Source organism: Mytilus californianus, unplaced genomic scaffold (assembly GCF_021869535.1).
Source record: "Mytilus californianus isolate M0D057914Y unplaced genomic scaffold, xbMytCali1.0.p SCAF_7, whole genome shotgun sequence".
In the NCBI taxonomy this organism is placed as follows: Eukaryota; Metazoa; Mollusca; class Bivalvia; order Mytilida; family Mytilidae; genus Mytilus; species Mytilus californianus.
The window spans coordinates 89,292,853-89,399,521 of NW_026262723.1; the positions used below are offsets into that span (position 1 = coordinate 89,292,853).

General features: G+C 32.4%; 3 protein-coding genes across 9 annotated transcripts; all 3 read left to right on the plus strand.

The window, feature by feature from the left end:
- The first annotated feature begins 1,497 nt into the window (after positions 1–1,497).
- On the plus strand, positions 1,498–23,568 carry LOC127709953 (serine/arginine repetitive matrix protein 1-like). Of its 2 annotated transcripts, none has more exons than XM_052215654.1 (5): positions 1,498–1,697; positions 9,538–9,649; positions 14,670–15,248; positions 18,050–18,074; positions 19,873–23,568. In XM_052215654.1, the coding sequence occupies exons 1-5, from the start codon at positions 1,652–1,654 to the stop codon at positions 21,310–21,312; spliced, it is 2,202 nt and encodes a 733-aa protein (XP_052071614.1). In that variant the 5' UTR covers positions 1,498–1,651; the 3' UTR covers positions 21,313–23,568. The 2 variants fall into 2 exon arrangements, with proteins under 2 accessions (XP_052071614.1, XP_052071613.1); XM_052215653.1 differs by having other exon boundaries at positions 1,499–1,697; positions 14,670–15,296.
- A 10,701-nt stretch (positions 23,569–34,269) lies between these two features.
- LOC127710283 (uncharacterized) lies at positions 34,270–62,674 on the plus strand. Of its 6 annotated transcripts, none has more exons than XM_052216069.1 (8): positions 34,270–34,298; positions 48,719–48,829; positions 54,891–55,192; positions 55,758–55,814; positions 58,191–58,340; positions 59,351–60,019; positions 61,316–61,448; positions 61,945–62,674. In XM_052216069.1, the coding sequence occupies exons 2-7, from the start codon at positions 48,729–48,731 to the stop codon at positions 61,423–61,425; spliced, it is 1,389 nt and encodes a 462-aa protein (XP_052072029.1). In that variant the 5' UTR covers positions 34,270–34,298; positions 48,719–48,728; the 3' UTR covers positions 61,426–61,448; positions 61,945–62,674. The 6 variants fall into 6 exon arrangements, with proteins under 6 accessions (XP_052072029.1, XP_052072025.1, XP_052072031.1 ...); XM_052216065.1 differs by lacking the exon at positions 34,270–34,298 and adding an exon at positions 42,351–42,557; XM_052216070.1 differs by lacking the exon at positions 34,270–34,298 and adding an exon at positions 43,708–43,730.
- A 15,714-nt stretch (positions 62,675–78,388) lies between these two features.
- Positions 78,389–94,897, plus strand: LOC127710072 (erlin-2-B-like). The gene is made up of 12 exons (XM_052215803.1): positions 78,389–78,484; positions 79,245–79,342; positions 80,115–80,137; positions 80,863–80,943; positions 82,043–82,089; positions 82,886–83,073; positions 84,019–84,151; positions 85,068–85,159; positions 85,630–85,719; positions 86,625–86,704; positions 87,438–87,600; positions 89,382–94,897. Exons 2-12 carry the CDS (start codon positions 79,258–79,260, stop codon positions 89,384–89,386), a joined length of 987 nt encoding a protein of 328 aa, XP_052071763.1. The 5' UTR covers positions 78,389–78,484; positions 79,245–79,257; the 3' UTR covers positions 89,387–94,897.
- Positions 94,898–106,669: the final 11,772 nt, after the last annotated feature.

Consider the following 106,669-nt stretch of genomic DNA (forward strand, 5'->3'; position numbering starts at 1 on the left):
TTTTGAGCATTCAGTGCAATTAATATATTTTCTTTTGTAATATTGTCAAATTTAATCATTTAAAAACGCGAAAAGAAAACAATAGAAAATTATAATATCAGTTAGCGAAAGCCAATTGAATAGTTACAAATTCTCAACGAACTGAAAATTTGTGGAAGTTATTAGACTTTGCATTCTTTTTTAAAACATTAATTTTATTCAGTGCTCTTTTCGTGTTTTAATACAAATTTCAAAGTCAAGTTCTGCTCGTATAATGATTATATCGTAAATTTTCAAAAAGACTGTTCAGAAGTTTTGAAATAATCTGAAGTCGTCTTTCAATTTCATTCAGAGATAACAAACATTAATATCAACTTTTGAATTAATAGTTCTTCCTTTCGAAATTATGAACCATTTTGTTAGATACTCAATACTATGTGCAAAACAATATGAATACCAGATAATTCTAAAATTCTACAAAATTTATAGCATCTTTTTAAAATTACTCTCATTGGACGCGTAGTCTACTCAATCAACGGACCTTTCTTCTATGTTACTTCAAACAAACGCTGATCGACGGACAAACTCCTCGTTAAGCGAATGACACTGTAGTTGTCGCATACCAACTAATTTGGGAAGGCGCAAATAATTTTTGATCTTGCAGATGCAGCCTTACAAACTCCAGTTTAAACTGAGAATTTACGGAAGGATAAACGATCAGTTGGTCTGTTAAATGCACCAACTTGCATCTTTCTCTCCGTTTAAAACAGTATTTTGGATAAAAATCCCTAAGATGGATTTCATACTGCTATAATGTGTGATAAGATTTTGTGAGGAAATTCTACGTTTGCTATACCATGGGTCATTTAAACGCACTGTATAACTATAATATATCACTGAATTAATCAGAATGACATTTTTTGCAGTATTTAAAAAAAAAAGATTTTGCTATGTATCCGTGTTTAATGTCTTAATAAATCAAGGCTTGATATAGGATAATTTTCTGTATAATAGTATAAAATTGTCGACTTTTGAAGCACAAACTTCTTGTTGTTTTATATAACAGTATTGAGAAATCGAAAAACAAAAATAAGAATAGAGAGACATCATATATAAACTACTGTTATTGTAAAGTTTTATGGACAAGAGCAAGAACACATTAAATAAATGAAAATGAGTTAAGATATTAAGGAACATATTAACCTCCCAAATAACCACAAAAGAAATATATAGAAAAAGGGGGATCCTTACACAAACGCCTGTGATCAATGCCCCGTTGTCTAGAAAACTGGTGAAATTGTGAACCGAAATACCTATAGCATTTCCTAACTAAAATTAATATGTAGCTTTGTTCACGCACACCAAATGTGTAATACTTTATTTCAATACTACAAGATAGCAATTTAGGTGACATACCGCATATAACTAATTGATCACAAAACAATCGGGACATTTCGGTGATCTTCGGTCTCCCGAGAGAAACACCTGAATTGCAGTACTAAAGTTATTCATTCTATTTAGAGTAACCATCGGTGCATGAAAGCTTAACATTATACTGTTTAAAGTGTACTATACAGAATGAAGGACAGACGGTGTCGAATTGTGCTATTTTAATCATGGGAAATAATGATCAAACTTCCTAGTTCCATAAAACCGGATTTTCGGGGAAAACATGATACTGTACCTTCCAATAATCAGCATCTTTTGCTTGATACCTGGTAAGTCGACGATTTTAACAACATCAGGAATAAACTTGTCTTGTTTAATTCTTGAATATTTTAAGGAAAATAATCCGTTCATTCTCACCTGTCAGGTAAGGTTAATAATCAGACATCTTGGGACGTGATGAAATATCATAATTGATTTACCATATAAATAACAAAGCTTTAACATGTTAGTTATAATAAATAAATAATTAGCAATCAATATGTAAGAATCGATACTTTAATGGGTTGACCATGTGTGTTTTGAGGTACCCGGTCTAACAGATGGGTGTGGCAAAGTTTCCAAGCAGTATATATATATATATAAACAATTCGCTTTACAGAAACTGAATCAATAACTAACAAATCATTTAAAAAAGCACATGTGTAACTTTCAGACATATTTGACATTGATGGTTTCTTGTCTGATCGCAAAATATGCATTAAGTTGTTAATGGACCATTTATCTATTTGTCTATATGAAACATGCAAGCATTTAATATCAAAAGTCAAACATTGATTTTCAAAAAGTCTGGACTGCAAAATGACCAGGACTTATTTACGAATACATGGCATATTTCATTGAATAGGGAAAGAGGATGGCATTGTGTCTATTACTGCTAGTATATGGTCCACATTAATTTTCACCAAAGTAACAAATTAAAGGTGAATATATGCTCATTTCATCCAAATGTATTAAATCGGGCTAAATAGTTTTTTTTATAGAGGAGATATGTACACTTATAGATATAATATGTTTTGGTTTTGGTTTTGATGAGTTTGGTGGAATGATAACATTTCATTCATATCAAAAGGAGAAAACATTGAGTATCATTATATGTATATCGTAGTTTGTTTTCTCCGTAAGTGCTTTGTCAATCTCATCTACATCCATAGAAAGGATAGTTTTGTTGTTGTCTTATTTCTGTAAAAGGGCGCTTATGTTCACTGTGGTTTGTCTTATTTCTGCATAGGAAAGCTTATGTTCACATTGCTTTGTCTTATTTCTGGTAAGAAAATCTAATGTTCACGTTGCCTTATCTTAATTCATTTAAAAAAAGGTTATGTTCCCTGTGCCTCGTCTCTTATGTTCACTGCGCTTTGTCTTATTTATGTAAAGGAAATCTTGTGTTCACTGTGCTTTGTATTGTTTCTGTAAAGGCAAGCTTATGTTTCCTGGGCTTTATATTATTTCTGTGAAGGAAGAATTATGACCACTGTGCTTTGTCTTATTTCTGTAAAGGAAAGTCTATGTTCACTGTGCCTTGTCTTATTTCTGCAAAGGAAAGTCTATGTTCACTGTGCCTTGTCTTATTTCTGTAAAGGAAAGTTTATGTTCACTGTGCCTTGTACTATTTCTGTAAAGGAATGTCTATGTTCACTGTGCCATGTCTTATTTCTGCAAAGGAAAGTTTATGTTCACTGTGCCTTGTCTTATTTCTGTAAAGGAAAGTTTTTGTTCACTGTTTGGTCATATTTCTGTAAAGGAAGTTTATGTTCGCTTTGCTTTATCTTATTTCTGTAAAGGAAAGTTTATGTTCACTGCGCTTGGTCATATTTCTGTATAGGAAAGATAATGTGCTTATAAAAAGGAGATGTGGTATGATTGCCAATGAGACAACTCTCCACAATAGACCAAATGACACAGAAGTTAACAACTATAGGTCACCGTACGGTCTTCAACAATGAGCAAAGCCCATACCGCATAGTCAGCTATAAAAGGCCCCGAAATGACAAATGTAAAACAATTCAAACGAGAAAACTAACGGACTAATTTATGTACAAAATAATGAACGAAAAACAAATATGAAACACAGCAACAAACGAAATATATTTCCTATGGTCATATTTCTGTAAAGAAAGTTTATGTTGACTTTGCTTTGTCTTATTTCTGTAAAGGAAAGATAAAGTTCACTACGCTTGGTCTTATTTTTATATATTTAAGAGATTCTTAGCAAACGGTCAACTTACATCTACGTCCAGGGTCTGGAAAAGGGGGGGGGTCTCCATTCTGTATTGTTTAATATATTTCGCCATTTTGCTCTATTCTTTATTTTCTATGCCCTTTTCTCTATTCTTTGTTTTCTATGCCTATATTTTAATCTATTCTTTATTTTCTATTCCTATTTTCTCTATTGTTTATAATTCAGCACATCTTTATTCTCTATGAGTAGTTTTTTACTCATTATTCACTATTCTCTAAACCGCACACAGATCATCAGTTAGACTGTTAGGGATGTGCTTTTTCTTGTTTTCTTCGTGGATACTAAGGCTGTGGTATCGGTGGTCATCTTATTTGATAGTAGGGCCGAAGTTGCTGTTGACTTATTTACATAAATAATTGATAGGCCTTGATAAATGTGCTTTGTTTAACTACATCAATAATTGATAGGCCTTGATACATGTGCTATGTTTAACTACACAAAGAATTGATAGGCCTTGATAAATGTGCTATGTTTAACTACACAAAGGAACATCATGTTATTTCTTTGGAACTGTGCTATGTCTTATCTACTGGGCATTTGCTTTTCAATATAAATGGGAGAAAGGCTGTGTTATGTTAATTCTATCATCGCACTTTGTCAACCATAAACGTGTTAAAGAATGTTCGGCGATGATGACTGTCCTTAATTTTAACGTTAGAGTTAGTAAGGTCATGGTAATAATTCTTCTTGGTTAGGTCATGATAACTTAAGCGTTTCTTTACTTTCGTACATATAAGGGAAAGTTTATATGACATGGTTACTGTACTTATTTCATTGTGGTTACTTTGTTTTACTGGCATTATGTGCTGGTATTACGGATATCTTGAAATCTACCACTATATTAAATTTTGGGTTATGTAAACATAAGGGCACAATTAATACACGGGAAATTTTATTTCTATACGATTAAAATCCCGAATTAAATTGTTTAAAATATTTAACATATACGTGTACATATATTTCTATAGTACAAATATTTTGAAGTAATAAGTTAATCCAACCATAAAGTTTTAACTTTAATAAGGAGCAGTGTAAGAAGATGAATACTCATTTAAATATAAAATCATGATAAATACTCATTTAAATATAAAATCATGACCAATTGTAATTGAAGAACCAGGAACACGCCTCGCTTTATGTATTTTGTGTTTATTAAACATTGTAGGCAGAAAACGGTTTAGATTGGTAAATAAGCATACAATCGAATCTGACAAAGAACACCGTGTCCACTGTAACAATCACTGAATCATCATGTGAAAAAGATTAAATCTAAAATGACCCGTAGACACTTCTTCTAATTGACATAAATGACAAGGGGAATTAAGACATGAAGTACTAGGCTTAGCTATCCAGACATTAAAAAACAAAAAAAAATATCACGAAAAACAAGGGAAAACAACAAAATAATAAATGGGGAAAATGATCACAAGTTTCATTCTCGTGTATTGATAAAACTATAAAATGAGGATTCTTTTTAAATTGTAAGCAGTAGAAATGTATGCTAATATATACATAGACATGTATCTGAAAATCATCCCAACGGGTGAGGTCACAGACACAAAATCTACTTAGGGATCAAAACATTTAGTATCTGTATTTTCATTCATGTTGTTCACCATAATGTATTTGAGAATTGTGATTAGCTTTAAAATATGCCCGGGAATTGACATGCACTAGTTATCCGTAAGGTAGACCCAGACAATTTGAACCCGTATATTATACTGTAGTGATGATATCTGCGGCATAAACATTAAGACAAATCGTGCCCGTATAATTATACTGTACCGGTGATTATAACGTAGTGGTTATTTCTGAGGTATAGACAGAGACAACTCAAATCCGTATACTATTCTGATAATCTCTGGCATATAGATCAAGACAACTCAAATCCGTATACTGTTCTGATAATCTCTGGCATATAGATCAAGACAACTCGAACCCGTATACCGTTCTGTTGATGTCTGCATGGCGTATATAAGACACAAATAAATGAAACCCGCATACCGAGCGGTAGTCTCTGAGGTATATTTCCAAACAACTCGAACCCGTATACCGTAGTGATGGTATTTGAGGTATTGACCCACACATCTCTAACCCGTCTACCTTAGTGGTGATCTTTGATATATAACCCGTACAACGCGAACTCGGATACCGTAGTGGTCATTTCTTATAAATAGATCCAGAAAAATCGAACTCTTATACCGCGTTGGTAATCTCTGAGGTATAAACCCACACAACTCGAAATGAGTATGATGTATTGGTACACTGAGGTTTACACGGTCGACGACTTAAACCCGTATACCTTAGTAGTGATCTAAAGAACTGACCCAGACAATTCGAATCTGTATACAATAGTGATGATCACTGAGGTATATTTTAAGACAACTCAATCACGCTTACCGTAGCAATGATGTCTGAGGTGTAGATCCAGACAATTCAAAGTCGTATACCGGAGTGATGATCTCTCTGGTAAAGACCCAGACATGATATTTAAGGTATTAACCCAGACACTTCGAACCTGTGTAACGTAGTGAGGATATTTGAGATATTGATCTAGACACTCGAACCCGTATACTATAGTGATGTACTAGTGTAGATATTGACCAGACATTTCGAAGAAATATAACGTATAGTGGTTATCCCTGAGATATATAGACACAGACAATCTTAGTCCGTATATCGTAGTCGGTATTCTCTTAAATATAGACCCAAACAAGCCAACCATAAAAACCCTTATAACAAACGTTGTGCTCTATTTTACTTCTTTGTACTTTACTATAAAACAGACTGAAGTAAGATGATATAATGGAGATTTTCCTATTTAAAAAACCTGAAATGAAATAATATTATATACATAACCGGGTATTTAAATCTTGTGTTATTCAAATATGTTATATAAATAATAACCGAAGGTTAATGATTATTTGATACAATGGGTGTTGTTAGCATTCTGCCTCCTTTTCGGTATACAGATCTGTTTAGCAGTTCAAATAATATAGTTGATTTTCTAGACTGATGGCGATATAGAGCTTGTCAGAGTGTGCAGATAGTTGTCTATCAATGGATACTTATGGTAACGTCTACATGTCTAGTATGAATAGTTTTAAATTGCATGTTAATGTTGATATGGTAATAGGACTTACAGCTTATTAGTCCTTTGTCTAAAACTGGTTTGCTCTAAATATGACTGAATTACGAGAAGAGATTCATACACAGCAGGAAAATACACAACCTTTTGAAAACACCCTTTTATAAGAACGATCAAGCAGGTTTTTCCCGCTTTTTTTATGTTTCGCAATAATCAAGGTTACACAAATGTTATACCAAAACAGCTTTTTTGTAAGTAATTGTCAGTGAATATTATGTCAGTAAATAATATATCAGTTGTTTAGTATGATAGGGGTAAAATGGTGCTTTTTCATTTAGCTCTATCAGAAATACTTTACGTATGACAGACAAAACGAAACTTTTCCCACAGATGAATATGACAATGGTTTATTAAATAAGAACTATACAAGTTTACAATGCTTATACAAGTTTACAATCTATTATGACACTATTACATAAACTGTCAAATGTAATGTCATTCGTCTGATGTGAAATCTCAGATGTTACCTGTAATTACTACAAATCTTATAAGATACATCTATAAGTAAGAAGACCATTTGTAATATTGCACACTGCAGTAAGCTTGAACTATTTATTAGTTAGAAGGATCATGTGACTTTGAATCATACTTTTACTAGACGAACCTGATTTTTAATATTCTAGTTCTGCATTGAAATATCTTGTGATACAACAATGTAACGTTATTTGGACCCCTAGCATTGCTCCTTCTAAAAAATGCTGGAAAACCAGTTTTGAAGTGATTATTGATGACCTTAGATCGAACCCATGAGAGAGACCATGTTTATTCATAGCACAAAATGTACAAAACCCTTTTAAAATTATATTCAAAGAATATATTGGCGTGTATATGACGCCCTGGTGCGTTGAGTCTTAGAAATACACCACCTAACTACGGTGCTTTGTCTTTACGCTAATCAGCATTTCATTTGCACCAAAAAATCTTTCATTTGCGCCAATAGTATAAATAATAGACACTAAGATAGTATAGATAATAGACACTAAGATAGTATAAATAATAGACACCCAGACTAAATAATAACTTTAAAACACAGTTTTGTTTGCATCGTCTAACTACAGTCGTTGTCGTTGTGTCCATTTATCTCATTTTTTATATACGTTTTTAAATACGTTGTTGCCTGAATATTCTTCCAACGCCCATATAATTGAAAATGTTTGAATGTTTTGAATAAAACTGCTTGTTAAATTGGGCATGTAGCGATTCTATTATCTGACGGATATTCATTTATAATGTCATCTACAAAGCAGTCTTCAATCTGATAAGGCGGTAAAAACGATATCCCCCAAAAAATGTCAACTATTTACCAGTATCGCATGTCAGGAGGAATACTTGAATATGGAAATAAATGAAACATAACCTTTTTCCGCAAATGAAAGATTGGATTTTGTAAAAATTGGCGCAAATGCAATGCGCCCCCTCAGCTACGCTGCACACGTGGGCATTCAAGATACGAAAAGATAAGATATTTATTAGTGTAAAATCTAAACAATCGGATTACTACTAAATAACACAAATAAACAATAAACAATAAACAATACAAACATTTACAAAAAATATTTAATAAAAAATCTTAGTTAGTTTGATTTTTCCATTTTTTTCTTAAATGCTAGACAACATGCTTCCCCTTAAATTAGCATAAAACTTATTATATTTATAATAGTAATATAAAAAGAAGAAATGCTGTTTCCCTCTACTATATTCATTCGTTTATAAGGTTATTTTAAAAAGAAAAAAAAGGTAAAATCAACAGTTCATGCACAATTGTTAATATTGTTTCTGTAATTATACATCTCACTTATGCCATTAACAATAATTTTCAAAATGTCCTATTCTTCAGAAGAGAAAATAAATTCATTTTTTGGTCCATTACTCATTGGAATAGGACTAGGAACAATATCAGAAATTTCATTATACATTTTCATTCTAGAGTAATTGAATTGTGCACACATTATTGCGAAATGGAATTCATCTTCCACCCCTATATTACATAAGAAGCAGAATCTATTTTCTAAAGCTGTTTTATTATATCTACCACATTCAATAGCTAGCGTGCCTTTATTTATTTTTAATTTGGCATAGTTTTTTTTATAACATTTTTATCTAAATTTGATAAAAGATATTTTTCAAGTTCATACTTTACTTCAATTTTTTATATAAGTTCTTAACTTAATATGGTGGTAATCATTAATAAACTGACTCGGTGATCTCGTGGTACCGTACTCATGGGTTCAATCCCCTGCATGGTCGAACCAAAGACTTGACATTTGGCATTGTCTGCATCTCCGCCAGGCACATGCCATTTAAGAATAAGAGCGATGACTGATTGGCTCGGCGTCCTAATAACATGTCCTGGCAGGGTTACTTGTCTTCCTGTTTACTGTTTTTTTTCTGAACTAGCTTTAAAAAAATCCGGCTCATCTTGCAGGAATAGTAAATACGTTCTCCTGATACGCATTTTATATTAACTACTGGAAGTTGAACACCAATTCATTCATACATCCTAGATATTTTATTTGTATTCAAAACTTTTAAGAAAAAAGGGCAAATGTTTTTTTTTCTCCCGAAAATTAACTTAATAAACAGATTAATTATCAAATATTTATAAAGTTTTCAAAAGATTTATAATGCAAAAGTATTACTAAATTTCATGTCAATCTGCAGACTTATATGTGATGGAATGTATTATATTCTGTATTTTTATTAACTGACTACCCTCTTACAGGCACTGGTGCTCTGTCTGACACAGATGTTGGTGTGGTAGCTGCAGGTGTCATTTCCGGTTTGATACTCATTATACTTGTCGTTGGAGTTCCTATTTTAATATTTTATTTGCGGTAAGTTTTATTGATTTTTTTTCACTTTACAATTGATATCCTTTATAGAACTATAGTATAGGATTTCTAAAGTCGCTTAAAAAAATGCATTGTTTAAAGATCATTTGTACTTTTCAACTAAAAATAAGGTGATGTATTGATCACAGATACCCCCACTTGCAGATAAAACTCCTTTACGGTAAATGCCAAAACCAAAATGTTTCATAACTAATTGTTTGTTTTAAAATCTAAAAATATTCCACCAAGTGATACATTAAATCATTATCACCTACAGAAAAAAATCAGAATCTTTAGGTAAATAAGGGTAATAACTCTTTAACGGTAAATGTCAAAATCGTCATAATCGAGATTGACCTGCATTTTATGATCCATAACATTGTGTTCAAAGTTCAATAAATTTGGTCGAGTGATACTTTTTTAATTATCATCTGAATTTTTTTTTAAAGGTAAGTAAGGTGTAAAACTCTTGATCATCAAATATCAAAATTATCAAAATCAGACATTGTATTCAAATTTCAACAATTTGGTTATGTTTTATATTTTGAAAACTGTGAAAAAATAGACAAAATGTGGCAGGGGCAAACATGTTCTAGATGGCAAGATCAAACTACTGTCCATTTTGACTTTCTGCGTTTTTTGCCAAATCTTCAAAACTGTAATAATTGAAAAGACGAAAAGAAAATTTAAACAGCAAAAAATGGTCAGCAAGGCAATATTAGTAGTCTCAGTTAAAAATAAGAAGTCACCATGGCGGAAATTGTCACTGACTTTAAAAAAATGAGTTGTTGCATTTAAATCACTATTGTTTTCTCCATTTTGGTGTTATAGGCGGAAACTGTAATTGTGGATAGAGTAAAGCTGTAAACAGTTATTATGATCAGCAAACTAAGTTACATGCTTTTTTATCAGTTGTTATTGGCTTTAAACTAGCTGTCAGTAACTGCGAGTACTCTCAGATCTGTACTTAGTATCTTTTTTATGTTTAGGGATGTATAAATACCCTGCCACGCCCGGTCTGTTTTTTGTTAGATGTTTTTCTGCTTTGTATCGATCTGATGAGTTGAGCCCTTTTCAACATGTACTGTTACACCACTGTCCTAGGTTAGGAGGGGGTTGGCGCCTTAAAACATGTTTAATCCCGCCACATTCTATATGTGCCTGTCCCAAGTCAGGAGCCTGTAATTGAGTGGTTTTCGTTTATTATTGCTGTTTCGGTTGCCTTTAACTGCTTACATCCACTTCATTTTAACTATGATGGTTAGTTGTCTCATTGGCAATCATACCACATCTCCTTATTTTTATAATATCTATAATAAGGCAACATGACTCTATAATAAGTTAACATGACCGAAATCATTATCCAACTCCTAATTGAAATTATTTCCTTATGTTGACAATTTTTACCAATTTTTTGCATTTGTTTTGCGGAAACTATAGTATAAGGAACAAAACTGTAATCAGCAAAAAATATCAGAAAAATAAGATAAACATATATATATATATATATATATATATATGCTAGCATGGCCAAAATCTGTATTCGTCTCCCTAGAGAAGAAGCACGGTAGGAGTTATTTTCCTGCAATTACGTTTTAACTCAATTATGCATTTTCAGTGAAAAATTAGTAGATAGAGGGAAACTGTAAATAGCAAAAATCATCAAAAAAAAACTCTGCTAATTGACAAAATGGCCGAAATCGTCAGACTACTTCTCACAGGAGTTACTGAAATGACAATTTTTACCAATGTTTTGCGTTTTTGATATTATTTTAATAACTATAAACTTTAAATCGCAATAATGACCAGCAAGAAAAAAATCAACACTTTGCAACGTTAATTCCCGTAGATAAAGATATTTCACCCATTGTTTGCATTTTTGGCTAAATATAGATAGAAACTTTGAATGGCAAAAATTATCAACAAGACAAGATCTACTAATAATTCAACATGGCCGACATCATCATTCGACTCTGTATATGAGTTATTGCCATTCAATAACGATTCTGATCCATTTTTGGCGTTTTTTTAGACTAAAGTAGATTAGGAAAAAACTGTAAACAGTACCAATAAACAACAGTAAGATCTACAAACCAGACAGCATTGCTAAAATTGTCAGTCAACTTCTTATGAATCAGTTAAAAAATCCAACCGACACGAGTTCTATTGAGGAACCTATAAAGGGTACATGTTCTAACGCTTAATAATGGTCACACCTAAACTTCAAATCTTTTAAATACGATTGAAATTGTCATCAACTTTTTACGGTTGTTGCCCTCTAAATCAGTTTAACACTTTTATTATTTAATTTTTGGGTAAAGATTGCATGAAATGCAATCAAAACCCTGTGGATTTGACTTGATATCTATATCTTCCAAGGTTTATCACTACCTTTGATAGTTTAAACAAAATAGTGCAGTGAAGTGATAATTATTTAGATCATATCCAGTTAATGTCCTGCAATTTATTGATGATATGTTATACTTTGATATTTAAGTTACAGTATAATGTGTATTTAAATAACCATACTTTTCAAGAAATTTTTTTTTATTAAAGATAACATAAATAATGTATGGTGTACGAATCTGTTGTCAAAATAGGTTCAACTACAAATGTACAATTATGAACAAAGGAAGACAACTCAAACTCACATTTTTAATTTGCCTAGAAAAAATACAATTCAAAGTTTATTATTCAAAAATTCACAAAATTGCAAAACAAAAGCAATCTTTACCCTTCAGTGCTCACAAGCACATTGATTGATAACTATCATTGCTAGACAAAACCTCTGCCCATGCAGCAGACTATAATTTGGCCCGAACTAGTTCCCAATCCACACAAATACTCGTGTTGCATTGTATCAGCTTTATGGAAAAATGCTAGGTGGCGATGCAGGCTTTCAAGTTTTTTTGGAATTAGATAGAGGATATAGTCTATAAAGTCAAAGTTTTTGTCTCGCCTTGACGGAGTCAAAGAGCGAGACATAGGTATGCTGTTTCCGGCGTCGGCGGCGGCGGTGTCAACAATGTATGAGTTTGTGATTAGGTCTAGTTTATGGTGAACCACAAGTGGTAGGTCAATGATATTTGGTATGCAGTTGTATTAGCATTAGCACATCTCATTTCCATGGAGATTATTTGGCCCTGCCCCCTCAGTCATGGTCTATTGACTTTGAAACTTTTGCTTAGTTTACATGTATTAGTTTGTGATTAGGTCAGTTTATGGGGAACCACTAGTGGTAGGTCAATGCTATTTGGTATGCAGTTGTATAAGCATTGGCATATCTCATTTCCATGGAGATTATTTGGCTCCGCCCATTTTGTCATGGTTTATTGACTTTGAAAATGTTGCTTAGGTTACATGTATAAGTTTGTGATTAGGTCAGTTCAAGGGGAACAATTAGTGATAGGCCAATGTTAATTGGTATTCTTCTTATATCTATTCAGTTGTATAAGCATTAGCACATCTCATTTCCATGAAGAATATTTGGCACCGCCCCCTCAGTCATGGTCTATTGACTATGAAACTTTTAATTAGTTTACATGGATTAGTTTGCGATTAGATCAGTTTAAGATGAACAGCTAATGTTAAGTCAATGATATTTGGTATGCAAATTTATTGGCATTTGCAAGTATCGTTTCCATGGAGATTATATAGCCCCGTCCCCTCATCAATTTTTCATGGTTCATTGACTTTGAAACTTTTACATAGTTTACAAGTTGTGTGTGTGTGTTTAGGTTTGTTTAAAGGGAACGACTTATAATAAGTCAATGGTATTTGGTATGCAGTTGTATTAGCATTGGCACATCATGGAGATTGTTTAGCCATGTACCTTCAGTCATGGTTCGTCGACTTTGAATATTTGCATAACTTACATCTTAAAGTATTGCTATTTTAATTTCAATATTTGCATTATCAAATTACAAAAAGGCGAGACATATCTCTGTGATAACAGTTTATTAAACACCAATAACCTTTCTTAGACCTTTATGGAGTTTCGGGAAACTTTTACATATGCACCTTCATAATGAAAAGATACCATTTAGTTAATTTTGATTTTTTTGTTGTTGCAATATTTGAGTATTTTACCATTTATTTTTAGATTGACTAATTTTTTTTGCAGTGAGCATTACATTCAAAAAGTTTTAAACTTGTATTACTATGATAAACCTTCATGGAATTTACAAAATTTTAGGCAGCAGGAAAGAAATCTTATTACAGAATTCGAAATAAAATATCATAAAATGCTTTCAGCAAGGATTTGTATAGCTTGCTTTCGGAAACAAAAAAATAAAAAAAAAAAAATGGTCTCACTAAACTTATTTTCTTGCTACATAAAAAAAAAAGGAAAAACATAAATAAAAAAAAAAAAAAAAAAACCCTGAACATTCTTTGAAAAACTAAATATATGCTGACCCACTCTTATACTAACAGCAAAGTATGGTTTTAACGTATTATTTTTACAACCGGCACGAGTTATATTGAGGAACCTACACAGGGTACATGTTCTAACGCTTAATAATGATCACTCTTAAACTTTCAAATCTTTTGAATATGATTTAGTTTAATATTTGCATCAAGTTATGATATTTTTTTAAAAGCTTCAATAAACACGAAAAGTTACAAATAAAACTACGTAAAAGTGTACTAGTTGACAGAATTTATTAATTTTTGATGAAGGTTAACTTTCGTCTTTTGAATTGTTAAAGTTGAACATTCTTATCTAACGTTTAAAGGAAAGTTTATTTTGACTTTCTACAGTTCACTTAAACGATGACTAGGAATATGTTAACTTTTTTTAACAAATTAATCTGTATACGCGTAAGACCATTGTTGTCGATTTTTAATGACAATTGCGATTACCTCAGCCAATATAACTTCAGTCATTCAGTGTCTTCCTCCAACATGAACATAATTCTACATATCCGACATAATTACCATAATTTTTAACACAACCCTGAAAATGATATAAATGCACTTTGTATCATTCGAAAGATTTATAGTCAAAATATTTGATTCACAGAAAAAAGAGAAAGAAGGCAGAACCAAAAAGAGGTCCACCAAAGGAACATTTCGCCAATGGACATGCACCGAAACCAGCTGTTAATGGCTATCCAAAGCCTTCCCCATATGTGCCTCCACCGCAACCACGTCCACAACCAAGACACGGACCAAGACATCCACCTGCAACTCATTTAGGTTCACACAGAGGTGTTCCGACAGTATTTATCACACCACATGGTTCACATGCTGGGACACCGCACGGATCACATAGGGGAACGCCACATGGGTCAGTAAGGGGACACATGAGAGGAGGATCTGCACGAATTGTATTTACACGTGGTGGTCGTCGTCCCCCAATGATGTTCCCGATGGGATCTGGAGGCCCGAGAGGTCCATATCCTTACCAAATGGGACCTAGAGGAAGAGGTGCTCCTCCTCATGGTTATCCTGGACCATATGGTTATCCAGATCCAATGATGTATCCGTACTTCTTCCCTCCTCCTCCATTCACAGTGTACGTCGATGAATCGGACGACGATGATGAGTCGGATGATGACAGAAGATCAAACAGATCAACAGTGAGGGAAAGGAAAATGAGGTACCACCGTTCATTTCTGCCTGATAGACAATCAAACATAGTCATCAAGTAAGTCGATGAAATATCTAGAAGCATATACATACTGTACATACTGGATTATATTGTAAAATATCTGCAAAATACATTACATGCTTTAAATTTCTCTTATGGTTGTGACCTGTTATTTCCCGCATAAAAAGAGTCATTTCTAGTATCGCACTGAAAGGAGTGCGATATCAACAAGTGATAACAAATGTGATCAAATGTGTTAATTTGGTTGGCTTATACGTCAAGCGATATCAATTTGCGACATTTCAATTGGCTGTTTTCACGGGTAGTGATGCCCATTGAACCGTGAAAGGTTTCATTCTGGTTTTCGCGATCATAATTATACCCAATCGTTCTAGTACAAAGTAATTGCTTGATACCAACCCTCGCTGTTTAGTCAGTCTAACAACCCTAAAGCTTCATTCATGAATTGATTTCCTTTTTGCCAAATATTTCTCAACTGTAGTCTCGAATTATTCCGCGTCTAATCTGGTGACTCGTAACAATAAAATAGGCAATGTAAAGGGAAAAAAAAATACCATAAGAGAAATAGTTTTAGGAACTCGTGAGATTTGGATATCGCTTGGTATCAACTTTTGTTGATTATTTTCAATAATAATAAGAAAAACTCGCCAAATGACTCGTTTATTATTATATTGAATTAATCATCTCAGTTGATATTAAGAGATATCCAATTCTGACTATTTATGAAACTTATGTGTAGCATGCATGTAATTAACGATACAAAAATAGAAATTTTACAGATAAGTATGTACACAGTATTTTTGTATAGACTTGTATATTTAATGTTTCTAGGTGTTTACAGACAACTGCCTCCGCACTATTTAATTCTTTTAAAAAAGTATGCACAAATTCAGATTAAATATTGAACTAACATTTTCGTTAATAAAATTCTACCTTATCTGAAGGATGGTACTATTTTTTTATAATATAACATTTTACACATTATACAACAATATATATATAGTTTTTATACTTGCTTATATTTTATGAAATCCTTTATAACGTCTCTAAATTTGACATTGCTGTTAAACATTTCGCTCAGCTTGATAAAGATGTACATTTACTGTGTTTCTATGTTAAAAACACAGTAGTATGTCAATGCAAAAAAAGGGAAAAAAAACATTGCTTAAAATTGTATTTGAGTTAACAATTTTTGTGTCACCTAATCCTGTAATTTGGAAAAATAAAATATTCTATACTACAGTACATGATTCTCTAAGGAGGAGATTGAGTTCATTTGCAGTAAAATTAAACTATTTGCGATAAAGGTCATGTTTTTTTTCTTCAAAATACCAAAAAACCATGACAAAAAAAAAAAAAAAATGCGAAAGTTATGAATAAAAACCGCCAAAAACTTTCAAATAATAGATTGTGGGGAGACCGCCACCCGAAAACTCCGCGAAGATTAATTATCGCAATAATTTGAAAAGGTACAACATTTTACAATTACTATTTCTATACGTGTAATTTTCCTACTCAGTCTCGTGCCATGGTTTTGAGACGTCACAATGTGGTTACAAAAAAGTACGATAGATAATCGGCTTTTCTGCGTAAAGTTGTTTTATATTATCAACCACTCTGCTTTTGTTTTCTTCCTTGTTTGTCTAGGGTTATTTTTTTGCGATATACCTTGAAGTTTAGCTGCAAATTCTAAAACCAGACATTATCTTCTTTTAATATTGTTTGCTGTATACTGTTAGCTTGCTTTAAACACTTTTTGCTACAACCATATATCGTTCCCTCAGTGGGATTCGAACCCAAGTTGTTGAGTTATATGATCTAATATGTGCATATCTATTGTAGTAGTAATAACAATAATAATAGTTGTAGTAGAAGTAGTAAATAGTTACTATTACTATCGAGGTGGAATCTGATTAAAAAGGCTCATTCAGTACTTCACACATTCTAAGAAATGGTTAAACGATTTTCAGGAAGATCTTTAACCCGTATGTTCATGTAAGAAAATAACTGACTTCTGTCGTTAACCATGTTGACTGGACGGACACCAAATTGAGAAACTCCACTTGTCAAGTACCTCTTACGTAACCTTTGCTCTTAATCGTAACGCAATTTTAATTGTAATGATTCAGATGATATCTAATATGAAACGCGGGTGTTTGGAGGATGGAATTTGGAGTGATTTAATTTGCTCTACAGTCCTGGAGAAGATCTTTTGACACATCATTGCTTTAGCAGTCATCTTGGATGTCTGATCGTCACTAAAGTATTCGCACTTGTTTAGACGTTGTAACAAAAGCTGCTCCAATCTTCCTTTATGAAGATAAGGAGATATGGTATGATTGCTAATGAGAAAACTATCCACCAGAGTCCAAATAATTAACGTAGATGTAAGCAATTATAGGTCACCATACGTCCTTCAACAATGAAGAAACCCCATACCGTATAGTCAGTTTTAAAACGGCCCGACTTGACAAAATATAAAACAAATTAAATTTTTTTATATAGCAAGTCCTTTTGAAAAAAATACACACTGAAGTTTAGATGAAAAAAACCCACTGAGATTAAAAACTTAACAACGCACACTGAGAATTACAAATTATGCATTGAAGTTGATTTTTTTTAATCTCAACGTGTTTTTTTTTTAATCTTAGTGTGTAAATGATTAAACATAGAATTATAGTTTTGACGAAAGTAGCTTTCATTTTTTCAGTATTACTGAAAGATAGATTCAACATTATGTTCATATCATCAGCATTTTTTAATTTGTCTTCCCTTACTTTTTTTTTTAGAGAAATAGACAGTGACGAGGAAAAGGTAAGCAAAAAATGATTTACGAATCCAAATGAAAATCAAGACATTTTGAAACTGTATGATGTCGGGGAATACAATATCTAAATTATATATTTTAAATACATACTTCCAGAAATGTTGTAATTTTACTAGTTAGCTGCACGATAGTTATATCTAGTCAAAGGAATTTCGACAAACCGCTGCGACAAGTTTATTTGGTAATCTTCCATTATTCAGTTTGTTCAGTGCTATCTATTTAATTTACATCTCATAAAACACTCAGTTAAGAACCACAATTAATTTAAGTTATGTTTTGTTTAAGTGTGGAATAACTGCACAGTGTACGTGTGCACCTTTTATCATTATTATCTTATTTTTCGTTGGGTTTTTGTGTTTCCCTTTGCATAATATGGACATTTCTTCATATAGGGAAGTTAAGTACAAATCTCTTACTATTCATATATTGGTAAAGTACGGAACTTCATATGGTACTTTATACTACGAGTATTTGATCATTTTCTATTTCAGTGTTGAACCTTATGTTTATGCCCCCCCCGCAACTAAAAGATGGAGGGGGGCATATTGTTTACCCCTGTCCGTCCGTCCGTCCGTCCGTCCGTCTGTCATTCCGTCCGTCCGTCCCATTATGGGTATATAGTTATTCCATATAACTCCTCCTACAGTTTGAATGCTAGAAAGTCTTCACTTTGCTGGCTGTTTGTACATATATTGAAGGTGTTTTCTTATCTATTCTACCATATAGTGACATATAGTGTGCATGTGGTCAGGGTTTTGATTTTTATTGATATTTGCTCTTTTGGGAGATAGTTGAACTTTGTCATTTTTTGGAGTATTTACTTGCATAAGAGGTGCATAGCGTTTCCGGATAAATCCTCCTACATGTTTAATGCTAGGAAGTTTCACTTTGCTGGCTGTTTTTACATATATTGAAGGTGTGCATGTGGTCAGGGTTTTGATTTTTATTAATATTTGCTCTTTTGGGAGATAGTTGAACTTTGTCATTTTTTGGAGTATTAACTTGCATAAGAGGTGCATAGCGTTTCCGAATAACTGCTATAGTTTGAATGCTAGGAAGTTTTCACTCTGCTGCAGTAAACCATAGACCTATGTGCTCCCATGCTCAACTTTGTGTATTTTAAAATAACACTTTGCATCTGCGGGGGCATCATTTGTGTCTCCCAAACACAATAATATCTCAAAGAAAGTCCTACATTGACTTTGTTATAATACAGTTACTTCAGAGTGGAGTGCAGGGGCTTATGATTTACATTGATATGGAGCAAAACTTCAGTTATTTAATACCAAGTCTGGTTGTGTATCTTATTTCAATATCAGAATAATCATATCGTATAAAGTTTTAAGAAAGCAAGCTCCAAGTTGTGTCAAATTATTTTTTTTGCAATGGGAAACAATTTCTAAGAAAGACAAACTGGGCCATTGCCTATTCAAAGCAAATGACAAAAGCATAATGTATTGTGGGATATCTGGCAAAATATTTTGACTTTGTAAGTACATCATAAGGGTATGTATATTGTCAAAGGGCATTGGAAATTAAGAGATTACTGTAGTATGCAATAAAAATTCTGAACAGCTTACGTGCATGCTCTTGTCATAATGTTTACATTGACTCAGGAGAGGTGTCTCCTTTACCAAAAACGTCCAAGGAAACAAAGTCGGTAATTTGAAAAAAAATGTATTTAGGCTGTCCTTTATTTCATATGTTCTTCGTAGGAAAAATTAAAATGGAAATTTTTTTTTGTATAAATTCAAGTAAAGCTTAAATAAAAAATATTCATTTTAGAAAATACAAGAAGAAGAGAATAGAAAGAAAAGAGGCAAACGACGATCTAAATCAAGAAGCCGATCGAGATCTCCCGAACAACGAACACGTGGACACACATCTCGATCAAAATCGCCCGCTCGTAGACGGTCTCGAACTCCTTCACCTGAACGATATAGAACATCGGATCACCAAGATTTATATACAGAAGTATCAAAATCAAGTTATCGCAGGAATTCTTCAGCAAGTGGAGGCGATACAGCAGCTAAAATCGATGAAATGTTTTCTTTTTCATCCGACGCAAGTGCAAAACCCGGAGACGTTATATTCCTACCACCCGGGAAACATATGGATAGGTCTCCGCGAAGACGCGAATCATTTCCACTAAGGCGAGACCCTAGTCCACCACCAAGGAGAGACCCAAGTCCGCCAACAAGACGAGATCCAAGTCCGCCACCAAGACGAGATCCAAGTCCGCCACCAAGACGAGATCCAAGTCCGCCTCCAAGGCGAGAACAAACACCACCATTACGCCGAGAACCAACGCCACCAAGACCAGAACGAAAGCCTATAAGTTCAGCTACATCTGAGTATGCGTATGCGTCGGTGATAAGACCATCTGAAGAGCCGATCGAAAAACCATCTACATCACATTCTGAGCTTGGTGTATCAATGTCAGAAAGACTTCAGAATATTGTTGACTCTGGACATACAACTGTTATTCACGACCTTGAAAAATATAAATCCGACGATACTCAGTATCCTCCTAAAGGACAAAGTCTCTCAAGAACAAGTAAACCCTACTTGTCAAACAGAGACGATTATCCGTCATCATCGAGTCGCTTATCTGCAACTGCGAAACCTGATTTATATAGAACGGATAGATATCATTCTGATGACTATAGGCGACCACCTTCTCCTCCAAATGACATTCCAAACGAGACGCCAGTTCCAACTCCACGCCATTCACTTATCAGAAGACCACAAACTCCCCCAAACGACATACCCATATCATCTCGTTCTGACAGACCATCAACTCCTCCATTTGATGGAGATGACGTAAGCAGAAGCACCTCAACACCAGCACCAGATCGGAGAGTACCACCACCTCCACCTTTACCTCCAACACAACCCAAAAACAATGATTCTAGACCAATAAATGCTCGAAATCCGACAACTTTGGGCAGTACACAGCACGTGCGAGCTGCTTTTTCTAGCCAAGTACTGGAAGAACTTAAAGAGAGACATCGAATGCCCGAAACGACTGTGGATGACGATGACGACACTGATTCCGCAAGGAATAGGGCTGTAAACTTTTCTGCTTCGCCACCCGAGATTATTCCTAGATCGCAACCTAATAGTCCCAGAGGATCTCAAAACTTAAACCCCGAGAACCCTCCAATGGAACGTGCTCCACCCCCTCCTCCGCCTCCTCCACCACCACCACCTCTACCAAAATAATCTTTTGATAGGATATCGATAGCAATTATATGTTTTTTGGCTATGACAGTTTTTTAAATAACTTAAATATATGAAATGAAAACGGAAATAGCTGCCGTTATAAAACTTTGTTCATATCTTTTCTTATAATACAAATGCAACCCGAATTGTTTTTAATGAGAAATAATATATATTTCCACATAATACATTTTAGATATTAAAGAGTCCTATTACGTAAACTAGGTACCCGATATGCCAAATAGCATTGCATGCATGTAGTGAGGAACGTTAGTTGTATATTCTCTGATGCTGCTTGTAAGTTAATGCTGTATTCATTCTTGTGGTCTAAAATATTGAACTCGACAAGACTGTTTTGATAATCCTAACATTATAGATGGCTAACCAACTAACAATGGGATTGTTCTTGGAATCTGACATTTCTGCATGAGTTAGATTGAGACACTTTATTTTGATGAGTACGAATTGCAGGGCAAAATAATATATGAATGAAACGAGAGAAGAGATGTGCGTCAGTAAGACAGCAACCCAAAGCAATAAAACATAAAAAAAACATGATCTCTGCATTACAATGTAATAGTACTTTACAAACATTCACCTTACCAAATGCAATGACGAGAATAGCTACTTGCTGAGAAGGGCAAACATATAAAGACATGCATGCACGTGTAGTGTTAGTGTTTAGTTTTACCTTTTCTATAGTTGACAATCACAACTCGCAAATACCCTTTTATAATCGAGAGCCAATTCCACGAAATTTGAAGGGAAAATCTGTGTATGATTATTTTGTTATGAATTTTATCATTGTTAGTCATATTTAATAATGACAGTATAGTAGATGGCTGTATTATTTGCTCAGACGTCAGCATAGGCTTTATTTTATTACTGTTAACCGTGTTATATACAACGTGGATGCTTTAATATCACATGATATATTATGATAAACCAAAATACCCCGGTTCTTGAGGAAAGAAAGCTTTAACGATGTATTTATTTTAATCTTATTTCTAATAAGTAACATTCAGTGTCAAACACATATTGTTCACCAGTTAAATTCAATACCAGATGAAGCATTTAAGTGAAGACAGAACTTGCTATGATAGCCTTATACACACAGGCACTTGTTTCTGTCAATGGGGGGTTTACTATCCACACTTGTAAAGAATTTCGTACAAATGTGGATAGTAAACCCCCCCCCCCCCCCCCCCCCCCATTGACAGAAACAAGTGCCTGTGCTTATACATAAGAGCGAGTGCAGTGACTGATAGCCAAATGTGGATCATATTTATATAAAGTATAGAATTTTAACGAATGAATTCTTGAAAAATTAAGAAATCAATGTCGCCATAATTTCTCACACTTATCAAACCTATTTGAATTTTTGAGGGAGGGGGCCAAACAATATAGCAGCTGTTTATCTCTTGTAGCACACATGGTGTGACTGAGTGAATAATACATTATTTGATTTGTTTTGTATCAGGTGCTTGAATATTAGCTTTCTAACATTGCTTCTTCCTGAATGAAAATATGATATGATCACAAATAGATTTAACCCCGCCACATTTTTTATGTGCCTGTCCCAAGTCAGGAGCCCGTAGTTCAGTGGTTGTCGTTGGTTCATGTCTGTCATATTTGTTTTTCGTAAATTGTTTTGTTATAAATTAGGCCGTTAGTTTTTTCATTTGAATTGCTTCATATTTTTCATGTCGGGGCCTTTTATAGCCGACTATACGGTATGGGTTTTTCTCATTGTTGAAGGCCGTACGGTTGCCTATAATTGCTTACATCCACTTCATTTGAACTTTGGTGGATAGTTGTCTCATTGGCAATCATACCACATCTCCTTATTTTTATATGAAAAGATGAATATTTGTGTTGACTTTCCTTCTGGCTGAATTTGAAAAAAAAAATCCTTTAAAAAATAACGCTTTTTGGTACTTTTTTTGCAAATTTAGTAATATATTTATAATATTTTTTTATAGATCTTTATGCAATGTTCATTTCTTTTAATAGCTTACTTGTATATATGTCATTTTAATTCACTAAGTACTTGCATTCACTTGATAAACATTTTAGTTTTGCACACCTTACTAAATAAGAGATCATCATTATCCTTGTTTGTCGGTTCCCTTTACTTTTATATATACTCATTTTATTACTGTAAACATTGAAGACGTTTTATATAAAGTATATGATATATATTTTACGGTTATATATTTGTTATATTCATTTAAAATGAATAAATATATTTTGATAATAGAGTTGTCTCTCTTATGTATGAAATAGATGTTATGTTATGTATGATTTGATTTTGATTTTTGATTTTTGGTGTTTTAACGCCACTTTTAAGCACCGCTTTTGGGCTATTTCGTGGCGGCCAGTTTTTGTTGGTGGAGGAAGCCGGAGTGCCCGGAGAAAACCACAGACCTCTGATAGGAAAACTGACACTCCTAGTCAATTAAGATTGGAGTCGAGTGCACCCGCACGAGCGGGGTTCGAACTCACAACCTCAGTGTTGAATGGCTAGTGATTACAGTAGTAACTAAGACCATTCGGCCACCGAGGCCCCTGTTATGTATGAAGAATGTTGCCGGTATTTTTCATTATTAAGAAGAGACGAGAAATCCATCAGATTAAAGATGAGAATTAGGTAAATTATGATAAGTATTAATACTAATAATATAAGATAAATACTCAAATCAAATAATGCCATGTCATTTTACAAATAACGCAACAGTCAAGGAAAATTTGACGTTCTTAATCTGAGAATGAAACATAATTGTGTTTATTATATAATGTTATTGTGATCCCTTTCGACGGAAGAATACCTAATGTTTTAGAAATGATTGTTCTCAGGGTTCTGGTTCTTTTAATACAACCTTGTCCGGGCCATAACTTTTTTTATCTTTTGACACTGCATGGCTTGTAATATTTTGCATGAAGGTGTGTTACCCGAATAATATACGACGTGTCGCATATCATCATGACCTTCAAACGACTTTGACCTCAACTGACTGAAAGATCCACACTTCAGCTCAGCATATAAAGTATGAAAAACAACAATTAAAGTACTGTAAGTGTTCAATTTTCACCATATCTGAGGAATATTGTCCATTGTTCTCTTTCCTAAATAATTTCGATAACAGATCGTATTTTTTCCTGCTTTAGAGTAGTTTGACAACAGGATGTCTTGTTCTTCTTAACTATTTACATCACGAAAATCATACTTCCTGTGTTCTTATATCCTTTCATAATTGATTTTTGTATAATCAAAAACGAAAATAGGGCAAATAACACATTTAAAGTACCACGCCTAATATGTAAATATTATCGATTATTTATCAGTCTGAACGAATATTTACGTTGCCACTTGTATTTTAAACTATTTCTAACAGTTTTGATGCTTTAATTGACGTCAGCTTATTGATTTTAAACGACTTCAATAGTTGTGTCATTAAGTTTCATATGTAAATTTAGAATATAGATTTTTTTCTTCTTTCTCTTGTTATTCCATTGAACTAGTTGCAGCAATATTGGATAATGATACTGCTTAATACTCAAAACAGACCGATACAGTCCACTGGATGTTCAATAACAATGAAAGATCCAAACGTAACAAAGCAGTGAAGACTTATAAAAAAACAGGCCGTTGGTTTTCACTTTTGATTTTTTTTCATATTTTGTCATCATTGGGCCTTTTATAGCATACTATAATATAAAGTTCTTAAGCAATGACATAGATGGAAGCAACAATATGTCACCGTAAGGGCTTCACCAACGAGGAAACCTATACCGTATAGTAGGATATAAAAGACACAAGAGATGACAAAATGTGAAAACAAATCAAACGAAAAAACTAACGAAATGATTTACGTACAAAACAAAGTAAACGAAAATCAAATTATGATAGACAGCAACCACTGAAAATTTAAATTAGTCACTATGACTATTCAGTTAGTCAAATATTAGCCGAAAGGTAGTCAACAGCATATATGACTACCCATCAAGTCATTGTGACTACCTGCACAGTCAATTGACTATGTTAGGTGGTCACAACACCACGTGGTGTAGAGTATCGGTTTTCACGCGCACTCTTTCGCGTTCCCTTTGTTCCCTAGATCGTATAGATGTAAACAAACCAGGAGGCACGAAACTGCTATTTTGTCAATTAAACCAATTGTTTAAAGTAAGTATCATGTACATTTGTTTTAATTCTAACTTACAAAAATTAAATTTGAGAAAAAGAAGTGTAACGAATGTAATATATCGGCACATTAATGACAATACAAAACAGAGGGAGATATGTATACGGGATATCAATTTTGATACACATACAACGTATTTTCGATTGAAAAGAATATTTAGCGATATCTCTTTTTCACCTGATCAAAAACTGTTAAAAATAAACACTGAAATCGATATTCACAACAATGAATTAAAAAAACCCTCAGGATAGCTGTCAAGATCCTGGTGCTTACATTACAATGCTGTGATATAACATGGGTGGCTGTCAAGATCCTGGTGCTTACATTGCAATGGTGTGGTATAAGATGGGTGGCTGTCAAGATCCTGGTGCTTACATTACAATGTTGTGTTATAAGATGAGTGGCTGACAATATCCTGGTGCTTACATTACAATGTTGTGTTATAAGATGGGTGGCTGTCAAGATCCTGGTGCTTGTATCACAATGTTGTGGTATAAGATGGGTGGCTGTCAAGATCCCGGTGCTTACATTACAATGTTGTGGTATAAGATGGGTGGATGTCAAGATCCTGGTGCTTACATTACAATGTTGTGGTATAAGATGGGTGGCTGTCAAGGTCCCCGAACTTACATTACAAAATAATGGTATAAAATGAGAGACAAAATCACTAGATCAAAGATTTTAAAATTTGTTTTTTCATTTAACTTTTAACATGACTTATATACTTGTTTATTGTTATATTTTAGCTTCTAAAATGATATAATTATATTTTTCAGCAAATGAAGACATTGCTATTTGTATGAACATAGCTGAGAGATTTTTGACCAGAGAGATTATTACACTGACACAGTTGATACCGAAAAAATATCTGAAATAAACACTTCAAATTAACAATGAGTTTATAATAAATATATTTTCTTTATTTGAATTTTTAGACTTTAATATATGTCACTGAGTAATGGTAACACATGAAAATCATGAAGATATAGGAAGGTTTTGAACATTGAGCACTTTGTGGTCCTATACGGTTTCGATGTTAGTTTTGCTGTTGTGGTATTTTTAATGATATTATATTCCAGATGTATTTGTCAATCCTATGGAAGAGAAACAACAAAAAGTAGAATAACAGAAGAATGAAACATAAAAGTACAAAACGGATAGAAACACACACAAAGTAAATTGGTGGAACAAAAAACAAAACACAAAATAAGATAACAGTCGTGACTATTCACAGTAATCATGTTGACTAAACAACATGGTCACTTTCGACTATTTCAATAAGTCATATGGACTGCATTCAATTGTCAAACTGACAAATGTGCATAGTCAATTGAACAATCCAATTCGTCATAACGAGTATAACATATGGTCATTTTGACTTCCAAACATAGTCATAATTACCACCCTACTCAGTCAAATGTGACTACCCATCTAGTCAAACGACAAAGAGCATAGTCAAAATGATTAAAGTGCATTGTCATCTAGAGGACAGTCAAAATGACCAATTAAATTGGTCAAATTGGCTAATTTATGTTTTCAGTGACCAACGACAACCACTATACTACAGGCTCCTGACTTTGGAAAAGCATATACAGAAAGTGGTGGAGTTAAACATGTTTGTGCGCGCTCAACCTTCAGCCCAACTCTGACTGTGATGTAACATCACAACATAGGAACAAACTGTAAAAATAGTTAAAAAAAGCTTGACTAATCCGATCGAAACAAAACACAAAAAAAATAAAACATTAAAAAGACTAAAAACACAAAGTACCGATCTAATACTTATAGTACTCGCAGTTTTTGGTAGCATGCTTTACCACGCCACATTCATTATGTACATTTCCAAATCCAGGATCTTGTAATCCAGTGGTTCCTGTTGGTTCCTATCTGGCATTACTGTTTTTCTTTATTGGTATTTGTATAAATGAGGACGTTGGTTTCTATTTTTAATTATTTCACAATTAGTCATCCTACGTCCTTTTATATCTTGCTATGCGTTATGGTTTTTTTTTCAATGTTGAAGGCCCTAGGGTAACCTATAATTGTTCACATCTTTGTCTTTTTATCTTTAATTGACAGTTGTCATGCCATATTCACTTATTATCACATATAATAGATATCGAAAACCAAACTCAAATACAAGACAGCTAGTTCACGAATTAAAAGTTTAAAGCAAGACAAAAACGCTATGGTTTTAACTTTCTCAGACAAAGTTGACTTTAGATGGATTTGGCTATTTTTTATGTCTATTTTGGTCATCTAGCTCTTCAATTGTTTTGGTTCTTGAACATCTTTGGCTTTCAAATATTCGGCGTTGAGCGTTCCTGATGAAGGTAAATCCAGAAAAGCTTCGGACGCATGAAATTTATAAAGTGTTGTTTTCATTTTTTCATTAGCGAATAAGGCTCGCTACATTCTAAAATGAGGAGATATGGTATGATTGCCAATAAGACAGCTATCCATTAAAGTTCAAATGAAATAGATGTAAGCAATTATAGGCAACCGCACGACCTTCAATAATGAGAAAAACCGATACCGTATAGTCGGCTATAGAAGGCCTCGACATGAAAAATGTGAAACAATTCCATTACAAAAACTAACGGCCTAATTTTTAACAAAACAATTTACGAAAAAAAATATGACGGACATGAACCAACGACAACCACTGAACTACAGGCTCTTGATTTGGGACAAGCACATAAAGAATGTGGCGGGGTTAGGCATGTTTCTGGCGCTAAACACCCCCCCCCCCCCCTCCCCTTTACCTGGGACAGAGGTGTAACAGTACAACATAAGAGCAACTATAAATCAGTTGAAAAGGGCTTAACTCATCAGATCGATACAAAGCAGAAAAAAAAACTAACAAAAACATAGACCAGATGTGGCAGGGAATTTAGAAATTCATAACAAAAAATGCACACAAAGTACAGATCTGAGAGCTTAAAACTGTTCAAAGCTAATAACAAATATTAAAAAAATCATGTACCAAAGACTAAATTCACCAATATTTTAAAGATTTAGTTAATCCACAAATCATAAATTTTCCCAGGACCTTCATTTTTTTTTAACTCAGCTTTCGAGCACATCGGTATTTTCCATCACTTCCGCTTTGCTCGGTTGGATGTATAAATGCCCAGTCGGAATGGGGATGATGAATCCGATGCATCGTGTCCGGAAAGTGGTATATAAAAATAAGATGTGGTATGATTGCAAATGAGACAAGTCTCCACCAGAGACCAAATGACGTAGAAGTTAAGAACTAAATGGTCACCGTATGGCCTTCAGCGATGAACAAAACCCATACCACAAGGTCGGCTATAAAAGGCCCCAAAATGACTAGTGTAAAACAATCATCAAACGAGAAAACCAACGGCCTGATTTATGAACAAAACAATAAACGAAAGGCAAATATGATATACAGTAACAAACGACAACCACTGAACTGCAGGCTCCTGATTTGGGACAAGCACATACAGAATGTGGCGGGGTTAAACATGTTTGGGACAGTGGTGTCACAGTACAACATCCGAACAAACAATAAAAGAAAAGAGCTTAACACATTAGATCGATACAAAGCACAAAAAACCCTAACAAAAACACAAAAGACACAAAAGTGCAGATCTGACAGTACTCGCAGTTCCTGAAAGCTAGTTCAAAGCCAATAACTTATAAAAAAATCATGAATCTAAGACTAAAATACCAATTAGTACACATCAAACATCCAATGGGATACAGTGTAAAGACGCTATTAACAGTCAGGGAGAAAAACATGACCTTGTGCAATGCCAAAATATAGACATCGACAGATTGTAAGACCGCGAATGAACATATGTGTATAACAATAATATTTAGTTTGGGTTTAATTTACTTATAACAAAATCAATATTTATATCGATGAAAACAACATTCAAAGATCTAACTACAGTGTTGAATTGGTAACCTTTTAGAAGAAGTTTATTTAAAGGATCGATTCAAGGTAACTCGGATCGTATCTAAATTTAAGGGTTCGGTAAGCAACATCAGCGTAAAAATTAGGATGTGCTATCCCGTTTGCAATAAGTTTTCTACAGGTAAAGCCAAACTTCCAAGCCAAATCTTTGTTTCTATAATGGAAGAATTTAGTAAAGGTTTTAAGTAATGTGTGGTAACAATATCCTTGACATAGTAATTTACCAGTAATACATAGATTACGTTCATTGAAATCCAAAACGTCACTACAGACACGGGCATAGCGAACGAGTTTGGATATTTAAACACTGTAAAATGGTTCAAAAAGAATATCACCGTCCAAAAAAGGAATATTAACAATAGAAAACGAAATATCGTTCGTTTTGTCGTACATTTTTATGTAAGAGTTCCCGAGTAAAACTGAAATATGTCAATCTAGGAAAGGACAGTTATTGCTGTTTAAGCCAGTGTGATTTATTCAAAGTAAGTTCTTTTGGGTAAATGTTCTCTATACACTTTCAATAACCCTTTCAACAACTCTAAGAGGGGTACGTAAGTGGCATGTTGCAAGGCATGTTATCTGCGCATATCCAACATACAATCATTTTACTGTGGCATTACAAACTTTCCGTCCTTTGTAACGGTCGACCTCTACAGATTTAAAAAAAACGATTAATTTTTAATTGGATACAGTCTCGAACATGCATGAAACATATGCCGAGGACGCTTAACTTACAACAATAAATGATTGCTCCCGATCTTTCTCGGTCGGTTATTTTCCTCAGGTTTTCTATTATTCCTCTTTAACGTAAGATATCTCCATATGCCTTCTTCCTGCGTGCAATATTTCCGTTTCAAATGTATATAATGCCTGTTGGTTTATCTGGTTGTTTAACATTACTAGCTCAATTGTTTTGAAAGGCGAGGCTTGTTATAATTTACAGAATATATAAACTTTGTACTTGTATCACTGATAATGGGTTTTTGAATAAATGTTTGTGTAATAGATTGATAATAATTCTGAGATAAATGTATAGGATAAACACCGTATTGCTTAAATAATAGTTCCTCTGTGTTTACATAAAGTGGAAAACAAATACAGAATAAACTCATCTTAGATACCAGGCTTAAAATTTTGTACACATTTTTGTTTAGGGGCCAGCTGAAGCCCGCCTCCGGGTGCGGGATTTTCTCATTGTATTGAAGACCTATTGGTGGCCTTCGGCTGTTTTCTCTTTGGTCGGGTTGTTGTCTCTTTGACACATTCCCCATTTCCATTCTCAATTTTATCAGTGACGCTCCAATCAAAACAGTTAAAAAGACGGCCATTTTTTTCTTTGTTGAAGTATGGCATCGGTAAACACAATAGTACGACTTTTCCAAAATTTTTGTACATTGAAACTATGCAATCATACATTTTAAAGGTAAGATTCCTTATCGAAACATTGGTCACTGTGACCGACTGAATCGAATTAACCATAGCAAGATGTTTTATCTGAAGATTTGGTCCATTTTTAAAGTAGATATGGACCCCCCCGCCCCTTCTCTGCCATATACACGAGTAAAGTTTCACATACTTTAGATGTGACAAACAGTGATATTGAAGTACAACTTCAAAATGTTGCGATATCTGTAAGGCACAAATGATGTCCTCGCCTGACCATAAGAAATTATAAATTTAACTCTATGTATGATGATCTATCTTTTATTTTTATTCTGAGTAAGAAAAATACCTGGCATTTTGAGAATATTTGAAAAAAAAACAATATCCTGTGGACATGCACACCTCTATTCTGTGAAGAAACATCCTACAAATATTAAAGCTGTAGCTCAAATACTGTAGGAGGAGATAGCCGGACATATCATGTATCTATATCCGCACGGACGGACGGACGGACGGACAGGGGTAAATTAATATGCCCCTCGACATTTTGTCGTGGGGGCATAAAAAAATTATTTGGAATAATAACATAAAATATAATAGATAAACAGAACAAGCAACAGATTATGTTTGCAGAATTTCATACTAGCCATGTAAATTCACGAAATCAATATGAGAAATTATTACATTTATTTCACAGAAAAACATCAGAATTATACTCTTTTTTATGAATTACTTTAGTTTGGTATTCTGTATTATCGATATCGTAAAAGTGCTCTTGATTAATATAAGAGTATATTTTAACTACTTTGTTGTATAATTTGTGGAGAGCTGGTGGTTCGTGAAACATTGGACGTGGTCCGAAAATGGTTTTGGGTCACTAATCTCTATTCACTTTTTAGAAATAAAAATCTTTTCATTAAATCTTAATACAAACACCGCAATATTCAATCTAATTAAAATCTGAGAATTCTATAACACATATAATATATGTGTTATAGTAGTCTAAGTTAAAATATAGTTCTCTAATTTCGCTATACTTATATGTACGAGCACACGAGTTGATATAGGTCTGAATTTTAATCAGATTGCGCAATATTACTCCTTCTTGGCCTTCCACCCTTATGAACTGGACATTTCTATCAAAATGAAAAGATCACGGTAGCCAATTTTCAAAATGCACTGACTATATATACAGCGAGTATGCTACTCTTGACGAAGTGTTGATAGAGGTATAAGAAAATCATTTCGTTGCATACAAAAATGAGTGATTTTTTTCTCGATTCTCGCCGTGTTCGTAACTGTCATTATATCGTTTTTATTGCAATGCAGCAGAAGGAATATGGTGTATTCTACATTCTGTGTGTGCCTGTCCCAAGTCAAGAGCCTGTAATTAAGTGGTTGACGTTTGTTGCTGTGTAACATATTTGTTTTTCGTTCATTATTTTGTACATAAATTAGGCCGTTAGTTTTCTCGTTTGAATTGTTTCACATTTGTCATTTCGGGGCCTTTTATAGCTGACTATGCGGTATGGGCTTTGTTCATTGTTGAAGGCTGTACGATGACCTATAGTTGTTAATGTCTGTGTCATTTGGTCTCTTGTTGAGAGTTGTCTCATTTGCAATCATACCACATCTTCTTATTTTTATATTAATGCATTGCACACATCCCGACAATCATTTACAAAACCTCAAGCAAAGGAATTGCGCTTTTGATTGTTGTTTATCTTTATTGCAGTTTATCTAATGAAGATCGTTGATTAGTTTCCCATTGTGTCGTCCAGAATATTTGCATTAAACATTTGCCACTGGACGTTAAGGGGAGAATATACAACCAATCAATCAATCACATTGTGTTCGTCCTAATCCGTTACAAGTCACGTTTCACCTTACATATTTCTTAGATTCAGAACACTGAGTGTTTTCGTCGTTTAAATTTTATATTTAATGCAATAAAATTTTGACACGGTTGTATTATATTGTGATAATAATGTTTATTTTCAGTGGTTACATAACATTTATTGATTTTAAATAGTAGTCTTTAAAAGAGGCAAACTTTTCATTCATTTGTGTTTATACTTGTCAACCAAGTTCTCATTTGTTTCTTAATAAATAATTTCAAACGGCTTGACCCTTAACTTTTGATAGAACACTTCAGTCTGTAAAGGCAACGATTCTGAGAAAGTTTACGGAAATAGATTATAGATTTCTTGGCTTTTTTCTTTAAATTTTGAGAATGGCCTTTGCGATAGATATCAAACCAAATTATTTTCAAATTGAATAAACGTGTCATTAAAAATCAATTTCCCAATAGGTTGAAAATGAACAAGCAAAATAACTCCATTAGTGAAGACTAAATCAAGACTCTCTTTCAGGAAACAGTAAAATTGCGCTCTAAGGACCGGAGAAATAAATAAAAAAGACGTTAATTCCTAACTTCTTCAAAATTAATGTAATTCAACAACTCTTACTAAAAATGATTTACAACGTATATTATACATATCAAATTGTATTGGAGAACTTATATGTTTTGGGGCTCTTTATGTATGTAAATGTTTCCAAACATGTCATTTTGTTTTATAAATGATCGTAGACATACTTGTATAGGTGCTTCCAATCCATTGTCAGCTGTGACCTCTGGACACTATATATTACGGGTGTCGCTTGCAAAGGATGGTTTTGCTTACCCTTTCGGACTTGTGAATTCTTGTTTTAAATGACTTACTTATTTTAATAAGTAATACGTATTGTTTTCTGTTCGAATACTTTTTTCCGTAAATCTGTCCTTCCAATAGTCTATTGATTTATTTAATCTTTAACAAGCAGTAGCAAATGATTGCAGTTTTATACAAAAAAATGGGGTAAACCCGAATACAAACATTTGTATTCAAGTTTTTATTTACCATCACTCAAATAGAGATTACCAGCCGGCAACATCTCTAAAACCGGAATCTAGATGATACCAGTATTGAAATACAGACGCAAAAAGACAAACTATGACAATGTATGAATACGCTTTGCGCTTTCATTTTGAAACGTTTTTTGCTTCTTGCTTTTTCAATAACCACATGTTACAGTTTACACTAATTATACAATAACTAACAACGACAGTCACAACTCCATTAATCGCCTTTCGTTAAATGTGCTGAGATAAAGGGTGTTGCTGAATTTTTATCGAAAGGACTAGTGTTATATACGTCAATACACAGTGGTATACTTTGATGTGAAAGTTCATTTTAAATTGAATAAATAAGTAATAAATACTATGAGACAGTCGTGTTGACAAGAGAAAGGTCTATCTCTCCAGTTGTGGAATTTTAATATTTCAGTATGATAAACCCATTACGCACACCTTACAACCACCTGGTTGGTAAAGTAAATTTATACTAATCTTTCATACCGGAGGTTATTCTACATAAGATTGCAACGCAATTGATATACCAACAATAAATCATGTAAGTAAATTGTTTAACTATTATTTAAATCTTAAAATCAAAAGTAAACTAGAGGCATAATAAAATTAAGAGTCATATTTTTTAGCAGTCGCAGAAGTAATATACACCACGTGAGTTTTTGTTTATGTGTTATGCAGAAGATTGATATAAGTTTCAGTAAAATAAGAATTAATTGATTTACCTGTCTTGCTGAAAATAAGGGTTGAGTCTTTATTCTTATCAACACTTAATTATCTTTTTTTCTGCTGTAAACCCCAAGGTGTTGCATGTATAAAACGATGCAGTAGACTTTGATCTTTATGGTGTACTTTGTCAACGCAGAGCTGTAAATAATAAGACAACATGAAAATACATATCTAATTGTTTAAAAAATCGGGGTGAACTATGCAAGTCTTAAACGGGCATTAACTACGATTTAGAGAAACATATAAGATATGTATTGTTTTGTTTTAAACATTTATAACTGAGGAATTTTGAAATAATATTTGGCTAGTAGCAGTCAGTTTGGTTCAATACAGATACATTGGTGAAGTATTATTGGCTTGCAAGTCAATAATTAAACCTCATTTAAATCCGTATGCATGTGACCATCATTTTGAGCCTTAGCTGGAGATGGCTTTACGCATGTGCTAAGTATAAAAAAGAAACGAATGTCAACATTGAAAGTGAAATAAGGGAGCCATCGACAGGAACCATTTACAGTAGACGGATTTGACCATTCAAAAAGTATTCTTTTACAGGTAAAAACGATGATTTATATATTTTGGCATGAAATCAAACAGACATAGAAAAATCATCATATCTAAATTTAAGTTTATATCGGGTAAAAGACCATCGGCATTCTTCGGAGGTGATCTCGATGGTTGATAAGATGGCGTCTAGTCTAAAATACACACGAAATGCTGATACATTACAGTGAGTACATGCATTGTTAATTGTTTTTTTCCCTGACTATTTGCAATTTGGATATACGTTATAGTATGTTATAAATCAAATATGAGAATTTGAGTCAAATCAGAGAACATGAATTTGGCAGGTAATGCTCCTTTAAGGGGGAGAGTATAGCCGCTCAATGTGGCACTCGTTGGGATAACAAGTCACAAAGAAAGGAACATGACAGTGACAACAATATACGGATCACAACATGATCATCTGGTTGTACAACTAATTAAATCCTGCTTGCTTACAAAAATACTCAAGGCGATCTTTTACGATATGAAAATAAAGACATAGGGTATGTATTCTGCTGTAATAAACGTATTAGTATATTCGAGCTGGTGAAATGGAAAGTTGTTATCGTTAGAACAGTGAGATTTAATGAAGAGTATAAGAAGTTAGAATCCCGGTTGGGCATTGGTAGATAGTAGTGTAACTTAAAAGTTTCAGGATTTGCATGTTCCGTGAAGTTGATCAACTTCTTCGGGAAGGAACTAACATGAGATTAATTAGGGTATGGCAATGATTTGATAAAACCAGGAGGTTATGTTTAGGAAATGAATAAGTATCGTGTTATGATGAATTTGTAGCTTTGTATACTACTTGTTGATCTTCTGGAGTTCTCAAACAGTGAGAAGAAATAAAAATGGATAATAAAATCATAAGTTGAAGAATAACATACAAGACCATGGACAACAGGACACGAACCATCAAAACAACACTAAGCATCATAAGATTGAACAATACACATCCAAGGGGAATCTGGGATGAACTCAGCTATTCCTATGGATAAGAAGTTCTTACTTAACGAGAGTAGCCGCTTTGTTGCTTACTACAATTAAAAACCAGTAAGACAATGAAAGGTGGAAAGGGTTGTAGCCATGGCAAATGAAACATATTCATCATGTTCTGTGACAAATAAGATTATATGCCGTGAAGGTATCGAGGACGTCGTGAAAAAAAATAAGAGGATATTTCCATCTACCCTTAGTTCATGAAATATTCATACACCCTATAGCTCTTTAAAATTAGATTTTTGAGTTCCTAGTGAAGGTTAAACGCTTCGGATGCACCGAATCTATAAGGTGTTACTACCATTTTAATACATTAGATTCCTTATAAATAGAAACCATCTACCAAGAAATTAAAATATGCAAAATTTATAGAATTTTGTATCAACTGGGAGATATATACGGCAAATTTAGGTGCTACATGAATGTTGTAACGTCAAAATTGAAAGTTTACAATGGGAAAATATAAGCGTAACGTATTAGTTTTCATCTCAGCCTACCATTACCAATTCATAGATGCAATTCAAGTTATGAGAAAGGAAGAGACGTTTACTTTTTTTCCTTTCTATAGAAACAAAATATAAGCAAATGGTTCAGACTATTATAAGATACTACCACGAAACAGATATCCTTATTTCAAGTTCAATGTTAAGGAACCGATCACCATGGTCACCATGAACTTCGGCTTATAATTCTTATTCCGTCATCTGTATAGCGGAATTAAAGTTAAAGGCTTATTTGTGTTCTTTTTATTCATCTTAAAAAGTCCTTGCATGAAGTTTTCCAAAAGAATGAATGACAATTAGAATAAAAGAGACCCACTGCTGATTTCCATAAGAATGCTGATTTATGTTAAACACTTGTCCACATAACAAATACAGACCTAATTAGACACTAATGACTAAAACAATATATTTTGCAATAACAACATCTATTGTTCTTCCCATAATCTCCCATGTAGGAATAGCCAGAATAGTAAAATACAAAATGTTAGAATAACCAGAAGACACCCAAATATAGTTGTCAATGAAAAGGTTCATTATCAAATTAAGATGATTAAGTTTCATAGACATTATTTATTACACGAATAGTGTATTTTACCAAGTATAATGTGTCCCTTTCTACAACAAGATGATTGTGTATCGTCTTTGATCGTTCCGTTTTATGAAACATACATTGTAATTGGTTTTTTTTATTGGTCTACACTATACGCTAAGAGTACGTCATAATTGTGAAAAGTGTTGTGAAGATAAATGTTTTCCTACTATTCCATGAGCTTTAGAAAAGTAGATCCACACAGCCCTATATACAAGACAGCTTCATTGCAAGTCTTCAGCTCGGCTTTATAAAAGTAATAGATTTTAGTCATTTACAGCTTTTCCATAAAAGCATTTTAAAGCAAACCTTTGATCAATTGCTTGCTATGTTTGTTTGGATGTTTGTAAACAACAGGTAGGTAGTCTATTTCAGTCTGTTTACTATATACTGGAATTTGATTGGACAATAAACATTTACTTCATTTAAATGTTAAGTTTCACATTGTATGTCAATTTTTATTGTCCAATCAAATACCAGTATATATTAAACAGACTGAAACTCCGCCTACCCTTTTGTTTAAAAAATATCCAAGCAAGCAAGTTGATCAAAGGTTTGCTTTGCATGCTTTTATAGAAAAGCTGTAAAACATTTGGCTGACCGGGAATATGTATATACACATGATTTGTAAGAACAGGAAGATATTATATTGTACGTGTTTTCTCTTCACAAAATTTGGTTTTCCACAGAGTATCTAATATCTAATTCTTTTTACAAGCAGTTTATATAATGTCATTTACACATACAAAATAATACTGTTTGAAGTTTAGTATGCGATTACAACATATTTATCATGGAGTTAACACTCTTATCTAGTAACAGATAGATTTGCATGCATTTTTCATATAAATCCGTTAAGAATTGTAATATTCGGTTGCATGGAACACACAGCTTTAGCCTATTAAAACATATTAACAGTATCTACGTCATCTCGGCTAGATAAAATCAATTTGAATAGGATATTTTTCAATTCATAGATTAAGACTCACGGTATTACCTAGCAGATATGTTGTTGACAATGTTAGGTCACCAAATATAACGTGACTAGCCGGATTATAAATGAACAGGAAACTATGAGCTTTATACTTGATGCCGTCAATGTTTGAAATCCTTGAACATGAGATATTGTTCTGTACATATATCAGGCTGTTAGTTTTCTCATTCAATGTGAATGCAATATTGTCCCCACTTTTAGAGTTGAGGCCTTATATTATTTAGAATCATTTAAGTAGCTATAAATCAGGCAAATAAGATGGACTGTGTCTGTTCTATCCTGCATATCTCACAGCTGTTACATTTAAGTAAATAATAGACTATATTCGTATATAATACGAATATCACAAAAGTTATTTGTCAAATTTTCTTATAACTATATTTTATACCGAATAGATTTGTTCGAGTGTATGAATTTATCCATGGATCTTTATAATTTCTTTATATAACAACATTATATTATTTAACTTTTCCCCATTGAAAACTAACTGAAAGAGAGATTAAAGAATCAAATTGGTTTGTTTGAAACAAGGAACGGGCAATGTAGATGCTTGTGGAATTTTGCTGTAGGTTGACGTGACAAAACAACAGAATCTGTCCGATATGGTTTAATATCAAATATCAAAATACAGACTTAAATACCGACATAATATATATTGCAATGGTTATTGAACGTGTATGAACTTACAGAAAACATTTCAATGATCACTAGCTGTGGTCCTTGTATCGATTTGTCTCAAATTTGCATGAATTTTATACAGTTTGCAATGCAGTTTGTTAACATCTTAACCAAATGCATTACCAAATATGAAACCACCGGTGAAAGCTAAATAGCGTACCCTTACACATGAGGGAATCTTCCCGTTCGAAATAAAAAGGTATTTTTCAAAAGGCAAAGGATATACAAGGCCGTTACCGACACAAACAACACAAGCATTAAGAACAAATATTACTAAATTTAACTCGTGCAAAAGCAATCAAAACCTTTTTCAAACATTAGGATGAAAAATCATCATGGGGGATCATCTACAAGTGTAAAAAGGCGTATTTTCCAGATTTGAGCGAAATGGAACAAGGGCGAAACACAGAAGCCATGCGAGTTTGCTCCATATACTTTATGACTCCCTTTATAAACATGGCGCAAATGACCTAGAATTTCCTTCACGAGTGGATAATATCCCGCACTTAACATTTTTGGATTAGAATAAATATAAACGTAATCGTACCACGAACCATGCATTGCGATTTGATATGAACAATTATTCTAGTTACAATTATTTTAAGACTTTTTATTTGACAATTAATCCATGGAAGCGCGCTTATTTCCTAATGAAACAACATTATGACAAATGAGGCAGTTGTTGCTTTTTTTTCAAATTGAACCACTGTCATAATTGCACGAAAATAGTATAACAGATCCTATCATATGTTGATTATTAATGCTCAGTAAAGTATTTTGACTATCACCAAAAGAAAGAGGTATGCGGAGGGTCATTCATTATTTTGCCACTGAAATTCACGAATATTTATTTGTAAAAGTTAGACTCGTATGACTCATATATTTTTCTACATAACTATATCTATGTAAGAAAATAATTCTTTTGCAAGATTATTTATTTTAACGATCTCGCGTGAGTATTTTTCTCAAATGCTAACCCAGTGAACAATAAAAAATTACTAGATGTAAATAGTAAGTTTTTTAGAAGAATGGGAACAGACATTACAAATACATGCTGATAGTAAACTATGCTCTTATGTACTTTATAAAAATAATGTTGTCTGCGAAAAATATTTATCTGTAATCCACAGTGTTGATATGAGAAACAAGAGGCTCTCAAGAGCCTGAATCGCTCACCTGTAATTTTTTGCTTAAATCTTTCATCAATGATTATTTTTGCTTTTCAAAAAATAATGAGTGGCTTAAAAATGCCATTTAAATGTTCTTTGTATCTGTCATATTTTCTTTAAAAGCAAAAAAATGCATTTTACCCCTATGTTCCATTTTAGCCATAGCGGCTATGTTTCTTGACGTACAAGGAAATAAAATACAAAATTTATACTAGATACTCTGAAACTCATTCAGCCCAAGTTTGGCTGAAATTGATTCAGCAGTTTCAAAGGAGAAGATTTTTTAAAGTAAGCAAACTAGATGAACAAATTGTGAAAAATTGTCTTTAAAGGACAATAACTCCTTAAGGGGTCAATTGACAAATTTGGTCATATACAAACTTATTTGTAGATCTTACTTTGCTGAACATTTTCGCTGTTTCCAGTTTATCTTTATCTATAATAATATTCAAGATAATAACCGAAAACTGCAAAATTTCCTTAAATCATCAATTCAGGGGCAATTACCTAAAAATCAGATACCCGATTTGGCTGATAATTTCAGGGCAGGTAGACCTTGACCTAATGAATCCTTTAACTTCTGTCTGATTTGCTCTAAATGCTTTAGTTTTTGAGATATAAGTCAAAAACTGCATTTTACCCTATGTTCTATTTTTAGCCATGATGATGTTTTCTGAGGAAACAAAAATAAAACACAAACTTTATTCTAGATAACCTAAGAATCATTCAGCTTAAGTTTGGTTTAATTTGGCTCAGTAGTTCCAGAGGAGAAGATTTTTTAAAGTTAGAAAACATGATAAACAAATTGTGTAAAAATTGTCCTTAAAGGGGTCAATTAACAATTTTTGTCATATTAAACTTGTTTGTAGATCTTACTTTGCTGAACATTTTTGCTGTTTACAGTTTATCTTTATCTACAATAATATTCAAGATAACCAAAAAACTGCAAATTTCCTTAAAATTACCAAGTTAGTGGTAGCAACCAAACAATAGGTTGTTAGATTCATCTGAAAATTTTAGGGCTGATAGAACTTGACCTAATGAAGATTTTTACCCGTCAGATTTTTTTCTAAATGCTTTAGTTTTTGAGATACAAGTCAAAAACTGCATTTTACCCCTTGTTCTATTTTTAGCCATGGCAGCCATGTTTTTTAACGAAACTGTTAACAAAACACAAACTTTATTTTAGATACCCTAAGGATCATTCAGATTAAGTTTGGTTGGAATTGGTTCAGTAGTTTCAGAGGAGAAGATGTTTGAAATAGTTTACACCGGACGGACGACGACGACGGACGCCAAGTGATGGCAAAAGCTCACATTTCCTTTGGAAAGGTGAGCTAAAAATCAGACAAGGTTGCGTGTTTCAGCACACTCCCTAAAGATTGAAAAGGGAAGGTATCAGGGTATTCCTCGACACGATAGAACTTGTCCCAGAGTAATCAAGGATATCTTAATGAAAAATACTCATAATTTATACCATTGTTTGTGTTTTCTGTGTAATTTTGTGTATTTTTTCTCAGAGCATTGAGACAAGTTGTACTAGAGGCTGCATCCAAATCCAAATAATTTTTGCACAAAAATTGTGCATAACATGTTACTATGTCCTGTAAGCACCAGCCTTTAGTGACTTCTGCATTTGGATAACTGCATAATAATCTTGTCCGTGTGCATTAGCCACGAGGAGGACTATATAATAATCCTTTTTGAGTAATAGTTTATGATTGTGTTGTAAAGTGTTTATATATTCATATTTGTGTGTATTTGCTTGAGTGTCCTTTAAGCACATGTCCTTGGTGATCCCTGCATATGGACAACAATCCTATTTGTTCATATGCATCAGCCACGAGAAAGGACTTAACTCATAAAAGATATTTTGTAATGGATATGATGCTGCTTATGGTGCATGGTCAATAAACACTAAACATTATGGTTTATATGGCTATATATATTATTAACTCAATTTATATTTCATGTTTGAGTTGTTTTTCTTGTGTATTGTCTATATTACAATTGTTTAATATAAAAAAAAATCACTGTACTGATTGTGCCCATAATGGATCCTCTATTGGAAATAAAATTTATCTTATATCTATGTTACTTCATGATTTCATGATCAAGCAAAATATGCAGCCTCAAAATAGTCATTATCTTTTATTGTAAAGATTTTTATGTTTTATTTAAAAAAATCAACAATATCTCACTTACATGGACCGTCTTACATGGCACAAGAAACATAATCTAAAACTTTGAAATATGGGCTTTAAAATATTTGACCTTTTGATACATTTTCCTTGTAAACGTATATACTATTATTTAAGAATGAAAATATAGCTATTAAAATTTTAATATGTTGTGCGCATGACAAAAATGTAATTTAATATAATGCCGCGAGACGTACAGGGGAAGAAATGAATAGGTCTCGCGTGAATGATCGCAACAGAGTTGAAGGAGGATATATTAACGTATATAATGACTAGCAGGACACTGCTCATTTCTGTGTAAATTTTTGTAGTTTTAGGTGGAAGTTAATCTTTAAAATCTCTCTCCTCAATTGACTTCTGATCTTTTCTGGATATTCTTTTAGTACTTGACTCAGGTAATTATAATTCACAGTTTTTTCCATTCGTTCAATTTAATGCTATATGAAAGGTTCGTACTTTATAACTTTAAGCTCTAATCATATACAAAATCTTACATATTTAATTGTATGAAAATACCGCACATATTTATTGGTATTCATTCGGGGTGCTAAGAATAAAGGAGATGTAGGGAACAAGTCAACAAGGCGGTAATATAACGACACAAAATATCAAAGGAAATCTCCATTTCATCAAGGATTTGTATAGTAAATCCTTGATTTCATACATTGAATGTTATTTTATTTATTTCAATTTATGCTTTTATTCTGAGTACATTCTTACATACAATACATAAATATTATCATTAACAAAGCAGTTTCAAAGTATAAGTCATTTTATGGTTATTTCCAACCAAGAAATAAACAATTTGTACACCATAGCAAATTTAAGATACTTAAAAAATTTAAATCAAAGTGTTTCCCTGAAGCATTACAGAAATATTAAATCAAAGTTCAATAAAAGTTCATTTTTCTATTTGTTTTAATCAATATTTCATATTTACTCTTTTAGGGAAGGCTTGCATAGTAATATTCATACTAGGTACTTGATACAAATCGAGAATGTTGTAAATATTTAAAAATTAAATTTACATGTTTACACTCATTCACTTACAAATCTTTGTATACATAATTTAATCTGACATACTATATACGGTCACACAAGGATTTATGAATTAACGAGAATTAGGAACTTATTAATCATGCTTTTATTCACGATTTCATACTTTGACGATTACATCATAAATAAATTACGGTATGTTTTTATTCTCAAGAGAACTTTCTTGAATAACATGTAAGCTACTTTTGACCTTAATTGAGAAAAAAAGTGCTCCAAAAATGAGAAAATATCAGCATTCCTACTAAATTAATGGACTTATACATACAATTAAATCATATAATCTTTTCTAATACTAATTTTTGTAGTAGTAATATGTGAATTAAACGTGTTGGTTGTTGACTTTTGGTGGAAAATTATAAAACCAATAACTGGCTTTTATGACCTTATAAAATGTTTTACAATTTACACCTTGGTATATGTACTGTAATAACAGATGGTACATGTAAACATCTGTCACGTAGATACTCTACATCAGTTATTCTCGGAATTTTACGAACAGTATTCACAAATATGTAAGTCCCGGTTTATGATTTCTTTATAAGTAAAGATACAATGCTACAAGTTTACTTTCTTTACTGAATGTTTTTGCTTTCACCATTGTTTTTTTTTATTTTCTTCATGTTTTATTTCAATTTGGGACGGGCGTCATGTTTTGGGATTAGAGATTCTATAAAATTACAGAATTGAAATATATAAGAGGTTTAAATGTAACACATACCATAGCGTTCGAAGAGCTTTTCTTCATTATCAGCTATCAAATATGAAGCTCAAATTTCTTGTATCAGTAAATAAACCTCCTTTACAACCCCTTTTATACCTAAGAAGCTGAGAAAAAAACATTTGTCATGTTTTACTTTGCTTTATTTATCATTTTAAAAAATCTCAAGTCAACGATTGATTTTTTTCACGGATATTACAGGCCATTTTAAAAGCTAATGGTGAAATATTAACAAGAATACTATCCTAATGTGACAAGTTAGTCAACCCCACTATAGAACCTCGTGTTTTTAAATTCAGAATATTTATAACTAATATATTCACCAAGATACAAAACAATTGAGACGTTTGGCCTTTGGGGGATGATACGTTTGAAGAATGCAGATTAAAATGTATATATTAGTATTAGCCTCTAGATTAAGACTTACTCATGTTGTAGCCATGTCGTTCCACCCATCTCGTTAGTTTTATTATAGAAAATAAATCAGTTTTGTTTTTCAGTCGATAGATTAAATTAATTTTTTTACATTAAATCAGTAAATTTGCGATGGTCAAATTTTCTTGAATTTAAATAGGTGCGTTTCGTTTTTCTGTTCATTCCATTAAATTTGTTAATAGACACGAGACAGGTCAATATGAAGCAATATACAACAATGTAATTTGTAGTTGTATCTGAAAACAAGCAGTTAGATATATATGACACAAAAATAGATTGCGTGTCACTATTTACATACATAAACTTGTGTTATGTACCTTAAAATGTTGTAACGTAGTGTTTTGTCTTCCCTTGAACATATTTTTGTCTTATAATCAAGTCGTTATACATAATACTTTCTGAAAATGAGATATCCATCAAACGTCTGTAGGTATGTTTTAAATCAGTAAAATTGTAAAGTAAAAAAAAGAATGTTTAACATGTATTCCATCACATAAAACATGAATGTTTCGTATCCTTCAGAATCTGCGGTTTTTAGTTATTTTTTTGACAGTGCATCTTTTTATGAAAATTTGGTCTATATTGTATATAGATATATACAGCACCAACGCCTATTTATTTCAATGTATGATAGTGTATCCTTTGCACGTCCACCCCAAGGTCCTTTTCTACTTCCTACTTGCAAGGACAGATTAAAATGCATAACAGTTTTGTTATAGTTAGATATCATTATGATTACATGCTGTTACATTTATAATCGTTTTTGAAAGGTTTTGTCGAGAAATCCGGGTCACATTTTTGTTTATATTGCTTAAAATTATTCATTTCTAAAGTTGGTAAATTATCTTCAAATATGTTGATACACCTGTATCACTGGTGTGTCACAAATGCAATCAGTTTAAAAAGCTTAAGCTAAATAGTTCAAATTCTTATACAGACGGCCATCCTTAATCTCTTGTGGCATCTTTTTTTATTGCTTTTTAAAAAATAATTAAACTGTAGGTATAAATCGTTTAAAATGTATCTCTTCTGTAATTCTACATCTAAAAAGATATAAGTAATCTATACATATCTAATTTACAATGAAATCTTAATTTTTAGGAAAACCTTTTAAATTTGTTTAAATGCAATATGTTAATTGAAGAATGAATAAATGTCATAGATCTCTACAAACATGATACCACAACTAAAACTAGTTACTATGGGGTAAAATATTCAAATATCTTAATAACAGTTTAATTGTTTTTCTTTCAATTTGCTTTTAAGAATAAACACATATCACATAATGTTATTGCATAATTTAGAAAGTTTGAGAGGATTAGATCAGCATTATCTCATAGTTTCGTATGGAAACACCCCATCAACATCATATTTAATGGAAAAATTACACTCTTTATAAGTTCTAATGGTCGTTGTCCGATACTTTTATTCAGTTTTAATACACATTTTGATCAAATCTAGAGGATATTTTACCAGCAATAGTATATCACAACATTTAGCTTGAAGCACAAGATATAAATCATGGCGAATTAGCCATAGAAATTTGACCTTAGCACGACCTAAATTTTACTAAAGTTTTCTGCCCGGGGTTTAGTGATTCAGTCAATTTATCATTCGTTTATTTGTACTTCTAGTTCGGATAGGTATATATAGTCGATGTTTTAACTTGGTCTTCAGCGCCACACGTTTATAAACACTATGAAGTATTTTGAAGCGACCCTTTTTGTGCACGATGACAATTTATATATTCATGTACCCAAAAACTTTTTGGTTTGCTATAATCAAATATTCTTGCGTAATAAATGCCTACCACTTTTCTACGGCCAAACATTTTTTCAACATTTAATTTTTGGGTTTCATTAAATGTTCAGTAGAAATTTTGCATGAATAAGAGGTGTATTTTGTTCTTCAAATGAATAGAAACAAAGATAAAAAAAATTAGTCTGATTTGAACACTTTAATAGATATACTTGATCATCTTTTAGTAACCTACAAAAATGGGTTAACATTGTGAAACGACATTTACAGTGAAGCATTTGACCATATTTTTCATGTTTAGTCCCTCCTACTACTTGTGATTATGAACAATAAATGTCTAACAAGAGATTACATCAATCTGTTTATCAGATATTGATTGGATATTGACAAAAGAATGTCTTACTATTATAATATGTATTATGAATAGAAGATCGATCAAAACTTCGTCAGGAGAAAACGTGTTTAGTGCTATGGAATTTATATGGTAATATGTTTTACAAATTCACCTCAATTGGGTGTACCTGGGAAATTTTTCAAATACATGTATGTTTAAATTGTTGGTTAAGTTGTGTGTGAATTTTACCGTTACACTTCCTCTACGCAGTTTATAGACTATTTGTAATTTGTCAGTTTTATTAAATTGATTGGAACAAGATTTTATCCCCTGTTATTACTTAGGACATTGGTGATTTAACCTAAGGTGATAAGTATATGTGACGTCTAATGTGGACATGATTGTGTTAATATTAATGTTTACATTTGAGTTTTAATGGAAAAATGTGTGACACAGTCAAATCCATAACTTAAAAGATTTGTAGCATGTAAACATTTTGAAATAAGCTTTCTGTACAAGGATTACTAATTTGGATAGGACACTCTTTTTTCAAATAAGGTTGGTACGTTAAAATTTTATAACAGGTATAGATATGATATATTACCAAAAGTGGAAATCTATAGGACTTAATTAAAATATATAAACGAGACGGGCCTAGAACAAGGATTGTGTATGGACTATAAAGAAAAGGCTTATATTAACACTCGAAAACTAAAGCTTTGGATAATACGAACTCGTACCAAAACAGGAATTTGTATCGGAGGAGCACAAGGTTCTGAATAAACCACGACTTCGTGATCACCCTGAAATCAGGAACAAATCAAATAGTATAATCTTATTGTAATGGTGATTCGTGCAAATTGAAACTGCAATTTCTGTAAACGAAATATGTTTTTTTTTCAAAATTCAAAAAGTTTGGTGCATTTCTTGATAATTGGGTGTTTTGTATGTCAAAATGAATGTATCCTTTCTCTCATTTCTAAAATGTAAACAGTTGGTAGCTACACTCTGCATGTTTTTATTGTTTGTTTAAGTTTTCAATATACTCTAGGTAGGCAAAGAGGGAGGACAGACTGGTTTATTAACGCTACATGATCCTACATAAGTGTGTGCCTCTATCAAGTCAGGCTATCTGGACCGTGTATTGTTCGTTGATGTTTCGTTTTTGCACGTCTGTTTTTTTCCGGAGGAGTCTAGCGTTGGTGTTTGATGTGGTCTACTACACTGTCCAGTACTCCAGGTGATACCTGTTATCCTCTTTATGTAATAGTTACATTACTCCGGGTGCGGGAGTTTCTCTCTGCATTGAAGACCCATTGGTGGCCTTCGGCTGTTGTCTGCTCTATGGTCGGGTTGTTGTCTCTTTGACACATTCCCCATTTCCATTCTCAATTTTAAAGACTGTTTGGCATGCGTCACCGTGTGGCGATGTTTATTTTTTTTTTGCTATTTAGGGGCTTTTATAGTTTACCATTCTACTGTGGATAGTAATCTAATTGACAACCTTAGCACGTGTCCTTATTTTTATATAGATGACATTAATTACAGTTTCTATTTTCCTGATCTATTTTGGACTATCTTCCGTGATTAACCGGAAGTTATGGTTACATGCTCTGAATTCCAAACATAAAAAACTAATCACCTAGAATAATGATATATTTTTCAAAACAAACTATATTCTTGAAATATGTTAATTTAAGGCTTGCGAACAATTCTGAACAGTCTAAAGCATGATTTTTATATATGATCGATATGGGTAGAGATTGTCAAAAAGTCGTGAAGCACTTTAAGAGACACACTGACCTGATTACGGTTTATAGTGTAATAAGATACACATGCAATGCCTTAGGAGAAAGGTAAACGAGTTTTATGATTTATTGTCTTATTACAAACGTATAGACATTTGCCGCTATTTGTCGACAATGTCATATTTAGTGTCATATTTTTACATTTAAAGACATTGAGTTTTAAAATCTGTATATTTCTTCGAAAAGCGGAAACTACATGGTAGTGTGGTTTAAACAACCACAACATTCAAACACGCCCCTATAAGTTGTACAGCCTGACATACACTATTTTTATTCATTGAAAATGAAAAATGCGTAAACAACATTCCTCAATTTATTTTTTAATAGAAGTACATTAATTGAAATTATTTTTTACTTTTTACTATAGAAGTCTTTTGTCATTTTACTAAAGTTGTAACTGAGTCATTAAGCTTTTTTCACTGTGAGATATATTGTTTGTATTTTCAGTTGATCCAATATGGTAAACCGTGAAGAATTGATAGCTATAGTTGGAGGGTCACTTGCTGGACTTGTTGTCTTAATGGTTACCATTGCTATCTGTATATATTGCTGTTGTGGGTATGTAGATATGGATAAATGATTTCATGCACATTAAAGCGATTTTATTTCCAGTAAATCGTTAAATATCTGATTTTTTAAAGCACGGTTGTATGTGGTTGAGATATGTAAATGGATAAAAATTACAATTAGCTAACATGTAACAAAAATCTCCTTGGGACAAATCTTTAAAAAGTTAAACAAGAAATCATCCTTCGTGTGAGATGTAAGAGAGAAAAGGCGAGGTCTTTAGTTCATCGTTTAAGACTATCCAGTGACTGTTTTGATGAAGAACAACAATTAAAATGTTGTTCCAGATATATGATGATTTCTAAATGATCGATATCATGGGATTGTTGTCTTACCCGCATATCCCTTTTCCCTGAAGTATATAGTAACGCTTATAATGAAACCCTATAGTTCAATGATTACTCTTATATAACAAACTGTACAATTTTGTTGTTGTCTGGGTATTACAACGAGTAAACACTACATAATCATTTGTTACTGTACATTCATGTAATAACGAATAGGTAGATATTTAAAATATTTGTAGGTCAATCGATCTGTGTAAAATTTTTGCTTTTGTAAGACACACAAGTTATTACAATAGCAGTTTATTGAGTGTTTAAAGCAGACAATACCGTGTCGGCTCACATATCTCTTAGTCATAAAACATCTTGTATACACACCCGAAACAATTCATGACACTTCATGGGTATATGTATACCTCACCTTAAAAGATTTATTACTCATGTATATATTTTATCAAACCCTATATATAGTATAAATATATAAATGTATTTTTTATCGAAAGAATTTCACATAGAAGAACTATCCCCTCTAGTGTTGTAGGGTTATTATACTTCACGACTTAATGAATTTAAAAGATATGGGAAAATCATGAGAAACTTAATGTGAACGAGAACATAATCACTGACTTTTAGAACACAATTGCAGAATTTGATGATTTTGATACATTTCTTTAACATTTGAACCTTTTACGTACATTCTATACTAATGCTCATTTATCTCAAGAATATTCATTCAATACTTTTTTTCAGAAACTAATTCAAACTATATGGACATTTATTATTATGCCTTATATTTTGATTATTGGGGGGGGGGGGGGTATACCCTGTATTTATCATGCTTTTCAATAACATATGGTCAAATCGCTGAAAGACCCCCTCCTAAATTATTGAAAACTATCATTCCAAATATCTTGGTTTAAATAAGATACACCCATTCATGTTAACGTCCTCAAGGTGTTTCTTATACAAAAATCTGTGAAGTCACACATTCACTGTTACTTGACATTATCATAGGCCTATAAGAAATTTTTCCTGGTATGACGGTGTTCTGTGTCGTTTCTTCTTTCTTGTGAAATAAAATTTCTTTTCGTACGTATAATTGTGTGAATAGCAGTTACAAATCTTCGTACGTAATTGTGTGAATAGGAGTTACAAATCTTAAGTCTATAAGTTATATGCTACAATATGATTTAATAGGCAATTTTAACCTTATTAGGTTAGTTTAGATACGGTCTTCACTACTGTGAATTTTGTCTTGAATGGGATTTTAAGAATGGTTCCCTACACTGTTAGCCCCAATGGTCGCAAAAAAAAAACAAGTGTTTAAACCAGAACTGATTTCTGATCCTACCCTCATATTCTTCAAGAACTTTATTCTATATTGTTTACCGATTAAAAACGATATTATTTAAACTTAAAGGGAAGTCAGACATAAAAAAATGTAGAGATTAATACACAATAAGACAGCTCAAATACACCTGTTTATATGAAATATGTGTATTTCAGCGAATGTTTGAGATAAAATACCTTTTCCCACTCTTATACTAGGAAGTCCTAACTTTATATGAAATATGATTCCGAAAGGGGTTTACTTCAAGGTATTGTGTTGCAAGTGACATTGTAAATTCGTACATTTTTATAGTCAGTATTACATGAAAACTCGTATCATCCGGATGAAGCTGTCTTACACAAACAACTTTTTTCTTTCTGTCCTAGAAGGGTATAACCTAATAAGGAGTTATAATGACGTTCTGTGCTCTTTTAGACGGAAGATATTTCATATGCCTTTTGATAGGGGTTTTAAGTATATTAAAGTAAAAATAAGGAAATGTGGTGTGATTGCCAATGCGACATCTATCCACCAGAAAGTCCAAATGAAATGACGAGGTTCGGTTAGCAACAAAATCCATACCATAAGTTCCCTTTGAATTGCTAAGCACCACATCCTTTAAATTGGGACACAATCAGTATTATGCAGTAAGAATCCAGATGACCCTAAATTCTCATTACAGACTCTAGTTTTATCAGTCTGCAGCATTTTAAATTTACACTGACATAATCCTATATACACCACTACTTAAGTTTATCAATAAGCCTACCATCATTAACGTATTCATTTTATTTGGATGATATTATTTTGATAGCAGTGACCTATATATGCACAATTTGTAGTCACTAGGAAGTCAGTAACACAATATTTTTTTTAATTTCTATAACGATCGATCTAGAATGACATAGCGAAATATTTTGACGACCCAAACTACAATTCATATTAAGCTCTTATAATATTACAATATTGTTTTACAATAACTAATGTTGCAAGTCACGTAATGTTGAAATCAATCTCGACTTTATTGTCAAGACATCTATTTCATTTTACATCTGAATATTTTGACTATACTTCATAATCAATATTTTGCATGAATAATTCAATATACTTAAATTGTTTACGACTTCTATACTTAAACATGCTCTATCTGATGTTTTTGTGTGTACTTTCCTTCATGACACAAAAGCAATATAATTATATTAGTGGTAACCATAAGCTGTCATATAAAGATAATGTAAAACTTGAGTAACTAATGCAGATTTTACTGCAGATGCATAAAGGCTTGAAATCAACACCAAAATGGCGTCCAGCTTAACAACAGTGACATAATTAGACTCCTTTAATAAAGTATTTGAAGTCTTATTTTACACACACGTTTATATATGTCAATAATTTGATCGTCTTTTTCAACTTTTTCAATCCGTGTCTTGTTTTATTTTCGCGTAAAATGATGAACAATTGTGTTCAGAGAGCCTCTGGCTTCATCATGTTGTAAACATTTTTAACTATTTATGTAAACTTGCTGAAGACAAATTGGTATATGTTGGATAGATTATTCACGATTATGAATGACCATGAATTGTTTTGTCAGGATCTGTCATGTTAAATTACTAAACTCGGCATTAATATTTATATAAATGTAGATTGATAAAACTATATGAAAATTTAACCAATTTATTTAAATGGTTTACACGAATGAATGTCATTATTACAAAACAATAGAGACATCTCGGTGTATACTATATATGATTTCGGTTTACCAATATACTTCTTTGGAATGAAAGATAAAAAATACCCTTTATTCGTAGTCCGTATTGGAAGTAAGTGTCACGAAGAGTGTAGTTTGATTTGAGATATAAATAGAATAGAGACCAGAGAGTTCGGCGTTACAATAATAAAATGCTTTTTGCATTGGTTAACCCTATTTAAGGAGTAGATCTAATTTTCCTGTGTTTGTTTCACTCAAGCGTCAACAGTGGCGGATCCAGGGGGGGGGGGGGGGGGGGTTCCGGGGGTTGGATCCCCCTTTTTTGACGATCAATGCATTTGAATGGGGGCATATAGTTGGAACCCTCCCCCTTTATCCTGGGTTAGGAACCCCCCTTTTATAAATGGCTGGATCCTATTGGAAATTGAATACTATAGAGCATATATCATAAACTTATTCGGCGCTTTATGTAGCTGTTGAAGGCATTTTGATACAAAATTGCAAATTTTACATGTTTTGGTAAAAGGAGTAGGTCCGGTAAGGGCCGATTTTGGCCTCAAATTTCAGGTTCATCTGATGAAAGATTTTGGTCACTTTTTAAACAATTAAGTGTCTACTTCAGTCGATTCAATTAGTTTATGTGACAGATTTGAACTGATTTTATTATTAAAGACGCTCAGATTCAAGCTTAGATATGAAAAATCTATCAAATATGCCATAATATGTCACTTTTCAGATGGTTTTTGTCAAAAATGAAAGTGGCCGCATCCGTGTTCACTCTCAACCTTTATATATGTTATGTATTATCATCAAATACAACTTGCATTTAAATATTAAGAACGAACACAAATGCGGCCACTTCCATTTAAGACGGAAACCGTCTAAAATTTAACTCAAATGCTAAAATTGTGAAGATTTCCGTAATTTAGCATGACTTAATGATGCTAGTACCCGATATATATGCATTGTATGGTCAAAAACTGCCCATATTTATGTAGCAGAAGTATTCTACTTTCCAATAAATAGCTTAAAGTTTACAGTTTAGCAATTTTGTAAAACTGCTATATTTTGGGGCCAAAAAGGGGTCTTACTGGACCTACTCCTTTTGCATCGTAGGTCATAGCTAACCGAAATTAATTAATGTATCCGACAGTAAATTTCCAACATAATTTTTAGTTTTCGTTTACGATGTCTTTCTTAAACATTTTTGTGATAAACATAATCAAAATATGCCAAAATCTCTCAAATTGCGGTCGGGCATTCTTCCGGAGTTTACAATTTGATGATCTGTTTAGAAATAAGCCAATATATTGTTAGAACTGTAAAGTACACACATTTGGCTGTGATACTATGACTTTTAGTAAAGATTAAAAGACTTTTTAAAAATGAACCTGGTTTAAAATAAATTCAGGGGAAATTGCCCTCTCCTTAGAAATGTGTCCATGTGGTAAAAAGATGTAATTTTTTATCATTTGCTCTAAATGGTCGAAGCCGTCTATCGCCACAGCAGTAATTATTGGACACGCAAAAAAAAATGAAGTTGGACTTACTCTCCTGTATTCGCACTATGGGATTATCACTATCTTGAAGTCGATGATGGTTCCAATTTCTTTAAATGTTAGTACTTCGGCAGGGTTGAAACCAGCGAAGTATACGTTTTCAACATGGGCATAAATATCCGAGAAGAAAAGGACCGAAATGTAAAAATGAACACATTAATATTTCTTTAATAGCGAGAATTTCAAACAAACCGAAACCTTATTACCTTAGTACTTATAAGTCTTTTAAATCGTTTTAGAAACAAGCTTGATTCTTTTTTTGAATGCCGGAGGATATATCTAAAGTAAAAGTTACCAAACTTTCAATGTTAAACAAGGAATATTGTACATATATATATATATATATATATCGTCTCAAATTTAGCCCAACAATGTTAGATCTTCAAATTTTTTTTCTTCCCTCAGCGGGATTCGAATCCTTGCGTCTGTGAAATCGTGGCAACACCGCCTGCACCGTGTCCAGCGCCCTAGACCACTCGACAACCTAAGCTACATAAAAATAAAGCTATCGGTGGCCGATGTAATGCCTTTCCTCGTCGGCTTTATCTAGAGTTGTAACACAATATATATATATATATATATATATCATTAACTAGACATTCATAAAATGGTTTAACGTTTATATTCCCCAAATGCTCTTTCCCATTTTTGATTTTGTGCCACGTTGAATATATTTTAACCATTAATTTCTAACAATGTGATCCCCGACTGTGGCTGTGATTTAAAAAAGATAGGTAGTATCTTCTTTGGGTATGTAATCAAATATGTCAGGTGTAGCCGAGATTTACATTGGACAATGAGCTAGGTTTTCGTCGAAAAAAAGAATGCAAGTAACGACTATATATTCTTGTGTGAAAGAAGAAGAGTTGAAAAAAAGTTCAACAATTTAAGTAGACTTATCAAGTCATCTTTTTATGGAATTGATAAAATTATTACTTATAATCATACTAGATGGTTCACTGAATGCTGACACTTGTTGTATAAAGCTCTCTCCATGCATATACGATTTTTTGTAATGTGAGAGTGATTTGAGTTTGCAAACGGCAGTAGATAATAACATAATAAAAAGTTACGACTAAACAGTTGCAAAATAAAAAACACCAGAATACACGAAACAAAACACAGAAGCTTAGATTGAACAAAGTTCAGTGTCTTTTTGTTTTCTTTTTAGACGAAAAAAAGAGTCAAAGAAAAATAATAGACGTTTTCAACCTCTTCAATCGGGAAATGATTCTAGCAAACATAGCACCCTAAATGGCGTAGATCCACGGGTGGATCCCAGAAGCACTGAAAACAGACTTCCGAAAGTAGGAAGTAACGGACTATGGATGGGAGGTGCTCCAAGCATGTACGCTGTACCACCTCCAAATAACTATCACTATGGGGATAGAGATAGAGACAGAGAAAGAGACCGACACGGGAAAAGAAGTTCTTCTCTGCAGAGAACAACGTCGGAAGAACGACTTCATCAGAGTAAGTGTTCATGTAAAGTCGTTTTAGGGCATGAAATACTCAAGTGTTTCGTGCATTGACTTTTAAAATTAAAGATAAGTTTTAATTGAAGATTGTAAGAGTCTTATTTGGTCATCATAATCGCATTATGGATTTACTTTTATACTATCTAACATATAGTAGCGTTAATCTTATTATCTGATATACTTAATGTAGATTTTGTCTTATTATCTCACAAATAAGTTAAAAGTAGTACTGAAGATATTTATGGATGGATATAAAGATTATTTATAAGAATTTATTTTATTATTGGCAAAACTTATAAGAGTATATTCAATTGCGTAAATTAAACTTTTACTTGAAGTGCATCGTTATTTCTATATGCATATATATTTATAAAGTGCCTAGAAAATCAACCTAACGATGTTAGAGTAGATATGTTTCTACACATAGGCAGACATATACATATATATGTATACATATATGTTAAATCTGGTTTCCCTTTTATTTGAAAAACATCTAAACCAAAAATTCAATAAGTTTTTCATACTGAGAACAGTAATTTCATTAATCACTCTTTGTACAGACATAAGATATATTACATATCGATCCAAAAGCTATGGTACAGACTTGGAAATGCTCGGTAAAATTTGTAGTTTTGTTTTTTGTTTGTTTTGGTTTTTTTTGCTGTGTATAGCTAGGGTGATATTATTCCAAGACACAAAATTGAGATTTGATTTGTATAAAATTTAGTTCAACATTATATTTTTAAAAGGTTGCACAAATAGTAATTTTGTTGTTTAGTTTATAACTTTCTTTTGAATTGTATTAATAACAAAGTTAACCGCATGTCAAAGACATAAATATAATGATTGTTCAGACACATCGAACCAAGATGAGCTCTCTTTTACATTGATATATATGCCTACATCTTTATAGTAGAATATAATTGTTAGCTTTGGGGTTGTAAAGGCACTTAAGATACAATATGCAGGTGATATGGTCATTTGAGTGGAAGAAGTACATAAATTAATGCGCAATTATTTACATTTGTTTGTAATAAATATATAAACAAATTATTTCAAGGTAATTTAAGTACATTTATATCACGAAGTGGTATTAAAACCTATTGAGAATATTTACGCCTTTATTACTAGGAGATATTAAATGGTTCACTCATACAGAATTGTGTCAGAAGAGTCATATATTGACTAAACAAAGTGTATTCAGTAGTCTGATTGTCACTTAGTGTTGGTAATAAGTCACATTGAAGTTTAGATTTGGTGTGTACGGTGCATTCTCATTAACAAGTACCCCCTTATCTCCTTGTATGAACGCTACATTCAATACATTAAACATGTTTTATTTCGAATTCGGTGCCTGCTACACATACTTATATGCATATTATAAGGATACAAACCAATACAGAACTAGACAAATTTGGAATGGAACCGGTAAACAGTCTGGATTAACCACAAATGAAGCTCCATAAGGGAGGCCCTAATACCGCCTCTGTATGCAATAAGTTATCCCTGTTTTTTTATAAAGCTAAAAAGTTCTAGTAAATCATTGTACATCTATTTTCTATAATTGATTACTGTCATCTATTCTTGATGTGTTTCAAATCATATGTATTAATTTCTATTTATTTACCTGCACGAACAGACTGACAGACAGATAGTCTAATATAGTGAATATAATTTCACTTGTATCCAACTCTTCGTTCAGAATATACACAACATATTTGCCAATGGACATTAAGCCAACAACTATCAATCAATCATGTATCCGACTTAGTGGGGACTGCACTTAAATACTGTTGTTGACGTTCAGACTGTCTGGTGAAATGAATTTATCACTAAGATATTAATTTGTTTCGAAGACCACAATAGATTTACGCAGGTAGAGATCCGAGTCTTCATTAAAGGATCAACAGATATCCATGTTGTCTATGTAGAGAGATTAAATAGGAAATTAAAAAAAATTAGTTAACTCCCAAGTATAATGTTAAAAAGTTCAAGTTCTTCACTAACATGAAACTGGTACTTTGCTTTTGCGCTAATTAGCATTTCATTTGCGCCAAAAAAAATGAGCAAAAACCCATACCGCATAGTAAGCTATAAAAAACCCAGAAATGACAAATGTTAAACATGTTTCAGTGCTGAGATCGTACACAATTTGCTGGTTTAAATCGTGGTTGACTGTATCATGCAATGTTTTTATTATGATTTTGCTGTCCAAATCTGTTGTGATTCTGGCTTTGCAACTTTTGTTGGTACATCTATACGTTTGTCTCTGTTTTTCAATTATTTATTATAAACATAAGATATCCTAAAGGAAATATGTCCATTTTATCACATCGAACATGTTAACACTATGCAATTTTATTCTTTTAAGTGACTCTCAGTTTTGTATGAGAAATGAGTATGAATGCACTTACCAAATAGAAGGATACTCTTCAATCTTTCTTATACGAACCTCGTATTCAGAATACAACTTGTATTCAAACGTTTCCGTCATATTTTACCTGTAAATTGGCGCAAAAGCAGTATTTAATTTTGGCAAAATGAAATACAACCCTGTGGCGCAAATGAAATACAGTATTATTTTTTTTAAATTGGCGCAATTCATGGCGTACAATGCATCACAAGAAACACATCAAGAGAGGGAACAATGGGAGACTAACATGTCTTATCTTAAGTTATTGAAAATCACTAGTTTAGTTTTGGGCATTTATTGTTTAATGATCGTCCTATTAATTTTTAACAAAGCTTTTCCAAACTTTTAATTCGCTTATTTGAATACCTTTTCTAATCTTATTATCATGAAGTTCAAATAATATATTTACCAAAAATTTACCAATTCTTACTTGATATTTCATCAAAATAAAGGAACCAGAAGTGGAATATGTTGTCATTGTAAAACAGTCTTGCTTTTGAAATTTTAATACATTCATAACAATTAAGACAAGAAAGAAAAAAACCGGATAAACCAACAAATTGAAATTCGTATTTTACAGGTAGAGGTCATCCAGTTTATACAAGTGGAAATATGCATCTATACCATAGTAATCCTTATAATTATTATGAGCCATATGCCTTGCCACGAAGTAACAGCTACCTCAATATGTATGGTGGTTATCCTCCATATCCATCAAATAGCAGTAGAGGTTGGTTCATAACAAAAATTGTAAACTTAATCAATATATTGTTGTAGACAGGAATAAAAAGAGACTGAGTCGTCGATACAAAATCGAAAAAAAAAAAATCGAATTAAGATTGATTTGCAAAGTGGGAAACATTTTTTGCTTTGTTTTACCTCTTCATTTGTGTTTAATGTTATGATGATTTATTGTATTGGTTTAAGTGATTTTTCATTGACAAAAATTAAATAATACTAGTACTTTATAAATGTTATGCATCTGAAACGCTGTTCTAAATTTGCCTTCACCAGGAAAGCTCAAAGTCAAAAATTGAAAGTCAAGGATGTATAAGTTCCGAAACACGCGAAGAACTATATGACCAAAAGGGACCTTAAAATAATAGCCAAATCAATCTAAGGTCAAATTTGCCTGAGGGTGTTAGTTACTTAATAAATTCTAAATTTATGAATGGACAATTTCAGAAAGGTATGTTATAAATCATGTCAGTACCAAAACACTGACTTCTAAACAGGGTTGCGTTCAATATCGTAGCGGCTACGTAGTGCTACGTAGATTTATGACTATTGAACGAGTAGCTAGCCTAACTGCTATCAATATCTATGTAGCAGCTAGGCTAGCTACACGTTCAATAGTCATAAATCTACGTAGCCCTATGTAGCCGCTACGATATTGAACGCAACCCTGGTGATTGCATATTAAGTTTGCAGCGAGTACATTATAAACATTTTCAAAAATTGTTTTATGTTATATGTATAACAACAATTTATGTGACGAACTTTTAAAGATGTGATAACATAATATGCTTCATTAATACATGGTTAATCTTCATTTGTTTTAAAGGAGTAAGAACGCAGAGTTTCGAGAAAGTTCGATTATCATCAACTTTACACAAAACAAATGATTCCATTGTCATTATAAATCAACAATCTATCTAACAAATACAAAATAGTTATCACACTTTGTGTCACTTTACAGTTAAAACAAACAATAAACGTTTAAAAATATAATATTTTCAGATTCACGTGCAATGCTAGTGGAATATCCAGAGGGTCATGAGTACATTTACGATCCTTACAGAGACACCACTGATGACCGACGTCGTGGGAAGAAAGTAAAAAGAACACATAGTGATTTGACAGGAACAAAGCGAAAAAGGAAAGAAAAAAGACGAGGGTCACCGATGGAAAATAGAAGAAATAGAAGTATAGAAAGGTTAGATAGACCTTCAGGCTCCGACAGGGCGACATCTGCTGATGTTCATAGGCAGCAAAAACAACCATATATACTTCAGACAAAAGAACAGAGACCACCGAAAGAAATTTCAGAACAAACTGCAACAATAGACATTCATGACACAGAGCTGTCGGAATGTGCAACAGACAGTGCCAAAATTAGAGCTATACAAGGGAGGACTTCAGATCCAGAACCAATTTCAAAAAAGTGGCCAGTTAATGACGAATTGAAGTTGGACCTCCCGAGTGATATAAATGACGATGGTACAGACGATATCGAAGTAAAACGTTATCAATATGTCGGAAATTATCCAAATAAAATAGAGAGTCATCCTAACAAACCGACTGAAAATAAAACAGGCGGATATACAAATTCGGCCTACATAGAAAATGAAAGAAGAGATGGCGGACATGTTCATAAACGTTTGGAGAAGCGTGAAAGTAACACAGATGGTATGTTGTAACATCTTGTCGTCTAGATCAAAATATTCAAACAAAATACTTATCTATTTTATTAAGATATGTCATATGTGTAAAAAAAATGTCATCAAACAATAGCATATTTTAAGCAGATTTTGTTTGATGAAAGAATGATACATTTATATTTTAGTACAGCAATGTACCGCGGTCAATGACTCAATATCTTAAGATGACCTAGTCACTATATATTTTATCACATTTCAGTCAACAGCTTTATGGGATTATTAAATAAGATAACAGGGTTTAAAATCAAAGTTTGGACTAATACATAAATAAGTATTGGTCCGAGATCAAAGTAAAACATAAAGTTCACGCTGTTGAAAGTGCACTTTTCTCAACAAGCCACCATTAGGAACATCCAAAACTTAAAGACGATTTTTGCGAGTTCACTTCACAAACAACTCTCATAGGTCATATATATGCAAGAAAATAAAGAAATTGTAAAAAGAACTCGAACAAAAAAAGAAGGAATTTGTATTCATCGTATTAAACATTAGTAAACTGATTCTGAAATGTGTGTTTTGGAACTTTGGTCGTTCTTATGGTTGGAAGATGTAATTTTGTGTGTCCATAAAGTATATTATGTTATAATTTGATTACTTTGAAATAACTTCTCTTTTCATTTGACATTTTCTTCTTCAGTTTTGTACAAAATCTTATAGATTCATAGAATTTTAATGTATTTAGCTAAAGAAGCCATGCAAAAACGTGTAAATTTGCAGTTATCAAATATCCTGTTGGAAAGCAGTATTTTAAGAGATAAAGAGTGCCAATTGAAATTAATGAAAAGTTGAATATCATTTCAGATATCCTGAAGTTTGTGTGATATATGCAAAAGGCTAAAAAAAAACAAAGACAGTATTGATTTTTTCTTAGAAACTCTTTGTCCAGCTAACATCATACACATGAATTTTTAATCTTAAACCACAGGATGTGCTTTAATTATATTTTAGTACTTTGAAATGAGACGTTCACTATCAGACACATACATGATGCATTATATTGTATATAATTTGGTAGGCTTTACGCGCGTAAATGATATTCACACGGTGATATTTACTTGCCTAAAAAAATATAATTTTGGGCGAAGTTAAATCTTGCACAACATTGTTCCTTGAATTTGTCTAATTTAGAAATAAAATATCTGTCAAATCTACTTATGACGTTACTTATTGTTAACTGCGTCATCTAACCACAGCTAATATTTAAGTTTTAAAATTCTATTTATAGTATATTTGTAAAGGATTTTCCCGTCTTTTAACATTACAGGAAAGCAAGTGTCTGCAGCATTCGACTTCCTAAACAATTATGTGTCTGATGAGGAGGAACCAGTTTTTGCAGACAGCAGACGACAGTCACCGCTACCTTTCGATACATGAAAAAAATCTTGGTGATCATGGAGGTAAAAAAAAATAATTTGTTAACTTTGACTTTGGTGTTATGATCTTTTTATAGTATTAAAAAAAGTTGAAAACAGCAGCATTTACAAACGATATACCTAATCCGAACAAATAATTCAGACTTTCATTGTATACATGTTTTAAACTTGTTTTTAGTGATAAAAATTGATTTTAAAACGAGACAAAATTGTCATTTATGTGTTTCTATTGTTAGCGTATGTCGAATTTAATGAATGTATTAAATTAACAGTATTCAAAATATACAACTGAACGATAACTCGTTTTTGCAAGACTATGTCATTGATGGAAAAATGAGACAAAACAAAATGTATTCTAACATTTACATTTTTTAAATCTTCAGACTATATACATATATTTCCGACTGTGCGAGACTCGTAGTCGTAGTCTTCAGACATAATCCCAACACAAAAAATGCACAACTTATATCAGGTGATTCACAGTTAATGTTAAAATCTTTTTTATTTTGTTTTATTTCAGACTATGTTGATCATTATATGGCTGGAGTTAAAGTGTTAGCCAAACGGAAAGAGTGCATGTGCTATAAGCACCAAATGATCTGAAGGACAAACGGCGTACTATAATCGTTCAGTAATATTGTATACATAATACTATACGGGTACTGCAATTGGAAATACACAACGCAATATGTTCACCAAAGAATCGTTTTTACATGTTATACATATATTGATTCAAGATTCCAATCGAGGCCCGGTGAAATATAAGCCTATTTTTTAAATCAATTAATAATCAGTAACCTCAGGATTTCATCTACAGCTTTTAACATATCATATTGCCATCAATATCATTGATTAAGTGCCATATGTAACTATTATATATGTATAATCTTTTGTTGCCTTAGTTGTATTTTCTAGTGTTTCATTTCACCGTTGATATATAAATAATCGAACACTCCGTAGGAGTGAGCATTGTTTGAAATAGTCCATGGACATTTGAAGGTTAATTTTCAATTGGACGCATTTTTTTTTAAATTGAAATCCTTTATATTATGCAAACTGTCGTTCTTACTAAAACAACGAAAGCAGCCATGTGCACATTATAATAAACTGTCGTCAGCATTATTTTTGTACATGGGTACAATAAAAACATATCTATATTTGTTATAAGAATGAAAATCAAAATTTGTAATACTCCTATATATCATTATTTATTACCTTTGTCATAATATACAAATAAAATATTAAAACTCTCGTATTTATTTGCTCTGTTTCACATTCGATTTTTTTTTATCAAATGTTACAAATAACTCACGTATTTTTTTTATCTCTTTTTATTTTGTTGATATGCAAGTCATGATGTAGAAAATAGCATGGTAATTTGTTTTCCATTATGTTTTTTTAAATGTTTCATTTTTAATGAAGTTTTAATAGCCCTTTATCATAATACTCGTCCGTCGTTTATATTCTGTAGTATTTACATGTCATTTCCTATGCAGTGTTGGTACTTTAAAAGCGTTCTGATGCCCATATAACATACATTTTCATTTTGGTCAACATACAATCAACACCCATCTTTTAACTGCACATTTGTTAACCACCTCTCTTTAAATGTGTTACATATTAAATCTTTCTACCTCTAGTGTAATATGTCGACAAAGTACAGAAAAGTTTTATCAGATTTGTCTATAGGGAAAAAAGTAGTATTACATTTTCCCAGCTTTAGGTTGGCTTTTTGTGTACCCAAGGAAAGGTGAAGGAAGTCAACTTAGGAGCGCTGTGATTGGATGTAAGGGTACAATATATTTTTTTATTTATCCATGAATAACTGCTGTGTGTATATTTACAATATAAATTTTGAAACCCATTGAAATATTTTCTTGAGAATTATTCGAAAAGACTTCCAATATTTCATAAATTTGATGTAAAATGATGGTGGGCATGGACAACATAAACAAGCTCCGTTGGAAGATGGTCATGATACTATTTGACTTCAATTTCTAAAACAGAATAATAAAATACTAATACCACACATAACTGTTTTGTCCAGGTTTTTATTAGAAAATGTTAGCATTGTCGCCTATGGCATAATAAATGCTACAGTTTTCCCTAAATAAGACTCATTAGCGGCGCTTGAATCAAAACAAGTGGAATGTAAAATCAAATACGAAAAGGTAGTGTATTAAAACCGAAAATTCCGAAAAGTTGTGCGAAATACGGTTAAGGCAATGTATGCTATGTGATAGAAACACATTAGTGCTTCAATTGTTTAACATTTTATAAACAGTAAACTCAGAGAAAATAAACATATCAATAATATTTCATGTCAACACATGAGTGCTGACTACCGGGACGGGGATACCAACGAGTACGAAACGTCCACCAGCAGTGGCATCGACCCATTGGTTGAAAAACTCATCAAAGATACCAAGCTTATACCTAATTTTGTTTGCCAGACGCACATTTCGTCTACATACGAAGTTGAAGAGCATTATAATCAACTGGAAATACAAAAAGTTGCGCAGTATGCAATATATGCCTGGGGGTAAAACATACGTAATATTTCGAATAATTCAACAATTTATTAACAGTAAATTTACACAAAATAAACATATCAATAATATTTCGTGTAAAAACAAAAGTGCTAACAACTGGACTGGTGATACCACGGGCACAAACAACCCGGACCAGTAATGGCATCGACCCAGTGGTCAAAATTTACCAAAAATACTAGGATTATAATTTGGTACTTTATCTGGAAAGTGTGTCTATACGTTATTACTTTTTCTGTACTATTTACTACACAAACCTTTCTGTTGGCGTCTTCTTCGGTTTAAATTGTATGTTTGTTTGGATTGTTTTAAGTCAGTCGTGCTGTATATATCTATGTAGTGTGTTTGATCAATTTTGGCTGATGGATTCCAATTGTCACGTCAACCAATTATGTCTGTTTGGATTGCTCACATAATTTTGTCAATACTATAACTAACTGTCATACAAGTGGGGGGATTAGCTAGCTATAAAACCAGATTAAACCACCATTGTGTTGGTAAAATGGCAGTACCAAGTCAGGAATATAGCAGACATTTCCCAGTCGATCCGTTGTGCAATGCAGTTAATCGTTTGGGTTTTCAGGTTTTATGGACTTCACCCTTTTTGAATTTAACTTGGAGTATTTTTGTGAGACGCGCGTTTTGTCTGCACATCACTTATCGGGGTTCGAATAAATCAGATGTAGAAGAACGTGATATAACATATAAGAAAGCATTGTACTCTTATTTTGTAATAAGAGAAAACAAAGCAAAAATTATACGGATTTTGATAAATAATACAAAATGATACAGTATTAACGAAAAATGTCGCAGATATATAGGACACTACGAAAAAGATGGAATTATTCAGAGAGAAGAGCTTATCTGAATTTATGCAGATATTGATGAAAATGTCTGTCAAGTTGAGTTTCGATGATTCAAATGAAATTTCAGCGGCCCATAATGTGCAATTTATAAAAGTGAAAAAACAAACCTGCCATAAAAGAGACACATTTATTTGATGGCATACTGTATCTCCAACGAATGTACCTTTTATCACGCTAAAACAAATGGCTTTAATCACTTCTTTGTATTTTAAATCCATTGAGTGTATTCCTCAATCGTTATTAGAAACTGTATTTCCATCGTATGTCAAACAAGTTGCGGGTGATTATTGCTGTTTTATGTTTTCGCACTTCACGATAAAATAATCCTATATTCATTTCGGCTGCTGTTTTGCACATTGGAAATGTTTTCTGATTCTCATGAAAGATGTTGTGTTGGTTTCAGGCAATGGTTATATGGGATTATTATATTAAGGTAACGGGGGTTTATAACAAAAGTTAAATGTTGTGTGAAGTGAACATTGCTAAAACAGGCTTCAGAAGGAACGTTCAGAGCCAAAAAGTATTGCAGCCAAAAGAAAAAATCTATAAATTCTATCAAACGACAATACTTATGGGTGCTAATTTGAGGTCTCCTGTAAAAACATGGCCACATGGATCATATACAAACCTCGCATTTTCAGATTCACGAGATAGGAATGTTGTCTTCAATACCAACGTTAGTAATAATTGAAGTGTGAATTAAAAATTTCATTTCTGCTAGGCTTTTATGTAAGATAAAATAAGAAATACGAATGATCAAAGTATGGAGGCAAACGTAAATATGCACTTAAAACAAAACGTTTTACTAAAATTAATTGCTGTAATTAAATTTTCAAAAAATTCGAGTTAGCATTTTTTTGGATGGATTGAATCTTGCCTTGTTTAGTACTTCTCCTAGCCTGTATATGACATTTAAAACTCACAAAACTGAGAATTCGATTTCTGCTCATAGTCCAATTCGAATCGAAATCGCTTTTGCATAACACAAATCTTCATCCGCTAAGGTACAGAGAAAAACACAAAAATTGATCGGGTGTATGCATAGTAACTTGCACTTCAGAATTCCTTGCGAGTGCAGGATTAAGTTGTCACAAGATGTGATAGTGTGACTGTACGGCTCAGTGAATAAGGTAAAACATTGTCACATAGATGAATATCTGTGTTTCCGTTGTGCACCAAACAACGCAAAGAAACTACATAATATGCCTGTTGTCTGCTCTATGGTCGGGTTGTTGTCTCTTTGACACATTCCCCATTTCCATTCTCAATTTTACTGTTTTTAAAAATACGCTCGCCTAGCGTACAGAATTATAAACATGGTATCTTTGGTGATATTGTTTTTACTTATATAGTGATGCGTCTGTTCCAACGTAATAATGTATTTATTAAGACAGCTTGTTTTAACGCTGACATCCGTAAATGGCCTATATGTAGCATACTTGACAAATAATATATCCTTGCACTACATGACTGAGTACAGGGGAATGAATGCTGGAACGAATGACATACGCAATGGTAGCTCTTGATGTCATACACGCTTTTAATGTCCGATCTATTGTTCATCCAATGTTGATCGATGGATTGAGCATAAATCCAACATGCATTGCACTTATATCGATTATAATAGAACTATTATATAAGAATATATGTGATGGAGTCATTTTTTTTGCCGAAATTTTAAAGAAGTTCTCTTTTGGCGGGCGAAAGTGGGAAGTCCCACGACTCGCTGTAGGGTTAATTGACTGATATCATTTCCTGGACGGATGTGTGATTGTCATCATCGTGAACAGGAGAAATAAGATAGTGTCATAATCGAATGTCCCTTTTATGTTAGATTCACGTTCATTTATCAAATTGTTGATAAAAATGATGTATAACTTGGCAGACAAAGTACTGCCTTCACGAATAGCACGGTTAAGTTTTAACCATTTAGAACGTTTTCAAACAGATAGAATATCACTTGATACATCTGTGTACATATTATCCAGTAATCGCCATAGTTTCTGGTTGCACCATATTCAGAACCTTTAATGTGTGATTCCTCATAAAACTTTTTGTGTTGTCCAATAAAACACTTACAACTGTTCCGCTCATTGCTATGTGCTTGAAGATTGGATGATAAATCTAAATACATAGGAGCTCTTGGGAAGCTACTCGTTGAAAATTTGGAAAGTCAGTATGCAACAAACTAGGTTAGTATCAAGTCAATCATCTTATCGAATACTAGGAACTGACGAAATTCCTCTGCATGAGTTTGTATCCGTTTCCGGTGTGTTACTACCTTTATAAAGTAGAAGTGTTATACCCCCTACAGTCTTTTGGAATATACGTAAATTGTATACACAAATTAAAAATGTGATGTAAATGTATTTTGGAAGGAGAGAAAATATCAAGGGTACAATCGAAAATCATAAGACCAATGAAAACGGACAACGCCATGGCCAAAAATAAAACATAACACATAAAACAAAACAATGCACAAAACTAACACCACGAAAATAAACCGAGGATTAACTCAGATGAATCTGTTTCTGTTTTAAATAAGTCATTTTGCACCATATCTAATGTAATTATAAAATAAACAATCATGACCACAAGATTTGATGTTCTTGATATGGTTAATCACAGCTGATAAGTTAAGTATTTTGTCATTCTAATCACGGTTTAAATGTTCGTGGAGAGATAACAGCATTTCTGTAATTTCAATTTCATGACTCTGGTCGGTTTATGTCAACGAAAAAAATACATATCGGAAATGTAAAAGCCATACATCATAGATCTTGCTAGGGTCCGCTATAAACACCACCTTCAACAAAAGAACAAACAACAATATTTATCGATCCGGATAAAAAAACAAACGACTAATACGTCTACTTCTGCGTGTGAATCCTTTTAATTCAAGGGATTTAGGGTTACATATTACCCTCAGGAAACCGGTGGAACAAAGTAAAATAACAAAAATATCGATCTTCAAGGAAAATACAAAACGGAATGTCCCTTATCAAATGGCAAAATCAATAGCTCAAACACATCAAACAAATGAAAATATTGTTTGTATCTTTTGCTTGTACATTCGTTGATTTCGCGACTTTCTGTTGTATTGTTAACATAACCCAAGATACATGTAATCGATTTCGGTCGTATTCAGGTAACATCAGATCTGGTATTTTTGCTTGAAGTGTTTGTGTGGCCTATTCGAAGGCTCACATGTTGATCTACTGTCTGAATCGCGGCTGTTGTACAAGTAATTACTTCATGCTTACTCGCCTGTTATTTTCATTTTATTTGACAATCAAATACAGCGAGTTTATGTCGTTTTTCGTACTTTTTTTTTGCTTTTTAAACTTTTTTTTATTTAAGCGTCACTGATGAGTCTTTTGTAGACGACACGCGCGTCTGGTGTACACAATTTTAATCCTGGTATCTATGACGAGTTTATTCATATGAGTTTAACATAAGCACCTTGCTTTTCATACTACATATCCAAATGAGTATCTTTCTTTAATAAAGATATTACTAATGGTTGTGATGCGGGCTGTTACTGGATTCAAACGGGTGTATGTTTCATTTGCAAGAGCTTATACTTATTTTTTTTAGTTTCACATTTTGAAATTACCCGAAACAACCCCGATTTCTTTATTTTGTGACGGTGAGCTAACCGTTTCAATGGAATCTGAGTGCTATCTTGTTAAATTTTACTTGAATGATAAGTGACACACTCTTTTCCGCCTAAACACGGGCTAAACGATCATTTAGCTAAATTCGGTTGATTTTAAATGTTATTTGTTTATCAAAATCATTAAGTTTTTCATTTTGCTTTTGCAAGTCTAAAATTTTACACAGCAAGACAGATTTATCAAACTCGTGGGTAATCGTTACCTCAACAAAGATATGTATTAGAGTGTCAGGAACAGAACTATCGGCGAACTACTGTGGGTTCAAAGTGCCTGTCAATACAGGAATTGTTTCTTATAGGTGACTTGATATTCAGTGCTTCTTTATATCATAGCTATATTCGCCTTTATTAAAGCAATCGCGACTCAACCTATTCACTAACAGCTCGCCATTCATTGACTTAAGTAGCATTGTTTGTTTAATGTGAATGCAAACGGAAATTCTATCTTTGCTTTGCTTTGACGAAGTATTGCAATTGAAGTTGTTCTTGAGAATTTGTGTCATGGTCGCAAGTTGAAGTAATCGATTAACAAAATAGTCTTTGAGTAAGCCATAACATCATTCTTCAATGGTCTGTAAGACTTATTTCGTTGGATTGGATCCTCTCCGTGGTAAGAGTACTTTTTAACGGACTTGCCATACGGTCGATATGAGAATCGAAAAGTTGTCTCAAGTAAAGGCAACAGTAGTATACCGATGTCCGAAATTCATAAATCGATTGAGAAAAAACAAATCCGGGTTACAAACTAAAACTGAGGGAAACTCATCAAATATAAGAGAACAAAGACACAACAGAAACACTAAAATGCAACACACACAGAAACGAACTATAAGATAACAATAGCCATTTTCCTGACGGTACAGGACATTTTAAGAAAAAAATGGTGGATTGAACCTGGTTTTGTGGCTAGCCAAACCTCCCGCTTTAATGGCAATGTTAAATATCTGTTGTGAACTATTTGATATAACATCTATATCAAAGTTATTTCGGATATATATATATTGATTTTTATTGAAGTGAACAACACTTTATATCTATGTATATAAAATAGCTTCATAGTTAACACTTTGTCGATACCTTTGCTGGTGGACTGTTAGTACATGCGGGTATCACCAGCCCAGTATCCAGTAATTCGGTACTGGCATGAAAGTACGGATAATGTGTTGTTTCAAAATTTTGGGAATTGCTTTAAATTTTGTGAATATATCTCCGTCATGCAAAGCTCTTATTCGTTGTCCGGATTTGGCTTTACTTTAGGTCCTTTTTGGTTTAATCAACTCTTCAACGTTTGTATAAGGTTTTGGATTTTCAAATATTTAGGCCTCGAACATCACTGAAGGGACATTAATGTCGAAATGCGCATCTGGTGCAGTAAAGTTGGTACCGTTTATGTTTTTAATAGTGGTTTGTTGAGTCAAAGGAATTTAAGCCTCATGTTGCGATTCATAGCATCAATTAAACACACCTTTGACGTAAATCTTTTGTTCAATCGCTCCATTATTGTTAGAAATAGAGAGTGAGTTTCTAATGTTCATCTTCATTCATCCAGACGTTTTGCCCTGCCTTTTGGATATTTCAATGGGCACTTTCTTAAAAAGTGTCCACCCATAGAAATATTTCTAAACTGGACGTAACGCGATATTGAATGAAGATGAAAGATTACTAAAGCGGCTAATATTGGATTTCAAGGGAGTAGTCCGGATGGGATATGCATCAAACATGTTTTTTTTTGTTTAATTTTATTTCATCGGATAAAATGGTTTGAAATAAAGGGTAACATTTTTTCCCGACATCAGTAATAATCAATTACACCCTTATTAGCTATAAATAACATAGACTGCAGTGTCGTGTAACATAAAATAATTTCCCCCATGAAATATTGTCCGACGGACAAAATTTCATATGTGATATTGTCCCTGGACACTAATTCATAATGAAATACTGTCCAGGACAGTATTTTATTATGAAATAGTGTCCTTGTCCATGAAATTTTGTCAGCTCCTTCTGGACAATATTTCACTATGAAATACTGTCCTTGACATATTTCACTGTGAAAAACTGTCCATGAAAATATTTCGTAATCTTACTATGTCTTCACTGAGAAATACTCTGCCGTGAAATTGTAAGCATTTCTGAATTTTTAAAAAATATTTTTCATGAAAAGTATGTTTATATATAAACATAAATTGATTTTGCAAGTTTGTTTGTTATTATCAATCAAATAAAACACTTTAATGATATCATTATCCAAAGTACTAAATGTTTATCACCTCCCTTTCATGAGACAAAATTTCATGACATTCCATCTATGAAATATTGTCTCAATATACACAACATATAACCTTGGATAACCTCCCTTTAATAAGACAAAATTTCATACTATCCATCTATGAAATATTGTATGGATATGGACAAAATTTCATATGGGAATTTGTCCCTTTCTGGACATTATTTCACAGACGGGAATACAATTTCATGATTCTAAGTCATGGAATATTGTCTTGGGGGACAATGTGTCTTGAGGGACAATATTTCATAGGACAATATTTTGATTTACAGTTACATGCCTGGAAAATTATCCTAGTTGTACCATATCATGTTTCTTAGATTATTCTACGTCCAGTATTTATCAAACAGAAAAACACATAGTCCCTAAACATATATCAATTTCATTTTCTTTCTGATACACTGCTTAAAGACACATATACATATCTTTTCTTTCCCACTACGAGAAGGCACGTGCTTATCCGACAGGGTGATTTAAAAATAATTAGTATACGGACATTGATACTATAACGCAAATTCAAAATACAATGAAAAAAAAATACACATCCGCTAAACGAGTCCCAGTATCCATTCTGACTAATTTTTCCAGCAAAATAGGAGCAATGATTTTATCACGCGATAAAAGCACATATTAATCGCATGCATTTCTTCGTCATTTACATCTTGAATGATAGATTAATATAGGAATGACAAAAATCAAACTCACCCCATATATTATTTAAACGAACTTTTTAAGAAAATAACAAATCAAATTGATGAAGAATACTTTTTTTTAGTTTTTCCTAACATTTTCCTTATTTTAGTTTTTTTTCTGTACGATTGCAAGTTGTCGTACACATGGCTTTCTTAACGCTTTGTTCCAATGGTTCATTTAATCAGGAGATGTGAATTTGTTTCATTATAGTGGTTTTTCATACTAGAATTACTGGTATTGTGATTAATGAGGTTCGCTTATCCTTACTGTTTATTGGAATTCCAATTAACTAAGACTACCTAATTCCACTTTGCAACAAACTGAGATTACTGATAAATATAAATGCAAATTTTCTAATTCCGTTTAAGGTTCAAAATATGAAAACAACACTTCGGTAACCTATAGTTGTTAACTTCTACGTCATTTGGTCTCTGGTGGATAGTTGTCTCGTTGGTAATGCCACATATCTTTATTTTTATATTGTATATTAAACTACACATGTTTACAGCTTTTTTGGGTTTATACATGTAATGCATAAATGTTACTTTAGTATGAAAAGATAGCAAAGGTTATTTGGCAGATACCTCGTTAGCGACTAAGAGGTATCATTGGACTATAAACGTATAAATATAGGGTTCTGCTAATGTTTTCTGGTAGAAGAGTGCTATCTCGCTTGGTTTTCACAATCGTATAAATTGATTGAAACTGGATGGGCAAGTCTTAATTTGTTTATCCAATCCTAATTGGGTACACCAAACACGCGTTTCGTCTACATTAGACTCATCATTGGCACTTAACTAAGACTAAGCCAAAATCAAATATTACGAAGTTGAAGAGCATTACCAACCGAAAATTCCATAAAAGTTGTGCCAAATAAGGTTAAGGCAATCTACACCTGGGGCTAGAAAACCTTTTAGCGTTTTTTTAGTATTTGTACATTTTATGAACAGTCAGTTTACTGAAAATGAACATATCAATGATGTTTCATGTCAGTACAAAGGTGCTGGCTTCTTGACTAGTGATGCCCTCTGTGACGAAACGTCCATCAGCATTGACATCGACCCAATGGTTGTAAAACACATCAAATATACCAGGCTTATAATTTGATACGGTGGGTGCGCTTTTCGTCTTCATACTGTAAGACTCACCAGTGGAGTGTTTCGTGTACATTTGAATCATTATTGGCACTAAAATAAACCCAGTTGCAAAGCCATGTCAAATATTACGAATTTTAAGAGCATTAACAACCGAAAATTCCAAAAAAATGTGCCAAATACGGTTGAGGCAATCTATACCTGGGGGTAGAAAACCTTTCAGCGTTTTGTAGTATTTTAACATTTTTTAAACATTGAATTTATTGAAAATGAACACAACAATGAGGTTTCATGTGCTGACTACTTGGCTGGTGATGCCCTCTGTGACGGAACGTCCATCAGCATTGGCATCGACCCAATGGTTGTAAAAACACATCAAATATACCAGGCTCATAATTTGGTACGGCGGTGCGCTTTTCGTTTTCATACTTTAAGACTCACCAGTGGAGTGTTTCGTGTACATTTGACTCATTATTGGCACTCAAATAAACCAGTTGCAAAGTCAAATCAAATATTAAGAAGTTGAAGAGCATTAACAACCGAAAATGCCAAAAGATTGTACCAAATAGGTTGAGGTAATCTATACCTTGGGGTAGAAAACCTTTCAGCGTTTTGTAGTATTTTAACATTTTTATAAACAGTAAATTTACTGCAAATGAACACATCAATGATGTTTCATGTCAGCAAACAGCAAAAAAGTGCTTACTACTTGGCTGGTAATGCCCTTAGTGACGAAACGTCCAACAGCAGTGACATCGACCCAGTGGTTGTTAAGGTAGATGTGAGGTCTAAATTAAAATCCATAGAATATTTTAATAATTTGAGCTGCGTCGGATAAAAATCGACCTTATGGAAATGAATATCAATACATCTGTTAACCTATTTCGGGTTGAAAAAAATCTCTATGGAAAGTATGTAACTTTTTGAAAATTGATTTGTTATAAGAACCCTGCAAAACAGACCAAAATGCCTCTTTTATTTCGTGTTTGAATGTTCTAAAATCAATTAAATTCTTAAACATGTACATTTTGTACATGTTTACGTGCTCTTGCATAAGGTCGATTTCTATCCGACGCAGCTCATTTGTAAAAATGTAGTTTATATCATGCATTTTTTCAAAAATATAATAAAAAGAATGGGTCACCGGGCTTTTTTTCACGCTGCAGATTGTGCAAAATTGTCAGATTTTGTATAGATTATGCATGGAAAACCCAATTTTGTTTGATAAAAAGAAAACTGCACCATAGATTTTTAAAGATGGCTCTAACAATATGCTTTCAGTTAAGAAAAAGAAAAAATGGGGTCACCGGACTCGTTTTCTTGTTACATAATAAAAGAGGTAAATTCACAACACATTCTATTGTAAAAATTACTTTATCTGAGTTATCTCCCCTTATGTGGCAAAGTTTGAAAAAAAATGAATCAAACAATAACATTCTGTTTTTTGTGAAATACAGCCGTAAATATGATAAAACACATAATTTTCTATATTAACAAGAAAAGTCTTACACGTGAATTACATACTACTCTCGAAATTTGCACATTTCATGAAAGATCTAGAATAATTGTTGTCTGCTATTTCGAAATCCAAGATGGAGGAAGACACCTAAAAACATATCAAAGATACCAGGCTTATAATTTGGTACGGCGGATGCGCTTTTCGTCTACATACTGTAAGACTCATCAGTGGAGCGTTTCTTCTACATTAGACTCATCATTGGAACTCAAATAAATCCAGTTGCAAAGCCCAATCAAATATTACGAAGTTGAAGAGCATTACCAACCGAAAATTCCAAAATATTATGCCAAATACGGTTGAGGCAATCTATACCTGGAGTAGAAAAACTTTCAGCGTTTTGTAGTATTTTAACATTTTATACACAGTAAATTTACTGAAAATGAACATTACAATGATGTTTAATGTCAGCAAAAAATTGTTGATTACTTGGCTGGTAATGCCCTCTGTGACGAAACGTCCATCAGCAGTGACATCTACCCAGAGGTTGTAAAACACATCTAAGATACCAGGTTTATAATTTGGTACGGCTGATGCGCTTTTAGTCTATAAACTGTAAGACTCACCAGTGGAGTGTTTCGTCTACATTAGACTCAACACTGGCACTCAAATAAACCCAGTTGCAAAGTCAAATCAAATTTTACGAATTTGAAGAGCATTAACAACCGAAAATTCCAAAAAGTTGTGTCAAATACGGTTGAGGCCATCTATACCTGGGGGTAGAAAATCTTTTAGCGTTTTTTTTTAGTATTTTAACATTTTATAAACAGTAAATTTACTGAAAAGGAACATAACAATGAGGTTTCATGTGCTGACTACTTGGCTGATGATGCCCTCTGTGACGAAACGTCCATCAGCAGTGACATCTGCCGAATGGTTGGAAAATCACATCAAAGATACCAGGCTTATAATTTGGTACGGCGGATGCGCTTTTCGTCTACAAACTGTAAGACTCATCAATGGAGTGTTCTGTATGAATTATAGCAGATTCATTCAATGTGTTTCCCTTAGTGTAGGTTACTTGTTCACGCCAAGATATTTCATTGATGGTAGAAATAGTAGTTTGATGTCTTTTAGGATGTTATCAAACTTTACATTGTTCCTCTTCCTGCTAAGTGTCATTATATTATATAAGGCTGATGGGAATCTCATTACCTAAATTGTAGTCCAATTTCCTAGTCTGTCCATGTCTTCCTGTTAATTTTTTCAATCTTTGATGGTTGCTTTCTCTGTAGCAAACGCAGTCACCGCAAATGGTCTGATATCGAATGAAATATTTTCAGAGTTGTCGTTGATGTGTACCAGAAATAATGTTGGTCCCAATATGGTGCCTTGTGGGACTCCAGAGAGCACTGGTGATGTTCACGGCTTGAATTGCAACCATTAATTTCACCATTTACAACTACGCATTACATTTGATATGTCTTCTGCATTAGGAATGAGTCTATCCTATGTAATATGTTTGTCCGTACTCCATATCTACTGAGCTTATATTTTAGAAGTTCCTCACAAAAGACAAAGTATTACCATCGACATAATTATAAAGGGAGCTGTGTATCATGTGGAATTCCATATGACTGTCATACAAGTGAGAGGTTTAGCTAGCTATAAAACCAGGTTTAATCCACCATTTTCTACGTAAGTAATGACTGTACCAAGTCAGGAATGTGACAGTTGTTTTCCATTCGTTTTATGTGTTTGAGCTTTTGATTTTGCCATTTGATAAGGGACTTTCCGATTTGAATTTTCCTTTGAGTTCGGTATTTTTGTTATTTTACATTTTTTACAAAGAAAATCAGTATACATTGATTATGGTTCATAAGTGTTTCCCGTTTTTTATATAGATTAGACCGTTGGTTTTCCTGTTTGAATTGTTTTACACTAGTCATTTTGGGGCCCTATATAGCTTGCTGTTCGGTGTGAGCCAAGGCTCCGTGTTGAAGGCCGTATTTTGACCTATAATTGTTTACTTTTTACACATTGTGACTTGGATGGAGAGTTGTCTCATTGGCACTCATACCACATCTTCTTATTTATATGTATATAATCTATAGACGTTTCTCTATATATATATATATATGATCAGTGAACGTTATTGATAGTAAACTAGTAATTGATACTAAGTAATAAATAGTAACTGTATATGCATTAAAAAAAAAGTAAAATTACAAAAATACCGAACTCCGAGGAAAATTCTAAACGGAAAGTCCCTAAGTAAATGGAAAATTCAAAAGGTCAAATACATCAAACGAATGGATAACAACTGTCATATTCCTGACTTGGCACAGGATATTTCTGCATATTATTTCTGGTATATTTATGTTAATATATCACATAAAAACGTGAAAATAGTTTAAATTAAAAGAAAACAACAAAATAACGGATTTTGAGAAATAAGGAAAGTGTTAAAAAAAATTGTCCTGCCCTTAAGTACCTATGGATCATACCCTCAAGTGGTATGATATATTTAGTAATGCCCCTCCCCCCTTTTTCCCCTTAAATGCACTATTCTCGTGTGAATTTGTTAAATAATTGTTTCAAGTCTTACATAAGAAACCCGAGACTATTTATCTATGTCTAACTTAAAGGCATGCACTTTCCTGCAATATGAGTTTGAAGAGCTTCCGAAAACAAGAGGCTACCAAGAGCCTGAAACGCTCACCTGGTTAAAAAAAATGCCTATTTGATATTAATATTTGTTTTCATTATTACTATCAGTTATGTTTGCTTATTTGTAGGTCATATATTGTGGCATTCTTGTAGGTCTGGCACTAATGATCATAATTTACTGTTTACAGTTTATGCCTATCTTTTAATTTTTTTTAAATTAAAAAAATCATTTAATTAATGGCAATAAATCATATAACTAGTGTGATAATTTAGTCATGTTGACTTTCTTGCAGATCTTATTTTGCCGATCTTTTTTCACGTATTTAAAGTTTCAGACCTATAATTTTGACAAAAATTCAAAAATGGATAAAAATCATCAATCAGGGGAAATAAATTCTATAAGGAGTCAGTTGACAATTTCAGATACGATGACTGATTTGTAGATCTTTCCTAGTGTGTTGAACATTCTTGCTATATACTGTTGCTCTCTCTCTATCTTTGTTTTAGCATACAATGGGTAAAAATTGTCATTCAAGAGCAACAACTCATAAAAGGATTCAGTTGACAATTTTGGCTATGTTGACTTATTTGTAGATCTGATTGTGCCTAACATTGCTAGTTACAATTTCTCTCTGCCTTTAAAGTTTCTGCAATAAAATGAAAAAAGGATATAAACCATCTTTCAAGGGTAATAACTCCTATAAGCAATCAATTGACAATTTCGGCAAAGTTGACTTATTTGTAGATCTTATTTTGCTAAACACGTTTGCTTTTTACAATTTCTCTTTATTAATGATAGTTTCTGCAAAAAAAGCAAAACATGAGTATACTTAGTCTTTCAAGGGCAATAACTCCTATAAGGGTTCTATTGATGATTCATCCATGTTGGCTTATTTGTAGATCATTCTGTTGAACATTTTTACTATTAAACGATTCTCTCCATCAACTATAAAAATCCAAAGAGAGTACACATCACAATGTAAAGGCAATAACTCCTATTAGGGCTCATTTGACAAATACCAACAACTGCGAAATTTGCTAAGATTTTATATTTAAGGGGCAATAACTCATAATTGGGTCGTCGGAATTTTCTTCACATTCCACAGGAGATAAACCTTGGCCCCTGCTGATCACTGAGATTTACCCGTGTCAGATTTGCTCCGAGTTACTTCTTAAATTTTAAAAAAATTAACCAGAAACTCGTCCGATTTTCTGCAAATTCCGCATGAGATAGGATTAACCTGCTGATAAATTTTCCCTGTGTCACATTTGCTTTTACTGGTCAAATTAGTTTTTGAGATATAAGCAAATAACAGCATTTTTTCCCGTATGCTTTATTTTTAGCCATGGCTGTCATGTTCTTTATATTCAGTCCATGTTTGATTGAAATTAGTCCAGTGGTTACAGATGAAAAGATCTTTGAAAAAAACTCATTCCGTTGACGGACGGGTGGACGGAAAACTGACGACGGACACACTCACATGGCCTTTTACGAAAGATGAGCTAAAATTGTTTCATACATTTTTGCAAGGATTTTTATAGTACTTTTAAAATCGTTGATTTTACTCCAAAAAAAATAATAATTTATCAGTTAATACAGTTACTTTAGAACGTTGAAAATTACATGAGAATACGAAAATATAAGCATACGTTTTATTAGTAGCTTTGCATCAATGGCGACGCCCATGTAAACCGGAAGCGGTGAATTGTTTCATCACATTGCTTGGAGAACTGTGTGTTTGTTTGTTGTCTTAACAGAAATTGGATAAGTATGTATCTTTTACAAAAACGAATACAATATCTATTGCATAAAATCAGAGGAATGGAGACATTTACTACCGTTTTAGTCCGTTACATGTAGCCAACAATCAAGTTGCAATCCAAAACGAAACTACTGGTTTTTACATGATTTGAACACTTTTAATTGTATGTTAAGATAACACTTTTAACTTAGGTCACAGTATAAATTTAATTGCTTTAGGTGTAAGTGTTGACAATAATCAATCAGATCACAGTCACGTCTCGGTCCTTACAGCTGAATGTGCTGGATCAGCTCCTGTTTATCCGTAAACTACAACATGTTATACTGCTCAGATGGTTCAACGACAAACTAGTTTATGAGACACCATACAGTAGGCCCGCGTTAGCAATACTCTGAAACCCATTGTGGATGGGGGAGTGTCATATGCTGCCCAGACGTCCGAGGGCATGCTGTATCGTAGTTAAGTGCAGTAGCACACATTTTCACTCTACAATGTACATGCCCTTAAATGTTAATTGAATTGACATGAATTAGGCCGATAGTTTTCTTGTTTGAATTGTTTCACATTTTTCTTGTTGGGGCCTTTTATAGCTGACTATACATTATGTTTTTTTTTATTATTGAAGGCCATACAGTGACCTATATTTGCATATATTCACGTCATTTTTACTCGGGTGGATAGTTGTCTCATTGGCAATCCTATAACATCTTTTTATTTTGAAAATAACAGAAAACATCTAGTTTTTATGTTTCATTTTCTTTCACAGGTACAACTTAGGAATGGCAAATCCATTAGCAGGATTGGCAGTGGTTGGTGTAGGATTAGCCTTGCTGATGAATTTTTCCATTCATAAGATTGAAGAAGGTATAAAATTTATGATGAAACAGTAAAGCAAGGTTAACATTCATTCATCATCACAAGCAGCTCCAGTTGAAGCATACTATGTTCCTGATCTAATTATATTAAAATAATACAAATAAAATAATAAACAACCTTTCTATTATTCTTTGTATAGTTCATACTTTTCTGACCAATTGTTTATTTTCAATAAAAAATGTGTCCAGATATCCACAAGTCCTATTGGATGCAGATACATCTTATTATGTAGTGTATGTACCTTCACAAACCTCTGTTTTTTTAAATAATACATAAAAAGGAATTATCAAAAATACTGTAAAAAAAAATGGACCAACACCAATACCAAACATCCGACTTCTTTGAAAAAATGGAATTATTGACAGAAACAAAAACACATGGCAGCAAATGTCGTCGAATTAAACCAGTGTTTCTTTCTCGAGAGTCTCCCTCTTTATAAAAATGAGATGTGGTATGATTGCTAAATGAGACAGCTATCCACCAGAGTCAAAATAACGTAGATGTAAGTAACTAAAGTTCACTATACTGCCAATATAGACCATATATGTCGTAAAAGAAAAACACACAGAGCAGTCCAGCTACAGACATGGCGTCCACTACATTACATCCTGTGAAGCTGTATGGGTAAGTTGACATTAGAAATGCTTAACAGGGATCACTACCTATATTAAGATTTCAACAATCATTATTGAGGATTATTATGTATAGGAATGATTGAGGTTGTGGTTTAATGTGGTACATTGTATTATTCTATTTTCAGGACATGTTGGTGTGTATTATAGGGTGAGTCAGTAGATAAATTGACAGTAAGGTACAGTAAAGATTAAAGGCCTTGATGGTGCATGTGACATTAGTCAGTTTGAATAATAGGAAATAAAAATAATTTATACCAATATATTTGGCGATTAAGCGCTTAGTGTTTCATCTTGACATTTTGTGGTAGTCTTCATTAATACTAAAAGAACGTACAGCTTCAATCAGCATTGAGGAAAACTTATTGGATTTAATATAAATTCACAGAATAACTTTCATTGAAATCTATATTTGGTGATATTAACATAAAAATATATAAAGTAATAAATAGATTAAATGTAATAGTTTGATGATTATTGTCATTAGTTGTCCTACATGTATATTGAATTTTATGTGATTTATTATAAGGATCATAAATTGTAACACATAAACAGTTACGGGACAAACAAACCACTTTAAAATGAAACTAGCTGCCAATAAACCCACAGCCTATTAAAGGTTAGAGTAAATAAAAATGTTAAAGAAAAAATAGTAATAAGTGGGCTTAATTGACAGTTGTTATCATGAGTCCAGCTGGCAGATGTGCCTTAATCAAAGGGATAGTTGTGTATTTTCAGTATATCCCAATGTTCATGTTAGTTGACTTGTATTACTGTTTTCATACTGTCTAAGTGGGACCTTGTGGTACATTGAAATGATTCTAGTGGTCCAGGATTCAACATCCACTAATTATGATATGATATTGGTAATTGTAGGGAGGTGCTCTACTGACGACTACCAGTGCGCCAGGATTTCATTTTATGGTTCCATTCATTACATCTTTTAAAGCTGTACAGGTAAGTTGTTTTAAAGTGTACAGGTAAGTTGTTTTAAAGTGTACAGGTAAGTTGAGGTTAGAAATAATTAACAATAGATCAGTGTATATACTATAAATTAGGATTCTGTGTTAGACAAAAGTTTATCCTTCAGAGCAGGGGGATATAACAATGTATTCTTTTTACACCTGTCTGTCCATCATATTTTTCTCTGGAATTACAAACCAGAGATTCCTGAATTTCAGTACCAGGCTTTATGTGAGCATGCTATACTGTTTGATGCTTTTTCAAATTCATCGCTCAGCAACTTCCTGTGTACTGAATACTTATATTTTCCAAAAAATAACAGCCGTTGTGTGATATTTTAGTTGCATTTTTCTAGAGAACTACAAATAAGAGCTGCATGAAATTTGTAATGAAGCTTCATGTGAACATGCAATGCCATGCAGTGCAATTTCATATGCATTGCACTTTAACTTCATATTAACTGAAGACTTTAAAGAGGGGTATCATAAGTGAGGAACAACTCTTTAATTCGTTTTCTTTAAAAACTGTAGCTTAACATTGTTAATCTTGAACACACTAGTTTTAAAATGTTTATGTTGAAATCTGTGGTATTAAATTGTTTGTCTTTGAAGACTGTAGCATTACATTGTTTTTCTTAAAGACATTACAATGTTTATTTGTAGACATAACATTGCTCATCTTGAAGACATTAAATTGTTTGTCTTAAAGACATTACATTGTTTATTTGTAGACATAATATTGCTTATCTTGAAGAAATTAAATTGTTTGTCTTAAAGACATTACAATGTTTATTTGTAGACATAACATTGCTTATCTTGAAGACATTAAATTGTTTGTCCTAAAGACATTACAATGTTTATTTGTAGACATAACATTGCTTATCTTGAAGACATTAAATTGTTTGTCCTAAAGACATTACATTGTTTATTTGTAGACATAACATTGCTTATCTTGAAGACATTAAATTGTTTGTCTTAAAGACATTACAATGTTTATTTGCAGACATTACATTGTTTGTCTTAAAGACATTACATTGTTTTTCTTAACGACATTACATTGTTTATCTTAAAGACATTACAATGTTTATTTGTAGACAACACTACAGACAGATGAAGTAAAGAATGTTCCTTGTGGTACTAGGTAGGCCTTTGTTATATATAAATATAATTAAAATATTTCACAAATAAGATTGATAAAATTACACCATGAACTAAAGTATAACTGTAATAAATTACTAATGCAAATTGAGAAAGGAATTCCTTAACAATACACAGAAAGGTTAACAGGAATTGTTTCACTGTAATTTGGCATGAAATTTATCTGTATTTTACAATAAAGCGTCTAAAAAGGGGAACACATGCATATTGTGTAGTAATTAAAAACACAAGTTTATCTTGTGGAAAAAATTTTCTTTTGAAATTGAATTTCTATCTTTTGTTTAATTATTCTTCAAACAGAGATCCACGGATTTACGTTTCAGAAACATTTTTTTTGTATTTTTGAAACAGCAATCCAAGAATTTATGTATTCAAGGAAATATCTTTCTTGCTCTATTGATTGTGATTTAAAAATTCAGGCATACTCTTTCAACTTTAGACAATTAAGTTGTTTCTACAGATTAAATGTTCAGTTTGAAACAAAAATTCGAATATTTATGATAAATATAAGGTTTTCGATCAACTACCTTTGATTGTTAGTCCAAGTATTTCAAAAATCACATTCTGAAGATTTTTGTCTATATTGACCTTCTAAAGTCAAGACTGGTATACATTTTTAGCCAGAACTCGTATTTTCTTCTGGCTAAGCTGGGATGGTGTGTATGTCTAGTGAGGCCCAATCTCCATGTATGCATTAGTGTAATATTTGTTGTTGGAAATGACTTCTGTTATTTTATGGCATCAAACTTGTTAACTTTTTTCATGTTTAATATTTTCAGTGGTGGTGTTATTATTTTCTTTGATCGAGTTGAAGTGGTTAACAAACTGAATATAGATTCTGTTTATGACATTGTAAGGAATTACACTGCAGATTACGACAAAACTCTCATCTACAACAAAGTACATCACGAGTTGAACCAGTTCTGTAGTATACACACCTTGCAGGAAGTCTACATAGATTTATTCGGTAGGTATAATTGTATGGGCCATAAGGTAAGGACAGAGTAAATGAAAAAAAATTTCTTCATTGTTCATTAGCGCTGTTGTGTAAACAATAAATAAGAAGTAACCATAACTTAGTAGGTAAAAGTGTGTTGGTCAGGACAGGGAATAAGCTTAGATTTTAACTTGATTTTTATTAGGGCCCCGCCGAATTGCGTCCGTAACACAAATCGTGTCCGCTCTATATCTAGAGAACCGTTATGATTTCAAAGTTTATACTTGACATGTATATTAACCAACACCAGAGGGTGTGTCATAATGTATGTTCAACTTCCTAGGTCAAAGGTCGAGGTCAAAAACTTTGGTTTAAGTTGACTACCCCATGTCCTATGGTAAAATTGTGTCTGCTCTATATCTTGAGAAACTTTATGATTTCAAAGATTATACTTGATATGTATATTAACCAACACCAGAGGGTGTGTCATAATGTATGTACAACTTCCTAGGTCAAAGGTCAAGGTCAAAAACTTTGGTTTTAGTTGACAACCCCATGTCCTATGGTAAATATTGTGTCCGCTTTATATCTTGAGAACCATTATGATTTCAAAGTTTATACTTGATATGTATATAAACCAACACCAGAGGGTGTGTCATAATTTATGTACAACTTCCTAGGTCAAAGGTCAAGGTCAAAAACTTTTGTTTCATTTGACAACCCCATGTCCAATGATAAAGATACAAATTTTTTACCACACATTATTCACAGCGGGGCCCACAGAGATGGCTCCCATCTCAATGATATCTAGTTTCATTTATATTCATATTAACAATATTTTGTTTACCAGTATATTAAATGACTTCTCTCTGTACCATCATACTTTGGTATATACCAGAGATTGATCCAGTAAATGATAAAAATGAAAACATACATGTTGTAATGAAATTAATAATAAATTTTATTTCTGTACAGATCAGATAGATGAGAATCTACGTACAGCCCTGCAGGGGGATTTAGGAAACATGGCACCAGGTTTATCTGTACAAGCAGTTCGAGTCACAAAACCTAAAATTCCAGAACAGATCAGAAAAAATTATGAATCTATGTAAGTGTTTATCATAAGAGCAGTAAAAAAATTGCTACATTTGTGTTTACATTTGATCAAGGATATATTATTTATGATCTTGCAAGAATATTACATGGGAATATAGTTTGTTCATCTTTACAAAATACAAATTGTCCACATATTTTTTTGCAAGACCTAAGAGCCTTGAGTTGATTTTTATGCTCCAGCCATAGCTGAGGGGGCATTAAATTTTACCCTTGTCCATCTGTACGTCCGTACTTCCTGAAGCTGAATTTTTCGTTTCCGTTCTCTAACTTTAGTTTGCTTCAACCAAATGTTATGAATCGTATACACAATGCTTATTACCACAAAACACAGATCAAGTTTGAATTTTGGTGGCATCACTTTTACCTTTCTAGAGTTATGCCCCTTTACAAATGGAAAAATTGCTGAATTTTTCGTTTCCATTTTCTAACAAGTTTGCCTCAACCAAATTTTATGAAACTTATACACAATGCTTATTACCACAAAACTCAGATCAAGTACGTGATTGGGTAGCATCACTTTTACCCTTCTTGAGTTATGTCCCTTTATAACATTATATGCAAGCAGGGGCATCATCTGCCCCATTTATTTTGTATGAACTTGATGCATCTTGTAACAGATTTTCTTTTCCAAAATCTTCAACAATTCAAAGCAATTATTGTTTTCTGCACTTGTTTCTCATTTCCAAGTTGTTTTTGTTTGATTGCTGCTGTATAATTGGTAATCATAATTCATGTTTTTTGCACTGTGTGAAATATATTTAACAAAATCGTGTCCTTTTCTTAAAAATTTATTAAGAGTTTGTAAATACCCGGTAATCTTCAGAATTGCTGTAATTTTTATTCCGAGCTTTGACATTTCTGTCATTTGGAAACATATTTTGAAAATAATGGCTTATATTTGATTTCAGGGAAGGAGAGAAAACAAAGCTACTTATTTCTGTTCAAAAACAGAAAGTAGTTGAGAAAGAGGCAGAAACAGAGAGGAAAAGAGCTGTTATAGGTAGGTACAAAAAGTAATTCAGTAATTGAATTCCCAGTCTGATGGTTGAGGGTAAATTTTACTTAGGCAAACCAGAATATATCTAGTAACATGGTCATTGTAAGACAGAAGTCTGAAGTAATGGTGTATCATTTCAACAAAGTTTAAAAGAACAGTTTTCATGAGAAAAACATGAAATGGACATTCTTATTCCAAATTTTTATGGTCTAGTGATCACTTATTTGAAGTCATGCATGGATTAAATCGTTACTGGATTTATAGTTTTAATTCTACTGGTGTAACTCTGCTATATTCCCATGTTTTAGCTCACTTGTAAATTATAACTGATATAACTATAACAGGTGAGAATATTAATCTTCCTCTATATTGTCTCTATTTAATCATTTCTCTTACAGAAACTCTTTCAATTAGGAACTATTGGTTTAATATTGCTAATATTGTATTAAACAAGATTTTTTGACACTTTACAGAGGCAGAAAAAGTTGCTCAGGTATCCAAAATTCAGTGGCAGCAAAAAATAACTGAGAAAGAATCACAAAAGAAGATATCAGAAATAGAAGGTATGATTGAAAGGAAATATTAGAAAATGGTCATCGTTATAGCAACACAGTTACATAAGTGTACCAAGGAAATTGTGTTACTACATCAATTCCTTGTTAAATGGCATTGCAGTTAATTAGCAATTTAAATCTTAAAATTACAGTTATTAGGATAGCTTATAAATGGAAATGTTTTTAATTCTGTAATTTGAAAAAAAAATGATATGTTTTAATATATTACAAAAGAAATGCTTTCGAAATAAAATGACATCCAAAATAAATAAAAAATCAGTGAAATTTTTGCTGATAGTCATAGTATGATGACAAAATATTATAGCTAATTTCCTAATGCTTGTAGAGTAAGATTTTGGTTGGCTTGTTTGCTTTGTATAAAGGTTTGCTCGAGTATTGTAATAATTAAGATTGATAACTGCAAACAATAGAAATATCTTAATTATTACAATACTTGAGAAACGTATTTACAAACAAAGCAAGCAAGCCAACTTAAGTCTCACTCTACAAGCATTAGGAAATTAGCTCTAATAAATTCAGATCATATCTCATAGATACTGTGGTAGGAGATACCTGGTTGTTATATTTTCAATCATATTGCAATACATGTGTTGTACTGGCAATACTGTTAATTCAGACTTTCATTAGGTTATATATTTATATTGGAAATCTTTCACAACTGCTTATTATTCAACATTTATTAATGTGATTCCAGTGCATGTTTATTGAGATATTACTAGAGGGGAATATTAAGGAACCAGCACTAGCCAATGTTTCTCCCTTCCAAATTGAAATATATGAACATCACATCAGGCGGAAATTTTACATTCTCTAATGCTCTTATGGGTTGAAATAATGATACATTTACAACCCTGACCTGAACGATTGAACAACATTCATTGTACTATTTTTAGATGCTACCCATTTAGCTAAAGAAAGAGCCAGAGCAGATGCTGAATTCTATAGAGCAAAGAAAGAAGCAGAGGCTAATTCAGTATGTATCAAATAATTAACAAGGAATAATTGCTGTATAAGAGGGAAAAAAAGCAGCATGGTTGACCCAGTCGAATTTTATCATTTTGTCATTTAAATCACTAAAATTTTAAACTGCTTCATTCCACAAATCTTTATTAAATGTAATACTAAAATAGATTTAAAAAGTGCATGTAGTTCATGCAGTTAAACTGTTGATACAGGTTTGTTTATGCAGTGACTTTTAGTATGAATTTGACAGTTTGAAAATATTACCTGGACTTTCAAATTCTCCAAAAATTACCGAAATTGCATGAAAAAATTTCCAGATCCTTGGGACACATATGCCTTTTTGAAGCCATACTCAGTAGTTTATGGGTACATGTATGCCCTCTACTAAGCCATGCTCAGTAGTTGTCTTAATAGATACACATATGCTCTCTATAGTAATTTTAATTTCCAGCATTTTATGGGAGATATTGGACTTTGATATTTTTAGACAATTGTACCACAATGACTTCAAGTTTGGCTTATTGAATAACAGCAACAAATACAAAAGCTTGAAATACTCTTTATTATGTAACCTATGTTACTATTATACAACTCTATACTCAACACTCAATTCAATTCCTCATTTACACAGCGACTCGGGACATTGGCTATGGTGTAGCAATTTTGTTTGTAATATTTCTAAATATGGCAATATTGTTTTGAAACTAAATGTAGTTAGAAAACAAACTTGTTTGAATTTATAGGCTAAACTTACTGACCAGTACCTAGAGATGTTACGTTACCAAGCCATTACTACCAATACAAAGATATACTTTGGTAATAGCATTCCTCAGATGTTTATGGATCCAAGTGGAGTTGTCCAAACTTCTCAAGTAAAGGGTACTGCATCAAAAGTTTCTGAAAATAGTGAGTAAACTTTTACCTACATTCATGAAAGTTTTGAAAACTGTATATTATAACATGAAAGGGTATAGAGTGGGGTGCCCATATTCACCCTATAAACCATTCATTTTCACCTACTGGCAATCTTAAATTCAAACTTCGGCAACTTATTATGCAATTTTCTTAAAGTTAACTAGTAAACTTACACGCTTGATGAAGGATTATCCTCAAGACATTTGTTTTTAGGTCTACAGATTAAAGCAAACTTGAAATGAAATTAAGTATTTCGAATACCATAGGGTAATCTATGACTAGAAAATATTCTTCAACCATGTTATATTTAACAACATGTAAATGTGTGCAATTTGTCAGAAGCCATTTATGCACAATACGGATAGAAAACTGACATAAAATATTTGCACACTCAATGTGCATGCATATTTTACCAGAGATTTTTAATATTTCCATTTAACAGATTACATAAACACTCTGAGCTGCATTTTTTTTTCAAAAGAAGCGCCTGCATATATTTCAAATAAATAAATGAACTGTTCAGGAGGACTTCAACAGACATGAAAAGAAAGGAATTTACAGTTAAAAGTTGAATTATATTATTTGTGAATACAAAAAGATTTTTTTATTCATTGAGCAGAAGAAAGCTAAATATATTTGAATCATTATTAATGACATGATTGAAACTATACAGAATTTCTGATGTGTAATAATAGGGTCTGAAAATTTGCAAAATGAAATTAGTTGATGTTTGACATTTTCGCCTTTGATTTACCGAATATTTTGTTCATACTGTCAAAATTTATGAAGCATCTTATGTTGAGGGAGTTTCAAGTTAAGAAGGAGTGTGTTCATTCATGATGCTTTATTGCTTTGCTTTCCAGTGAAAACATCACTATTTTAACATTGATACATTTATTTTGGCAAGTTTACTCTCGTTTACCTTCGAAACGTTTGAATACATTCAGTGCATATGAATTGTTGATATGGACACTGTTCAAGCAAACAAATATTGAACTTCTATCTTGGCATGCATTGAGAAAAAGCACAATACTTTTCCAGAGAAAATTGGAAAACAGCCAAAATATGTCTACGGCGAATATGAGCCACCCATTCTATATTAAGTTATTGAGATTTAAGATACAGCATTGACTTCAAAGTGGAAACAGCCAGACAATTGATAATTCTTATTTTCATCCAACTTGAACAGAGTGTTTTAATTTGATGCTGTCTTTCAATCAGTTGCTAAAGTAATGGAACAGAAGTAGCATTTATCAAGTTGTTATTGTAGCTATAAATTACATTTTAGCTCACCTGGCCAGGAGGGCCACGTGAGCTATAACCATCACTTGGTGTTAGTCATTGTCAGTTGTCCTTGTTAACTTTTACAAAAATCTTCTCCTCTGAAACCACTTGACCAATTTCTATCAAACTTTAAATGAATGATCCTCAGGGTATCTAGACTAAAGTAATAGAAAGGTAGAAACTGAAATTAGAAAAAAAAAATGATCATCAATTCAAGATCTACAAAAATACCAATATGACCAAATCCATTGGATAACTGTATATGAGCTATTGCCCTTAAATGGTGATTTTTGACTACTTTTCAAGTTTTTGCCTTTTACATGTATTATTTCATTTTTTGACAGGGAAGCTATTCAGGCTCTTAGGAGCCCTTTGTCAATTTTATATATGCTCTAAGTGATTGGTAAAGAAAATCTTTACTTATATTTCGTCTTCATTCTGATATAAAAAAATTGATATTAAAAACTGAAATGTTCTTTTTCTTTCAGAATAAAATCTTTAGAAGAAGACAATCATCTGTGATACCAACTAATAGAACCAAAACTGAAATGTCATTTCAAAAAGTAGAACTGAAATGGAAATGTCATAACTTAGAATTTAACCAAAATATAAAACCTTACAAAAAAATGAGACTAAAGCAAAATGCAATTTGTGATTTCAAGATGTTGATACTTAAATCAATTTAACTTTTTTAGGATTGACATATTCCAGTGTTTCACTATTCTCATATCTTTTTGTGCCATTTGAATTTTGTTTATAAAGTTATAATGACTTATTGAAATACACCAGACATTATCCCTCATACTGTAAGTTTTAATAAAGTAAATAATTGGACAGCACTAAAAGTTTTTTTAATATTGAGTTTGCAATCATACCTCAATTCAAGCTAAAGTATGTTGCTAAATTTTTTATTTAAAAAGTATTACATATGAAATACAAAATTGCATACTTTAGGTTTTATTATTATAGTTTCTTTCAGTTTTTTAAATAATTGATTGTTGTTGAAAATGATAAATTAATTCCAACTTATTTTCAGTCTGACCTTCTTCTGTTTTCATGTCAGAAGTGGCTTATTGTTTTCAAAAATTGTAAAGTAAATATTTAGAACATAACATTCATGTGTATACAATAAATTTTGTTAATTAAATTTTCATGTAATGTTTCAAATTATGTTCAAACAACAAACAGTTGTGAAAAATATTCTGTAACTTTAATTTTTAGCAGGTTTTAAATATTTTGTGCAGAACAGATGAGGCATTCAAACAAGTTTGACACACTGTTTCAAAATTTTGAAGGTTTGTTGGTCTTTTGAATTGTGTACACAATATTGTAAACTTATATGTAATCACATTCTTCATGCATATATATATATAATGCTAAAGGTGTAATTGGAAATCTCTAAAATTTAATGTTATTGAATGTCTTTTATATTTTTTGTACAATAATTTCTTACATACCATAATGACAAAAGTGCCTTTGTACGATTACTGTTGTTGAGATTGTCAGATATTTATACAGTTGTGATTACCTGTATGTTAAATGTATGTCATCTGCAATCAAAATATATACTTTGCTCTAATGTTGGAATAAGCAAAAATTATCTGAGCAAGACCTTTCATCAAAGTGTTTAAAAGATAATATGTATATTGTTTATGTGAATTATCTTAGCTGTTAAAAGAATCCAAGAACACTACTTGGGGATGTTCATAAAGGAATATCATCTAAAAGGGAGATACTCAAATTTACTTGCATCAGTATTGTGGGACATTGGGTATCTTTTTGGGTGTTCATTCACACTTCTAGTTTTCATTGAGTTTGTGGTTTATCAGAACCTCAACTATAGCTACCCAACTAAATGCATATTCCTATTAATTGTTGAATATAAAGCCTAAAACTACATATAAAATAATCCTTTAACCAATGAATATTTTCAGGAACCATGAAAATTAGAATCAACGAATAGAATTAGTATAATGTTTATTAAGCATTCATAGTCAAATGAAAAAATATTTTTATTCTATGAATGTTAATAAATATGTTTAATCTGAAATTACATTAAGTTCAAGTTTTGTTTAGTTTTAGCTAGAAATTTTAACAAAAATAATTGTCAATAGTTTGGGATTTCCCAATGTATTTTGTATAAAGGATCCTTGTAGAATGATTCTAAAACATACTTGAAAAAAAAATAATATTATTTTATACATTGTTTATATGATTTTTGTGATCTCATTCATTAAACCAAGAGTTGTGATGGGGTTGTTATTGTATCTTAGAAGCTTATATATACTAGTTTAATCAACAGAAGTGACTGAAGTTTTCTGATGGGAATTTTTCTTACTTGCATTAGGAAGTATTGAAAAGAGAGTATACTAAAGTTAAATACCATGTTTCATGTGTCAAAACTATCAACAGTATCAACACACACCAGAAACTAAATAGCAAGGGTCATGTGTCACCACTGTATCAACAAAATTGGAACCAGCTACTTAATAGCAAGTGTCATGTCTTACCACTGTGTATTAACTTACATTTAGTAATAAAAAGTATGACATGTGTCACCCCTGCATATCAACTTGCATGGTATTAGATAGAATGTGTTATGAGCATGTGTCATGTGTAATCATTGTTTCAAATTACACAAGCTACAATGATTGTGTTAGGCAAGTAACACATTATGGTGGCAGCAGTTCTCACATTTTGGTGGCAGCGGTGGCATGAATAAATACATTTTTATATATGGTACTAATATTATAGCCAATGGCATATGACATTCATAAAGGTTAGGTGATGATCAGTTTATCTGCACTACTAGTATTTACTGTCACAAACATCATTTGTCAAACTCGTTCTGTTGGATATAACTCAGCAGCTCATCAATCATTATATATCATACTCTTATGTAAGCAGTATTTATAATTTTTATGTACATTCTGATCACACTTAAAGAGAGGTGGGATGTTTAAAAATCTTAAGAACTATTCCATTTAATAGTCAATTCTTACTTCATTTTCTATGAATTTACTTGATATTTTTTAAATCAAATAGTCATTTATAAAAGGGATGTAAATTATTTGTGTGAGATTTGTATCAGCCTTTCAAACAAGAATTTTAGATTTAGACAGAACAAAACAAAATTTGATATACAAGGCAGTGCTGTGTTAACAACTAATTTCTAGGCATTGATAGATAATACACTAGACATTGTACTAGAAGCTTTTCAGAGACCATTTTTTGGGGCAGTTTTATGATGATGTGCTAGGCTTTTGTTAAGGGGATTTTTTTTTTAGAAAATACTTCATCTGATTATTGGTTGAATATAATATTTAGAAAATACTTCATCTGATTATTGGTAGAATATAATTTTTAGAAAATACTTCATCTGATTATTGGTAGAATATAATAAAGTAGAGGGTATTTAAAATAATATGTTTTACATTGTTACTTTTGTTCTGTCAATACAAAATACATTGTAAAATTTTATTGATTTATAAAGAGAGGCAATAAAATCATAATGTCTGATGTGATGATGTCAAATTATGTCTTTATTATCTAAAAAAATTTACAAATTCATGTAAATATTTATTTTATGCCTTTTTACATGATATTTGTATTCAGAAAGCACTTACGGATTAGCCAAGTATTATGAGCAGGTATAAATATACTAATTATCAGTATCTATATATGAGAATACTTTTTTTTTATATTATATTATTTGTAAGTTTGTCCATGCATGCACGGTACTTTGTCAATTATAGGTGGGCATGACAGTGATTATAGAATTACACAAAAAGATATAACTTGTACAGTTTAATATGACCATTTTAAGGTGAACAAATATAATATTTTCTATAAAAATGGGGGGAGGGGCTAATTAGACATACTCCCTATCCTTCATAATAATTTGACATCTACCCATAACCTATGAAATAGGTACACATATAGTAATGTTAAGTATGGATATATCTGCACAAGCTATATTTTTTTTATATTTTTCTTATTGCTAAAACCATTCCATAACTTGAGTGTTAATTTATCTTAAAACTTGTATAGGAATGAATGATAAAATTGTATACCTGTGTAAATTACTGTTCAGTGTTTTAGTATGGTGAGCTAAAATGGTCTATAAAAAAACAGGTGAATCGCTTGAATATCCACAAGTAGTTTTGAATTTTTCGCTAAAATGTCTGCGTCTATTTATAAATAGAAACATCAGCAATGATATTTTTTTTTAAATTGAATGAAAATATTTAATTTATATGAAATCCCATATCTTGTTTGTGCTCACAAGCATTTGTTACATACATGTGTTATGTAGTAAATTGCAAAATATGTGTAAAACAGATTATTACTGTTCAGACAGTTTATTGCCTTTCATTTGTTTTTACGTGCTTTGATTGATTGATTAATTGATTGGTGTTTAATGCCACTTTCAGCACTATTGGGCTATTTGGTGGCTTCAGTTTTTATTGGTGGAGGAAGCCAGAGTGCCCAGAGAGAACCACCAACCTTCAAACTTGCTTTGAAGTTGAAATTATCCAAAACAAGACACTATATTGATCCCTATGTTTGTTTAGGTTGTTTATCATTTTTATGTAATGCTCAAGTAGACTAGATTTTTTTTATAATCATAATCAGACTATTATCCTGCACAGTGTGGTGCTTTGTGTTGTTTATTGCAATATGTATATGAGTGTATGTTAAATGTTTATTAAATGTATGTTAAAAAGAGAGCATTGTTATTTAAACATTCATTATGTTTGATACAGATAAGAAGTTGTTATTCATCAAGTCATATTGTTTAATACCAGTAATAACTTTTAAAACAAATATTTTAACCAGTATGAAGCTACATTTCATTCCAGTTAGTTAGACATATTTTGTTTTTCATCCCAAACAATGCATTTTTTGTGATACATTTTTTGCCCTGGTTGTCTTTTAAGAAAGAAAAAAAGATAAACTATAACAAATCTATCACAGCAAATGGAATATTTGGAAGGAAAGAGTATTTCGACTGGATAAAATAGCTTCATTTCTGCTTTAACAGAGCACTGCAAAGAGTTATAAATTAATGTGTCTTCATATAAATATACAATGGAGAGCAAACTGAGATCTGTAAAATTATAGATATAGATTAATTTTACATCAGTTTAATATGAAAACATGACAAAAATGGTAAAACATTTCTTTGAAATCCTAAACAAAATTTATAGTATAAATCATGCTAAATACTGTTGCAATTTACAAAATAATGCAATGGCAGAGATAATTGATTCAACTACTTTTTAAACTTTTTAATTGCCAGTCTTTGTAAGAATCAGGCAATTTAGAAGAATGTCAAAACAGTGCAGAAAAAAACCACCAACCTAACCATCTTATTTTGAAGTTACCCTCATCCTGAGTTAGAAATGGTAGGTCTTTTGTTTCTGCGTGTTTGGTCATTTGAGAAATCTCTAGATAACTTTTGGTTTAGAATGATAGTAAATTACAAAGTTGGCTCCCCCTTAATTGTTAATTTCTTGTGTATTTCAACCAAATTATATCTTGAAATACCAGAACAGGAAAAGTAAACGAATGTTATATTCATGCACCATTATACATTTTGAACATAAATAAATGTAAACTTGAGTGGGTTTGTGTTTGTCATGTTTTCACCATTACCTGATTCTTAGGCAGATTGGCACCTAAACAAAACCAATTACTGGTAGCTATATTTATTTCCATTGATAATTTTTTTACCATAGTGTAAAAAATCTGTTAACTTTGAAAAAAGATTTTCTATTTTACACCAGTATAAAAGATTGACATTTTATAGAAGATAGCGGAGTTTATAGATATAAAAGTGCTGTTATGTTGAAAATTAAAATTTAAGTGTTACTAGAGTTGAAAATATTATGAGAAACAAAACATTGCCTATATGATTGCTAACCACATTATTTTACATACTATCTATAGTGTCAGGTACTAGTGTATAAAATCATTCTTTCTAATAAAACCAATATACTTATGTTTTTGTATATAATATATAATGCCAGTATAATTATGATTTTATGGTTATTTCTTTTGGATATTTTGGTTTGCTTGATTGGTCTTCATTTATTTTAGGGAACCCAGTCTATATAGGGCTTTACTAAACTATCCCTTATTCTAAACCTAACCCATACCCAACCTAATCCTAACCCTTTCCCTGTCCCTTTATCATAACCCTAACTCTATATTTAAATTGAATCCTAACCCTGAAGTACAGAGGGAAATTGAATGAGGAATGTCAATGAGTAAAGCAAGAGTTAGTTTTATGTTTTTTTGTTACCTGTAAGTTTTTATCAAAGTACATATCACTGATACTGGAGTAGACCCTTATCTGGCAAGCTAGATGTCAGTTATACATTTATTGTGTTGACTTGGCAAAAAGGAAGACTTATGTATGTTAGTTTCCACCGGCAGTCAACAATTTGTTTAAGTTTGTGATTAGGTCAGTTTAAGGGGAACCACTTATATTTGGTATGCAGTTGTATAAGAATTGGCACATAATCGTATTTCCATGTAAACTATTTTGGTCCTGCCAGCTCAGTCATGGTTTATTGCCTTTGAAACTTATGCATTGGTCACATGTTAAAGTTTGTGATTAGGTCAGTTTAAGGGGAACCACTAATGATAAGTCAATTATATTTGGTATGCAGTTGTTTAAGCATTGGCACATCTCTTTTCAATGGAGATTATTTGGCCCTTCTCCCTCAGTCATGGTCTATTTACTGAAATTTTGCATAAATTACGTATTAAAAGGTTGTGATTAGGTTAGTTTAAGGGGAACCCCCTTTGAGAGGTCAATGATATTAAGTATACAGTTGTATAAGCATTAACACATCTCATTTCTATGGAAATTAGTTGGCCCTGCCCCTTTTGCATAGTTTACAGGTTAAAAGTTTGTAATTAGGTTAATTTATTTATGGGGAACAAGTTATGGAGACCATTTCTTACAGAAACTTTAAAAAATTTAATGAGACAAATTTTTTAAGTGACTTATCTGTTGCACCTTTTGATAAAATTGAACATGAAAGTCACCCAAATACATGTATTCAAATGTGGTATGACATATTCAATGGAGTTCTAGACAAACATGCACCTATTGTTACTAAAAGAGTAAAAAGAGATAGACAACCTGAATGGTTCACAAATGAAATTATATATGCCAGGAAAATGAGAGAGAAATACCATAAACTAAGAATGTGGTCCGAGTTCAAATTTTGGAGAAACAGGACAAAACACATAATTGATGAGTCTAAAAGAAATTTTTATTCAAAGATGGTAAAATATTCAAAAGCATCAAAAGATTTGTGGAAATGTATTCACAGTCTAAACCCATCCCAACAAGAAAAAACATATGAGCTTTTAAATGAAGATGGTGTTACAGTGCTCCAGCTAGAAATCAAAAGGGGCAGGGTGCCAGTGGAGGGCAGGGCACTTTTTTATGAAAGGAAAAGGCACTGCTCATTTCTTTTGTCTACGTTTCTATGTGTATCACGAGTTCACATTCTTTTTTTTACTGTATATGTTGTTAATAAAGATGCATAAGTTGTTGTTTTGATTATTTATTCTATAAAATTCTAACAATGTTAGAACTAAAAATGTCAGTGACATTTGTAATGTTTTTAATAAGTTCTTTACGTCATGTATTGAAAACCTTAGAACTGATAGATGTATGAGCAATAATCATGATTATGCAAGATTAACTAAATTTGTACAAAAGAAATTTACTAAGTTTAAACAAGTAAAATTCTCAATTCCACCAGTCACAATAAATAATCTACTTAATGAGATTATCAAACTTGACATTAATAAATCCACTGGATCTGATAACATAGGACCAAAATTTTTAAAATTTAGTGCTCCTTTCATAACTTCATCTTTAACTTACATTTTTAACAGAATAATAGATACAAGTACCTTGCCCACTGTTCTAAAGAATGCAAGAGTAACTCCTGTTTTTAAAGCTGGGGAAAATTCATGGCAACAAATTATAGACCAATTTCTATACATGCTGTTATATCAAAACTTTTAGAAAAGCATGTTTCAAAACATTTGTATGACTATCTAAAAAGATTTAATCTTTTACCTAGCACAGTCTGGGTTTAGACAAGAACACTCTTGCCAAACTGCCCTGTTCTTCCCAGTCCTGTTGGATTTTAAGAAAGCCTTTGATGTAGTAGATCATGATATTCTCTGTAAAAATTTATGGATTTGATAATGCTGCTGTTTCTTTTTTCAAATCCTATTTGAATGCAAGAACTCAACAAGTACAAATTGGTAATGCTCATTTTGAAAAACTTTATATCAAGTATGGTGTCCCCCAAGGCTCCATATTGGGGCCCCTTCTGTTTATTTTATAATAAATGACCTTCCTATCTATATGAAAAATTGTTGCACTGATTTATATGCTGATGATTCAACTTTACATCTTTTTAGTAGTTGTTATCAAACTCTACAGTCAAAGGTACAAGAAGATTTGCATGGTGTTGAGGAATGTAGTAATGATAACAATATGTTCATCAATAAAAATAAAACAAAATATATGATTATTGGAACAAAGCAAAAAGCAATGCCACATTACAGTGAAAGTTGTTTAACTATTAATAATCAAGTAATACAAACTTCCACATGCAAAAGTCTCTTAGGCATTAATATTGACCCTTCCCTCACATGGACAAACCAAATTGATTTGATCTGCTCAAAAATTTCATCTAGGCTATATCTACTTTTAAAGATAAAGAAATTTCTAAATCTAGACTGCAGAAAATTATTCTATGATGGTTATATCTTACCACTAATTGATTATTGTTGTATAGTGTGGAATAGTTGTAGCAGTGAGGGTTTAAATAGGATATTAAAATTACAAAAGAGAGCAGCTAGAATAATACTAGAAACAGACCCTTTCACTCCTTCTTAGTCCTTATTCAAACACTTAAACTGGATGACAGTTGAAAAGAGAATAAAATATCACAAGTTTGTGATGACATCTAAGTGCATCAAAAATGATGCCCCATCATATCTTGCTAGCAAGTTTCATTATGTTTCAGATAGAAATCCATACCCCTTGAGAAATGCTGTTCAAGGAAACCTCATACTCCCTAAACCAAAAATAGAATTGTTCTAGAAATCTTTTATGTATTCTGGACCATTCTTGTGGAACAATTTGTCAATATCATTACAAAATATTACAAATGTTAACTCTTTCAAATACAAAATAACATCATTTATTAAAATCAACCAGTTGAAAAAATATTGAATATTAATTATTTTATCATGTTTTTTTTTTCATAACATTTTTTTTGCAGTTGTGTTGAACATTATCATTATACTTGACTTTCATACTAATGTATGCCTTGTACTATATGTTTGCATTTTCTGTTTATGCTTTTTCTGTGATGAGGGCCTCGGGGAAGATTAGTTATATAGCTAACTGTGTAACCCTCTTAAAATAAAGTATTGTTGTTGTTGTTGTTGATAAGTCAATGATATTTAGTATGCAGTTGTATTACCATTGGTATATCTTATTTCCAAGGAAATTATTCAGCCCTGTGTCTTTAGTAATGGTTTATTGACCTTTAAAATGTTGCACTGTTTACATGTCCAAAGTATAACTATTATAAGATTTTATACATTTTTTTAATGTGAATAGAGCGAGATCAGCTTATTCTAAAATTTATGTGATTAAGCTTGCATTTGACATGTATTGTCATCACAACTTGGACAAATGAAAAAAAAAGTGTTTCTTTTTCATCAACAGTGCCATTTTCAACATCTAATGTTAAGTTATTTGAGAAGGTACAACTCAGACAAAGGACTGATGATAAAGCTTTGCTATTTGGTATACATTTGGATAAGCTTCCCTGCTGTTTTTCAGACTTAATCTTTTGAACCATAAACACTATTTTTACCAAACTCGGTTTGATAATGTCCAAATAGCGTGAATAAGTGCCCTGTCGATTTTGAGGTAACTATTTTTTTTTTTCTTTTCTTAAATTATTGGTAGACTGAATTTTGGCAAAAGTTTGGTTGCCAGATTTTATCTTTTTGACCATATGTCAAACCTTTCCAAACTTTGTTCGATAATAGCCTACAAGGTGAAGAAGACACCTATTTGTCTTCAGGTCAGTAGGTTAAAGGTCAAGGTCACAGTTCATTTAAATGAATTACAACTTGGAAATGTTTTATTTCTGGACATTATCTTTTGAGCCACCTATCACATTCTAACAAAACTTGATTTGATAATGTCCCATGGGGTGATGCAGACCCTCTTTGATTTTGAGGTCATTAGTCCAATGGTCAAGGTTATGTCCAGAATTGGTGGACTGAAGTTGGACTACATTCAATTTCGAGAATAATTATTTCTGGACAATATCTTTTGAGCTAATAAGATTTTTAACAAATGTTTGATAATGCCACATGTGTTGTAAAATATACCCTTTTGATTTTTAGGTCATTGAGTCAAAAGGTCAAGTCACAGCAACAAATAAATGACAAAACCTAGGATAATTTTTGGTTTGGGGGAAACGTCGGATACCTTTTTTAAAATATTGGTATTGTTTTGTTGACTGACAAAAAATCTTTCTTCTATTACAAATCCATGAACATCGCAGCTTGGCTTATAAAATTCGAACTGCCATTATCACATCATCATGAAAGAAAGGTCAGAAATACATACCCAAAGAATAAAGGCCAAAACTATGTTCATGCATCTGTTGAGAAAAAAAATCTCAGGTGAAATATCAGGCAGAGTGAAATAAAGGTGGAAGATACCAAAGGGATAGTCAAATTCATAAGTCGAAAACGAACTGACAATGCCATGGCAAAAAAAAACCCGAAAAAACGATCTAAAGAAAAACAACAGTCTACAAAACACTATTAAGAAAACTAAAGACAACACGAGTCCCGCCAAAAACCTTGGAAGGTTGAGCAGATCCTGTTCCACATGTGGTATCCATCGTATTGCCCATGTAAGTGCAAACCCGATAACAAGTGTAATTTGTTAGGTCACATTCAAGGTAAAGAGGGCGAATTGTAGTTACTAGTACGACAATAGAAACATATATGTCGTTATCTGTGAAATGGTCAACCAACTCGTGAGGGAGTCCGTAAATTTTTCGAAGGGATAACTTTAACTTCACTACTTGGAACTCTTGGTGTAATAGCTTCCTTGAAAGCAGCAACCCTCTATCAAGGACGTGATGATAGGAAATGCAAGCTTTGGAATATCGTATCAACTGGGAGATATAAACTCCATAATGATCCATAATATAGCGGCGAAGCTGAAATCATCTCTTTTGTCCTAAAATTGTTTTGTCAACCGACCCTCATTGTCAATTTATAGATGTAAGTGAAGGTCGAATATGTTTAAGTTTATTTCTTTGTTTATTATTAATGACCTACACCAATGTTCCAATTCACTAACAGTGCGGATGATATTGTAGTCTACCTGACCATTGTCTACAATAACGACCGCACTATGGAAAATGGAGTCTCACTCTGAACAAAAATCAGCGTCATTACAGTCACGAAAAAGAAAAATCCGATCCAATGAAATTAAAAACTGCATGATCACACAATCGAATAAATACTAAATCACAATGGAACTAAATTGGGATATCACAGGTTAGTTTCTCACATCTAAAGGAATGCTTCATAATAAAACATAAGTAAGGCAACAAATGAATATGCCACAACAAAATCACTCTCATCATATGCCGGGACAATATTGCACTCTTAATATGCCACGACAACATCACACTTTTAATATTCCACGACAATATTGCACTTTTAATATGCCACGACAATATCACATTCTTAATATGCTAAGACAATATCACACTCTTAATATGCCACGACAATATCACACCCTTGATATACCACGACAATATCGCACTCTTAATATGCCATGACAATTAGCGCACTATTCATGTGACACGACAATATCGCACTCTTAATATGCCATGACAATTAGCGCACTATTCATATGACACGACAATATCGCACTCTTAATATGCCAAGACAATTAGCGCACTATTCATATGACACGACAATATCGCACTCTTAATATGCCATGACAATTAGCGCACTATTCATGACACGACAATATCGCACTCTTAATATACCACGACAATATTGGACTCTCAATATGCCACGACAATATCGCACACTTTATATGCCACGACAATATCGCACACTAAATATGCCACGACAATATCGCACTGACACTCTTAATATGCTACAACAATATCACACTCTTTATAACCTATGCAATAATAATATCTCACTGTTCATATGGCACGCCAATATCACACTTTTAATATTCCACGACAATATTGCAATCTTAATATGCAATGACAATATTGCACCCTTATGATTTAATGATTTATGATTAATGATTTGATAAAGGATAGTCCACTTTTTCTACTAAAGTTCTTTTACTTTTAAAACGCTTTTCTAATATGTTTCGAAATCGTCAAGTGCAATTTGATACGAAAGATCTAATGAAATTGAATTGCAACTGGATGTTAAGCAAGCAATAAGCATTGCAACCAATCTAATGAAATTGAACCGCCTCTGTAATCTCGTGGTTGCGTGCTCGCCTCGAGTGCGGGAGGTCGCATTTCGATCCAAGGCCGGGTCAAACACAGACTTAAAAGTTTGTATTTGCTGCCTCTCTGCTAATCATGTGGCATTAAGGAGTAAAATCAAATACATGTCGGCTCGGCGGCAGAATTATGTGTCCGGATAGGGTGGCATGTCTTCCTTTGGACTGTTACCTTGTGAATTACCACGTTTAAAATTCAGCGTGCCGGTCTAGTACAAAGCAGGGTTCAAATTCATACCACGTCATACATATATATAAAGAAGAAGATATGGTACGAGTGCCAATGAGACAACCCTCCATCCAAGTCACAATGTATAAAAAGTTAACAATTATAGGTCAAAGTACGGCCTTCAACGCGGAGCCTTGGCTCACACCGAACAGCAAGCTATAAAGGGCTTCAAAATGACTAGTGTAAAACAATTCAAACAGGAAAACCAACGGTCTATTTTTTTGTCCTGTATATTCATTTAATTTGCCACTGGACATTACACAGCAATGCATCATCATCTATATTTAATGAAATTGAGTGATGGAAAACATTTTTGTTTTGTTTTCGAGCACATCATCTTATAATGAATAAGAGAAAGTTTATGTTTTCTGCAATTTATACTCTCTTTTCCTAATTTAAAGATTTGCTTTCTTGCTAGAAATTGACCTGGTTGCTCAATGCAGACAATGTGGATATACCTGTGATCATATAATTGATGAAGGCATTATATGATTTATATATATTTTAAAAATTCTTTACCGTGACCACTGTGTATCATCGCCACCGGAAATTGGGTACTAACGAAGCGGAGGGAAATGGAAAAAAAAGTAAACAAGGTAAGAATTCATTCAATTTAAAGCATTTCTACTGATTTGACGAAGGTACCGCTTAAGAAATGATTTTGTGATATATAATTCTTTAAATTATTAGGCCGATAAGTACAAAATTAAGACAATATTTTGTGTTATACTCCAAAGCTTGCCACTTAGTACCTGAAAATTTCGAGGTCGATTGTCCTCTGTCGCTCCATTGGCAAGATATTCAACTGTTTTTCATTATTTTTCCAGACACTTTTTTAGATTATGATAGTGTGACATCATATTGACTGAAATCTGTTGTCATAAAGATGTTTTTAAAGAATACGGACCAAAACATTGTTTGTTTATTGTACGGCGAATTGCAGGACGTTGTACGGCGAATTGCAAAATAACAACTTTTGTCTGTACGGCGTCTTGCAATATATTGTAATTTAAAGATGAAATTAATCATTGTTTAGATAATATCAAGTGACGAAATTTTGGCTGTATCAAAGCTTTAACGGCTTACAAATATACAAAATAAACTACTTATCAAATATTATAAAATATATGCCGTTAATTTCGTTCAGAAGTCGTCGTTGCGTACCTCTATTTGACTTTGTGTTTTTAAAAGACAAAAAGGTTTTTTCAACCATACTATCTTAAATACATTCATATATCGTTATAATACTAACGACTGTTGTCTTATTTGTTGTCAGGGTGAAATTTTGTAAGTTCAATAAAAAAAACCGACCATTCATCTTTTGTTGGTGCTGGTTTTTTTTTAAATATAAACAGTGGAGATGTTGTATGATTGCAAATAAGATAACTATCCACCAGGGTAAAAAAAAGTGTAATGTAAGCAATTATATGCTATCGTTTGGCCTTCAACAACGAAAAATCGTACCTTACAGTCGGCTATAAAAAGCCCCGATATGAAAATTGTGGAAGGATTCAACAAGAAAACTAACGGCCTAACTCATAACAAAACAATTTACGAAAAATAACAAATATGATAGAGATGAACCAACGACAACCACCAAACTACAGGCTCGTGGCTTCGGACAGACACATACAGAATGTGCTGGGTTAAATAGATATAGGAAGATGTGGTTTGAGTGCCAATAAGACAACTCTCCATCCAAGTCACAATTTATAAAAGTAAACCATTATAGGTCAAGGTACGGTCTTCAACATTGTTTATTGTTTATTTTTTAAATTTCTGAAATGAATAATTTGTTAAAAGAAAAGTGAAGAAAATACTTTGTTTTCATTGAAAATTAGGAGAAATAAATCATGAATTGTGTTTCGAATTAATTTTCTTGTTTCTTATTGAAAATAAGATTGTATTTTTTTTTAGTTTAAGTAAATTCAATCAATCTTTTTATTTACAGGGAAAAAAAATAAAAGACTCTTGCTAAGGCTGTTTGGCCTAAACTTAAATGAGTAGATGCATTTGCCTTAAAAGATATAGCAGTACGTGATTATTTGTTTTCAAACACACCTCTGTTTTGAAACTTATAAAGGTATGGATCTCGGCCTATCTGTTTGGTTGAATATAAATGTGAATTCATAGAGTTTCAAAATGAAAGTAAGCCCTATTTTTGTGTGTGTGTAAATAATTTAATCTTTAGATAGATGCTAAATTTAAAATCATTTTTCTTAATAAGAAGAAAAAGTGCAACTTAAGCACGCCTGAATGTAAAAAGGTGTACCCGACTTATTCGTTCACTATAAGAATTTACCGATTTCGGTATTTTAACAAAACTGTTTACGAGGGCAAATAAATAAATGAACGCTAATAGCCTATCAAATCAACATTTTAATTTACGTGGATTTTTCCAAAAGAATTTATGAGTATGCACCATTAAGATTCAAAAATATTTCAACCTGTCCTTATTAGATGATATTTCATTATAATTCTTTAAACTTACAAGTCGAAGATGTTAGCTTTTGTGAATTGTATTAATAAGTATATAATATTAAGATGACAAAAAAAAACACTTCATACAAGGTCATCTTTATTCTCAAGTAGAAAGTTTATATAAATAGTGTATGCCGTAGCCACAGCCGGATTTGTATCCCTTGTATCGGATTCTTCTTTCATTCTTTCCAAAAATGATTAATCTAAGGTAAATATTTTTTTTAAATTTAAACAGTGTTAGCCACCGAGCTTGTTCATTTCTTACCATATAGAGATGAAGTTTTTTTTTAGAAAATTAATGTTCTTTATTCTAACATATTGGCTGTATCTGCCTTTTACAAATAAGACAATAACATTAATTGAAAAAGGAGACGTGGAATGGTTTTCACTGAGAGGACTTTCAAACAAAGTCCAAATGAAATAGATTTGACCAACTATTGGTTACTATACACTTCACAATGAACAAAACCCATAACGTATCAAAACTGCCTGATTTATGACAAAATCATAAACAAATATGTCAGGCAGCAACTTACGACAGCCGCTATATTACATGTTCCTGACCAGGGACAGACACATATATATTGAGGCGGGCTTAAACATGTTTGTGAGCACTCAAACCTCCCTTAACTTGGTGCCGTGGTGTAGCAATACAACATTTTTTTTTGCAGAGAATGATAATTCATTTATATTTCATTTTATCTGAAAGTTGAAAGAGAATTCATTCACTTAATGGTTCTAAATATTCAATGCGGAAAAATTCTCCTGCCATTACCTCCTTCCTTCTCTCCACCCACAACCCATCCTCGAAATGTTCATCACTTATATGCAAATGCTGACTAATGTTGTATGGTTAAAACCTTTGATTGAGGCAATCTAAAGTTTGAGAACAGAAACGACAGCTTTAGCTTTTTTTCATTTATAAAAGGGCATAACTCAAGAACGGTAACAGTGACGCTATCCAATTTATAACTTGATCTGTGTTTTGTGGTGATAAGCATTTCGTGTAAGTTTTAAAACATTTTGTTAAGACATACTAAAGTTAGAGAACGGAAACCAGTTATTGGGACTTTCTGGACAGACGGGAGAGACGGGTCGGACGGACATCGGTAACATTTAACGCTACGTCAGGGCAGAACAACAGGTCAGTAAAACAGTGACATGCCTCAGTTTCCCAAAGTTACAACATTTGCCAGCTTTTGTATATGCCGTATTCATATTGTATACATCAGGTATGTAAAAGATGTAATAGGACTGTGTTCAAGCCTTATATTGTGTATACATCTTAAATGGTGTCGAGCGAATTGTATTTTTATAAAATGCATAATTAGATATTTGAACCTAATACTTTATTTTCTTTAAAGACGGCAAATAAATATTTTGAAATTAGCAAGTTGCCATACAGTTGAGAACAAGTTGCCATACAGTAAATTTGTCAACATGAGCAAGTTGCCGTACCCTAGACTTTATTTTTTATGGTCTATATTCTTGAAAAACGTTCATTTTGACAACAAATTTCATCAAATATGATGCCACACTATAATAATTTAAAAAAGTGTCTGGAAAAATAATGAAAAACAGTTGAATACCGGTATCTTGCCAATGGGGCGACAGAGGACGATCGACCTCGAAATTTTCAGGTACTAAGTGGCAAGTTCTTGAGTATAACACAAAATCTTGCCTTAATTTTGTACTTATCGGCCAAATAATTTAAAGAACTATATATCAGAAAATCATTTCTTAAGCGGTACCCTCGTCAAATCAGTAGAAATGCTTTAAATTGAATGAATTCTTACCTTGTTTACTTTTTTTTTCCATTTCTCTCCGCTTCGTTAGTACCCAATTTCCTGTGGCGATGATACACAGTGGTGACTGGGCATGAGGAAATCATGGTGGTACGCTAGATACATATACATTGTAATAACAATAGATAAAAATATGAGCTGCGTCGGATAAAAATCGACCTTATGGAAATGAATATCAATACATCTGTTAACCTATTTCGGGTTGAAAAAAATCTCTATGGAAAGTATGTAACTATTTGAAAATTGATTTGTTATAAGAACCCTGCAAAACAGACCAAAATGCCTCTTTTATTTCGTGTTTGAATGTTCTAAAATCAATCAAAGTCTTAAACATGTACATTTTGTACATGTATACCTGCGATTTCTATCCGACGCAGCTCATATGTTGTATGTTCAAACTGGTTGTGCTTTGTACCTTTTTGTTTTTGTCTAAAATAGTGTCAGATCAAGGATTGTATCATGCTCCTTATGGTCCCATTCAATATCCAGATTCTTCTTCACCATCGTGATACAATTAACAGTTAAGGTTTTCCCTGCTTACATAGAATAAGATCCATTTTTGTAAGATAGCAGAACGTTTAGCTCTTCTATAGCTCTTGTGGATGCGGTCAACCTTTAACACTGTATTTAGTC

Excerpts from the sequence above, each read along its gene's own strand:
- LOC127710283 (XM_052216069.1), top strand. The coding sequence starts at position 48,729 with ATGGTAAACCGTGAAGAATTGATAGCTATAGTTGGAGGGTCACTTGCT. Across the intron at positions 55,193-55,757 it reads GGAAGAACGACTTCATCAGA|ACATAAGATATATTACATAT; the intron begins GTAAGTGTTCAT and ends CTCTTTGTACAG. Across the intron at positions 58,341-59,350 it reads TCCATCAAATAGCAGTAGAG|ATTCACGTGCAATGCTAGTG; the intron begins GTTGGTTCATAA and ends TAATATTTTCAG.
- LOC127709953 (XM_052215653.1), top strand. The coding sequence starts at position 1,652 with ATGATACTGTACCTTCCAATAATCAGCATCTTTTGCTTGATACCTG. Across the intron at positions 1,698-9,537 it reads CATCTTTTGCTTGATACCTG|GCACTGGTGCTCTGTCTGAC; the intron begins GTAAGTCGACGA and ends ACCCTCTTACAG. Across the intron at positions 15,297-18,049 it reads CAATCAAACATAGTCATCAA|AGAAATAGACAGTGACGAGG; the intron begins GTAAGTCGATGA and ends TTTTTTTTTTAG.
- LOC127710072 (XM_052215803.1), top strand. The coding sequence starts at position 79,258 with ATGGCAAATCCATTAGCAGGATTGGCAGTGGTTGGTGTAGGATTAGCC. Across the intron at positions 79,343-80,114 it reads CATTCATAAGATTGAAGAAG|GACATGTTGGTGTGTATTAT; the intron begins GTATAAAATTTA and ends TTCTATTTTCAG. Across the intron at positions 86,705-87,437 it reads AAGAAGCAGAGGCTAATTCA|GCTAAACTTACTGACCAGTA; the intron begins GTATGTATCAAA and ends TTGAATTTATAG.